The 112,854-nt window shown below is 42.8% G+C and overlaps 7 protein-coding genes and 3 long non-coding RNA genes across 11 annotated transcripts; 6 read left to right on the forward strand and 4 right to left on the reverse strand.

The window, feature by feature from the left end:
• Positions 1-7,523: 7,523 nt before the first annotated feature.
• LOC127610753 (uncharacterized) lies at positions 7,524-11,232 on the forward strand. The gene is made up of 2 exons (XR_007965024.1): positions 7,524-10,235; positions 10,314-11,232. It is a non-coding gene; the product is annotated as an uncharacterized LOC127610753 (long non-coding RNA).
• Positions 11,233-14,615: 3,383 nt separating this feature from the next.
• tlx1 (T cell leukemia homeobox 1) lies at positions 14,616-17,367 on the forward strand. Its single transcript, XM_052081166.1, has 3 exons — positions 14,616-15,125; positions 15,672-15,909; positions 17,138-17,367. Exons 1-3 carry the CDS (start codon positions 14,717-14,719, stop codon positions 17,346-17,348), a joined length of 858 nt encoding a protein of 285 aa, XP_051937126.1. The 5' UTR covers positions 14,616-14,716; the 3' UTR covers positions 17,349-17,367.
• Positions 17,368-20,405: 3,038 nt separating this feature from the next.
• On the forward strand, positions 20,406-23,162 carry sdhaf4 (succinate dehydrogenase complex assembly factor 4). Its single transcript, XM_052081190.1, has 3 exons — positions 20,406-20,564; positions 20,782-20,895; positions 21,196-23,162. Exons 1-3 carry the CDS (start codon positions 20,486-20,488, stop codon positions 21,303-21,305), a joined length of 303 nt encoding a protein of 100 aa, XP_051937150.1. The 5' UTR covers positions 20,406-20,485; the 3' UTR covers positions 21,306-23,162.
• Positions 23,163-34,116: 10,954 nt separating this feature from the next.
• Positions 34,117-54,425, forward strand: cep68 (centrosomal protein 68). The gene is made up of 9 exons (XM_052081246.1): positions 34,117-34,240; positions 40,201-40,490; positions 40,896-41,921; positions 43,196-43,325; positions 43,551-43,601; positions 43,794-43,942; positions 50,672-50,794; positions 50,870-50,966; positions 51,047-54,425. Exons 2-9 carry the CDS (start codon positions 40,212-40,214, stop codon positions 51,205-51,207), a joined length of 2,016 nt encoding a protein of 671 aa, XP_051937206.1. The 5' UTR covers positions 34,117-34,240; positions 40,201-40,211; the 3' UTR covers positions 51,208-54,425.
• LOC127610714 (ras-related protein ORAB-1-like) lies at positions 54,325-63,872 on the reverse strand. The gene is made up of 6 exons (XM_052081177.1): positions 63,503-63,872; positions 62,190-62,262; positions 61,224-61,319; positions 59,294-59,389; positions 57,225-57,356; positions 54,325-55,118 (listed from the first exon to the last, which is right to left on the reverse strand). Exons 1-6 carry the CDS (start codon positions 63,514-63,516, stop codon positions 54,918-54,920), a joined length of 612 nt encoding a protein of 203 aa, XP_051937137.1. The 5' UTR covers positions 63,517-63,872; the 3' UTR covers positions 54,325-54,917.
• A 6,050-nt stretch (positions 63,873-69,922) lies between these two features.
• On the forward strand, positions 69,923-70,753 carry LOC127610757 (uncharacterized). Its single transcript, XR_007965028.1, has 3 exons — positions 69,923-70,038; positions 70,183-70,385; positions 70,623-70,753. It is a non-coding gene; the product is annotated as an uncharacterized LOC127610757 (long non-coding RNA).
• LOC127610699 (calcium homeostasis modulator protein 2-like) lies at positions 70,691-72,916 on the reverse strand. Its single transcript, XM_052081153.1, has 3 exons — positions 72,720-72,916; positions 71,931-72,533; positions 70,691-71,687 (listed from the first exon to the last, which is right to left on the reverse strand). The coding sequence occupies exons 2-3, from the start codon at positions 72,480-72,482 to the stop codon at positions 71,259-71,261; spliced, it is 981 nt and encodes a 326-aa protein (XP_051937113.1). The 5' UTR covers positions 72,483-72,533; positions 72,720-72,916; the 3' UTR covers positions 70,691-71,258.
• A 1,565-nt stretch (positions 72,917-74,481) lies between these two features.
• Positions 74,482-79,932, reverse strand: calhm3 (calcium homeostasis modulator 3). Its single transcript, XM_052081195.1, has 4 exons — positions 79,466-79,932; positions 75,626-75,753; positions 75,393-75,520; positions 74,482-75,158 (listed from the first exon to the last, which is right to left on the reverse strand). The coding sequence occupies exons 1-4, from the start codon at positions 79,753-79,755 to the stop codon at positions 74,718-74,720; spliced, it is 987 nt and encodes a 328-aa protein (XP_051937155.1). The 5' UTR covers positions 79,756-79,932; the 3' UTR covers positions 74,482-74,717.
• Positions 79,933-83,249: 3,317 nt separating this feature from the next.
• On the reverse strand, positions 83,250-102,849 carry hells (helicase, lymphoid specific). Of its 2 annotated transcripts, XM_052081036.1 has the most exons (24): positions 102,678-102,849; positions 102,560-102,590; positions 101,746-101,843; positions 101,351-101,469; positions 100,748-100,870; positions 100,586-100,627; positions 100,454-100,481; positions 100,297-100,355; positions 100,185-100,226; positions 99,849-100,076; positions 98,867-99,049; positions 97,383-97,526; positions 96,991-97,187; positions 95,667-95,760; positions 95,396-95,557; positions 90,982-91,124; positions 90,726-90,870; positions 90,384-90,467; positions 85,103-85,222; positions 84,893-85,009; positions 84,650-84,809; positions 84,182-84,278; positions 84,021-84,097; positions 83,250-83,669 (listed from the first exon to the last, which is right to left on the reverse strand). In XM_052081036.1, the coding sequence occupies exons 2-24, from the start codon at positions 102,565-102,567 to the stop codon at positions 83,581-83,583; spliced, it is 2,559 nt and encodes an 852-aa protein (XP_051936996.1). In that variant the 5' UTR covers positions 102,568-102,590; positions 102,678-102,849; the 3' UTR covers positions 83,250-83,580. The 2 variants fall into 2 exon arrangements, with proteins under 2 accessions (XP_051936996.1, XP_051936995.1); XM_052081035.1 differs by having other exon boundaries at positions 102,560-102,848.
• On the forward strand, positions 94,082-98,656 carry LOC127610766 (uncharacterized). Its single transcript, XR_007965036.1, has 2 exons — positions 94,082-94,337; positions 98,250-98,656. It is a non-coding gene; the product is annotated as an uncharacterized LOC127610766 (long non-coding RNA).
• Positions 102,850-112,854: the final 10,005 nt, after the last annotated feature.

Consider the following 112,854-nt stretch of genomic DNA (forward strand, 5'->3'; position numbering starts at 1 on the left):
CACCCAGGATGGCTAACCGAAGGGCGAACGATCCTGATCATGAAGGATCCCTCAAAGGGTGCGGTCCCATCCAACTATCGGATAATAACCTGTCTCTCCACAACATGGAAGGTCATGTCAGGCATCACTGCTGCTCAGATAAGTGGACACATGGATCAATACATGAGTGAAGCACAGAAGGGCATTGGTAGAGATACTAGAGGAGCCAAACATCAGCTCCTGGTTGACAGAAAAGTCGCACAAGACTGCAGGTCCCCACATAACAACCTGTGCACAGCCTGGGTTGATTACAAGAAAGCCTACGACTCCATGCCACATACATAGATCACTGAATGCTTGGAGTTGTATAAAGTGAACAGGACCCTAAGAGCCTTCATTGCAAACTCGATGAGGATGTGGAAAACCACACTTGAAGCCAATGGCAAGCCACTTACCCAAGTGTCCATCAAATGTGGTATATACCAAGGTGATGCACTCTCCCCACAGCTGTTCTGCATAGGACTGAACCCCCATAGCCAAGTAATCACCAAGACAGGCTATGGATACCGCCTCACAAATGGAGCTACAATCAGTCACCTCCTCTACATGGATTACATAAAGCTGTATGCTAAGAGCGAAAGGGACATAGACTCCCTGATCCACACGACCAGGATCTGCAGCAGCGACATCGGGATGTCATTCGGGCTTGAGAGATGTAGTCGGATGGTGACTAAGAGAGGAAAGGTAGTCCGCACTGAAGCCCTCTCACTCCCTGAAGGAACAATAGCAGACATTGAGGACAGTTACAAGTACCTCGGTGTACCACAAGCCAATGGCAACCTGGAACTGGCAACAAGGAAAGCGGCTACGGCCAAATACCTCCAGCGAGTGAGGCAAGTCCTAAGAAGCCAGCTCAATGGCAAGAATAAGACCCGGGCAATAAACAGCTATGCCCTGCCAGTGATCAGATACCCTGCAGGAATAATAAGGTGGCCAAAGGAAGAGATTCAGACCACGGACGTTAAGACCCGAAAGCTCCTAACCAGGCATGGAGGGTTCCATCCCAAATCCAGCACCCTGAGACTGTACGCACGCCGAAAGGAAGGAGGCCGGGGACTAGTGGGTGTGAGAGCCACTGTCCAGGATGAAACATCCAAGCTCCATGAATACATAAAGGAGAAGGCTCCAACGGATGACATACTCAGAGAATGTCTCAGACAATGGGGAACAGAAGATGAGGCGCTGGAAGAGGGACCATCATGGGAGGACAAGCCCCTACACGGGATGTACCACCGGACCATAACTGAAGTGGCTGATCTCAAGAGGTCCTATCAGTGGCTAGAGAGGGCTGGCCTGAAGGACAGCACAGAGGCACTCATCCTGGCTGCTCAGGAGCAGGCCTTGAGCACCAGAGCCATCGAGGCCCAGATATACCACACCAGACAAGACCCAAGGTGTAGGTTGTGCAAAGAGGCACCTGAGACGATCCAACACATAACAGCAGGGTGTAAGATGCTGGCAGGGAAAGCCTACATGGAACGCCATAACCAGGTGGCTGGCATAGTCTACCGAAACATCTGTGCAGAGTATGGACTGGAAACCCCAAGGTCAAAATGGGAAACACCTCCGAAGGTGGTGGAGAATGACAGAGCGAAGATCCTGTGGGACTTCCAGATCCAGACTGACAAGATGGTAATGGCGAACCAACCAGATATCGTGATCATAGATAAAGGGCAGAGGAAAGCCGTTGAAGTGGATGTAGCGGTCCCAAGTGATGGAAACATCAGGAAGAAGGAACATGAGAAACTCGAGAAATACCAAGGGCTCAGAGAGGAGCTGGAGAGAGCCTGGAAGATAAAGGTGACAGTCGTGCCTGTGGTGGTCGGAGCACTCGGGGCAGTGACCCCCAAACTAGATGAGTGGCTGCAACAGATCCCGGGAACAACATCGGACATCTCAGTCCAGAAATGTGCAGTGCTGGGAACAGCAAGGATACTGCGCAGAACCCTCAAGCTTCCTGGCCTCTGGTAGAGGACCCGAGCTGAATGATGGACGGACACCACCCGAGGGGTGAGATGAGGATTTTATTTCTCTCTCTCTCTCTCTCTCTCTCTCTCTCTCTCTCTCTCTCTCTCTCTCTGTCTCTCTCTCTCTCTCTCTCTCTCTCTCTCTCTCTCTCTCTCTATATATATATATATATATATATATATATATATATATATATATCCAAGCGGCTGGATAGCTCAGTTGGTAAGGCATCGGTAAGGCATCGGTTTGGCATACGGGAGACGGTGGTTCGAATCCCGCTTGGGGCAAAAATGAGCACATAACACCATCCAGTGTGGGTCCTTGGGCAAGATCCTTCACGCTAATGCCTACCTCATACAATGATGAGAGACAATAAAACGAATGACATGCCGGCTCAGACGTCGCCCGGCCAAACAAGGTCTGCGTCAGGTGCTGGGGAACCGGAGCACCTTGATGAAAAATGGGCTACTGGAACAAAGCGGAGATGGGCGAGAGGCGATAACATGGCTCTGTTGGAATGCTACTACTCAAGCAACCCTAGTCAGAGGGGTTACATGCAGAGAATGTGGGCTGAATGGTTACTTCGAAACCCACAGTCACGGTTGACCACGAAACAACTAGTAGCTCAGTGTTCCAACATCCACAAACGGCAACTGCTGTCACAACTTGAGATTGATGAGGTACAACGCAGGTTCCATGGCGAAGGGCCCCAGGCTGCCAGATCAGAGGAGGAGGTCATACAAGAGACTGGGAGGCAAGCCCCAATGAATGCAGATAATGAGATTGGGTGGCCAGCCCCAATGAATGAAATGCCGAGCGAGGCAGCAACTGACCTGAAAGCTAAGATCATGGCGAGAATGAAAGCTGGGCAACCTAGAAACCGATTACAACGGCTATGTGAAGTACCATCTGAAAGTCTCATAGAAAGTGTGAATGCAGCACTGAGGGCGATCCCTACCGTAACGATCACAGAAACCAATGAGCTGATATACGCTTCAGCATCAGTGATCCTGGAGACTCTGGGCTATAAGAGCAACCATGGAAGCCATGAGATACGTTACCCACCATGGAAAAGACGGTTGGAGGCTAAGATCAAGGCGGCCCGGAAAGATGTGAGTCAATTGACAGAGGCCCAGAGAGGTGTGATGAAAAGGCCAATACCCGAGAGGTACATCCAGATGACCATACCTGAAGCACTCGAAACTGCCAAACAAAGGCTCCAAGCCTTGTCCAGTCGCCTAAAGCGGTACACGAAAGAGAATGAGGCCAGACGAATAAACAGGCTGTTCGCAACACAACCTGCGAAAGTGTACGCTCAGTGGCAGGGACCTAACAACAGAGCCGACCCACCAAGACTGGAAACTGAAAGGTACTGGAAAGGCATATGGGAGAAGGAGGTTGCACATAACAGCAGTGCACAATGGCTGGTGACCCTGAGAGAGGAGCACAGCAACCTCCCTGAACAGAACCCAGTTACCATAACAGTGGCAGACATACAGGAAAGAGTCTCAGATATGAAGAACTGGACAGCACCAGGCCCGGACATGGTCCACACCTACTGGCTAAAGAAACTCACAGCACTCCATGAGCGCCTAGCAGTACAAATGAACCAGCTGCTGAGGGATGGGACTCACCCAGAATGGCTAACCGAAGGGCGAACGATCCTGATCATGAAGGATCCCTCAAAGGGTGCAGTTCCATCCAACTATCGGCCAATAACCTGTCTCTCCACAACATGGAAGCTCATGTCAGGCATCATTGCGGCTAAGATAAGTGGACACATGGATCAATACATGAGCGAAGCACAGAAGGGCATTGGTAGAGATACTAGAGGAGCCAAACATCAACTCCTGGTTGACAGAACAGTCGCACACGACTGCAGGTCCCGACGTACCAACCTGTGCACAGCTTGGATTGATTACAAGAAAGCCTATGACTCGATGCCACATACATGGATCACTGAATGCTTGGAGTTGTATAAGGTGAACAGGACCCTAAGAGCCTTCGTTGCGAACTCGATGAGGATGTGGAAAACCACACTTGAAGCCAATGGCAAGCAACTTACCCAAGTGTCCATCAAATGTGGCATATACCAAGGTGATGCACTCTCCCCACTGCTGTTCTGCATAGGACTGAACCCCCTAAGCCAAGTAATCACCAAGACAGGCTATGGATACCGCCTCAGAAATGGAGCTACAATCAGTCACCTCCTCTACATGGATGACATAAAGCTGTATGCTAAGAGCGAAAGGGACATAGATTCCCTGATCCACACAACCAGGATCTACAGCAGCGACATCGGGATGTCATTCGGGCTTGAGAAATGTAGTCGGATGGTGACTCAGAGAGGAAAGGTAGTTCGCACTGAAGGGGTCTCACTCCCAGAAGGAACAATAGCAGACATTGAGGACAGCTACAAGTACCTTGGTATACCACAAGCCAATGGCAACCTCGAACTGGCAACAAGGAAAGCAGCTACGGCCAAATACCTCCAGCGAGTGAGGCAAGTCCTAAGAAGCCAGCTCAATGGCAAGAATAAGACCCGGGCAATAAACAGCTATGCCCTGCCAGTGATCAGATACCCTGCAGGAATAATAAGGTGGCCAAAGGAAGAGATTCAGACCACGGACGTTAAGACCCGAAAGCTCCTAGCCATGCATGGAGGGTTCCATCCCAAATCCAGCACCCTGAGACTGTACGCAAGCCGAAAGGAAGGAGGCCGGGTACTAGTGAGTGTGAGAGCCACTGTCCAGGATGAAACATCCAAGCTCCATGAATACATCAAGGAGAAGGCTCCAACGGATGACGTACTCAGAGAATGTCTCAGACAATGGGGAACAGAAGATGAGGCGGTGGAAGAGGGACCATCATGGGAGGACAAGCCCCTACACGGGATGTACCACCGGACCATAACTGAAGTGGCTGATCTCAAGAAGTCCTATCAGTGGCTAGAGAGGGCTGGCCTGAAGGACAGCACAGAGGCACTCATCCTGGCTGCTCAGGAACAGGCATTGAGCACCAGAGCCATCGAGGCCCAGATATACCACACCAGACAAGACCCAAGGTGTAGGTTGTGCAAAGAGGCACCTGAGACGATCCAACACATAACTGCAGGGTGTAAGATGCTGGCAGGGAAAGCCTACATGGAACGCCATAACCAGGTGGCTGGCATAGTCTACCGAAACATCTGTGCGGAGTATGGACTGGAAACCCCAAGGTCAAAATGGGAAACACCTCCGAAGGTGGTGGAGAATGACAGAGCGAAGATCCTGTGGGACTTCCAGATCCAGACTGACAAGATGGTAATGGCGAACCAACCAGATATCGTGATCATAGATAAAGGGCAGAGGAAAGCCGTTGTAGTGGATGTAGCGGTCCCAAGTGATGGAAACATCAGGAAGAAGGAACATGAGAAACTCGAGAAATACCAAGGGCTCAGAGAGGAGCTGGAGAGAGCCTGGAAGGTAAAGGTGACAGTCGTGCCTGTGGTGGTCGGAGCACTCGGGGCAGTGACCCCCAAACTAGATGAGTGGTTGCAACAGATCCCTGGAACAACATCGGACATCTCAGTCCAGAAATGTGCAGTGCTGGGAACAGCAACGATACTGCGCAGAACCCTCAAGCTTCCTGGCCTCTGGTAGAGGACCCGAGCTGAATGAGGGACGGACACCACCCGAGGGGTGAGATGAGGATTTTTTATATATATATATATATATATATATATATATATATATATATATATATATATATATATATATATATATATATATATATATATATATATATATATATATATATATATATATATATATATATATATATATATATATATATATATATATATATATATATATATATATAACAATTTTATTTTTTATTTTTATTTTTTTTTTAATTGGGACACCTACATATTGTGCTACATTTTATAATTTTTTTCCCACTCCGTGCACACTGAAAACTTTACTTTAAAACCGAGTAAAGTGGCCTTTTAGGGAGTGGTCCTCAATTATTGGTCTGTGACCCAATACAGGGCCGTGGCCAATTTGGTACGGCCTGCACAGAGACAGACCAAAAAATATATCAGTGGCAGGCAGTGAGTTTTGGACTTGGGCCTTCCGTGGGGCTTTAGTTACCTAATCCATCGCTGAATAACGCCATCGCATCAGAAAATAATTTATTAAGAAAAAAGAAAAAGAAAAAAATGTGATATAACTCTGGCAATGTTCACACTGCAGTGTTACTAAATTGTTACTAAAAAAAATTGGTAACCGCGACATGGCCGAAAAATGACCAGCTGCACGCTAATTCACTCTACTAATTTTGAGAAACGTGTCATACTCTACAGTGTGTGGGAAATTACTTTTTGTTCTGCATGAGCACAAGAACTCTAAAAAGAGGGCATAGCCAAGAAAAAGGCAATGATGGTACATTTGCTGCTCTTCCTTGCTCACGTGGAAGCGTCCAGCATATTTAGGTGTTAAGGCAGAAACACAAATCCCAGGGGCCACACAGGCACCAGTTAGTCTGTGTGCGTGGTAATGCGTGTGTGTGTGTGTGTGTGTGCGTGTGTGTGTGTGTGTGTGTGTGTGTGTGCGAGAGTGTATAGGTGTGTGTGTGTGTGCTTCAAAAGTCAAAAGTGTTGCGAGCGACTGGCTAAGACATCAGTCCAAAGATTTTTTACACTGGGGGAAGATGGAAACTTGCGCACAGATGCGAAAAGTTTGTGACAGTGCTGGGAGACTACGTTGAGAAAAAAAAAGGAAGCTTCCATCTGTATTAGAAGTCCTTACACTGAAAAATTCACTTTAGTTATTGACTGACCCTCATATATGTATTCTGTATATGTGTGTGTGCGGTCAGGCATTGACCAGTCCAGGATGTACCACACCTCTCACCCAGAATTATCAGGGATCTTCTCCAGTTTACCCATAACTCTGACTTCGGGTGAGAGGCGAGGTATGCACTGGATTGGTTGTCAGACAATCTCAGTACACATTAATTATCTTCACTAATGAGATCCAATAGAACCTGTGCAGGTATTCGTCATCTCAAAGATGATAAAAGCTCACTTTTGATGCACAAATATTGTGAGGATAAGCAGGTCATAAAATGAATGGATAGATGTTTAACTTTGGCAATATGTACTGTAAGTATTTGATTAATTTTGATTTGTTCACCTACTTTATCAGTTTGGTCAGTTTGGTCTGATTTGGTCTCTTTATCAGAATCCATAATCTCATCCATTATCCGAGCTGCTTATCCTCACAAGGTTCAAAGCCGTGCTGATTCCTACCCCAGTTGTCTTTGGGCCGTTTGGTCGGGGTACACCCTGAACTGGTTGCCAATGAGTCGTAGGTTACAAACAGATGAATTATCATCTACACTCACAATTACCCGTTTGGACAATTTAGAGTGTTCCATTAACTTGCGATGCATTTTTTGGAATGCAGGCGGGGGGGGGGGGGGGGGGGGGGATACTCAAAGAAAAACCACGCAGGCACAGGGAGACTATCCGAATTCCACACAGGAAGGCCAGAGCAGGATTCTAACCCACGACCTCTGCACTGTGAGGCGGATGTGGTAAGCAGTCGATCACCATGCTGCAAAATGAATCAGAATTTAAAGCTAAAATTCTTTTTCTATTTGCTTGGAACAGTCCAATGCCAAATGCCTTTTACATTGTAATCAATCGTTTTAGTTTGGTATGAAAAACAACAATAAATATGAAAATCATCAACTACCATCACAGTTTACAAATGTTACAGAACAAAGGAACGGCTCATTGGCAGTTTTGGAACTGCCAACGTCCATCGAAGTCCAAGGGGTGAAAAAACAGACAAGTCAATGGTCCCTTTTTTCTTTCTCAGTTATGTGGATGATGAATCCAAATAATCATCAGCCATCTCATCGAACTCAACACAAACATCCGAAAGCGTTCACTCCACCCGCAAGCGCCTCAGGACAAGACGAAGGCACCTATGACTCAATGAGGGCTGGAGGAGGGGTGATAGCACTTGTGGTCCGCTGACAGAGGCTTGAGCTTTCTATACGACACAAGCCATCTGCTAGTGTGTGTGTGTGTGTGTGTGTGTGTGTCCACAGGCTATGTGATATAAACAAAATACCTCACAATTTACACATACAGAAATTGAGGGTAATCAATCCAACCTCACTGCAAGTCCAAACTTTCACAATAGCCTTTTCAGAGACCCATTAGCTTCGCGACACTTACTTTGGCTGTTGAATGAATTGTGTTTGGTCTAAAAAGGGCTTCAAACGTGGTCCAGAGATGGGCTACAGTGTCAAAGCTGTGTTGTTGTGTCTTGGTCTTTGGCATGAATACCACATGTTGGTTTCATATGTTGACACAGAACCAACTGCGACCACTGTTGACAGACTGAGTGCTGATAATGACATGTCTAATTCATTTAAACGTGATGAGGTACAAATTGAACTCAGATGAAGACAGTGATGTCTGTTTTAAATAGTCAAAAAAGGAATAGCCAATATATTCATTACCATTTGAGGAAACCTATTTGCATATTTCCTATTTCCATTTCAAAGAGACTTTTGAAGATACAAATTCCAAATATCATTTTTGGAATGGAACACAAATGCCACCCCTAAATCAGGAATAGGCTCCAGTTCCTCGCAAAACAGAACAAGCCTCTGACGGATGATGAACGATGGACCGGCAAATTTTTGTAAATTGCGCATCTCTGCTCTTCTGATATCGTTTAATGAGAAAAGATTTATCTATTGTACTATCATAGTTATAGTGTTGTATGTTTGATTGTTCTCAAGCACTTCCTTAGAGCTGCTATTACTTTTTGATATTGTGTAAATAACCCAAGGTGGGCATCATCAGTCCGGTGTATCTGTCAGTGAGTTTTCGTGAGTATTTCAGGCTGGGCCAGCCTGAAAGGAATTGTCAGCGACAGCCAAACAGCATTGGGAAGGTACTTAAATGGCATTAGGTCACACGCAGGTGCAGCACACCTGACACGCAGTCAAATACTGAAAAAAAATAAAAAAGTCTTGTTTACCTTTCAGCCCCACAGACCTCAATAACATGTGTGCCATTTACCGTATTTTCCGCTCAATAAGGCGCACCTTCAATCTTCGCAAAAGCCCACAGTGCTCCATGTTATCCAATGCGCCTTATATATGGTGGTAACAATCTCTTTGTATTCCTCAATGACTTGTTTCCCTGTTAGTGTTCCTATGCCATCTAGGGGTGATTATTAGCAGGAACCAATTGTAACCTAAAAGGGTTCCGCCCGACACTAATTGACGTGTGTATTCGCCAACTCAGACTCAAACAATCAGACAACTACTTTGTGAGCTCTGCCCAGCCATTATGAAAGGAAGATAATACCCAAAGTAGTAACTAGTAATAGTAAATAGTAACAGACTAAATCAGGGCTGTCAAACTCATTTCACAATGTGGGCCACATACGGCCTCGGTAGATGTCAAGTGGGCCGGACCATTAAAATTATACAATACTCTGTTATAAATAACTAAAATAAAATGCCTTTCCTTTGTATTGGTCTGAAGAAGCACAAGAAGATTAGGAAAATGTTGACATTTAATGAACATATCTTACAAAACATGTCATGTAGCACCTTAGATTTCCTTAGACAAATGTGCAATTTACTTTTATCATTTACATATATGCATTGAAACTGATCCCACGGATTGTACAAAGGCACAAGACTTTCACAAGTAATATGATATTGAAAAATATAGTAATTCATTTTAAGATTAAACAAGATTTATAAAGAAAGGAATTTTAAAACCATTTACACATGTGCATATGAAACCTAAATGTAATCCCTGCCCACACCTTACAAACCAAGGAGAGTGCTATTAAATGTGTAAAGAATAAAGTATTCACATGTCCTTGATAGCATCTGCTGTGTTGGGTCTGTCTCAGTGACAGACTGAGGCTGCTGTTGTCTTCTTCTCGGATCAAAACAATATTGTCTTCTATTCTGATCAAAATAGTGTGTCCAATCGCGGATACTCCATGAATTTTATTGAAAATATTAATTCCGTGTCTTAATGCATTTTTTCACGTTTAAATTATCCTGCGGGCCTGACTGAACCTCCTTGGGGCCGGTTCCGGCCCTTGGGCCGGATGTTTGACACCAATGGACTAAATGAAGGAAGGAGACAGGCGAGACTGCTAAGGATATTTAGCCCCTTGTCAATGTGCGACCACAAGGTTTGTGTCTTTTTGTTGAATCAGTTGTCTTCATAAAGTTTTTTATTTTTTTGTAATGCCAGTATTTATATGTTTCAGGTCTGCGTTCGTGACCATTTGTCACGGCTTGCCAATGGATAAACCCTGTATTTTTATGGACTTTGTGTCATGCTTCATGCTATATCCTGAGGGAGCTACATATGGATGGGCTGCAAAGGGCTGGGAAGCAGTTCAGGGTGTTCCGCGCCGACTACCTGAAGACAGCTGGGACAGGCTCCAGCACTCGCGCGACCCTTGTGAGGATAAGCATATGAGAAAATGAATGAATGAATGAATGAACGGATACTCAGTGACATGTCAGTACGTCGAGCTTTCTCCCAGTCTGAGTGTCAAATCTCTTTCATGCCTTCTACATCCAGCCCTGCTCTCTGTAGTTACTTTGTATTTTCATTGATAAAGATATGCCAGCTGCCATGAACTGGTTGCCAGACAATCGCAGGGCACACATCGACGAACAACCATCCGCGCTCAGACTCACAGTTAGGGACAATTTAGACTGTTCCATTAATCTGCCATACATGTCTTTGGAATGTGGGAGGTAACCGGAGTACCCGGAGAAAACCCATGGAGAACATGCAAACTCCACACAAGAAGGTCGGAGCCGGAATCGAACCCTGCACCTTTCCACTGTGAGGCCGACGCGCTAACCAGTCGACGACCAGACTTGTGATTCATTGTTTTAGGTTTACCCACAGAGTTTGTAAATATGAATGGTTCTTTGCCTATTTGTGTCCAGTGATTGACAAGTGACCAATCCTGGGTGTATCCCACCTCTTGCCCTTATATCAGCTCAGTTTTTGTTTCTAACCGTACACAGGAATAGTTGTTATGATTGCATTGTTGTAGATATTTTTGAAATGTGTTGTTGTTGTTTTATGTAAAATGCTGTGGAAAGCACTTTGTTACAGCTGCAGCTGTTGTGAAAGCGCTACATAAATAAAGGATGTGTTGTATTGTATTTTATTATTTCACAAAACTTTAATCTCGGGCCTCCCAATTTATCAGAACCCTTCATTTCACCGCCTATATATAGATTCAGAATTGTAATGTGCAAATCTTTTAAATAAGCCATTTCATTCCTCTCTGAAGAGGAGCATTTAAGTGCTCCAAGAGGTTAAAACCCCACATTGCAGTCAGTGGTAATGGAAAGTGTAGTGAGTTGCTGACAGACCTGGCGCCAGAGATTTGGAGGTCAAGAGTCAAGGACTCTGCAGGTAGAACCCACCACACTCCTTCAAAAAGAGGGGGAAAAACAGCATAGGAACTACAACATTGCTTCAATACAAACACCAGAGAGTCTGGTGAAGCCGTGTGGATGTGTGTCAACACATTAACACACACTAATCTGGTCCAGCGTTTGTCCATAGACTGGCAGCATAGCTTTGAGTTGGCCAATAAACCCTGAACCGACACAATACTAATCGATTAATGCAAAATAAATGTTGGTATTTTGTGAAGCATAATTGGATGAGTTTGGGATGAAAGGGGATTAACTCCTATAGAGCAGAGATGAGAACAGAAAATCAGTGACCTATTGAACTCGATTTTTCTTTTGTTATGTTTCTTTTATTGCATGGTAGAATGGAGACATTCGACTTAAAGTTTTGTGCAGTAATTCTCCGAGACTTTAAAATTTCAGCATGATGAAGCTTTCTCGTCGTCAAATAGCCAATGCCATCCAACAGCCATTTTCTGTTGTGCTTGACCTCATTGGTCAACCTCAGGTGACCTCGGGAGGCAATCTTATGCAAAGGTTCACCTATATCACAGTGTGTTTGTTTTTTGCTGGTATGTGCTATGTGGTTAGCACGTCTTCCTGAGAGCCAGGCGATTCTGAGTTCTAATCTCAACTTGAAAGAATCTGTCTGGAGTTTATCTGTTCTTCCCATATTTTTACTCTAATTGCTCCTAAATGATTTCTGAAAACATGCATTTTAGGAGACTATAAGAGCATAAATCCGGAGTAACTTTTTGCGCAGAGACAGGTTAGACCCGGTCTTGGTAATTTGACAGAGAAGCACGGCCGACAGACCTGTGAGAGGGAGGGATGTGCTGCTCTGGGAATGTTCACAGCCGACTTCATTCAATGCCAATCAAAGAGGCTTCTTTCATTCCCGAAATGCAGAACGCTTGGAGTGCACCACAGTCTCAACATGGCGGAAGCACATTTGCATCGTGAAGTGGGCACTGGGTTCATGTGCCCTTCTTCCCCTAGTTGTGCCGACCTTAAATAAAATAAAATAGAATGAATCCTCTGGTTTTATGCCCGCTCTTTACATATTTATGAATAAAATACATCTGACATCCACCACACATGCCCGCGCAGGTCAGAATCTGTCTTCCTGTGCCCCGTTCCAGATCACCACAATCACATTACTCAAGCTGCACAAATATTTAGACCTGATCTCATCAGGTATACAGTAGATTTCGAGAGACTTTCGACCACCACATTGTCACTTCGAGTACATCTTCAAAGACACACCCTAACTGCGTAGGAATGCCCAGCTTGCCGGAGACTAATTGGCAAAAAAAAAAAAAAAAGCCCAGCGAGCCTAATCCAACAATTAGGATATGCCAGCATTTGCGCTCTCTCACGACATAGAACCCTGACAGGTAAGCGGTAGAAATTATGTATACGAAGGTTAAAAAAAAAAACAAATTCAGTACCTGCATATTTAAAATATGTGGCATTGTGAAACTCTACTCTGGACTGTGAGTCGAATTGGGAACCCACTCTTGCATCGTATTTCAATGTTTTTGCAACTGCTCTCCCCAATCATCATTATGGTCTGCATTATAGCAAGGCTCCTATTAAAATCTGATGTCGGTTGTTTGACCAATGAGGACCATTTAAAAGGGATAAAATATTAATATCCTAATGCCCTGTGTTAAGTAATTAAGCCCGAGAGGCTGCGAGCAAGAGAGAAGATCAGTGGGTCATTTTATTTTTCATGCGGTTGTTGTGTGAGTTGGTATGTTTATTTCTGGAAAGTTATTGGCACCTCTCCACATTTGCAATAATACAAGTGTTTTTGATGAACTGCGATTAAAAAGCCATTACTTTTATTCCAATGAATATCTATTGAATGGAAAGGTACAATTCATCATTGCATGTACTCTAATCATTAATATTAATACAGCACTTGTAATGGATGAGTATTGTTAGACCCATGGTTGGTTTTAGCTCTGCAAAGAATCCATAAAACAAAAACATTCCAGCATCCAACACAAGTTCTACCCCCTCTGTAACAAATGAAAAAAGCGTGTCAGCGTTCATATCAATGCCATCCCTCTGAACATGAATTATTAATAGAAACTGATCCACGAAATGACCTAATAAACATCACTCATTTTGCAGAGATTCATATTGTTGGATTTATCCCTGGTAGATCAATTCAACAATATCTTAGAAGAATAATAAGCAAAACAATTATGTAAAGATGTTTCGACTCTTATCAATACTGACTGATTTTGAGCTTAGTCAGGAACTTGAAAACATTAACCATCTCCATGTTTTTTTTTTACAAATGAAATCTGTCCCAATTGCGATCAAGTTTTTAAAAATGTTTTTGGTCTTTTTTTAATGATGATGATATGCACTTTAGTCACTAGAATGTCCCCTTTCCAGTTAACCTGGGTTCATTTTCAACTTTGCACCAGAGTGAATGTGAATATGGTCAATGAGCCCTGTATTTCACTGGTGACCTGTCTCAGGTTGCACTCAGCTATCAACTGGGATAGACTCCTGCTTCCTGTGATCCTGAAAATGAAAATGGATTCCCCCAACATTCCAAAACATCCATGTTTGCTTTTTATTCCAAATATTCTAATATTCTCCATAGGTGTGAGTCATTATCTATATCTGTTCCTGACCAGTCCAAGGTTGAACCTTGTCTCCGGATCAAAGTCAGCTGGGAAAGACTCCAGCTCACCTGCGATTTTATAATACGGACAAGCAGAATAAACGACGCATTGATGGAATTTTATTTTATTTTCCTGATGCAACGTTTTTCGGTCGGTAAATGTGTTTCATAACATGTAGATTGAGTTGTGTTGTTGTTTATATTTAATTCTCGAGCACCATAGTTCCATAAAATGCTGTTGGAAAAGAAATCGCTCTCTCTCGCTCTCGCTCTCTCTCTCTCTCTCTCACACACACACACACACACAAACACACACATACGCGCACACACACACACACACACACACGTTTTTGCCATCTTGATTGATGTCTTCGAGCAGCTCCTGGGGGGGAGGCAGGCGGGAAGGGGGTCGGTGGAGAGGGAGGGGGGGGGGGGCTACTTGCGGTCCGTCCGATGAAGAAGACTGTCTGTATGCAGACACGTGCGCTCGCTTGATAACGGCTGAAGAAGAAGCCCTGGGCTCACTTTTGGGAGTCCGGTTGGAGCAACGCATGGTCACCGCGCCAATGCGTGGAGGCCATGGATCACATGGGACTAGCGGCACATCTGCAGCAGCAGCACACGCACGCGCAAGAGTCTATCAGTTTCGGAATCGACCAGATTCTTTGCAGCGTGGATCAGAGTTGCATGCTGACTGCGAGGATGCACGAGCCGGATTATGGACACTCGGTTTACAACGGCAACGCCAACAATGGCTTCGCCGGATATAACTGCAACGGCACTTCGCTCGGTGGGTCTTATCACATGAACGTGGGGGTCAATGTGAGCGGGCCTAATCCCGTCGGGGTCATCCGCGTGCCTGCGCACCGACCGGTGGGTGGCGGGAACTCTTGTATGCCGCCGGTAACCGGGAACATCAACAACATCAGTGCGCTTACCTTCCCTTGGATGGAGAGCAACAGACGGTACACAAAAGACAGGTTCACAGGTATGTAAAAATAGAACAGAGTGGTTTAAAATAGAAAAGTGCGGTGTTGACATCAAGTCCACGAAATGACATTTCAAAGTGAAAATTGTAATTGTTGAAAACTGGAACGGAGGCGTGCAAAAAGTGAAACCGTGTTATTAAAGCTCCGACAATAAAGAACACAAGTGCATACTTTTTTGCATAGAATATGGAGGCTGTTGTGTAGGTTATATCGTTTTATTGACTTAATTGACGACTATACAGGTTAATATAAAAACAGTTGTTAACCCGATTTGAACCAAAAGGTATGGCTTGGATGATATGAAATAAACTTTTAAAAAAGAGCAGCATGCTGAGCACGGCAATTAAGAGGGTGATAAATCAATAGCTTTCTGCCCTCATCGCTTAAAACTGAGCATTATTATCTGTGATTATCGTGCATTTGCTCTCTGTGCAAGTGTCTGCGGCTATAGCGAATATATGATACGTATTATCATGTCATGATGACTACTATATTATCTTTCAATGTGTTTTCTTGTTTTGCTCCTGTTGTTCCGGTCCGTCTAGTGTCTCTCTCACCGCTCACTGTTACACGTCGTGTAGGACACCCCTACCAGAATCGGACGCCGCCGAAGAAGAAGAAGCCACGGACTTCATTTACACGACTGCAGATCTGCGAGCTGGAGAAGCGCTTCCACCGCCAGAAATACTTGGCGTCTGCGGAGCGGGCCACTCTTGCCAAAGCCCTCAAAATGACCGATGCTCAGGTCAAAACCTGGTTCCAAAATAGACGTACTAAATGGAGGTAGAGCATTTTTTTCAGGGTATACTCACCTGGCAGCGCTATTTTGATTCACGCTAGTGAAACTTTAAATGTCGGAGTAAGTTTGGTCATAGTTCAACACTGTAATCTCGAAAACATGTTGATTTACTTTAAGATTGTCATCCAATCGATGTTTTGTGCGTACGTGTGTGCTTGTGTGTGTGCGCGCGCGCGCGTGTGTGTTCTTTTATACAATTAATGGAAATTCGGGGTGGCGAGAGGACAGATTTTTAAGACAATTTGTGTCACGGTTAATTCAACACGTCTTTTTATTATCGAGACAACAAGAATCGCCATAATATTTCGAATCTACAAAATCAACCCGTGACAGTGGCGTGAAGAAGAAGAAGCCACGGCCGTCATTTTCACGACTGAATCTGGTGTCATGGAATGAGATTTTAAGTTAAATGGGACACGAATGTACATGCTAGATCAGAGTCGATTTTAATGCTGGCATTACGAAAACACAATTTATTGTAATGGCAGACAATACTTTATATCGCCAAAATTGATTTTTAAACTATATTTGTTTTTAATCTCACGCGGTTTACAAAAATAGAACGAAAGCGGCTACTTTGATATTGTCAAACCCAATCAATGTGGGAACTGCTCTCTATTTTTACGGGAAGATAAGTGACAGCGAAATTCAGATCCATTTATCGAAAATGGAGAGCCAGTCGCACACGTAAACCTACGCAGATAAACTCCTAACCTTTATCATAATCGAATTCGACAGCATTTTAAAATCATACCATCATATTCAAATACCTTTCAAAATCCCAATATCCAGTTAGAATTGGAATACCTGGACTGCGATTTGCCAACACAATCAAGTCAGTAAGATTGAGTTTTTTATGTACAGCGTTTGAATAATACTTAATAAAATACTTGTATTTTTAAAATGTGTTTTTAAAGTACAAAGTAGTTGTTTTTATAAATCCTTCATTTTAAACACATCCAACAATACAATAAAAGCAGAAGACTTAAGCCTTGTCAAATTACATATGATGCTTTGTAATTTTTAAGATAAGATAATATATCCTTTATTTGTCCCACACTGGGGAAATTTACAGCCTCCAGCAGCAAGAATGTAGGTAGAAAGAAGAAAGAAGAAACAACAATAAATATTTTTAAAATTAACAAATACACGTATTTGTATATTCATTTATTCATCCATCCATCCTTGTGTGCGCTCTGGCGTGTTGTGCAGGAGGCAGACGGCGGAGGAAAGAGAAGCCGAAAGACAGCAAGCCAACCGGATTCTAATGCAACTGCAGCAGGAGGCCTTCCAGAAGTCCACCAACCAGCCGGTGACACCGGACCCGCTTTGCTTACAGAATAGCTCTTTGTTCGCCCTGCAGAACCTGCAACCGTGGACCGAGAACACCACCAAGATCAGCAACGTTACGGCCTGCGAGTAGGTGGCGAATGTTTCTGCGGAGCCCAGCGAGTAGGTGGTGAATGTTTCTGCGAGCCCAAATGACTTGCAGGCTATCATGCTGGAACCATTTCTCTCCTGACTATATTTCCTTTTTCCTTTTCTCTGACTGAGCGTGCCTCTGGAACGGGTATTTTGCACAAGCCCCGGTGATCCATTAGTCATGAAAAAAAAAAATCACGTTTCAAAGGCGTTGCTATCCGGCCTCATGAACAGCTTTTTATCTGCTTGTACCATTGGACGCTAATGTAATATAGAGAACACCTTTGAATATATGCCAATTCAAGACATGTTCAACAAAAGGTGTGAATATTGTTGATGATGGCTATTTTAGTATCTACATGGGCCAACGGGTCAACGAGCATCTTATTCATAAGATAGACTTCCATATCGTGAAAATATACCACCAGAAAGTAGTTAATTTAATTTGACATTTTAGCGGATTCACATTTTTAATGAACATTTATTAAAGGCCTTCACTTGTAAATCCGTACAATTCACTAAATGACAACTTGACAAAACTCGAATCACGCTCTGTCGTGCTGCTGCATGTTTTTTTAGCAAGTTTTTTACTTGACTACAAATCAATTTTGTGTGATGAGTAACACAGAATTTTTACTCCCACTCCCAAGGAAAAAAGTGTCGAACACTGATGATGCGTTTATGGGCATATCATATAGCCCTATGGAATACAATTTACAATATATCCAGCCAGCGATTTTACTTTAATGTATTGTTACACAAAAATATTCAATGCAGTTCTACACCACTGCTATACAATACTGTCAAAGACAACTGTAATAATAATAATAATAATAATATTCGAATGGGAGTTCAGCTACCTCCCGAAGTGAAAAATGTGACAGTATGATTTCAATGTAAGATTTTTCTCGTTGCTGTGCATTTTTCGATGGATTTTTAATATTTTGGAAAGCACAAACGCGCCAGCCATTATTTTCGCTTTTAGAGATGCGAGTTTGTTTTTTAAATCATGGCTCATCAAACCGAAGTTCAGTCCAACTGCTTGTAAATAGAAATAGCCCCGATTTCCTATATATTTTAACAAGATGGAATTGTATATTTAAGATGTTGCATAGTAAACCGTGCGGATGGATGAAAATCTCTGTGGTATATCGCAATTTATGGAAAGAGAAATGTGAGTACGTGTCAGTGTCTGTGTGTAATGTGACATTCCCCAGGACCGCTTTCCTCAAGGCGAAAGAACAATTCACCCTCCCTTCAAGAGTGAAAACTGTTGGAATTCCTCTCTCTCTCTCACACACACACACACACACACACACACACACAAACATACACACACACACACACGCACACACGCGCGCGCGCATCACAAGCACACAAACTCGTGCGCGCGCACACAATCACACAGACACATGGGGTTCATGGAAGCTGATAAAAATTAAATAGATTAGAGAAATTACCACTCTTAAATGCAAAATATTATTAATCGCTACCTCAGTGCCTACATTTTTTAGTAAGGCACCATGTAGAGCAGGGGTGTCCAAACTTTTTGCTAGGGGGGCCAGATTTTATGTGGTAAAATGTCGGGGGGCCGACCTTGGCTGACATTCTTTACATTGAACAACAATATTGTTCAACAAATTTTAGTAAGTCAGTCTGTTTCACGTTTCCATTTTTATTTTAATTTCAACAATCTTAAGAATTTCTTTTGGTTCATTTGAAACAGGTATATCACATGCAACTGCTTATTCACTTGACTTTTTCTTAAACAGAAGTCTCCTGAGTGCAAATTGATTGATTTGAAACATAAAATGTATCACCATGACTTTTCAATAGTCACAAAACCTTTGACTCGAACAACAGGGAAATGAACAAGCAATACACATATCCACAACTGCAAGGATCATTTGAAATATGACATATCAGTCAATATGTAAGTTGAAGGGTTCGCAGGTTTTAAATGGATTGCTCTACGTTTAGAATGGGCAAAAAGGAGAGGACGACTTCGTTTGAACACAACTCTTTCTCTTTTATTTTTCTCTCCTCAACCGCTCCCCGCTAACGCTCCAACCAACACTCCCCCTTCCGGTAACGACCCGCCTTCCTGTTTTTCTTCTCCAATCACATGTAAGCAACCTAAGAATATTTCAGGACGTATTAAACAGAGTATAATTAAGGTAACTAACATAAAAGAATATAATGCATGAATATAAAATGATAATAATTAACAATTTAACAAAAGCTTACAAATATAAACACGGAGTGATGTCTTGTTAACTCGTGAGTGATGCCCTCTAGTGTCTAAATTCTATTACTCATTTAGTGAATGCTATTACTCATTTAGCCACTAGAGGGAAGCAGTACTCAATGAAACATCACTCACCAGTCTACGAGACCTCAGTCAATGCAACACGTGTTCCATTGCGCCCAACCTGCGGGCCAGACGGCACTGATTTTATGACAGGGGCCGAGGGCCGGATTTGGCCCCCGGGCCGGACTTTGGACATGCCTGATGTAGAGTATGTATAATTTATATGAGTGAAACAAACAACACCGAGGAATTAAAAAGAACTTTTAAATGACTCAAATGTTATTTATTAATGATCTGAATACGGCATTTCAGTTGATACAGTGTGTAATTTAAAAACCGACAGCACGAGGAGTTAGTCACATATAAAATGCTTTAAAAAATGTTATACCCTTAATGAATGCAGTATTATTTTTATTTCATTACTTTAGTGGTTGGTTTAAAAATACTAATGTATTTATAATAATGACAGGCCCATACCGATATTAAAGTGTTATTCCATTTTTTAAATCATATCCATTTTGTATTTTGCTCATTTATGCAGTTGTTGAGTTAAGTGACCAAATATTTATCGTCATTCTGACCACATTTATAGTAAATAGAGAATATTGTTTTACTGTGCTGCGGGGCGGTGATAATTGTACCTGATGCAATGTAATATAATGCAGTTTTGGCCAAGTAAAACGTAAGGAAATAAGGAAGCTTTGTCGCTCTCTCGTGGTAATACAAGAAATTACAACTACGTACAGATCTTCCGTCGCAAAATGATTACGTCATGTTTGACAGCGTCACAACAATTGTGTAATTGTCCAAACTAGGGAAGGTAACAGATGTCTCGCTTACTGTCATCTGTTTCCAGCTGCAAATATTTATTTTCAAAGAGTCTTATCTCGGAATCGCCATTGTTAGGTGAGTCACTCCTTTTCCGTTGTCGATACCATTTAAGCAAAGCGTTATATTATCAGTATGAACCGCAATGGTTTAACCTTAAGCTTGGATGTAAGCTGCCGATTAGTTTTTGCCTTCGACTCTGCGATGAGAGGTCCACTGTGCCCGACCTAAACAGATAAAACCAAACGCTTGAACTTCATCACGAATAACGTATCTTGATTTTGGTCGCATTCAGGATGGTTCCGGTTCACCAGTGGTGCAGTAAAAGATCAAGCACCTCTGAAAAAAGCTACAACTCCCCAGGGACGGTTTGACGTGGACGAGGAGAAAACCAAGGGCGTTCTGGAGAGTAAGAATGTTTTGGAGAGGGAGTAAAATGCTATCTATCTATCTATCTATCTATTCATCCATCCGTCTCTCTCTCTCTCTCTCTCTATGCTTCCATCCAATTTACAGTCCATACTTGTTGACTGAATTTCATACAAAACGACATAGCCTTAAACTCGCATACAATAACCTGTGCATCACCGTTGAAGGCTTAAAATTTTAAAACAAATGAATATGTCACCACCTAAGATTGCATGACACCACACACAGTTAAGTGAGGCTGATACAAATGTATCATACTGAATAATTTATTTTCCCCAAGGGTTTCCTGAGGATGTGAATCCTGTGACAAAGGAAAAGGGGGGTCCCCGAGGTCCAGAGCCCACCCGCTATGGAGACTGGGAGAGGAAGGGTCGCTGTGTGGACTTCTAATTCACTGCCTAAGTTGTACAGTCTTGCACCTGAAAAATATCCATTTGAATGTTGTTCATTTGGTATGTCTGCAATGTTGTTAAGATCAGACAGTGAGGAAAATACGTTTGTGAGTGGTCTAACAAATCCAACCAAGGACACAAAGGAAGTCTGCCTTAAGTCTTAAGTCTAAGTGGTTTGGGTGGCACTGAGAAGCAGTTAAAAACGGAGATACTCTTCGAATTTTTAAACACAATCCTTACCCACTTTTCCAAAGCCAATTCCATTAAAGTTATCCATCCATCCATCATCTGATCGCTTATCCTTACGTGGGCTGCGGGCGTGCTGGAGCCGATCCCGGCTGTCTTCGGGCAGTAGGTGGGGTACACTTTGAACTGGTTGCCACCCAACAAGCCACCTAACAAGGGTCACGGTGGGTGCTGCAGCCTATCCCAGCTGTCTTCTGGCAGTAAACGGGGGGCACCCTGAACCCTGAACCGGTTGCCAGGCAATCGATGGGCACACACAGACCAACAACCATCTGCGCTCACACTCACACATAGGGACCATTTAGCATAGGTGTCAAACTGAGGTCCGGGAGGGCCACTGTCCTGCATGTTTTCCAAGTCTCCCTTTTGCAACACACCTGACTCAAATGATCAGATCATCAGCAACCTCTGCGCAAGCCTGACATTGAACTTGTTCATTTGAATCAGGTGTGTTGCAACGGGGAGACTTGGAAAACATGCAGGACAGCGATCCTCCAGGACCTGAGTTTGACACCTATGATTTAGAGCAGGGGTGTCAAAGTCAAAGGGACCGAGGTCCAGATAAAAAAATTTGCTGCAAGCCGAGGGCCGGACTGATCGAATGTTCATTCAAAAATGACCACATATGGTTTATTGAACCAAAGTTAATTGACTGAAAACCTAACAAATACATTACAATATGATCAGATAAATAAAGCAACATGTTCTTATGGCTCTATCAGTAAACTTTAATTTTCAACAGGCCCAAAAAACAAATTTCCTTTGTATAAAAATACCCATAAAATGAATGAAAGAAGCCGGTATTATTGAAGGCACCGTCAATAAATAGCCCATATTGTCTCTTTTAGCAAAAGTAGGCTAAAATTACTTAGAAGTAAAACAAATAATAGCAATTTTCGATCATTTACTCAAATAGAATATTTTTAAAACATAATTGGATTTAAATACAATAAAATAAAGTGGAAATTTTTATTAACCAAAAACAACACTTCAAGGAGAAGTAACATACAGTGAAAACCGATACAGTATTATACTCGGAGATGAAAGTGGACTTTTCTGAAAATTCCGCATGAATTAGTTTACACAAAACTTTATTCAAGTACTCGACATTCAATGATTAATCTTCCTTTTGTGTGCACACGTGTACCCTTTGTGGCTTACGTTCTCGCCGAAATTTCGAAATCTCCGAGATATGGCGAGGCCACGATAATGCGAGGCGAGGGTTTTAATCCTTGTGGCGACGCCACTCAAGCTAAGCGAGCCTCAGTAGTACATAGTTCGCTGCGCTCTATTTTTTTTAATCTTTATTGAACAAGTCAGAATACAATTCTCAGCAAAGAGAAAAACAAAACGAACGTTCAACCAATACATACATATTACAAACGTTTAAACAAAAAAGAAGAAAAAAAAGCCAGGGGATTTTTGACAAAAATTTCAAATAAGGAGCATGTAGCCAGACTCTTAACAGCTTTTTTGTTTTTGGAATCCATAATAGAGCTCAGGTACTGCTTTGTTTCTGCTTCAAATCTTTAGAAAATAGGTTTTGAATAATTCCATCTGGATTTGTGGATATGGAATTTAGCGAGAATGATTATTAAATTTATAATGACGGATGGTTTTGTGTTTTTTTCCTTATTTTTGTAGAACTCAAATGTAGAGCAGTTTTTCCAGTATAGCATAAAGTCAGAGTCAACATGTTCAATGATAAATCTGGATACATCTTTCCAAAATGTTTTGGTATACTGGCATTGCCAGAACAAGTGAATGAATTGTTTCAGGGTACATTCCACAAAATGAACAATCAACAGAGATGTCTTTCTTGAACCTAAGAAGACAATGCTTGGTGGGATAGTATTTGTGTATCATTTTAAAAGAGATTTCCCTTACTTTATTAGTCAGGAGGTATTTGTATGGGAGAGACCAGATTTTTCCCCAGTGTAGATTATCAACAAAGCCAGACCAGTAGGTAATAATGTGTGGGATTGTTATAATATCTTTTTGGAACAAGGATCGTATATTACGGTTGTTATTTCTGATTGATGTTGACGTAAAACAGGACTTGCCGATGCAGTCATTTTGGGGTCCAGGGTTGGTGTGGAGGTTGTTCTGTCCACCCTTTTCAATGGGTTAAGATTCCAGAAGGAATAACATCCATGACTGTAGCAAATTCTTTTGGGATGACCGGTAGATTAAATTTCTTTTAAAATTCTGAGTAATTTAAAAGGAAAACTTGATTATTGATTAGTTGACTGACCAGGACTATTTTATTGTTGAACCAATTATGTAGAAATAATGATCTATTCTTGTATAATATGTAACGATTATTCCAGATAAAGCATTTATGAGAGGAGAAATTATGTTTATATATCAAGGACCAGACCAAAAGTATCTGTTTATGGAAATTGGATAAAGCCAAGGGATTTTTTTCTATTTTGTAGTCACATAAAAGTACCAAATTAAGACCACCAAGTTGAGAAAATATATAGTTAGGTATAAAGTTCCAGATCGATGAGGGATTACCCAAAAATTGTTTGATCCAATTGATTTTAAACGTATTATTGAGGGTAGAGAAGTCCAAGAAGTTCAACCCACCAGTTTCGTAGGTATTCCTTACAACAGAACTTTTCACATCATGAGTCTTGTTCCTCCACAAGAAGTCGAAAAGCATCTTATTGATATTCTTAAAAATGTTCTCATTCACAGGCAAAGCGATTGCTGCGTACGTAAGACGTGACAGTCTTTCCGCTTTGGTTAGTAGCGTACGTCCTTTTGAAGAAAGATCTCTACCTCGCCACTGGTTAAGCTTTGCTTGGGTTTTGTTAATAATTGGGTCAAAGTTCGCTGTACATTGCATAGCTTCATTTTTCATAACTGTAACCCCTAGATAGATAACTTTTTCGTTAATTGGGATGTTGCAGATCGAGGTCTCATTCCGGTCATGGATAGGGAACAGTTCGCATTTGTTGAGATTTAGGTGGAGACCAGAGGCCGCTGAGAACTGTTCAACCGTTTTAATCGCAGCAGAGACTTGGCTGGAGTTCTTTAGGAATAAGGTAGTGTCATCTGCAAGCTGACAAATCAGGATTTCTCTGCCCGCTATAGATATCCCTTGGATGGCACTTCTTCTGATATGACAGGTTGTCATGATCCTGTTTTGGTCTGGCCAGCAGGTGGCATTAGCGGACTTCGGCACGCACCTGCTGCCAATCTTTAATTTGTGAACACTGTATTTAAGGTCTCTTCTGCATTGCACCTGTGTCGGAGAATTGTTTTTGGTATTGCTAGTGATGGGTCCAGCGACACCGATGCATTGACACATGCGCCGGGCTCACAGAGCAAACCACGTGTCGATGCATGTGCTGCTTCATTACGTCACGTGATTGACACGTGAACTGCATTGACACAGTCCAGGCTTCTAATTGACACACCGGCTGCGTTGACACAGTCCAGGCTGCTAATTGACACGTGAACTGCACCGGTGCAGTTTAGACCGCATCGGCTGCTTGGCACAGTACAGGCTGCGCCACTTAGTCTAGGGGGCGTCGACTCAGTGCAGAGGGCGTTGACGCAGCAAAAGCCCGCCGCACAGTTTATAAGGAAGTGGGTTTGGCGACACAATGCCACTTGCCGAAACAAGCCAGACCTCACTCACGCTCGCTTGTCGAAGTTCGTGTCAGTGCAGACTTCGTGTTCGTGCCTTGCCTTCCTTGCCGATTATGGAGCAGAGACGCAAATCATCCGCCCCATGGGACCATTTTGATGTCCTGGAGAATAAGGTATTATTTATTTATTTATTCAAATCGCCTTCTGTCGCCGAGAACCTCTCGGCGAGAGGCACTCGCCGAGTGCCTCTCAGATTATTGACATGTGTTGTACCATTCTAATCCGAATACATTTCAAGGTAACTCTTAGTTACTTCTTATTCACATTTCATTACAGGTGAAATGTCGAATTTGCCAAGTCGAATTGTCATACACCAACAGAAGCACCTCCACCATGTTGAGGCATTATCGGGCCAAGCATGAGAATGAAGTTCGCGATACACCCAGTATTACGCCAGGTATACAAACGTTCACTCGTCTTTTCACGGTTGCTATGTTCATGATTTAATATACATCCATCCATCCATCCATCCATCCATTTTCCGAACCGCTTAATCCTCACTAGGGTCGCGGATTTAATATACAATCAGTAATTATTATTGGTTGACTCTCCACTCCATGTTTGACAATCAAGGTTCCAGGAAGCAGCTGTACTGGAAGGACCAACACACTTCTTTCCCAAACCTCTCCCACCTCGCAAAGGAGTTCCTTTGTACGCCAGCCTCATCCGTCCCTTGTGAGCGTGTGTTCTCCACAGCAGGAGAAATCGCTTGTAAAAGACGCAACAGGCTGAAGTTTAAAACATTGGAGCATCTTATTTTTCTCAATAAAAATTTGTGAAATAAAAGCCCACAAGCATCCTCATTCAAATGATCTTCACATTATTTGAACACATTGAATGTTGCAAAATGAATGCATGGATGTGAATGATATTGTATATACTTCATCATCAAATCGATGAATGACCTTAGGAAAATGTTTTGGAACAGTTGTAGATGCAAAACCGTGCTGGCAGCTACATAATAGATAATAAAAGTAAAATATCCAAAACCATAGGGATTCTCCCAAAAACTAAGGATGTGCTGAATAAGAGATCCTTGTACACCTTATACTTTTATTACTTCCATATTTGACCTATTGTGTGGGAATATGGGGAAATGCCAGTAAAACACTGTTTTAAAACTACAATACAAAGCAATCGGAAAAATCACTGGCTCCAAATGGACGGAACCCACAAATCCACTGTTTATCAAATTAAACAATGAAATCACATGACCTGATTGACTTCAAAATCGCCCAATTAATGTACAAAGCACACAATAATAACCTTTGCCAAAAGATCCAGAAGCTTTTTAAAATTCGAGAAAGTTGTCATAATTTAGGGGGTACTAATCTATACAAAAAAAATCCAAAACACGAACGAACATCACACAAAGGAGTGTATCTGTAATAGGTGTAAATCTGTGGAATGATTCTGAAACGGACCAGTAAAATGAGGAACTCTCTTGCTGAGATTAAAAATGAATTCGAGAGTAGTACAAGACAACTACACAAATCAGAATTAAGCTGATAAATTTGATACACTCATGAAATATAGCAATACATCAGAAATACATTGATGAGATTATTTAATATATTAATGAAATGTAGCATCCATTATGAATATGAGAAAATCGACATATACATGTGCTCTAAAGAGTATGTACTGTATATACAAATCTAATGTTGTAAAAATGTATTAGTACAGCATACATAAGGGTAAAAGCATTTGTTGATATTTAGACTTTCTTTCCTATTTAGAAAAATGATCAATTCATATATAAGAAGGGGTAGGACTCAGGGTAGGTTTTTTGCTTCTTTCTACTCCTTTGAACACATATTTGTGATGATGACTATTTTCTTTTCCTTTTTTATATCTTACCTTCACCTTTTGCCAATTTATTACCGAATTGTATATTTTATATGTTCAATATACAAAACAATTTATCAGTCAGTTCAGTCTGTTAAGTGGGTTGGCTGCAGGGATCTTGAAGGTCCAGCAGGTGGCAGTGGTCAGTGACACAGTATCAGCACAGTATCAACACAGTGTGTCAGTGTGTCGACACGCCTCATGAGGCCTCATGGACCCATCACTAGGTATTGCTATTCTCGCTGCTCATGGAGTATTCTGCAATTGACCTCGTCGTGTTTCGCGTTTTGCAATTTCGGTACACCTGCTTTTTGTAAGTACGATTTTGGTTTTGTGATTTGGCTTTACGCCCGTGTGTATTTTGATACATTGTTTTAGTTTGTATTGGCGGTCTTTAATTTTCTCCCTTGCCTTTGTGCAAGCGCCTTTTGTTATTCGTTTATGTTCTCTCTGGTCCTTGTTTTGACCAGCGCTTTATGTTACCTCTTTGTCGGTGCGATTATAAGCATTAAACCTATTTTTTGTTACGGAGACCTTGTTTACGTCTACCTTTTTGGGATCCAGACTTCACTCGGCTTGTCCGAGACGTGACACAGGTGAGGAGTTGCGTACACAATAAAAAGAGAAATGAAGAGGCCGGACAGCCTTGGCGCACTCCTCGATGTAGAGAGAATCTTTGAGAGGTGCCATTTCGCAGTTTGATTGAGCTATTGCCATTGGCATACATAGTCTTAACAATTTTACAAAAGAAATCACCAAATCCGAATTACTCCATGCAGCGAAAAATGAACTCATGTTCGACTGTGTCAAATGCCTTTTAGAAGTCCAGAAATAGGAGGTAACTATTGTCAGAGCAGAGGAATGAGTAATCAATCAGATCTAGGACGAGCCTCATATTATTAGAAATGTGTCTTTTACTCAAAACCGTATTGAACCTCATCAATAATTGGGTTGAGTACACCTTTGATTCTTCTAGCTATTATGGAAGCAAACACTTCTCAGCGTTGTCATCCACAGCCAAGGAATATGTGATGACATCTTTACAGTTTTTCACACGCTGCTCTTTTAGATAAATGGACAACTGCTCTATTTGCTCAGCAATTGCGTTTCTGCTCATGCTCACGTTTAAAAAGAGTTGCTTTTTTTTCGGGGCAAACTTCGGCACAAACTTTAAGTATACAGTTTTTAATGAAATCCCCCTCCCCCTCCATGTCCATATTCTTGTTTTGTTCGCGTGTTTCGTTTCGTGATGTCGTCTCAGATTACTCTTTTCAATACTGCCACACTTTCTCCGCACAGAAGACATAACAGGTTTTCCAGCTACGTCCATGAACATGCACTCCGACTCCCACCTTGTTTGAAACCCCCGGTTCTCAGTGTCCACCTTCCGTTTTGCCATTTTTATAGGTATCTGCAAGTTAACGTCACTGCTATGCAAACGACTGCTGCACTAATATTGAAATAAAGTGGCCACTGTTTGGCGCGTCACCGTTGCATTGTGTGAAATGTAGTATTGGTGCGTGTGAAAGATCTGCGGGCTCCCGGCTTGCTGCGGTCCGCGGGCCGATTCTAATAATAAATCAATATCATCTCAGGGGCTACTGAAAACATTCTCGCGGGCCGGCACTTTGACATATGTGATTTACAGTGTTCAATCAGCCTGCCATGCATGTTTTTGGAATGTGGGAGGAAACCGGAGTACCAAGAGAAAATCCACACAGGCCTGGGGAGAACATGCAAACTCCACACAGGGAGGCCGGAGCTGGAATTGAGCCCGGTACCTCTCCACTGTGAGGTTGGCGCACTAACCACTGGACAACCGGGCCACCCTGTTTTCCATCAAATGTTATTTTCCCATTTCATAAACTTTTGGGAACTGAGGAGACAAATTGTTGAAGTTTTGTATGTTGAAGTCTTTTCCATTGCTGCTTGATGTACAGCTTCAGCTGTCAACAGTCTGGGGTCTTCGTTGTCATATTTTACGTTTCATAATGCACCAAACATTTTCAATGATAGACAGGTCTGGCCTAGAGACAGGCCAGTCCACAACCCGCATTCTTTTATGACAAAACTATGCTATTAGAACAAAATTGATTCGTGATTGATTTCAAAACCTCTCTGTACCTTTCAACATGAATTAATGGTGCCTTCACAGACGTGTAACTTACCCATATGATTGGCACTATCATAGCCCCTTTGCATCAGATGCCAGTGTTTGAAATTTGTGGTCAAAACAGTCCACATAGTTCATTTCCTCTTTGTCTTAGAGGACACGGCGTCCACATTTTCCCAAAACAATTTGAAATATGGACTTGTCACACCATAGAACACTTTTGCATCAGTCCATCTCAGATGAGCTCGGGCCCAGAGAAGCCAGCGGCGTTTCTGGGTGTTCTTGTTAAATGGCTTTTGCTTTGAAATATAGAGTTTTAGTTTGCACTTCTGTATAGAGTTCCAAAAGGTATTCACTGACATTATGTTCCTTAGCCCATGTAGTGATATCCTTTACACGTCGATGTTGGTCTTTCATCCAGAGGCATCGAAGGTCAGGGGCATTTAATGTTGGTTTTTGGACTTGCTGCTTACATGCAGGGATTTCTCAAGATTCTCTGAACTTTTTGATGATATTATGGCGATGAAGAAATCCCTAAATTCCTTGCAATTGTACGTTGAGGAATGTTGTCCTGAAACTGTTACACTCTTATCTCATGTAGTTGTTCACAAAGAGGTGAACAGCGCCCTATAATTGCTTGTGATTGACTGAGCATCGCAAGAAAGCTCCTTTTACTGTATATCCAATCATGGCACCCGTCTTTTCCCACCCAGTCAGAAAAAGAATCTGGCCCGCATTAGGCATGAAGCTGGCACAGCTGGCCTTGTGTCGGCACTAGCACAATGGATGTGGGCCGAACACGGCCCAGGAATGGCAAAAGAGGAAATGGCTTGACTCTGGCAAACCAGATTGGGCCAGTTGTGGAGTGAAGTATTTGGGCCAGAAATCAATTTCAACTCCGGCCCATATATGGCCAGCCAGTATTGAGCCACCCTTAAATGCAGTTTTAGATATTTTTTTTCTACACACAGCCTTATTTTACAATTGCAGACCAATGCGGAATTACATTTATGACACACACACACACACACACACACACACGCACACACACACATTGCACATGCACATAGTCATTCTTGTGCACGCTCGCTGGTGCGCACACACAAAATAAACATGGTCAAGTAAGATTATGTTGAAGTCGACTGGCGACAGCGAAAGAAGGTACAAGTTTTGAATTTTTGTGTTTTTTGTTTTTTTTCCTCGTATGTATGTACTTTGATATACAACAGTCAAGTATTGCTACACTCCGACACAATAGGTGGTGATGCACCGCAAATGTTAGCTGCCACCCGCCAATTAAGAACAAGAACAAGAAGAATAAGCAAGAAGAACAGCCCTGTGGCTGGAACGCTGGGGCTCTTGAGCCCCTGACGCCGCTAAATGCCCACTAGCCGTTGGGGAAGGAGGCGTGGTCTCACCGGAAGGTTAGACTCGGAGAGGGTGGAGTGCCAGGAATCATGCTTGGCCCCTGATTACCATGCACATCATAATGCCCACACTTGGTGAGGTTCATTGGTGAGGCTGGATGGATGGAGGTCTTGAGGAGCCGACGATGAGAAGAAAGGAGCGTTGGCGCGGAGTGCCAATGCGGATTTGGAGCTGGGAGTCGCGGCTTGGAGTTTGAAGCGGATTATGTGGGACAGGAGAAGTGAACTAATCTCTTTTCGTCAATGGACGCTACAGCTTCGTGTTTGCTTTCAAAACTTTGCTTGTAGCAGACGTGTGCACATTTTTCAGCATGATGTCTCTGATCCACTGGTGAAAGGACACTTTGATCCTCTCCTCTTTCATCTATAACTGCTTCAGACAACAAAGTGTATGCAGAAAAGTGGTGATGATTGCACGACTGTCTCTGTCCTATGTGTTGTCTTGTGTTATTTTTGTTATTTTTGACTTCAAAATGGCGCCGCGAGAGTGGCTGCCTTTCCAGCAGCTCCTATTTTTTTGTTGTTCTACTTCTTCCTTTCATAACTTTGCTGCTGTGAATCTGGAATTTCTCCATTGCGAGACTAATAAAGGTTTTCTTAATCTTAATTGTAGAAAACTTTCCAGAGACGGAGAGAAAATTGCAGTGTTTGTGTCATCTGTATCATAAATAGCGGGCAGGGTCAAATGTGCTGCAAAGGGCCGAACGCTGCAAACACGGGAATGCTGCAAACACCCATCCATCCATTATCTGAAACGCTTTATCCTCACGAGGGTCACGGGCATGCTGGAACCTATCCCAGCTGTCTTCGGGCAGTTAGCAGGGTACGCCCTGAACTGGTTCCCAGCCAATCACAGGGCACACAAAGGCAACCATTTACATTCACAATCACACTTGGGGACCATTTAGAGCACTGGTGTCAAAGTCAAGGCCCGGGAACCAGATCTGGCCTGCCACATCATTTTCTGTGGCGTGCGAAAGCAAATCACAGATGTCAACTTTCACGATGTTGGCTAAAATCTCTCCAAAATTTTACAATTCTCATTTGTAATAAATAAGAGTGACACTGGAAGCATTTTCCTGTGACCAAACCCCTCATTACAGTAACTTCACCAATAATAAACCGTTATCCTTGACTTCTTCATATGTTTCAGTAATAACGGCCCTCCAAGGGAAACTGTGACTAAAATCTGGCCCGTGACAAGAAACAAGTTTGACACCCCTGATTATAGTGTTCCATTAACCTACAATGCATGTTTTTGGATTGTGGGAGGAAACCGGAAAACCCAGAGAAAACCCACGTAGGTACGGGGAGAACATGCAAACTTCACACAGGAAGGTCGCGTCCTGGAATATAATCCTGCACCTCTGCACTGTAAGGCGGAAGTGTTAACCAGTCAACACTGTGTCGCCACGCTGCAAATAAACAAATTATGCAAAAAACAAAAAAAAGAGAAGAAGAAACACACATACAAACTAAAAAACACCAAACAACTGCAATACAAAAATGCTGCAAGTAAGAAATACTGCAAAGGGCCACACGTTGCAGCCACGGGAATGACACACACACAAAAAACAAACAAACACCTGAATGTAAAATAAATTATTAATAAATGTAAGAAAGAGCATAGTGGAAGCAAACATTACAATCTACAAAACAAATGTCTCACAGGACTTGTGTTACGGTGCCCTCTTGTGGCCTGGCACACTTGCATGGTAATTTTTTTCTTTTATTTCTATTTTGTTGTTATTTTGGGGTTTTGTTTTTTTAGTTTGCTGTGTGTTTGTCATTTTTTTACTTTATTTCATTCCTGTGTTTGCAGCGTCCAGCCGTTTGAAGCGCGTTTGCCCCTGTCGGCCATGTGCAAAAGACTTCCAGCAGGAACCTGTATAATTGGATCAAAAGGAAAATAAACTGCATTTGAAACACATTATACAGTAGAACTGTTTATTGATTGACAGTTGTCATAACACAGCTAAATTGCCTTATTTCACCAAGTTTACTGTGAGAAACATGCTTTGTGACATATTTCATATCACATGACACTTATTCTTTAGATACTTAATTTCTGATCATTAAACAGAGCGGAAACATAATAAAGCAATTTAAATTAATGGTGTTTGATTCCTTTGTGAGATAATTCCTATGTGAGTAAAAAAACGCACAGACAGTATATGGGCCATTCCAGAAGTGGAGGCCATTTTGGCTTTAACATTCTCAAAAAATAAACCTTCACTTTTCGAATACATATTCATCAATAATAGGTCATAAATGATCAACGTCTTGAGTAGTTCATCTTAGATCAACGTTATAATTTTTTATTACACGATTTATTTGGTGTTTACAAAACCTGTCACACAATTTTGGACGAATGTTAGCTTTCTCTCATGAGTAGAAGATTTTGAGCAAGCAGTTAGTTACTGCTGACAAAGAGGACGAATTTACTTTCATAGAGAAGTGTTGACTGAAGGACCTATCTCCTCCTTAAACATCACCCCCATGTCATCTCAGAAGTAGAAACTGTTTTGTCTCTGACTTTTTCAATGGCAATAACCCTTTTATGCCCCATGTAACCCGATAACGCGATAAGCTGTCTAAAGTCTTAACTGGTGTCCCGAAAGGGTTAATATTAATTTTCTATCCCGTGGAGGAAAAAAAATGTCGCTGCTCATGTAGTGCTATTAAAACGAACACTTCGCTGATACCATCCATATTGATATAACATTAATGTATTTCCACATCTAAACACTGTCCATAAAACAACACTATTGTTTTAGTGATGTTTTTTCATGAACTGAACTAAAAATATTTAGGACTTCCTATATACACAAAATAACAATTTCTTTCTCTCAATATTGTCAATAAATTAACTTTGTGTTAGTAAGCAATTCTCTTTTGCCGGCACATCGACCACGGATGTGACTGATTAGACAGCATGCGCCTTAGCGATGCCTGCAGTAAAAAGACAATCAACAACGTGCATTTTTAGCCGTTATCACACACACTATAATACCACTTTGCCACATTTAATACGGCGGCGACGTCGGCGCAGGATTTTACAATGAATGAGCCAACTATGGACCGACCGAGTTCGCATTCTTCCTGACCAATCACTCTTCCCGACCAATCACACATCAGTGTCGCATTCATGTACCTTAGTGTACTCGCAAATCACACACTTATTTCCTGGGGACTTTAGTATGAAGATTAATTGTAAATTTAAATAATGTCAAAAATGTGTATAAATATACAACGAAAGAATTATATGAAAGTAATTTAAATTTCAGGGACAACAAATTGAAATACGCCTTGTCAATTGAGAGGTATGGGGAGTAATTTGTTTTATACCACATTCATCAACTACATTTTGCATAAACAGTACCACACAGTACAAGGTGTGAAACAGCTAAAGAATTGGTTCACAATGGTAACATATGTATTTCTTTCGAGGTTCATTATTCGGCTGAAATAGTGAAGGCTATGAACATGTTAGTTGGGTGTTTTGAATTCATCACTTTAACATTGGCACATAAACGCAACATGGTTGGGGAAGGAGGACAAGGAAGCCTTGCACAATTATGAGACGGCTCGTCACGACAAATGGACATTCATCGCTAAAATACTCAAATCATCGGGGTAAGAAACCGAAACACATTTTCCAGGTCTTTTTCCGTCTTTAGTTAGCGTGTATGGTGAAACAAACTTTTCATTCATTGATTCATTACACTAGCGACGTCTCGCTTCAAAACAATCCACTTCATACTGATGCTCTGTATGCCAGATTTGGGATAATTACACGTCCATCAGCATTTGTGTTTACATTTTGTGTATTTTTCACAATTTATACAGCGGTACAATTTGCGACATAGCCAAAATAGTGAATTCTTCATGGGGTAGTCTTGTTTTTTTTAAATTTTGCGAGACTAAAGTTATTTCGAGCTTTGTGCATCTTTTTGTTTTTTTCCTGATACTCTTAACACGTTGTGTGCCTTGCAACCGCTGCTTTTTTCGTACAGGTAGTTCAATTCCTTCCAGATGTTGTTATGGTTCATCAATGACCACTGCCACGTGACATTTGCGAACACAAGAAACCTCAACCAAAATAACAAATGGCACGACTGTATGATCCCGTTAGTTCACTTCCGTCTACGTATTGTAATGCCCTTCAGTAGCGGAGAGAAGGATGCTCGCAGTCGCTGATACTATTCATCATTTTGAACAAACAAAATAAGTAATAAACACACGCATTCAAAGGAGTTGCTGTTAGCCACAACTCACGCCCATGCGCTCCTCACCTAACTACTGGAGCCAATATTCCCAAAACCGGGCTTCTCCTCTCTCTATGACGTCACACAAATACAAGAAACAGATATTACACTGCCCTCCCCTTTATGAAACCCTCGCCCCGAGGGTTCAACAAAAAAAGTCCTCCAGCCGTCGTGGTCTTCGTCTCCGTCTCTGTGGTTGGCCTGGCTCTGAGTCGATATCACCTTCAGCTGGCTGGCTCGGGACAACATTGGTGGGATCTGGGAAACATGGATGTCCCTTGTAGGCCGCACACTCGTGCCAGCAGAAGTCCCCTACGTCCCGTCGATGCTGACCCCAATAGAACCTTTGGCGCAACCGTCGCAGGGTCTTGGTGCTGCCAAAGTGTCCTGAGCCGGTGCTCCCGTGGCATCCTCTCAGCACCATCTCTTTAAGAGCTCTGGGCACTACCACCTGCCATCTCTCTTCCCTGGTGGCTGGTTCCTTCCAGGCATGCTGCAACACGCAGTCCTTCATGTGTAACAGAGCAAACTTGCTCCAAAAGCCTTTGGTGGCAGCGGAGAGTCCCATCACTCCTTCCCAGGGTGGCCTCCTGCCAATCCGGACCAACCGTCGCGCAGGGTTGAGATCACGGTCCTCTTCCTGCTTGGCCGCCCACCCTGCAGTGTCCACAGCCTCCAAGGTGCAGCATGACGGTCCAGCAGCAGTCGCTTCCCCATGCAGCTCCAACTCCCTGGCATCCCGCCAGTCGCAGTAGCTGCAGCCTCTAACGGAACATGGCCACTGGGAAAGGGCGTCCGCATTGGCGTGTTGAGCACCAGCCCGATGTACCACAGTGAAGTGGAACGCCTGCAGCTCCTCTAGCCACGTGCTACTTGGCCTTCTGGTTCCTTGAATGACATCAGCCACTGTATTGCGGTGTGATCTGTCCTGATGGTGAAAGGCACGCCACACAGGTAATACTTGAAATGGCGTGTAGCCAAAACAACTATTAGCAGTTCACGTCTGGTAAAACAGTAGCACCGTTCACTCCTGTTGAAAGTGCGGCTGAAATAGGCCACCACTCGCTCACCTTCCGGCCCCACCTGTGACAACACCGCCCCCATGCCGACATTACTTGCGTCCGTGTCCAGCACAAAAGGCAAGGCTGGATCTGGCGGGGTGAGAACAGGAGCGTTCATGAGGGCTTTTTTTAGGCTGCAGAACCCCTCCTGACAATCCGGCATCCAGAGAAAGGGTTGATTGTCTTTAAGGAGGTGGAACAAGGGCGCCCGATGCAAGAGAATCCCTTTACGAACCGTCCATAGTACGAGGCCAGCCCCAAGAAGCTTTTCAACTGCTTCTGGTCTCTTGGTACTGGCCAATCTTTAATGGTGCGGATCCTCTCCTCCAGCATGCTGATGCCCTCACCGTTCACTCGGTGGCCCAGGAACTCCACCTCCCGTTGCATAAAGTGGTACTTTTCTGGGTGCAGTTTCAGCCCAGCCGCTGCAATTCTTCCCAGCAACAGTCTCAGAGACTCCATTGCAGTCTAAAAAGACCCACCATGGACGAGGACATCAGCCAAATACACCAGGCACCTTTGCCTCGGAATGTTTGAGAGCACTGTGTCCATCAAACACTCAAATGTTCCTGGTGCATTGAATAGTCCAAAACTCATGACCTTAAACTGCCAGTGTCCTCTGGTGGTGCAGAATGCCGTCTTGGGTCTGGACTCCATGGTGATTGGGTGGACTCCAGTAGACACTGCGCAGTTCGAGTGATCAGAACCACGTGGAGCCTGAGACCAAATCCAATGTCTCGTCTATCCGTGGGAGCGGGTAGCAGTCCTTTTTTGTCACCTTAGTAGGCGGCCTGTAGTCCACACATAACCGTGGTCTGGTGCTCTTTTTCCGGGGGACCATGACCACGCCAGATGATCACGGACTATCGGAGGGCTCTATGATCCCTGCCTCGAGCATGGCACGGATCTCCTGATCCGCGGCCTCCTGCTGGGCAAGGGGCAGGCGTCCCACGTCAGCGACCCAAGCTGAGTGAGTTGTCGGCAGACCCCTTAGGACGAATAAAAATGTCCCTTTGCCTCTCATCTCGGCTGTTTCACTGGTCACAGTCCTCAGTTTTGTAGAGGTCGATGTTTAGACGGTCCCCAATGGAACAACGTCAGGCCTCACAATTGTGGCTGAAGACCCAGTGTCCACCAGGGCTGTACAGGAAACGTCCCCATTCTGCATGCGAACATGACTGGGGTCCCCCACGTCCATTTAGCCCACCGTTATAACTTTCTCTCCGAATGCGGGTTGCAGTTCCCGGTTAACAACTGTAGGGGTCCGCGCTGTCGGGGCTACATGGACCCTTTTCCCTGCTGGTTCAACAAGATGACCTGGCTGTCCACAACCCCAGCAGACAGCGGGCCGTGCACGATGCCCACTTTTTTCCTCCTGCTTTGCTGGGCGGGTCTTTATTGCGCACACCAGCTCCTCCAACCACGCTGGGAGGGGCTCCTCCCCTTCCAACAACGAGGTGGCCAAAACAGGGCAGGCTGATGTCTGTAGCGCCCCCTTGGTTGCAATCTCCCACTCTGTAGCGAGAGAGAGTGCCTCTGCCAGGGCTGCCGGGTGGGCAAGCTGGATGTGCAGGCGCAGCTCATCCGGTCTGAGAGATTGGATGAACTGATCGCGTATCAGTTCATTTTGGATCTCATTTGGCATTCCAGCATATGTGCGCCAACCCAGGCTCTCGATCTCGGATGTCGATCACGCTGCTTGAACTCACAGCGCAAAGAGTCTCTCAAATTAAACTCCCCAAAGAGCCTCTGCAAAGCACCCACCAGGGCACTGTAATCGAGTCTCTCTCCGGGGCTCAGCAGCAGCAGACAAGATGTAGCCTCCTCCGTCAGCAAAAACGCTAACTGCACCGCTTTCACCTTGTCCGACCAATCCGCTGCGTCGGCCACCAACTCGAACTGTGCTCTATAAGCCTCCCAACTCCCTTTCCCGGAGAATTTAAGAGCTTTCATGGAGGGCCACGCGAGCCCAAGGGCGCCGCCATGCATGTTTACGTCCGTTGCGATGGCGGCGGCACCTGCCGCTACGTCATGGCGTAACCCCGTTTTGGCGTGCCCGCGCTCATTTTGGCGCGAATCACCAGCTTCATGACGACCGCGCCCGTTGCAACTCGACTCAGGCATATCAATCACGCACGGTACGGCTTCATCCTTTACCGTCCGCCAGGTAACGGGATTGCCGCTCCGAACGGCCTCTTCCTTCACCTTCCGCAGAGTACCGGAGTTGCCGAACATTCTTGCGCAAAAACGGGAGTACGACCGGTGAATCCAAAATTTCTGACACCAATTTAATGCCCTTCAGTAGAGGAGAGAAGGATGCTGTTGCTGATACTATTCATCATTTTTAATAAACAAAATAAGTAATAAACAGATGCATTCAAAGGAGTTGCTGTTAGCCACAACTCACGCCCATGCGCTCCTCACTCAGACTAACTACCGGAGCCAATATCCCCCAACCTGGCTCCTCCCCTCTCTATGACGTCACACAAATACAAGAAACAGATATTACAGTATAATTACCCCAAACCGTCGAAGTTCTACTGAATTGTCAGCCAATTTTACGTAATTTAAAAATGTTATTATAGTACAGACGGCGAGGGACAACTTAATTGTAAATGTGTCCACATGCCTTTCTGTTTATGTTTTAATCTACAACGCCATTGCTGTAGATATTTTGAGAGGCCTATTGATCATTCGTCCCATTCACTGACTGCCCCTGTGCATTTGAGCAATTTTTTGAGCCGTCGGTGCATTTATATAGGGTCAAAAAATATATAGTCTGGTATTCTTATAAAATAAAACATATTTACACTTGTTTGTAATGGTATTGATGCAGCCGGCTGGATCTCGCATTTGCTTAAAACTGCTAAATGAATTTTTTTGTTGTGAAAGCTTCTTGTGCATTCTTCCTTGGCTGTGAATATGCGATATTGCAACACAACAGCACTTCATCTGTATTTTTATTGCGCCTTAACAACAGCACGAGAAAACAATCTACCTGTTGCATTTTAATTGTTATTAATACCTCACATGGTTATGTCATTGGCTAAATTAGGTCATGTATGTGCATCCCTGATCGAAAAAAACAGTCAAAACAGATATGCTACTGTACTTCTAAAGGATGTTCTTTGTACTCATTTAAGATTTAGCCTACAGAAGGCAGAGTTGAAGTCTATGACATTGTTGTTATTTACAAACCCAATTTCAATGAAGTTGGGATGTTGTGTTAAGCATAGTAATAATAGAGCGCACTCCAATGAAAAATGCTGTTCAACTCCCAATGCGATTGCCATTATTGCTATATTTGAAAACACTCACACGCACAAACATTCTTACTAAGTGTCCTCTGTTCAGGAAATAAAGAAGGCCAAACATGGGAAGGGCTATCAGGTCTCTAAAATACAGGAGATTTTCACGTTTCGTAGGTCCTGTGTCCACTGATATGGTAGCTGTTTTTGTCTTTATTTACTAGTGGACAATATGGTACCGTATTTATTTAATGTTGATTAAAATGTTGAACATGACCTCCAGTTCAAATATAAACTAATGTTTGTGAATTTGTACCATGTGATGCCCAGTGGAGTGGCTTTGGGTTTGGGTCATTTTGGAAGGTTTTAGGTAGAATGCTGGGTTTGGAGGATTGAGGAGTAGTCAAAAACATTTCAAATTATTTGGTCCTTTGGGTTGGCTTTAGGTTGGATGCTTATGCGAAACTGCAGTCAGTACTTTTGTGTAAATTTTGTAATTTTAAAAACTTTTCCCTGTATTTTTTTTACTTTCTTGAGAATATTCTCTGCTTTGCTGTTTTGAGATGCCAGCACAAACAACTCCTGTGCTCTATTTTGACGATGCCATTTTTTGATTGTGGTGACCCAAAAATAACCACACAAAAGTTTGAAACTAAGAAATGGCAACAAAAAAAAGATCGACACACCGAAGTCATTATATATCATTTTATTTTGAATAGAAAATGCCGCAACACTGTGTACCTTTTGACATGAATTGCAAACAGCAACATCCATAGTGAGATTTCATGCATGCAAGACCCCACCAAACGACTTTGATGAGAAAAAGTTATGCGCTGTAATTGTGTTGGGAAATACTGCACCATTTCTGCATCTTTAGTCACCTCCTTTGTGCGAATAACAGTAACTTTCACCCGTCTATAATTGCACTACAGTACATTGATTAAAATCGCATTTTCTGTCCTTTTTATTATATGATAATGAATGATGTCATTTTATTTCAATGTACATTTCATTGACAGGATCTTTATAGATGATATTTTCTCCAATGGATGCCGTTGAATGCAGCCGGCCATGGAAGTTGCATCCTCCAGATACATGTGGTAGCCACAGCATGAGATCAAATGCAAGAGACATTGCGAGTGGCAAAAGAGCAACAGATTGGGATAAAGAACAGACCCATAAAAGTGTTACTATGGCGCCCACTTCCAGGTATTTGACTGAAAGGCAATATGTGATGAGAAAGCCTCTCTTCTATATGGAACAGGCATCCATTTTAAAGAAGACTCCTCAGCAGCAGCATCAACAGAAGGCAAGTACAACATTTATGGAATGTCTTTAAAGGATACTCAAATTTTGAATTACTATCCATCCATGTCTCACGAAACCATATTTGTGTGCCCCATTGTCTTATTTACCTTATTCAAGTATACGGTAGTTGAATATTGTGTATTTATACTGTGTGTGTGTGTGTGTGTGTGTATGTATACATCTTATTTGTATTCTGTGATATAAATTAGTCGGAAAAAGACATCATACTCAGAAATCAATAGTAATAAATAAACCTCGAGATTATGATAGGATTATAGTTCTAGACTAGTTCATTGCGCGCCGTTGTAATCTCGAAACCTCATGTGCCAGGGCTTTCGAAAACCAAGGACTGACATGTACCTGAAATATGATTAGAGTTTTAAAACCCATTTTTGATATTTCACAGGAGATGCATGTCAGTACCAGCGGAAAACATGAAGGTCAGTGTTCCGTCAAGATTAATTTGCTGACTAGGTTCGGGGAAGACCTGAAGTCCGTGAGCAATTGCTTCACTCCCAGTGATGTTGCTGATCTTTCAGCCTCGATAGAAGTGTGCAGCTCACTTTTGGATTTCCCAGAGGACAGGGCAAAGTTAGAACATGAAGAACCTGTTGTTGGATTTACTTTGACCAGAAATAAATCAATTCAGTGTGACCTTCCCAGCAACATTCTGGAGTTGCAGAAAAAGGACCATCCTGAGAGGCTCCAACTGACATCCACCGTTCTGTACCCCACCTATACCCCCACCCCATGTTTCTCATATTCTAAAAGTGACCAAACAACAGAGCTCAAAAAACAAAATCTCTACTCTTTAGCCGGGCAGTCAAGAAGACAAACCATGTCATATCACGAAGCAAACTATTGGGACTGTGCCATCCCGAAGTCTTTGCCCACATCCACAAATAGACACGCTGCATCCTGGGATCCAAACCAGGAGTATCAAGATTTGCTGGACTACACTTACCCTCTTAGACCTGGGCAGATGGACAGGAAGTGGGACAGCACTGCGTTCCTTGGTGACTCTCGCCAACAACAAGACCAGAACTTAGTGGATTCTGGTATTGAACTGGATAACCTTCGTCCCACTAGCCTATCTGGGTCGGATTTAAACCTGAGCAACACCATGCAGACAGAAGCTTGGGACAGACTGGAACAGAAAATCAATCCCACAGGTGTGGAGTCTTCTGCACTTGTCTCCAGATCACCATCTTCTGAGTTGTTTTTGGATACTTTGGGCTTAGACAAAGAAGTTGGGAACTGTCACCAGGGTAGAAGTCAGCACCATCATCAATATGCACAACCCTCCCCCACCATCGCTTTTATCCACGCAACAAGTGTTCTTCCTCAGTCCCAATTTGTAGGTGGGGACTTTGACAAGGAGTTTTGGGCTCTGCCAGATCACCTGGAAGAGGTGCAACTCCTCACTAGACAGGTCAGTGTTGTCGAGCTGGCATTAACTATACTTTAAAAAGTTGCTAGGTACACGAACTCTCAGGGTGCCGTTTCAACAAGCACTACTGATATGGAATAATTATTTGTTGGTTTGTTGTGAAAGATGACAAACACTGGTACCCAACCACAGCAGTTTGCTTCATAAATGGAGTTTTGGTGCTTTCACAAAAGCAACATTTAATTTAGTCAAACTCTGGGCGGCACAGTGGTCAACAGATTAGCACGTCGGCATCATAAAAGAGAGGTCCAGGGTTCAATTTCATCTCCGAAAGATTTCCAGTCTTCCTTTTTGTTTAATTTTACTGGCATGTCATACTCTTTTTGTAGCTAGCTCAGGGTTCCAAAACTGTACGACGACGAATTGAGCTGCTTGGTAGAAACCAAGAGCACCCGGAGAAAACCCACGCAGGCATGGGGAGAACATGCAGATTCCACACAGGAAGACCGGAGCCGGAATCGAGCACTCCACCTCTGTCTGCACTGTGACGCCGACATGCTAACCACTCCACCACCGGGCTGCCCAATATACCATACATACTGTATGAATAAATGCACTTTTTTTAAGGTACCATATTCTCCGCCCTTATCAGGCATTTTAGAGTATAAGATGCACCTTCAATGAATGGCCTATTTTAAAGTTTTCATATATAGGGCGCAGCGTATTATATGGCGCATAGAATAGAAGCTACAATAGTGCATGCAGTTGCATTATACATCCACTAGATGGAGCTATACTAAAATAATACAATAAATACAGTTTATTTATGTAAAGCTTTCAAAGGAGCTGCAGCTGTAACAAAGCACTGCACAGGACATTTAAAATGCTATGTCCAAGAAATCAGAATACTTATCCATATATAAGGTGCATCGCATTATAAGGCACACTGTCGGCTTTTGAGAGAATGAAATGCTTTTAGGTGCGCCTTATAGCGTGGAAAATACGCTAACTATGTTTTGCATTATTCGCGTGGGGAGTCTGGAAGTTCTCCCTGTGGTTGTGTGGGTTTTCTCCAGGTGCTGCACATCCTTCACAAATTAATTGAAATCTACATTTAGTTTGTAAATACAAATGTTGGCGTGAATGGTTAGCAACCAGCTATAGCCGATCTGCCCTGCGATTGGCTGGCAACCAGTCCTCGGTGTACCTCGCCTCAGTTCATCCGCAATTCGAGTTAGATGAGCAGTGTAGAAGATGGATGAATTATTGAAATGGTGCCAATGTGTGACTAAGAGCCCCGTTTTATCTGATTGAAGGTAAAGGAGGTGACAGCCTGGCTGAAGTACCCACTCGCAGCCACGTGTGAGTGTGTGGACTCTGCCTCGCATCGCCTGACTCTATCACAGCAAGAACTGACTGAAGAGGCTGGTGCCAAAGAGCACCAAGGTAAGAAAAAGATGATGGAAGAGCAAGCATTAACATAAATTAGAGGAGTGCAGCTAAATCAGGTACTCATACCGTTGAACAAAACTGATCTTGGGGATTCTAATTTTCCAGGTTTCTCTTTCTATTACTTCTTCTTCTGTATTGTGAATACAAGTGTGTCATGTTGGGTTTGCAATGCAAAAAACATATTAGGTCGTGAGTGCTATTTTTCCTCCTTATCGTCAGCTGATCATAGTAACCTTGAGGCAGTGAGGAGAAGTCCCAGTTCATGGAACTGTAAATAGTACTGCGATTTATCCATTTGTGTTCATATTGTATTTAATTGAAAGATGTTTGTTGTTTTTTGTTCTCTTTCTCCTTTCTTCTTTCTACATACATTCTTGCTGCTGGAGGCTGTAAATTTCCCCAGTGTGGGACGAATAAAGGATATCTTATCTTATCTTATCTTATCTTATCTTATCTTATGGATAGAGTCTGTTTGTCCAGGACTGACTCAGGACAGTTTCAAGGAGGTGGAGACCTTGGTGGAGCAGCTTTGTGGCATCCACCTGAGAGACTCTCAGAAGGGCATCCTGGAAGAGCAGGACTACAGTTGCTCTCTGATGCAACGTACCCGCGTAAGTACTAAAAAAGGGACTACTATGAATGGCCTACCTCTGAAGGCATCTGGCGGTCCCAGAGTTTATCTTCACTTTCCTCTCAAGTCTGCTCAATTCTTTCACAATAAATTGCACTCAGCTCTTTCCGAAATCATAAAGAAAAAAACTTACCTACTGTGCTGGCATCACTAACCTTGAAGGACTGCATAAGACTATGTTGTAAAAGTGTTTTGACTGCACTGAAGGCAGAAAAGTGCATCGCTCCCCTCCAAAAGTTTTGGAACAGTGAGGCAATTTCCGTAACTGGAATCTGAAACATTTTGTGACATCAACAAAATTATTAGTCAAGGGATATTTGTGCTTTTATTTGCAGGTTCAGTCTTTACATCTGCATCTGATGAATTAAATTACATTTGTCGTGTGAACAAACAACAGTCTTGTCATGTCAATGCAGTGAAATTACTTCCATCTTTGCTTTGTCGTTTAGGGAAAAAAAAACTTCTTAGAAATTATTAGTCGGCATAATGCCTGAAATAACATAAAGCGGAACACGATTGTGGTACTGACTGTTAAAAAAAGGAGCTGGGCGTATGCAATTATGTGTAGACTGTTGCTTTTTAGGCGCATCACTCTTGCATTGTGGTTCCCGCCTTGTTAACCTGAGAGGACTTTTGCACATTTGTTGTATTGTATCACACCATTTGATATTGCTGTGTAAAGCTGAATGGAAAGAAACTGCAATCATTTTCAGTGTCTGACCAGCTATGCACAATCTCCCTCAAATCTAATGGGTTCTTCATTGGCCCAGGCACCTGCCCTCTTTCAGAGCGATTGCCATTTTTTGGGGGGGGGTGACATGTTCATTGATACTGCCCTTATTAACTGGTTCCCTTCTGAAAAAGTATGCTTGATAAAGTGTACTTCAGTATAAGTATATAATGTGTACTTTTTTCATACTAAATTGGAACAAATCAAGTTTTAAAAGTATACAATAAGTATCTGTCTGTGTACCTTGTTGAGGGCGACGGTGTCAAAAAATAAAAATAAAGTTGTTGTTGTAAATAATAAATCCAACATTATAACAACATACTTAAGCGTACTTCTGTGAAGTTTATAAAAAATATTGTATTTAAAAATTACACTGACGGTATAATACTGCCTCCAATTGAGTATAAAAAAGGTTTACTTATGGTGCTGGATACTCCTCTGCTCCCTAGACAGTCTGGAGGAGGTGGGCAACAGGAGGATGTTAGCTAAGCTAAAAGCTATGATGGACATGTAGCCACCCTAGGTGCAGCTACTAGTGGCACCCTTCTATTAAGTTGTCAGTCAATTTATAAATCTATTTGAGTTAGGGTGCACTACTTAAGGTCACAGTGAGATTGGCCAGCAGCAGACTCTAGTTAGAGTCAAGGGGAAACCTCCAACAGGAAGAAGACACACTGACTGAGGTTTTTATGAAAAAAAAATATTGAGTGAATATTTACAATAGGAGTAGATGTGAAACTGCAACAGACTGCATAAAGAATAACAAGGGAAAAAAACATACAGTGAGCTAAATTGTTATCAGTTCTTATCAGTTGTTGTTTTGGGATCAGATCTGACCCATAAAAAATTACTGAGATCTCAGATTTAACAAAAAAAGAGGCAAATCCTTTCAACTGTCCTACCACCCTCCAGGGGACGGGTGGCTTTGTAGTCCAAGATGTCCTTCACCAGCGTCCCACGTGGCATCCAATCTCCAGACTAGTAGTCCAACCTTTTGATGGTCTATGAGTCCAAAAAAACAGTCAGGAACGTTATCTCTTCTAAACCCTTCTTTTGACTTGGAAAGAAAAAAAATTGCCACAGGATTTAACTTTACTATATTGTACAGGTAGAGGATCAAGGACAAGTTTTCTTTTATCGTTCTTCGTTTCGACCCGCCTGGGAAAGTGCGAGAATGTTCTGTCTCTCTCGCTAACGCTCCAAGTAGTGATGTGTCGTTCGCGAATGAGCCAGCTCCGAGAGCCGGCTCTTTGAAGTGAACGATGGGAGCCGGCTCCCACCTCATTGGGAGCCGGCTCCTCATTGGGGAGCCGGAAGAGGAGCGTTACGCACGCACGCACACACACACAAACACACACACACACACCACGCGCGCTGCAGTTTAGAGAAGGGGGCGGGGGGGGTTAGAGAAGAGACACACACAGCAGCTAGTGATGGGAATTCCGGCTCCTTTTTTGGATCGGCTCCCTAAAAAGAGCCGGCTCTTTCGGCTCCCAAATGGCTCCTCAGTTTTTTTGTTGCTTAAATTAATTTAATACCAAAAATAACATAATATTATGTGTAAAATGAATTACTAATGCAAAAAATAGACATTATATCAAACATTTATTATTTATATGGTTTTATTTATATTCTTCTGAACATACTCAACATGGAGTGCTACAAAAATAAAAACAAAGTACAAAGACCCATCTCAAAACGAGGTCGTCAAAAAGTTCCAATCTCTGAATGTGTATATTTATAAGCTTTTAACTATTTACAGTAAAACAACATAAGTACGCTTTGAATACCACACAACAAGCCTCCCTGGTAAGGTCTATTCAGGGATGCTGGAGAGGAGGGTCTGTCAGGAAGTCGAGCCTCAGATTGAGGAGGAGCAGTGTGGTTTTCGTCCCGGCCGTGGAACAGTGGACCATCTCTACACCCATAGCAGGGTCCTCGAGGGTATGTGGGAATTCGCCCAACCAGTCTACATGTGTTTTGTGGACTTGGAGAAGGCGTTTGACCGTGTCCCTCGGGGAGTTCTGTGGGGGGTGCTTCGAGGGTATGGGGTACCGAACCCCCTGATATGGGCTGTTCGGTCACTATACCACCGATGCCAGAGTTTGGTTCGCATTGCCGGCAGTAAGTCGGAATCGTTTCCAGTGGGGGTAGGACTCCGCCAAGGCTGCCCTTTGTCGCCAATTCTGTTCATAACTTTTATGGACAGAATTTCTAGACGCAGCCGAAGCGTTGAGGGGGTCCGTTTTGGGGGCCTCAGTATTGCATCCCTGCTTTTTGCGGATGATGGGGTGCTGTTGGCTCCTTCAAACGGGGCTCTCCAACTCTCACTGGAGCGTTTCGCAGCAGAGTGTGAAGCGGTTGGGATGAAAATCAGCACCTCCAAATCTGAAACCATGGTCCTCAGTCGGAAAAGGGTGGAGTGCCCCTTCCGGGTCGGGGAGGAGATCTTGCCCCAAGTGGAGGAGTTCAAGTATCTTGGCGTCTTGTTCACGAGTGGAGGCAAGGGGGAGCGGGAGATCGACAGGCGGATCGGTGCAGCGTCTGCTGTGATGCGGACGTTGTATCGGTCTGTCGTGGTGAAGAAGGAGCTGAGCCAAAGGGCGAAGCTCTCAATTTACCGGTCGATCTACGTCCCAACCCTCATCTATGGTCACGAGCTATGGGTCGTGACCGAAAGAACGAGATCCCGGATACAAGCGGCCGAAATGGGTTTTCTCCGCAGGGTGTCCGGGCTCTCCCTTAGAGATAAGGTGAGAAGCTCGGTCATCCGGGAGGGGCTCAGAGTCGAGCCGCTTCTCCTCCACATCGAGAGGAGCCAGATGAGGTGGCTTGGGCATCTGATTCGGATGCCTCCTGAGCGCCTCCCTGGTGAGGTGTTCCGGGCATGTCCCACCGGGAGGAGACCCCAGGGAAGACCCAGGACACGCTGGAGAGACTATGTCACCCAGCTGGCCTGGGAACGTCTCGGGATCCCCCGGGGAGAGCTGGAAGAAGTAGCTAGGGAGAGGGAAGTCTGGGCTTCCCTGCTAAAGCTGTTGCCCCCGCGACCCGGCCCCGGATAAGCGGTAGATGATGGATGGATGGATGGATGAAATTATAAATTAAAATTTGTAAAACAAAAAGAAAAAAAGCAGCATCCAGGTAAAGGTTTTAGCTTGTCTTTAGCGAAGATTGGCATGAAGAAAAACCAAGTGCCTCAGCTTTGAGGGGTTGATCCTCTTTCTCCTCTCTGTTAATATTTGCCCTGTTTTGGAGAAGATTCTCTCTGAGGGGACAGATGTTGCGACAACACACAGCCAACACAAAATGGATGAAAATCCCTTGCAATCATTTTACCCAGTTCCTCATCAATTGTGTTCTGTTTTGCTGGTTGTATAGCTTTTTGCATAAAGTGGCTCATAGAGCTCTGGGTTGTACATCTAGGCAGTTGTGACATTGCAGTAGCAGCAACAGTTGCAGACACACTAGCACCTTCATTAATAGCTGGTTCCCTTGCTCGTCTTTTCTCTTCAAATTGTACTGATGGGTGGACATTTCTGATGTGCCTGTGCAGGTTATTCGTGGAGCCTGATCTATGGGATATTTTAACCTTGCACAGTCTACACACTGCCTTTGAACTATCAATTAAATTGAAATGAGTCCATGTTTCACTGCGTTTCCTATCCATTTTCTCACTTTTCCACTTTCCACCGTGTTGTTTTTTTTCACTAACTAGCTCTCTCGTCTCCTCGTCTGTCTTGTTCGCGTGCTGCTCAGTGTGGTGCTGACTGTGTGTCTCTTCTCTAACCCCTCCCCCTTCTCTGAACTGCAGGGCGTGTGTGTGTGCGTGCGTGCGTGCGTGCGTAACCCTCCCCTTCCGGCTCCCCAATGAGGAGCCGACTCCCAATGAGGTGGGAGCCGGCTCCCATCGTTCACTTCAAAGAGACGGCTCTCGGAGCCGGCTCGTTCGCGAACGACACATCACTAACAGCAGCACACTGAGCAGCACGCGAACAAGACAGACGAGGAGACGAGAGAGCTAGTTAGTGAAAAAAAACAACACGGTGGAAAGTGGAAAGGTGAGAAAATGGATAGGAAAGGCAGTGAAATATGGACTCGTTTCAATTTAATTCATAGTTCAAAGGCAGCGTGTAGACTGTGCGAGGTTAAAATATCCCATAGATCAAGCTCCACAAATAACCTTCACAGGCACATCAGAAATATCCACCCATCAGTACAATTTGAAGAGAAAAGACAAGCAAGGGAACCAGCTATTAATGAAGGTGCTAGTGTGTCTGCAACTGTTGCTGCTACTGCAATGTCACAACTGCCTAGATGTACAACCCAGAGCTCTATGAGCCACTTTATGCAAAAAGCTATACAACCAGCAAAACAGAACACAATTGATGAGGAACTGGGTAAAATGATTGCAAGGGATTTTCATCCATTTTGTGTTGGCTGTGTGTTGTCGCAACATCTGTCCCCTCAGAGAGAATCTTCTCCAAAACAGGGCAAATATTAACAGAGAGGAGAAAGAGGATCAACCCCTCAAAGCTGAGGCACTTGGTTTGTCTTCATGTCAATCTTCGCTAAAGACAAGCTAAAACCTTTACCTCAGTGGTCACCAACATGGTGCCCGCGGGCACCAGGTAGCCCGTGAAGACCACTTGAGTAGCCCGCCAGTGCCTGGACATTGTGATTTGCTAGTAGAAATTATGATTTAAAAATGCAAACATTGGCAGTACTGTGAGACATTTCGTAACACGATCAAAGTCTGACAATTTAAATCATCAAGTATTAAAAATAACCCATCCTCATATTATTGAAGGTATTTTGGACAAATATGTTATTTCAGACGTGTATCAATTTGGTAGCCCTTCACACAATCGGTACACATGAAGTTGCTCTCACCCTCAAAAATGTTGGTGACACCTGCTTTACCTGGATGCTGCTTTTTTTCTTTTTGTTTTACAAATTTTAATTTATAATTTGTTGTGTGGTATTCAAAGCTTACTTATGTTGTTTTACTGTAAATAGTTAAAAGCTTATAAATATACACATTCAGAGATTGGAACTTTTTGACGACCTCGTTTTGAGATGGGTCTTTGTACTTTGTTTTTATTTTTGTAGCACTCCATGTTGAGTATGTTCAGAAGAATATAAATAAAGCCATATAAATAATAAATATTTGATATCATGTCTATTTTTTGCATTAGTACTTCATTTTACACATAATATTACGTTATTTTTGGTATTAATTTAAGCAACAAAAAAACTGAGGAGCCATTTGGGAGCCGAAAGAGCCGGCTCTTTTTAGGGAGCCGATCCAAAAGAGCCGGCTCTCTAAAAGGAGCCGGAATTCCCATCACTAGCTCCAAGCGCTGCGGTGCGTTCATGTCCCTCGGAAACAGCAGTATCACAAACGAATATCACCCTACAGAAACTAACAATAAAATAACAGTCTTATCAAGGCTGGGTTACAGACAGTCTCTCCCACCCCCTCCAGCCCGCCCTAACAGCACTAGCTCCTTCAGCCAGAGACTGTTACACCTGCCCTGCAAGAAGGAGAGATACCGCCGCTCGTTCCTACCGACTGCTGTCAGGCTGCTGAATAAAAAATAAAATGATGTGAAAAACAATTGAAAATAGCACAGCCACCTTATCTATATATTTATATTGCACTTAATCGAATAGTGTACATTGAAACTGTAACATTTATTTTGTGAATGCAAACACTTTGTTTTTCTTCTTTCTTCTTTCTACCCACACTCTTGCTGCTGTAGAATGTAAATTTCCCCAGTGTGGGACAAATAAAGGATATCTTATCTTATACTTAAATTTAACTACTTTTTGCGAAGGGTGTACTTAGTCACAATGACTAATGTTAACAAGCCGAAAGGTCATGAAAAGAAGAAAACTAGTGGGCCCAATTTTTGCTTCTAAGTCAAATATCATGTCCGCCAGACAACCTTTGTGTGTTTGTACCTTTTGTTACAGATGTTTTGTTCACTCTTGGAGCAATATATCCACTGGCTCTACAAGGTTTCCGAGAAGATGGACATGTTGGCTAGACCCACGGTAGACAATGAAAACGTGAAGAGGTCACTTGCTGAATATCAGGTATCGTCTACAATTTCAGGGATTCAAAATTGAAAGTATCCATTTGGCAATATTGATCCGTTGTCGTGTTCTCAGAAATTTCAGCAAGAATTGAGAAGTCATCAGCAATTAATTTGTCATGTTCTGCAAACCGGCGAGCTGCTTCTCGGGTGCATGGACGGCACGTCTCCATGTAAGGTTCCTCCTCCGCACGGTTGATAACGGACAACATGAGTGCAAAGACTGAGTTTTGTTTCCTTCCCATCATTTCAGTGTTAAGAAACTCACTGCTGTTGATTGAGAGGCAGTCAAGAGCCATGGAATATCGCACAGAGCACTTGTCCTCCATCTTATCGGCCATGGACAATCAGACACATCCTAATGAGCCCAGTGATCCACTTCTTCAGGACAAACTGGGGACATCCACCAAGTGAATGTACAAGCTCCACCCATTTTCGAAAGCACTTGTCTTCAATGGGGTCATGGGTGATCCTATCCCAACTAAGTCTGGGAAAGAAGCGGGTACACTCTGGTCTGGTTGCCAAGCAATTACATGGCATTTATATTATAACATTCATATCTTTGGACAGTTTGACACTTTTATGTATTTTGGGATGCGCGTCATTAGTTCTCCGTGTTGCCTGTCAGGCTGTCTTTTTTTTTTTTAATTATATTTTTCCTGTAATTTTGTCAAACATTATACAATACTTTTATTGATATACCCATGAACAAATCGATTACAGTTTAAACATGCCTGAGTTTAAACATGCTTGATCAGGCAGAGTTGATCAACCTCGAGTTGTGGTTTCATGTAGGAAGTAATACAGGTAAACAGCCACCAAGTGTCCTTAAATGTAAACAATTCCAAAATGTGACTTGATTTTTAAATGTTTTGTAACGGCATATTCACAGACTCCCTTTTCCCCCTCAAAATAGCAAACTACCTTTAACTCATTCACTCCAAAGCCGTTTTTAAATGTCTTTTCAGACTTGGTTCAGAATTGGCTGGTACTGAATGAGTACATGTTCTCAGTCGAGGCATAAACCGTACCAGACAACGAAAGAGAAGAACATCCATCCATCCATTTTCCGAACCGCTTAATCACTAGTGTCACTAGTGTCGCGGGTTTGCTGTAGCCTATCCCAATATCTACCAAAACAATTGGAAACTTCAGAAATCACTTGTACACCAGTATTCACAGCCTTTGCTGAATAGTTTGTTGATGTACCTTTGGCAGCAATGACAGTCTCAAGTCTTTTCGAATCAGATATACGACAAGCTTGCGAAACCTTATTTTTGACCAGTTTTGCCTGTTCCTCGGAGCAGCACCTCTTAAGCTCCGTCAAGTCATTATCTGAACTCTCCGGAGAGCTTTGTCTGGGCCACTCATAGGCAGAATTGTCCTGAAACTGCTCACTGCGCGTGCCCTTTTACTTAGAAATTTCTTCCGTGTGGCCACTCTGCCATACAAGCCTTTCATCACTGCAGTGATGGTTGTCCTGGTTTCCATATTTCCACAGAGATCATTTGAGTTCTCAGTCACCTCCTTGACTTGGGCCCTGATGCACTGAGCACACTACATTGATGGAAGCTACTGAGAAAAAAAATTCTCGACCTTTCCTCTTGATCTGTGCCTTGATGTGTAGTCACGTATGACCTTTTACAGACAGCTGTGTGACTTTCCAAATCGTGTCCAATCAATTGAATTGACAACAGGTAGACCCAAATTATGCTGTAGAAACATTGTAGGCTGAGCTGTGGAAAGTGAGCTCAATTTAGAGTCAAGTTACAAAGGATGTAAATACTTATGTAGATGACTTCTTCATTCATCCATTTTCCGATCCGCTTTATCCTCAGAAGGGTCGACAGGCGTGCTGGAATCTATCCCAGCTGCCTTTGGGCAGTAGGTGGGGGACACCCTGAACCGGTTGATAGCCAGTGGCAGGGCATACAGAGACGGACAACCATCCATGCTCACACTCACACCCAGGGACAATTTTGAGTGTTCCATTAACCTGCCACCCATGTTTTTGGAATGTTGGAGGAAACCCACGCAGAAAACCCATTCCGCCTAGCTTTGTTACAAAGGCTGTGAATAAATATGTACATGACTTCTTAAAGTTTTTTTTAGAATTCAACTTGTAAACTGTAGAAAAGAATGTTTTGGGAAAAGCCCTTTGATACCTTTTGTTGATGTACTGAGTAAATGGCAGAAAGAGATTCATTTTGTGGCATTACTCAAAGGTCATCCTAATTTGCGACAATACTATTACAAGCTAACAAAGTTAAGTTTTTCAAGGTGTATGCTTTGGCTGTTTTTCTAATGTTCATTCATTCATTCATCTTCCGAGCCGCTTGATCCTCACTAGGGTCGCGGGGGCGCTGGAGCCTATCCCAGCTGTCTTTCGGGCAGTAGGCGGGGGACACCCTGATTCGGTTGCCAGCCAATCGCAGGGCACACAGAAACGAACAACCATTCACACGCACACTCACACCTAGGGACAATTTAGAGTGTTCAATAAGCCTGTCACGCATGTTTTTGGAATGTGGGAGGAAACCGGAGCACCCGGAGAAAACCCACGCAGGCCCGGGGAGAACATGCAAACTCCACACAGGGAGGCCGGAGCTGGAATCGAACTGCACTGTGAAGCCGGCGTGCTAACCACTGGACTACCGGGCCGCCCTTTTTCTAATGTTATCCTTGTTCATTCAAATAAACCATTTTGACTCACAACCTGGACAGCATTTGAAGCTTGATTATGGCATTTCATGTAGTCAGGTGGTGCAAAACAACCCCGTTCCATCAGCCTTTTTGAAAATATTCGACACGTAGATTCCCAGAGCGTCTTTCAAACTGAATTCAGTTGCCTTTATTATGAAAACAAGAGAACATTGTATTTATATGCAACTCTGCACTTACCACAATACAGTATACAAGTTTGCAAACATTTCTCTTATGTAACTGTCAAATTTCCCCAAATGTAGAATAAATAATTGTTTTGTTTATATTCTTTACAATGCATCTCAGCAAGAATCACATATGGATCTTTTTTCATTTTTATACAGTCTGGGAGTACAATATTTATTTTCAGTTTAAGTATTACACGTTGAATCAAGACAATCTTAATGCATTGAGGACTATTAAATGGACATGAGATCTGACATATAGTCTAAGTAATATGTACGTGTGTGTGAGAGAGAGAGAGAGAGAGAGAGAGAGAGAGAGAGAGAGAGAGAGAGAGAGAGAGAGAGAGAGAGAGAGAGAGAGAGAGAGAGAGAGATATGGATGGATACATAGATACACATAGAAGAACTATCTCCCTCTCACCCAAGGGATCGGTGTGACTTCTTCAGGCACAGGTCCTCTCCGAGTGGCAAGTTTGAGGATTCTGTCAAATATCTGAGGCATTGTCGACTAGTGTTACCTCAACTCCTACTACGAACAATGAGAAAATTGCACAGTATCTTCAATCTCCCAACATTCTGTTCAAGGACCCAAGTTGTGGGAGATCTACATGTAGACACACACCTGCACAAGTAGGTAAGAGGGTTATCTTTTTTTCTATGTGTGTTTTCATTTACACTTGTTTAGGTCGATAAGTGTTACAGCTGAGATGTTAAATGGTGAGACATTTCTGTGACTGTTGAATTTTTAAAAAAAACAAAAAACCTTCATATCAAGACAGAACAGAACACACGAGGAACGAAATTACTAAAAGGAAGCCAAAACGAAAAAAGGGGCAATACAAAAAAAAAAAAAGATTCATGAAACAGATTGTTACCAAACCCCAAATGGAATGCAGTGTTACACACGCGCACGCATACACATAATTCTCACGAATGAAACGACGCTCAGCAGACAGCGACAAACTTGATTGGGCCAGGTCAGGTAAAATGATCACCTTTTGTACAATTTGTCATCAATACCAGCATAGGGTGAGAAGACGAATGCTTTATTTGTTTTTGGTAGTGTGCTACATTATTGTACAAATACAGGCAACTTCATCTTGTTCTCACAAAGATGTGACTCGTGTCAACCCTACCCTGTCGGATTGTGGTCTTGAGTTTCAAGGAAGATGGCAGCCAGGCGCACGGGCCTGCAGAATCGAGGGCAGGTGAGCAGGGGGGGCTGTCGTTTGGTTCTCAGCAGCAACCTCCTGATGAAGGCTTGACGGTAGTGCCAGGTGTCAGCTTCACATTGGGCTTCTCACCACCACCGGCTGCAGCCCCAGGGCCCATTCTCTTTTTAATTTCTGCAGCCATGGTCATGAAGGCCTGCTCCACATTTGTGGCATTCTTGGCACTGGTTTCCAAGAACGGGATACCCAGAGAGTCAGCGAACTCCTGGACACAAGAAAGAAGACATCCAGAATCGGCAGGCGTTATGTTTTTTGTTTGGTTTTCTTGAATGACGATTGAGAAAACAGGTCATTATTTTGTTTGTTTCATTTCTCTTTTGAATAAACGAAAGAATATTTATTTGATTAATATCCAAAGGTTTCACGCTAGTAATTGAACACAGAAATGAGTGATTTTGCAAGTAGATGAGACTTGCTGTCAGTCCTGGTTGGTGTTTACTGTAAAACTAAACACGCAACAAAAACAACTACACTCGTTTTATATTGATATTCAAGACATGCTTTGTTTTCAAAACATCACCAGTGATAACATGAAAGCCAATGCAAAATCCTATTGACGGGAATTTAGCATTGACTTCTGGGACTGATAATCCTTCAAATAATGAATAGTCACACGTTTCAGCAATCAATCGAACAGGCAACACGAGTAGCTTGGAACACCTATCAATCACTTTCCAATACTTTTAGTCACTTGAAAAGTGGGTGGTTTCAAAAAATATGCCGTGTCTTAGTTTTTTCACATCTTAATGTAAAAAAACATGAAATAAAGTTTTGTTTCAAGACTTGAGTTTCAAATGTATTCAGTAGACAACAAATACAAGGAACTGACCTTGCGGTTTACCATACTTTTGGAGGCGACGGTGTATTGAATCTAGTAGAATTAACTGTGTTGCACCAAACTGTGTTGCATTAACTGTGTTGAGTTTTGATAGTTAACAAAAACTCATGAAGTAATGAACACTAAATTGAAAAAAAAAAATATCCAAAAACCTCCAGAAAAATATCTTTCAAAAAAAACCCACATACTAAAACTAATAAAAACTCATCTGAATCAAAGCATAGTTGAAAAAAAAAATAAAAATTAACCACACCGCTCTGAAAACTTATGACAACTATCCATCCGTCCATTTTCTATTTCGCTTATTCTGACTAGGGTCGCAGGTGTGCTGGAGCCTATCCCAGCTGTGTTTGAGAAGTTGGCGGGGTACACCCTGAACTCGTTGCCGGCCAATCGCAGAGCACACACAGACGAACAAACATTCACACTCACAATCACACCTATGGACAATTTACAGTGCTCAATTAATCCACCATGCATGTTTTTGGAATGTGGGGGGAAACCGCAGTACCCAGAGAAAAAACATGCAGGTACAGGGAGTACATGCAAACTCCAAGCAGCAGAGAGGCCGGAGCCCGAATTCGAACCCTCTACCTCTGGTCTGTGAGGCGGACATGCTAACCAGTTACCAACGTGTTGACTTTATGATAGAGAAATCTATGAACAAAATTGTATCATGTTTAAAGTTTCGGTTAATTTGGGCATGTCTGGACATACTCAGCGCAGAGGTGTCGGACGTTTGGGCGGGGCCTTTTCTTGAGTAATCACGTCAAAGCAAGGGGGGCGAACAGATGGAAGAAGGCTAGATTCAATCACAGAGTGGGAATAAAGAAATTGGGAACAATATCAAAAGACAGTTTGGGAACAGCTGTCGCGCCCAGGTGGACATTTGTCATCAGCGAAGTCTGTGACTTGTGTATTCGGGTAGATCAGATCACAACAGAGGGGCCGGACCGGGGGGCGCGGTATGCAAATCTCGGGGGCAGTGTCTTTCTTGTATTTTGCAATAAAGGTTCGAACCGGCGGAGAGGAAGCCAAGTGTGTGATCATCGGAGCAACTACCGTCGTTCGCTCTCAGAGATCCGCTCCCGCCGATATTGAAGACAATTTTCCTGCGTGCCGAGTCATTTCTTTAACTTTGTCCGAGAAAATCTCTGACACTATTAAAACAAACTAAATAAAAAGGAAAAACTATAAATAAATAAAACAAAAACTAATTATAATGAAGATTCCAAAACTCTTATAACCCTGGTAAATATTAGCTAAATCCATCCAGCTATTCAGAAATAGTGTTACTCTTGAAATCACACGCTGTAATTCTATTACAACTGCGCCCCCAAAAACACAAACAAAAATATTATCATATAAAACAAAATCCCCAAATACCCAAATCCTCGGGTGCTGAACCATGAGCACTTTAATTAACTTGCTTCATCAGCAACACTGTTGTTATGAAACATAGCGGGGCCTTACCTTTGCTGTTGTGTAATCCACCACCTTCTTTGTCGTCAGGTCACACTTGTTGCCGACCAACAACTTGTTGACATTTTCACTCGCATAGCGGTCAATCTCCTGTAGCCATTGTTTGACATTATTGAAGGACTCCTGTGAGATCAAAAAAGGACTATTGAGCATACACATACATACATCAATTTATTAAACTAACTAAAAAGGGGGAAATGGATATAAAAGGTCATAGAGTACAAGGACGTTTTACACCAGTACTGTACCCTACAATTTAGACGGACATAAGTGATAAAGTTTACACACTGTCTTTTTATTTGGGAATGTGGCAGTATTGAGATGAGCACCATCATTAATCCAGTGTCCATATCAGGTGACTCTCATTAACCCCTAATGAATTTTGGAAATACAATTAAGCTCTCCCTGACATTTTTTGTCACTTTCGAGCAAAAGCCTGAAGGTTTTGTGCTCATATTAATTGGTATGAGCAACTGTTCCTAATTCCCACCGCTGCGCTTCACCATATGTATGATGATCTTTTGGTGATGAGCAGTGTTGTGTTGCTGCCAAACATGTTTTGGAATCAGGGCCATAAAGCTACAAACTTGGTTTAATAACTGGACCAGAACACATTTTGCATTTCAGAGATTAATTCCCTACAAACTGCACTTACTTTGCTCCATGAACAGTGGTACCGCTTACTTATGAACGTTTCATCATATGAAATTTTCAAGTTATGAAACGTCTCAGCTGCTTCTCGCATCTTTGAGCTTCCTGAACGCAACATATTTATAGCTGCTCTGCCACTGGCTATTAACGAGCACTTCCTGGCATCCCATTGGCTAAGAGGGACCTCTACCGTATGTCTATATGTGTAGATAAATAGGTATGTGTCTATGCAGCCTCGGGCCATGAGGCGTTCCGATTTTACCGATCCGTTTTACCTAAATGTGAATCACCCATAAAAAGTGTTCACTGGCCGGGCGTTCGCTCACTATGCTGATGTTTGCCTTGGACATTTTTTTGACTGGGAGGAATGTCGGCGCCATTTGACTGTCGTTGCTGGACAGTCCCGGGGCGCTTGTGTCTTGCGCCTGTAATGGGCAGCATTTTTCACAGCCCCGCTTTGTTCAGCGGAGAGATCGGTGCTGTTGGACGGTCTGCGGTTGGATGGATGTAAGGCTTGAGGAGCCGACGATGAGAAGAAAGGAACGTTAGCATGGAGCGCCGATGCAGATTTGGAACTGGGAGTCGCGGCTTGGAGTTTGAAGCGGATTACGTGGGACAGGAGAAGTGAACTAATCTCTTTTCGTCAATGGACGCTTCGTGTTTGCTTTCAAAACTTAGCTTGTAGCAGACGTGTACACATTTTCAGCATGACGTCTCTGACCCGCTGGTGAAAGGACACTTTGATCATTTCCTCTTTCATCTATAACTGCTTCAAACAACAAAGTGTATGCAGAAAAGTGGTGAAGATTGCACGACTGTCTGTCCTTTGTGTTGTGTTATTTTTGTTATTTTGACTTCAAAATGCCGCTGCGAGAGTGGTTGCCTTTCCAGCAGCTCCTATATTTTGTTGTTCTACTTCTTCCTTTCATAACTTTGCTGCTGTAAATTGGGAATTCTCCATTGCGAGACTAATAAAGGTTTTCTTGTCTTATCTTTTCAAAGGATTGTTAAAAAAGACAAAAGCATACATCCTTGGATTAGTTATTTACAAAACGGATTAGGGCATTTACATGGAAAATACATCTCGATTTACAGAATTTTCTAGTTAAGAAATTTATTCTAGAACCAATTAATTTCGTAAGTAGAGGTACAGTACCACAGTGCACAATAGGAGAGAAGTGGCCTGATATGTCGTAATATCACGCAGCTCTATATGCTACCGATTCACCCATCCGTCCATTCTCTGTCCTACTTATCCTCCTAATAATAAGAGAATATTTGTTGACTTGGTTCTAACCACATCTGCACTACATTTGAGCCACAAAAAATAGCTATTTTATTAAATAGTGAAATAAAACAGAATAACTTGAGAGTTTCAAAGAAAGAAATGCTGTGGCGTTTAAACTTACCTGATCTGTGACATCATACACTACAATGATACCGTGAGCGCCTCGGTAGTAACTGGAAGTGATGGTACGAAACCTTTCTTGGCCTGCTGTATCCCACTGTCAAAGGTTAAAAAAAATTGAATTTGTCAAAGTTGCTGTCTCTGCTGGTTTGTTTCATGTTGACATGGTAAAAATGTGCGTGTGTGTGTGAGAGACACTAAAGAGTGTGTGTGAAGGAAATAGTCTTTTTTTCCCCATTTTTTTTCTTTTTAACCGGTTTAATAAAGCAAGAACTGTTGCTTGTTGTGATACATTTAGTCACCTCCAAAAGTATTGAAACGGCTAGGCTAATATGGGATTTTTGTGATTGCATTACATGTTACGTCATGTGGAAATGATGTGTTCGTATGACAAAAACAGTCTTTCTATCCTTGAATTTTGAGGAAAGAACATTTCCTGAATGCTTGAAAACTCAACTTTAAATAAGACTTGAAAGGACAATGACAAAGTAGCAAGAAGGTAAATAAGAACATACAACAATAATATCTTAACTGTGTAGATATGTGCTTCCACAGTGTTAGTGTGTGAATATTTGTTATGTGAAGGCATATCATTCCTGAAGTCATAGCTAATAATTTTTTTGAATTTTTGAAAGGGATATATTGTCTTGAACACTCACACTTGAAATGTTTTGCAAATGACGCATGCTCTGAATTTAAATATACAAGGTACAATATGTCATTCTTTTGGTTGTGTGTTTCGTTTTACAGTCAACCCCAACAAGAGTGTCATGAAACAGCTTTAAGCATGCTCAGGGACAGCTGAACCACATACGCTATATGCTTGATATGCGAGTAGCATGGTGCTTTTGGGGTACTTTCACATGAGGTACTCTATTTGCAGTACCGTACTACAAAGTCAGTCAGTACTGGTATCGATTAACAGACACACACGACGACCACACAAGCAGCATAGCTGCTTTCTGTGCAACAACTGAAGTTTTTACAAGAGTTCCATAATGACAGGTCATCCAAAATCCAATACTGTAGTAGCAGCCAAAATTCATTTGTGGCGGCCCCCTGCTCTACAGTATCCAAATAGCCAACGACGTGCCCTTCAGTGCACACCGTAAGTAACCATGAATGTCTTGCGGCCAATGCTAACATGCTAATGTGTCTAACTGACACATGACCATATGGACTAACTACAGGATATGAGCACAGAATATGTACTTACTTTTCATCAACTAACCAGTGATGAGACGAACACTAATGAGGTAAATAATAAGAAGGCAACTAAGCCCTTATTTAGCTGTCCCGCTGGAACCGCACCACCAACAGAAAATGAAATGTCCGCAACAACACCAGACGACGTATGATAATAAAGTATATACATTTTGTATTAATTCAATTTGTAACATTCAACTAACCTACATTTCAAAATGTTTTTTTACTTATATATTCATTTAACAACCTCTGGGTACTGGTAAACATTTATAAAATCTGAAAATTGTGCATTTTTCTTTTTCATCGACCTTTGAACAACAATGTAGGATCTTTTTTTTTGTTTTGCAAAAAATACCTTATTATTCATGGAAAATTATGACATCCAATTTTACTTCATTTGTCTTAAAAAAATAATTTTTAATTACCATAAAGACACATCTCTTTTTCCATCTACTTATGCCAGGGACATATAATCATAATTCATGGCTTTCTGTGAGTATGCTAGCTTTGTGTTAAATAAGTCCAGAGTTCACACTAATTAAGTATAATTTTGAGTAAATCGATATGAGATTACGATTTCATTTTTCCTACATTTTCTTACATATTATTGTGAGGAAAAAGGTACCTTGGTTGAATTTTGTTTGGGAAACACTACTGTAAACAATTTTCAACCGACACACATTTCCAATAAACACTGAACACTTGACAAATGGTGTGTTACGTACAATCTGAAGTTTTATGGTCTTTCCATCTAGTTCTATGGTCCGTATTTTGAAGTCCACACCAATTGTGCTGATGTAGCTTTCTGTGTATGTATCGTCCTACAGAGAGAAAAAACATTCAATTTGTTTCACCACACACACACATACTGACACATAAAACATTAGTTTGAAACTGTTACATTGTGACTGAGCAAATACGTAGCTCGCCAAATAAAACTTTTTTTCCCCTTACATCAAAACTAGCATTTCTGTATGATGATTTTTATTATTATTGAAAAAAAATATTGTCTCTATCTTGTTAGTCAAAGTAAATTGATGCTCACAAGACGTGCAATAGCACAGTGACACCCAACCAGTCAGTGTGCTATGGCATATTATTGTCGTGAACGATCATCAGAAGTGTCGCGTGAAATTATCCAGAGTCAATTATTTGGATGAAAAGTTATTTATTTTCTCTAAATAATCCTTTGTTAATTCATCTATATACCAACCACGTATAAGACCAGGCAGAGCAGAACGACCTAATGCTTTGACAGAAGTTACATAATTTACCCATGTATCCAATTTTTTATTAATCGTTTGTCCCGTGAGATTGTTATCGATGTGAAGAGTGTGCCATGGGTAAAGAAAGGTGAGGAAACACTGCAATAGCATATCAGTTTAATGAACTTTCTCAATTAAAAATGTGCAATTAGACATCATGAATACAAACATGACTTTTCGAATACAGTACAGTACTAAGCAACCAATCAGGTTTTGTTTTAGCCAGACTTAAGAGAAAAATGTGAAACGAGAACAAACGATGTCAGTAACAAAATTCTTGCATGCAATTGTAGTTACTGATAGAATCAGTTGCAGACACACCGTAGCATGTTTGCCCATGAGAGCATAATACCTCAACTATGGTCGAAAGATGATTTTTAAAAAACAAAAAAACAAAACGATCCAGATTTTTCTGGAGAAACTTACCGCAAATCGGAGCAGGAGACAGGATTTTCCAACACCAGAGTCACCAATTAGGAGCAGTTTGAATAAATAGTCACTGTAAAAAAAACAATATGTGTTGGTGAATAAAGGCCAAAAATGTAAGTATTTGTCATTTATTTGTTGATGAATTATATTCTTCCTGGGTCAGGAAAAAACAAATACTGTACAATAGCTAAGGAAGCAACAGGAAGTTTGACTGAGAATTACAATTCTTAACAGCTATTATGCATGACGGCATTGACACACTTCAAGGAAAAATATTTACACAGAAGGTGGCACCCTCTTTAATATTCTGGTATGCATCTGTGTGTGTGGATTAAGTATTTTAATTTTTTACTTTTAAAAAGACAATGAATGATAATGAACTGTCAATGAATTTGTCAAATGTGTGCCAATGTGATTTTTTTTAAACACGATAATATTACATTGATGACAAGCCCTAGACAACAAAAGCTGAAGTAACAGTAAGGTAATAGCTCAATTCTGCTGTGGCGGAATTGTAGGCATGTCCCTGGCATGTGATCTTCTCATGACCAGGAACAGTTGTTGGAGGGTGCTGCTTCGACTCTCCTCACACTATATTATTGAAATACATGACAAAGATCAAATATGAGGCACTCGTTGAACTTATAACCTTCATTTGGCGATGTAATGACATTCATATTTTTGCTCGATCCAGGGACAGGCATATTGCCCTCAATTGTCACGCTGGAGAGCCTCTTTTAAGTTTAAGAAGGGAGCTTGGTCGAGCTGCGAATTTCATATCAGCGTAAAATTCAACGAACCAGTGCCACCGGTTCCTTAAGCGTTCACAAAACAGGTGACGACATGAATAATAAACATTTGGGTTTCATGATTTACTCTCGTCTAATGAGAACGATTCTTAACTCCATGTAGTCGGGCCCAGGTTTACATCAAAAGCCTCCAGATGTTGTGGCTTTCTCCCAGGAGCTAAAGACAGCAGTTAGTAAATTAATGTGTAAATGTCAGTCGGGGGGGGTAAAGGCAAAGCTGTCTGGATGTTGACCAATGCATGTTTAGGTCCCCTCCAACCTCCCACGACCATCTATGTCAAAGTAATTCAAGGGGTTCGATTAAAAAACAAAGCCGTCGCTTAACTTAAATAACAATAAACAGCGTTCAGACTTCGGTGGTAGGTTCCGCTGGACAGTCAGCTGATGTAAGCTGCTAATGTAGCTTCACTTCACAGACAATGCTTACAAACTTGTCTATTGTAATACCAACCAACACACTCAAACGTGACACTGTATTCTTAATAATAGTACTGTACTTACTATTCGGGATTCATTGTGGACTTGTTGAAAACTGTGTTGCCGTCTCGTGGGGAGGTTTGATATGATGATGTGGAAACGGCAGCGGTGGCTAGCTTAGACGGCTCTCAGAAGCACGGCCGGCTAGTTGTTGCTCAGTACAAAATCCAAAATGGCTGCGATTCCAACCAGGAAGTAGTTAATAATAGCCAACTCAGCTAGTTACACCATATTAAATAACAAACTGTGCGTAGCCTGCTGACCCTTTTGTTTGATAAAAAATCAGCTGATAGTGGCATTTTCCGCATACCTAAACAAAAATGCTTATGCGTTAAAAACCCAGCGTCCGTTCTCTCTGTAACCGGGAAGTCGTTACTGCATCAGAAAACTGTCACTGGCCCGCTTACGTCATTTAGTGAAACGTGGCAAAGCGATTCTCCCAAGACAACCAACATGTAGTCCAAGTTCTCTGGCAGATAACGTGCCCATAAATTTCAGCAGCGTAAAAGCTGTAGCGAATAAAGTCGATGTAAATTATGTTTGTCTAGTCATGACTTGACAATTGTATCGTCATTGTCGTTTTTTCCTTTTTTTGGAGGGGTAGGAGTCTGTAATCAGTGAAAATTTTACGGGTCTCAAAATAATTTCACGTAAACGTGTAATAAAATTACTTTGTGAGATGTACAAAGAGTCAGTCACATGTTTTAACTGCTGTTGACGCTTATGCGTTAAAAACCCAGCGTCCGTTCTCTCTGTAACCGGGAAGTCGTTACTGCATCAGAAAACTGTCACTGGCCCGCTTACGTCATTTAGTGAAACGTGGCAAAGCGATTCTCCCAAGACAACCAACATGTAGTCCAAGTTCTCTGGCAGATAACGTGCCCATAAATTTCAGCAGCGTAAAAGCTGTAGCGAATAAAGTCGATGTAAATTATGTTTGTCTAGTCATGACTTGACAATTGTATCGTCATTGTCGTTTTTTCCTTTTTTTGGAGGGGTAGGAGTCTGTAATCAGTGAAAATTTTACGGGTCTCAAAATAATTTCACGTAAACGTGTAATAAAATTACTTTGTGAGATGTACAAAGAGTCAGTCACATGTTTTAACTGCTGTTGACAAGTCATGCCAAATGATCCCGAAAGGACTGACCACATGTAATGTAATTTGCATGTGAGTGTCACGAGTCACGTTCTTTGCATGGGTCTGTCTAACTTCTCTTGGGAAATAGTTTTAGGAAGTAATACTTCTGTTGGTCAGAGCTGCCCTATTTTAAAAAGTTTTTTGTGCTGGTCTTTCAGGTATACCAGTAAGACCAGCTCAAAAACACAAAAGCAGCATTTGTTGTGGGCCTGCACAAAGCATAACTGCCTGTCATTTTTCACTATTTTTCGAAAAGAAGAAAAAATAAATCATTTTAGAACACACATTGGTTATGTTTTCCTCTCGTTTACTTGTTCAATCATGTAGTTTAAGGTTTTGTTAATGTGAGTTCTAATTTATTTTTCTTATCTTCCTGTTGGGTGACGATGTATGCCACTGGCATTATTGCTTAATGTTTGGTGCTATTTTGTGTGGACGGATACCGTGTTATGGAGTGTATATAAATAAAGGGGGTGGAGCTTCCCCGCAGTTCGCTTCTGGCAGTGACGATGCATTGAGGCACGTTGGGTGTTCAGCGACTCAGTGGTAGCGACCACAGAAAAATACGAAACGTCTCCAGTCTTGTGCCTAGAACATAGTGTAGTCACCAGCAATGATGCCTACACATGAACAGCGAGAGACTTCCGCAGTAGTAGGTTCAACACTTCCAATAATATTAAAAATTGACTTCGACAATGGCAGCAAGGTAGTTGACCAGTTGGCACGACCGCCTCACAGTGCAAAGGTGAAGGGTTGGATTCAGTTGGATTCCTCTGTGGACTTTGCATGTTCTCTCTGGCCAGGCATGCATGGGTTTTCGCCGGATACTCCAATCCCCTCCTACATTCCAAGACATGCATAGTAATGGAACACTCTCAATCAGGGGTGGCAAACTCATTTCTGTTGCGGGCCACATTTTAGTTACTGTTTTCGTTGGAGGGTTGTTATGACTGAGACCATATAAAGAAGTCAAGAATAACTGTTTATTCAACTCTTCTTTAAATTACTCTCATAAGGGGTTTGGTAACAAGAAAATGCTTAGAATGTCTCTTTTATTTATTAAATAGGAGAATTAAAATTTTTGGTAGACATTTTAGAAAGCACAATGGAAGTTGATATGTTTGATCTGCTTTTATGGGCCACATAAAATGATGTAGCAAGCCAGTTCTGGCCCCCGTACCTTAAGTTTGACACCTGTGTTCTGAATTGTCTCTTGGTGTGATGATGATTGCAAATGTTTGTTTGTCTATGGGCTCTATTGGCTGGCAACAAGTTCAGGGTGTTCCCCGAATTCTGCGTAAGTGCTCATAGCATATCGTTGGCCACATATTATCATTGATTAAGTCAGGAGTGGGCAAACTTTTTGGCTCGGGGGCCACATTGATTTCTAAATTTGACAGATGGTCCGGGTCAGCACAAGATACGGTTCATATAAAAACTGTATATGTTGACAGTCCATACCAAACATCAACAGAACAAAAGCATTAAAGTATTACCTTTAAAAAAAGAGAGAACAGTGATACAACTGTGGTATATGTCCTGTATGAACATCAAAGTATGTTAACAACATACATGTGTGACAACACAAGCAACAAAGTGCAATAATATATTGCCCCAAAACTGAAGCATACAGTACTGGTAGGTGACAAAATATAAAAAAGTTAGGACTATTTACTACAAAATGACACGAGTAAAAGACCTGGTGGTTTCTTTCCACTCACTCACTGTCTCGAACTTGACCTCTCCTCGATCACCACACAAGACAGCCTTGCTAAGCTGATGTCGTGCAATGAATTTTTGATGCCAGCCATGGGACGCTTCGAAGTCTTCGATGCCCATAGTTACTGTTATGGAATTTTCTTTCACTCTTATTAGCGGTCCAGTTTGTGGAAAGTTTTTAGCACGATAACAGTCAAGACATACCAGGAAACGTGTATTTACTCGACTGTCCGTCGAGCCGCAAGCAATTCACTCTGAGCATGGAAACAGCCAGAATCAGACTGAGCAAGAATCGCTTCCTCGTTTTTCAAAGTCTTTTTCACTTTCCGATGACAAACGTCTCATGAATGTTTTGTACTTTGTAACCTGCTTCGTTTAATCAGATACACTTCACTTTCTCTTCCGCGGCCATTACTGTTCCTCTTCGTTTGGATGCCGTGATCTACAGGACATAAAAATATTCGCAATTCCAGTAAAACTCACTGCAATAAAGAGTCTCTTGCATGTCGCTATTTTGGATCCAATGATAGAAATAGTGGCACGGACAGCCGGGCACGCTTATTCCGTCGTATCAAGCGGGAGTTGCTTGAGTTGCCACTACTGTGGGCTTCCATGGCGTCTCCACCTCCCTCCCTGTGCTCTGCAACTTCAAGTAACTGTGCCACATGGCGTTGAAATGCCCGTCATTACAAGTCCAAATTAAATGAATGCAATCATTTACATTGAACCTTAATTGTATACCAACCTTCGGCGGGCCGGATTAAAATGACCAACGGGCCGGATCCGGCCCGCGGGCCGTAGTTTGCCCACCCCTGGCTTAGAGCATGCCATTTATTATTAAAGGATCCAGTCCTATTTAGTCTTTGTATGCTTCGCACGGGCAGTAATTATCAGAAGACACTATGTCCTATTCGACAGTTATGCCAATGCCATAACTCCATCTATGAAACCTGAGGGAAGAAAAACAGTTAACCAAACTCCAAGCATGCATTAAAGAAAACCAGAGTTACATGACCAATAATTTCCATGTACCAAACTCAGAGAAAACCCAAGTACTCATACTTGGCTCTTATAACATTTGGAGGCAAAGTCTCCGATGACTTGGCTGCCTTAAACTGCTTTTTGCTCGCCTCAAGCTGTGGAGAGGAAACTTGGTATCACTTAGGACCAGCACTTATTATTCTTTGCTCACATACAAAAAGTATCAGGGATAGCATTCTATCATTGGTGAAAAATGAGAAGAAAAAAAATATTTTTTTTGCCATAAGTTTACACCGAAGGAAATGCTTGCATTTCTGACCTTGAGGCTGGATCACTGTAACTATCTCTTAAAGGCTCCTTCAGCAAATTGTTCAAGACTCTCCCCTCGATCCAAAATACTGCAGCCCAAGGACTGTGTTAAACTAAAAAAAAGTGTTAGGCTCACTACAATGGCTTTATATAAAATTTAGAATGAAATCCTCCTCCACGTCTACAAAGCATGAAATGATTAGGCACTGCAACACTTCTTCCATAAAGAAAGAACTCTTCCATTAAATGTCTCTGTGAGACCTGCAAATCATGAGTGTGTCTATGGGGAATTTGTGTCACCTTTTGAGGACGTTTAATAAAGAGTCTTCAAGGATTTTGGCACGAAACAAAGTGAGAGACTATTGAAGTCAAATAAATATGGTATCTTTGTGTTTGAAGATGTCTATATTTGGGACTGGAGTTGGTAGAAAGGGACTGAAAATGTCACATCCTGTAGTCATGAATCCCACTAGAGTTCCAGGCAGGATACTGTAATATGATTGGCTGTCATATCCAGGCAGGATAGGCCTACATCCTTCGAAGCAGGAAGGACAGTGTCAGGCCAGGAACAGAATCGGATTGGATTGGATACAACGTTATTGTCAAATGTGCTGTACAGCACAGATGAAATTTCTTCCTTCTCAAGTCAACATAAAACAAGAGGAGCTGTTGCGGGTGTCCGCGCCACCATCAAAAGACAGTAAAAAAAAATGACAGAATAATACAAAACAACACATGAGACACAGACAATCGTGCAAACTTAACCACTTTCCTGCATACACTTTGTTGTCTGAAGCTGTTATACATGAAAGAGGAGCGAATCAAAGTGTCGTTTTCAACAGTGGATCAAAGACGTCTTGCTGCAATGTGCACACGTCTGCTACAAGCTAAGCTTGAAAGCAACAAGAAGCTGTAGCATCCATTAACGAAAAAGAGAGCGCCAGAATTTTGACACTTAAGTAGAAAAGTAAAAGTCTTCCATCCATCCATCCATCCATCCATCCATCCATCCATCCATCCATCCATCAATCCATCCATCCATCCATCCATTTTCTACTCCGCTTATCCTCATGAGGGTCGCGGGCGTGCTGGAGCCTTTCCCAGCTGTCTTTGGGGAGTTGGCGTGATACACCCTGAACTGGTTGCCAGCCAATCGCAGAGCACACATAGACAAACAACCATTCACACTCACAACCACACCGAGGGACAAGTTAGAGAACTGGGTGGGCCGACATGCTGCAGTAAAAGTCTTTATATACAAAAATACAAAGTAACAATAGAGATCAGGGCTGGGTGCAGAAGGCATCAAGAAAGCTGGATGTTATGACATATTACTTGAGCTTGAATACTCAAGACATCAGGCCATTCCCAATCCTATATGAAAAAAATAAAGGTGGTAACATAAAGGACCATAAAACTGGCAACATCAAGGAACCAACCCAAAACACAGTCACAACCACTTAGAGCAAGCGAGAGGGCTCGAGCTGCTGCCACCATTCCCAGCGCACCCTCCCCAGTCCCCACACCTCTGCAGCCACCACCAACAGTCTAGAAATGTCATCATTGATTGCACGCTTGCAAGACACTGATTTTAACACACGCAAAAGAAAAGGGTGACTATTATACTTCAAACAATGTTAGCCTTTAGCAAAAAGACTGCATGTGACTTAATTTTGCGTAACTTGTTCGGGGTTTTGTACCCGTCTTCAAAAGCAGACTCGCTTCACCTGGCCGTGAAGGATAACTTGAGCATTGAAAGCCAAAGCTGCTGAAGTTCTCTTTTTGCAGTTACTCTATATTACTGTACAGTAAACAATTGTGTCAACACAAAACGTTTGACTAAGCAGAATTTCTTTGTGTTTTGTTTGTTTTGGAAGTTGATGCAATTTATTGGTAGCTAGTAAAACATGTTCTTTTGTTACTGACTAGAAAGAGATGTTGCTCTAGTAAACCAGCATTTCTTCTTCAGCGAAGGGTTCATTACTCAAAGCTTCATTCACATTAGCTCTTTCCTGACACCTCATGTACAGTGTGAAGTATTAAGGGTGAAACATTGAAATGCTTAAGTATACTGTACTGAAAAAAATGTCCCAAGATGGCAAAATGCATCTTCACGAATCATTGAGGCTTTTTATTCATTTGGTTTGCACATGGCTTTCAGCAATCTTGTTTAATTTGTTCTTCGGCATCATCAAGCTGCCAGCAATATGTATCGACAGAATGAAAGATGTGCTGAAAATAGAGCCCAAAAGAGTGAACATGATAATATCCTTCTTTCATTGTCGCCGCGGCAGACCTCTCATCCGGTCTGACTCACTTCTGAAAAATGAATGTATAAAACACATCTTTCATGTGTGTGTTTCTTGGTTGTTGTCCAAAAGTTGTGTTACGTATCGTGCTAAATGATTATTTGTGCTTCCTTATTTTAGAAACACCGTTACTTTTGAAGTTGGAATAACATGTCTACACTTCTTTCCATTAAATTCAAACTAATGTTATGAATGAAATCATTTCATGTGGATAATTGCGACACATACTGTGATCTAAGTATTGCAGCTGGTCAAAAGTGAATGGATTTAGATGGAAATAAACAACAGATTATGTGTGAAAATGAAGTCATTCCAGTTTATGGGCAACAGTTGACCTACTTTATGCATTTGTCAGCCCATCTCATTCGTGATTAAAAAAGAGAGATTGTTTGAAGACACTGACCACAGAGCACATCACGAGTGAGTCAGTTGCAAAACCAAAGAGTGATTGTCACAAATCTCAATTTTGAACTTTAACGGGGACTTATTTCAGATTCACTTTTCAATGTTTGTGTGCAAATAGTTGGGTCTTTGGAGTGCCGACCCACCCATGTGAAATTAACCCTTTCAGGGACAGTGGTTACTGCAGTGGACTGCTTCACATGCTATCAGGTTACAGGGTGCATGAAAGATTTTAACATTCTTTGACGAGAAGGTGATGTCCAATACTGTCTCCAAAACATCAAGTAAAAACTTGACAAGGGAAACAGTCGACTGCAAAACACACAAAAACATACAGATGGGTAACACAAGACAAAAGTAAGAAATTATTTTATTTGAGCGCTTGTCAAAAGTGAGCAAACAGAAATGTACACATTCCCACCATTTGAGTCACTCTGGCATCAAAGGAGTCATCAAGCCTCGATAATGTAGGCCTGTCTACTAACTAAAAAGAGATACACAAATACGATTCTCTGCAAGTTTTTTCTCCTACTTTTGTACAGAGTTCAGCATTGACTGTAGTCTGCACTCAACTGAAGAGCATTCTTGTTATAAATACATTTTCACGATAGCATTGCTAAAACAAGAAGTCAAATACTGTATTCTTGATGCACATGTGTAATGGACAGACCCTCTAACGAATGTAATTCTAATGTTAAAATGTAATTCGAAAGTTTGAATTCACGATTTAAATAAAAGGCGGTAAATGTCTTTATAGCACAGTTTCCAAATCCCAATGACATATCAGTGATTGGCTGCCTTGACAATGAGTAATTCATCGAACTGAGTGAATTACATCCCATCGGTGTTGCTTTGACGAAATCTGACAAGTCAACAAAGGTTCTGAAATGAAATACGTCTGGTTACGGTGACTGGATTGTGCTAAGTAATAAAACTGTCATATACATCCATTTCTTTATCGAAACCCTCCACATTGTTCTCTTCGCTGTATGTGGCCCATTTATTGAGTCTGCTGTATAGAGGTAGTCCATTTTTCTCCCTGTAAAGGTAGACACCAGTCACTCTGTTCCACTCAGTGCTGCAGATGGGACTGGCCGCAGCCTGGTGCTCGACAACATGTTCCTTCTCATCCTTCTCCAAAGCCACGAAACCGAAGAAGCTCCGAACATACTTTGCAGCCATGATTTGGGCGTGGACAGCGGCTGTACGATGAAAGAGGGTCTTTTCATTCGAGCGATACTTGGACCAGTATTCTTCCTGCTGGTAGCCAAGGGGCGAGCAGCAATGTCTCGTACACATAACCAGGAACACCATCAGAGATGTCCCGGCAACCACGAGCCAGCCTATCAGCTGAAAACAACATAATAATTAAGTCAATCAATTGTTAGGTGTGGTATTTTTTGCACATTTACAGTTTGAGTCTTTGTCGGTCTGCCATGTCATTCTTTCTCATAAATAGCTAGTCGATAATCAGTTTGTTCTCTATTAAGTTTTTTGATTGTTTTTATAAACCAAATATTTCTAGAAGGCTTTCTCAAATTAATAATGATGGAAAAATTAGATGGCTTTGGTGAAAACATTATTTTCCACTACCTGTGACTCATATTTCAGACGTCGGTCAATTTCTGCCCAAAAGCCTTGCAGCTCGGTTGGGATACTTTCCTTGCAAGGGAACTTTGCCATGTCCTCTGTATTATGACCAGGGGGGAAACCCTTCACGGTGCTGGGATCAGTAAACTCACTTAGGGCACATGTGTATGCCAGACCCTGGAGCAGGGATAAAATTGTCCACGTAATAGGTGCCACCACGGCTCGACCAAGGATACTTCCCAATACTGCAAATGCTGCTGCTGTTGACAGTTTCCGGAGCTTCCTGAGGCGACACTCTGATACTAGGTCCCAAGTCCTCTTGTTCAACATTACTCCAACAATAAAAAATGCCAAAGCTGGAGCACCAATGGCAGCTATGCCATAGTAGTAATTTCTCCCAGGGGAACACGGACAATCAAAAGCAAAAACGTTGTATGCTGTCTGGCTCGCCACAGTGCCCAGAGCAATCATACCATTAAAGATCATTACATCTTTACTCTTGAAGAAGAGAGACCCAAATTTAAAGTTCTCCCTTACAAGGGCATAAGCGGCCATGCTTGGGATGTTCGGGTAAGATCACTGAAGCTGAGCTGAAGTAATGTCAAGCTAAAGGGAGGAAAAAAAAGAACAAAAAGATCGACATTAAATGTTTGATGTATTCAATTTCCTTCGGAAATCACATGAGCTAATGCATCATTTTGAAGTGTAAACGACATCACATGAACAGATGTTGTAAAACCGTATGATTAAAAAGCAAAAAATCAACCATCAAAGAAAGTCACACTAACTTACAGGCTTCTCGTGTCCTCAGGCAAAACATGTGACTGAACTTTTATAATCCATTTAAGCGATGCCTTCTGTGATGCTATCTCCAAAGACTGGGCAACGTGTACTTTTCCGACTGAAAAGAGAAGTCTTCCCTCTCAATCTGAGCCCGACTTTGAGTTTGTGTGAGCTTTGTGGGCACCAAAGATGACTCATATTGCAAGGACCTGCCCTCTGGTTTCCTCCCCGGTGAAGGGAAAAAAAACTAGGCCTACAAGTGAAAACATGTGCAAACACAACCAAGTCAGGAACTGGAAAAGCTTGCTCACTGAATGCATCGGTTTACGATGATGTGTAAAAATGAAGCTTAGCATTTAATATCCTTGTACAACAAATGATAGCTGATTTAGTTTATTGAGGAGTTCGATTATCAATGTAATAAGTGTAAATGTGGAGTACACAATGCACAGATCCATTCATATATTCCAATATTGTATTGTATTGTATTGTATTGTATTGTATTGTATTGTATTGTATTGTATATTTACTGTACTTATGCTATATACTTATGCTGTATGCATAATGGAGGGGTAGCTACCTAGTCCCACTGTAGACATATGCAAGAATGGCAACTAGTCATTGGAGAGATGCAAGTATGCTTCATGTGCGTTTCTGAGCTGTCCCCGCCCCCAAGCTCAAGAAGTGTAACGCTCTTTGGTGCCCCTTTCACTCTGGCATCTCTTCTTACATGCCTGCATGTGTGTGAGATCTATTTCTCTCTGTGGTGCAAAATATAAAAGCGATACAGCAGAGGATTTCGCGTGGAGGCATTACAAAGAGTATAATAATACAAAAATAATCACAATATAAAATGTCCTACCTAAAATGTATGTGCTGTATATGCTCACATCCGGCAGTGACTGAGTTTTCCTTATTGTACCTTTTTATAACTATCACAATGGAGCAACCGCACATGTTGACTCTGCCTCAACACTGCCTTCAACACTTTTTTTTATGTTGTATGAGCTGGGCTAAATCCACAACTTTTTTAGGACTGTGTGTTTGGTTTCAAAGAGAAAATGTATTCCAAATGTTTAAATTATCTGCTCTGGATAAATGCAGAATTACTTTCAGAGGAATAAACCAGATCCTTTGAATCAAGCTTGAAATATCCCTTTGCATGTTTCCATGAGAACCTGTGGGTGGATCTCCTACTTACTATGTAAAATTTTCAGACTGCACCTTCACCCATTCAAAGCATCTGTGTCATATGATTTGCTCCTCTTAGAGTACAAAAGAAAAAGCCTGTATCAGTACCACATTTGGAAGATTCAAAGTGTTACCCTCAATCGAAAAGAAACCCAGAAACCAACAAGTTCTCAAACCGGCCATTATGTGAAAACTGCTGGGGAATCGGTAACACAAGTTTTACCTCGACCTGGAGTAAGAGCAAAATACCTTCTGGACAAAGGTTTTATGGGCAAACGAAACAAAGATTGAGCTAAATGGCCGCAATGAAAATGAGTATGTTTGGATGTGTCAAGGTGAAGCTTTTTAAAGCAACTGTCAAGCAAGTTTGGCTGCGCAGCTGTCTGGCTGCACTACAAAAAGTGGATGGAACTATCTTCGCAATCAACATTCTATAACAAGGGTTGCCAACCTTTTTGAAGCTGGGAGCTCCTTCCTGGATACCGATTTGTGTGATGGGCTGTCAGTTTAAAACACTTCTGAAATAATTATCAGCAAATGAATAACTAACAAGGTAGAAATAAACACCAACATACACACTTTATTTTCTCTTTGTTTACATGATCAAATGACCACTTCTACAATGGTCCTTGGAGATCACAATGTCCCTTCACTGGTGAGCTATTTTGAGAACAGGCCCAAGGGCTACTCATGTGGTCCTTGGGGCTACCTGGTGCTCACGGGCACCACAAAGCTGACCTCTGGTCTACGGTATGAAGTTATTGATGACACCATCAGAGTAAACATAACTACCAAGCATTTAACCACAAAAATACATCAAAATGGTAGATTTCCCCTTTCTTCCTTGCAGGTAACACACATCCTGGGCCTGGAGGCACCTTTGGTTACATCTAGTTCCGGTTTACTGAAGTACCATTTTTGGAGCAAATTGTCCATTTGCTCTTGCTTTGTTATCCCATGAAGTCGCCCCTCCTCTTTATATTCCCAGTCATTCGTGATGGTTTTAATGAATTGAGGATGTGGGGAACACAATTCAACATCCTCCCTCATGTCTTCGAAGAACTGCACAACACAAGTCCGGGCAAAGTCTCGGGCATGGAGAACACAGGTCTCATCAAAGAGCTTCTGCTCCACATCAAGGTAGTTGCTCCAGTAGCGTGTCTGCAGGAAGGTGGCATGGTCATCAAAACAAGGCTTGAGGACTCGTCCTAGTGCTCCCAGTACAATCAGGAAAAGGAGGATGGACCAGCCAACTGCCTTGACAGGAAGTTAATGTTACTAATGATGCTTGAAAGAAATTGAAACAAATTTGCTGTGAATGAGTTGACAATTCCTTGTGAGTTAGCAATCTGATTTAAAAAAAAAAAAGAACAAACACTTGTGATCATGAAAATGCAAGAGAGCACCATGCAAACTCGACACGTAAAGGTCTGAGCTCAGATTCTAACCCAGAAGCTTCTTCCTAAAACCCACACATATGCTGGAGATTACTTGCGAATAGCAGCGAATGTAACGAGACACTGCTTTATGGAAAGAGCTGTTCCTGAAGATGATAGCCTCCTTGCAGGGCACTTTGGCCATTATTTTCATCACATCTAGTCCTGTGTTGTTTGGCACACCTGAAGGCATGACAAAAACATGATGTACCACACAAACGAAAAGAAGAACAATTTCACACATGTATCCTGTATACGTAGGACAAACGGTTCTGTACAGAGCACTACCTGAGAAGAGTGCAGGATCGACACTCATGCTGAAGGCACAGATGAATATTTTCCCGTCCAGCAAGGTGACAAGGACCCACACCACTGGAGCAAGTAGGGCACGCTGGATCATGGCTGAGAATAAATATCTGCAAAAAGAAATCAATATTTGTCCCCTTTTCTTCACATTCTGTCACGTGTCAGAATCCATATTAATTTATATTTAACACCAACTTCCTAATGCCTAACGTTGTCCGAAGTTGCTTAGGTCCATAGATGAAGTGCATCTGCCAAATCCACATCATTACAGTTTTATTGCTTCCACTGTTGTAATTTCTTTATTTCTGTGAGTCGTCCTGTAATTAAATATACTTATCAATAAATATATATATATATATATATATATATATATATATATATATATATATATATATATATATATATATATATATATATATATATATATATATATAGCCCCAATGAATACAGATGATGAGATTGGGAGGCCTGCAGATAATGAGATTGGGAGGCCAGCCCCAATGAATGAAATGCTGAGCGAGGCAGCAACTGACCTGAACGCAAAGATCATGGCGAGAATGAAAGCTGGGCAAACTAGAATCCGATTACAACGGCAATGTGAAGTAGCACCTGAAAGTCTCATGGAAAGTGTGACTGCAGCACTGAAGGCGATCCCTACCGTGACGATCAAGGAAACCAATGAGCTGATATACGCATCAGTGATCCTAGAGATGCTTGGCTATAAGAGCAACCATGGAAGCCATGAGATACGTTAACCACCATGGAAAAGACGGTTGGAGGCTAAGATCAAGGTGGCTTGGAAGGATGTGGGGTCAACTGACGGAGGCCCAGAGAGGTGTGATGAAAAGGCCGAGACCCAAGAGGTACATCCAGATGACCATACCTGAAGCACTCGGAGCTGCCAAACAAAGGCTCCAAGCCTTGTCCAGCCGCCTAAAGCGGTACACGAAAGAGAATGAGGCCAAACGAATAAACACGCTGTTCGTAACACAACCTGCGAAAGTGTACGCTCAGTGGCAGGGTCCTAACAACAGAGCTAACCCACCAAGACTGGAAACTGAAAGGGACTGGAAAGGCATATGGGAGAAGGAGGTTGCACGTAACAGCAGTGCACAATGGCTGGTGACCCTGAGAGAGGAGCACAGCAACCTCCCTGAACAGAACCCAGTTACCATAACAGTGGGCAGACATACAGGAAAGAGTCTCAGATATGAAAAACTGGACAGCACCTGGCGTGGACATGGTCCACACCGGCTGGCTAAAGAAACTCACAGCAATCCATGAGCGCCTAGCATCACAAATGAACCAGTTGCTGAGGGATGGGACTCACCCAGGATGGCTAACCGAAGGACGAACAATCCTGATCATGAAGGATCCCTCAAAGGGTGCAGTCCCATCCAACTATCGACCAATAACCTGTCTCTCCACAACATGGAAGCTCATGTCAGGCATCATTGAGGCTAAGACAGTCTTACAAGACTGCAGGTCCCGACGTATCAACCTGTGCACAGCCTGGATTGATTACAAGAAAGCCTATGACTCGATACCACATAGATGGATCACTGAATGCTTGGAGTTGTATAAGGTGAACAGGATACTCAGAGCCTTCGTTGCGAACTCAATGAGGATGTGGAAAACCACACTTGAAGCCAATGGCAAGCCACTTACTCAAGTGTCCATCAAATGTGGCATATACCAAGGTGATGCACTCTCCCCACTGCTGTTCTGCATAGGACTGAACCCCCTAAGCCAAGTAATCACCAAGACAGGCTATGGATACCGCCTCAGAAATGGAGCTACAATCAGTCACCTCCTCTACACGGATGACATAAAGCTGTATGCTAAGAGCGAAAGGGACATAGACTCCCTGATCCACACAACCAGGATCTACAGCAGCGACTTTGGGATGTCATTCGGGCTTGAGAAATGTAGTCGGATGGTGACTAAGAGAGGAAAGGGGTACTGAAGGGGTCTCACTCCCTGAAGGAACAATAGCAGACATTGAAGAGAGCTACAAGTACCTCGGTATACCACAAGCCAATGGCAACCTCGAACTGGCAACAAGGAAAGCAGCTACGGCCAAATACCTCCAGCGAGTGAGGCAAGTCCTAAGAAGCCAGCTCAATGGCAAGAATAAGACCTGGGCAATAAACAGCTATGCCCTGCCAGTGATCATATACCCTGCAGGAATAATAAAGTGGCCAAAGGAAGTGATTTAGACCACGAATGTTAAGACCCGAAAGCTCCTGCATGGGCGGTTCCATCCCAAATCCAGCACCCTGAGACTGTAGCGCAAGCCGCAAGGAAGGAGGCCAGCGACTAGTGAGTGTGAGAGCCACTGCCCAGGATGAAACATCCAAGCTCCATGAATACATCAAGGAGAAGGCTCCAACGGATGACATACTCAGAGAATGTCTCAGACAATGGGGAACAGAGGATGAGGCGCTGGAAGAGGGACCATCATGGGAGGACAAGCCCCTACACGGATGTACCACCGGACCATAACTGAAGTGGCCAATCTCAAGAAGTCCTATCAGTGGCTAGAGAGGGCTGGCCTGAAGGACAGCACAGAGGCACTTATCCTGGCTGCTCAGGAGCAGGCCCTGAGCACCAGAGCCATTGAGGCCCAGATATACCACATCAGACAAGACCCAAGGTGTAGCTTGTGCAAAGAGGCACCTGAGACGATCAAACGCATAACTGTAGGGTGTAAGATGCTGGCAGGGAAAGACTACATGGAACGCCATAATCAGGTGGCTGGCATAGTCTACCGAAACATCTGTGCGGAGTATGGACTGGAAACCCCAAGGTCAAAATGGGAAACACCCCCGAAGGTGGTGGAGAATGACAGAGCGAAGATCCTGTGGGAATTCCAGATCCAGACTGACAAAATGGGAATGGCGAACCAACCAGATATCATGATCATAGATAAAGGGCAGAGGAAAGCCGTTGTAGTGGATGTAGCGGTCCCAAGTGATGGAAACATCAGAAAGAAGGAACACGAGAAACTCGAGAAATACCAAGGGCTCAGAGAGGAGCTGGAGAGAGCCTGCAAGGTAAAGGTGACAGTCGTGCCTGTGGTGGTCGGAGCACTCGGGGCAGTGACCCCCAAACTAGATGAGTGGTTGCAACAGATCCCGGGAACAACATCGGACATCTCAGTCCAGAAATGTGCAGTGCTGGGAACAGCAAGGATACTGCGCAGAACCCTCAAGCTTCCTGGCCTCTGGGAGAGGACCCAAACTGAATGAGGGACAGACACCACCCGAGGGTGAGACGAGGATTTTTTTTTATTGATAGATAGATAGATAGATAGATAGATAGATAGATAGATAGATAGATAGATAGATAGATAGATAGATAGATAGATAGATAGATAGATAGATAGATAGATAGATAGATAGATAGATAGATAGATAGATAGATAGATAGATAGATAGATAGATAGATAGATAGATAGATAGATAAGACAAGATACGATATCCTTTATTTGTCCCACACTGGGGAAATTTACAGCCTCCAGCAGCAAGAATGTGGGTAGAAAGAAGAAAGATTAGAAAGATAAAAGAAGAAGAAAGTTAAGATTTTATCTTAACTTATTTTGAGATTTAAGACCATTTACAATCACAAAATCTTATCATGCATTCACATTTTCAAGCCTTTTGAAAGATTGATTTAAGATATTTTAATGCCAATACAGGCCAATTTTTAAGACTGCCATTTCGGGATTCACCGGAACCCTATTTACTGTAATGTTCCATCACAGTTCTGAAAAAGCATACAGTATTACAGTTGCTGATGTAGATACAAAGTTGGACTTACTTGACCACAGCAGGATTTTTAGACCGTTTTCCAGTTGGTCTCATCCATTCATCCATCATGACACCTGTATGTCGATTGACCAGGACCCCCAGGAAGAAAAGGACAATGGGTGGAACGACCATAACACCCAAAGAGTACAGTTTGTTGTACTGCGGAAGGCATGGACAGTTGAAGTCAAAGCTGGTGTAAAGCTTGACGCTGACCAAGGCGAGGACGATACATATCCCGTTGGAGATTGATTCGGAGTTCGACTGGAAATACTGCAAAACTAACTTCAGGCGCTCCATCATTTCATGAGTAGATAAGTTCAAACAACAAAGAGCTGCTGCTTTACAAGATGATGACACAAGCACGTGTGATACGAGTCGGTCTGATTATTTCTAACTGAAATTCACACGTGAGCTTATTTCCTCAATTTTAAAGTAAATTAGCAGGTCCCATTAAGTGTGCAGACATACCAGTCATGAAAGTCCTTCTACAGTGTGCGAGGGAGGAGGTACGCATGAATCACTTGACACCTGAACAGTGTCACCACACCCTGGTCTTTTGCATTCCGATAAAAGCTCACAAGAAAAAGACAGCTGCAATGCATATGGTTGTATGTGTGTACACTCTCCAAACGCATTCTAGCTCATTTTGAATGATAGTCAGCACACACCTGCCATCACCTGATTAAACTTCAATCGCAGCCATTCTTAAAGGACTTTTCCCAAATGTTTTGAGCTAAGTGACCACTACGTTGAACTGTTCACAATCCTTTCAAGTGTGTTTATATGCTGAGGTAATAAATGACCAGAACATAATGCTGCCACTATACAATAATCCATCCCTTATCTGAGTCGCTTTTCCTCATGAGGGCCACGGGAGTGCTTGGGCCTATCCCAGCGGTGTTCGGTTGGTAGGCGGGGTACACCCACAACTAGTCGCCAGGCAATTGCAGGCCACAGTAACAACCATTCCCAAATTGCAGCGCACACTGACATACATTCACACTCACAGTTACACTGAGGGACAATTTAGAGTGTACCATGCATATTTTTGGAATGTGAGAGGAAACTGTAGTTTCTGAAGAAAATCCACACAGGCATGTGGAGAACACAGAAAGGCCGGAGCCCAGATTCAAACCCACAAGTTCTGCACTGTGAGGTGGATTTGTATGATCCAGTTGGCCATCGTGCCACCGACGTTTGAAATAATAGCCAATGTATTTAATTTTCATTTCATTCAACAGTAATAAATGTTTCCAAGCGCAGGGCTCTGGACTGACTTTTACTAGGAGCACAGTGGCTGCTCTTGGGGTGAATGTTTAATTTCCTTGAAGAAAATATTCACATTACACTTCAATACTTTTGGGGCCAAGTGGTTAAGATCCTCACCTGGCACCGCATGGACCCGTCTCAAACAGTAAATGCAGCAAACAAGGTTTTCATTTCATATTTTATCCACCCATTTCCTGATCCGCTTATCCTCACAAGGGGGTGCTGGAGCCTTTCCCAGCTGTCTTCGGGCAGTAGGCAGGGGACACCCTGAACTGGTTGCCAGCCAATCGCAAGCAATACTGTATCATTCCCACTAAGTCAGGGGTGTCCAAAGTTGGTCCTCAAGGGCTGCTATCCTGCCTGTTTTCCAGCTCTCCCAAGAGCAACACACCTGATTCAAATAATCAAGAACATTCACAAGCTGCTTCAGAGCTGGGGGATGAGATGATCATCTGAATCAGGTGTGTTGCAGCCGGGAGAGCTGGAAAACAGGCAGGAAACTGGCCCTCCAGGCCCGGAGCTGGACATGCTTGTTGTAGGCGGTCAGCATTGATGCTTTACTGAATGTGAAAATATTCTTAAAACAGAGAGTATGTTGAACAACTCTTTTGAAAAAGTGATGCTTTGCTTTTTTTTGTCCAAAGATGAACAAACGGTCCAAAATCTTTGATCAGTTGCGGGTAATGCTCTAGCACAGGGGTGTCAAACTCAGGTCCTGGAGAGCCACTGTCCTGAATGTTTTCTAAGTCTCCCTGTTGCAACACACCTGATTCAAACATGGAAAACATGCAGGACAGCGGCCCTCCAGGACCTGAGTTTGACACCCCTACTCTAGCAGATGATGCTTTGCATCTGGGAAAACCTGCAAGGATCTATGCCTACATGTGTTCTGATATTTTAACATCTCAGTACCGAAATGTGTCATTGGTGTGTGCGATGGGAAACTAAAATTTCAACGTCTTTCAGATCCATTAGAACATGCCATGCTAGGTCACTTTCAGGCACTTTAAAACCAATGATGATGGGCAGCAGACTTAAAAGGCACCAATTTTCATGGGCATTTCCAGCTAGACTCCTTTGCACTGCAAAATTCAGTGATATAGTCTGTGGGCTGTCAGCTTTGTCACTCCACTTATAGGGGAAATGTTGAACCCTTTCGGGGACAGTGGTTACTACAGTGGGCATATGATCATGTTATCAGGTTACAGGTTATCATTATTGGTGCATGAAATGGTTAATAAACCAATTGAGATGAAGTAAAATCACTTTTTATCAAACCCTTTAGGCAGAGTCAAAGTCAACTGCAAAAAGATTATGGAGCAAGTCTGGTGGATGTCCTGACAAAACCGGAAAATGTTTTAACTTGTCAGTCATGGCACACCATCTTCACACCGAAGCAGTGTGTGAGAGTCTGACTTTGTAGAGCTGTTTGGACATGACGAGCATGGTCTTGCTTGAAAAGTTCCAGTTTCTTCTTTTTTTTTTTTAACTCAGCAAGTGATCCCAAACAGACCCAGAAAAGCTTCCCAAAAAAGCCACCAAAAGAACGGGCACCTAAATTATCAGCTATATTACACTTATTAATCTACCTTTATTTACTTTTTTTTACCAAGCTCCAACGTGATGACATCTTTTAACTGTGGCTCATGGACTTCTTTCTCGCCATACTTCTTTACATCTATTGTCTTTTGTGAAGTGCAGCTCAATATACAGATGCACAAAACTGTGGTGGAGTGTTCGCCAACACCCAATAATACACTGCATCAATTTTGTGTATTTTTATTGATGTAACCAGGGGATTGCAAAACTCAAAATCATCAACATAGAGAAGGAGCTGAAGTGAAATATCCTCAGTGCCTGAGAGTCTATTTTATGGAAGTTTCTTCCATCCAGAAACGACTCATATCTATCCTCCTGAATTGTGTTGAGTGGAAAGATTTCTCCTGCACGTCTTTCAGGGATAATACGTTTGTATATTTGTGAGTAATATTGCTCTCCATTCTCAGTAAGATGTGGCCTAATTGTAGTTCACTTTTTTTTTTTTTACTTGAAGAAATTATTCACGCATGTGTCCTCTCATTTCAATACTTGGGGCATTTGGGGCAAAGTGGCACCGTATGGACCCCTCTTAAGCAGTAAGTGCAGAAAACGATGGTTTCAATTCATATTTTATTGTTCAAGTTTTTACAACACAAGTTATGCAGGGATGGATAAGTGGCAACACACATTGAGCAACCCCTTGATTGATTAGAGAAAAAAAATGGGGGAGGGTTCACTATTTTCCCAGGGGTTGGGGTTCAAACACTCCCGGTTTAGCACCATTTGCAGTATTTGGGCGGGGGGGGGGGGGGGGGGGAGAACATACATAGTTTTTTTCCCACAATACATTACAATGGGCATCAATTATCCATGGATTATCCCTATTCATGGGTTGGCCCGGTGACACCATATTCAGGTGACCCACAAATAGCGTAAATTGACGCCCATTGAAATGAATTTGGAAAAACGATGACGACAACAACAAATGGAGATACAGTTCATACATTTTCACACCAACTCAATTCTTCAAAAAAACTGTTCAACATTTGATACACATTTCCATGTGAAAAAAACAAACAAACAAAAAACGGGGGTGGGACTAGTAGAAGAGGGTCAAATAAAAGTGTCAGCAGGAAGCAAAGATGATTAGAGTAAAGACAAAACTACAATGAAATCAGTCAACATTAAATGTGTACAATCATCAAGCAGTAGGGAAAACATTGACGGCGTGTTCTTGAAGTCCGAAGTCATCTGAGCATTGCTTGCGTTTACATCTTAAGGAACGTTATTGAAGTTAATACAGTGTTTCGGGTCTTTTCAAGTCAAGGCGATGTCTGATGATTCAGCAGTCTCAATAACTCTGAAGACTCCAACTTTTTCCTTCTTCGTCCCCCTTTTTCCTTTATCTGCAATTCCACAGTTGTAAATTTATCAAACATGGCTACATTTTAATTCTTGTATGTGCTGGGGTTGAAACAGAAAAAAAAGCTCTATGATAGACATTTTTTACAAAAAGGTTTTTTTCATTGAATATTTTGTTCAGTTCGACCACACTGGATGCTTGGTCAAGCTACCACAAATATATTTTTAAGGTGCCTGTCTTTTCCCAAACTATTTGCATGAATTTTTACTCATTTGGATTTGTGAAGTAAATCATAACACCGGCCATGTTAGGAGCACACTGCTGTGCATATAGAGACTTTTATTATGTTGACCTACAAAATAATTATTTCTCAAATTAATTCTTGACTACCCACCCAGCAAGTCACTGCGGTCCAATAAAAACTCCAGGTCTTTATCGCTGATCACTTGCCCACTTGATGATTGCACCTCTCTGGAAAGGGTAAAAGTGACAGCCAACGATAAGTTCAGTATAGAAAAGAAAGCATTACTGTCCAAAAATATGACAACAACTTACTTCTCAATGCCTTTGTTTTGGAGCAGTTCCATCAGCTCATCCAGATCAATGCAGCTTTTAGTTTGGTTCAATTCTGTCCTCCCACCTTTGAACTTATCTGTGTTTAAAAAAGAGAAAGAAAACAAACAAACAAAAAAAAGGAAACTAATATGAATTTTTCTTTAACACAGTTTTGACATTTGGACTCATTATCAATAAATACGAGATTACATGACTTTGTTGCTATTTGTAACCAATGAATTGCCACAATCAATAGATAACTGTTTTGTTAAGCGCTTTATTACAGCTGCCACTGTTGTGAAAGCGCTATATAAATCAGCATGTATTGTATTGTATTGTATTGTATGGTTTGCTTAACAATTTCTATTGAGACATTGACATGTTTGAGGAATGGTACATGAGCCAGCTAACATAAACTGTTCTCCACAGACACTATTTAAGAACTGCTTGTGGTACAAATGGACTCACTCTTGTGGATGACCATCTGTTCCAGCTTTCTCTTTGCCGAGGCTCTCTCCAGAATCTTTTGGTCGACAGTGTTTGCTGTCACCAGACGATACACCACCACTGGTTTAGTTTGCCCAATGCGATGACAGCGGTCCTGAGCCTGCAGATCTGCCTGGGGGTTCTGAGAACAAATGATCATTTGAAAAACGCATTGGCACTGCCATCTGAACTTCATCTCAATGTCGACTCCTCTTGGTGACCTACCCAGTCACTGTCAAAAATAATGACAGTGTCGGCAGCTGTGAGGTTGATCCCAAGCCCGCCGGCTCTGGTGCTGAGCAGGAAAATGAAAACATCTGGGTCTTTGGAAAACTTAGCAATCTGAAAGAAAAAAAAAACGCAGCCGAGACAGTACTTTTATCCGCCCTAAAGCAACACAATTTGCACCTTCAGCGTGCACATCATGTGACTCACATTTTCTTCCCGATCACCATAGGACATCCTGCCATCCAATCGGCTGTATTGGAAGCCACGCAGAAAGCAATAATCCATTAGAATGTCCAAGATGGAGGTCATTTGACTGAAGATGAGTACCTGAATGACAACATTCAAGTGTTTTATGGATTATTGTAAATATCAACTCCTCCGTGAGCCGTCACCTTACCGTGGTGGAGGGGTTTGCGTGTCCCAAAGATCCTAGGAGCTAAGTTGCCTGGGGCTTTATGCCCCTGGCAGGGTCACCCATGGCAAACAGGTTCTAGGTGAGGGGCCAGACAAAGCACGGCTCATAGACCCTCATGATGAATACAATAGATGGACCAAGGTTTCCCTTGCCCGGACGCGGGTCACCGGGGCCCCCATCTGGAGCCAGGCCTGGAGGTGGGGCTCGTTGGCAAGCGCCTGGTGGCCGGGCCTACACCCATGGGGCCCGGCCGGGCACAGCCCGAAGAGGCAACGTGGGTCTCCCTTCCCATGGGCTCACCACCCATGAGAGGGGCCAAAGGGGTCGGGTGCAATGTGAGCTGGGCGGCAGCTAAAGGCGGGGACCCTGGCGGTCCGATCCTCGGCTGCAGAAGCTAGCTCTTGGGACATGGAATGTCACCTCTCTGGCAGGGAAGGAGCCCGAGCTGGTGTGTGAGGCAGAGAATTTCCGACTGGATATAGTCGGACTTGCCTCCACACACAGCCTGGGTTCTGGTACCAGTTCTCTCGAGAGGGGTTGGACTCTCTTCTCTCCTGGAGTTGCTCACGGTGAGTGCCGCAGAGCAGGTGTGGGCATACTCATTGCCCCCCGGCTCAGTGCCTGTACATTGGGGTTCACACCGGTAGACGAGAGGGTTGCCTCCCTCCGCCTTCGGGTGGGTGGACGGGTCCTGACTGTTGTTTGTGCATATGCACCAAACAGCAGCTCAGCATACCCACCCTTTTTGGAGTCCTTAAAGGGTGTGCTGGAGAGTACTCCTGCTGGGGACTCCCTTGTTCTGCTGGGGGACTTCAATGCTCACGTGGGCAATGACAGCGAGATCTGGAGGGGCGTGATTGGGAGGAACGGCCCCCCAGATCAGAACTCGAGTGGTGTTTTGTTATTGGACTTCTGTGCTTGCCACGGATTGTCCATAACGAACACCTTGTTCAAACATAAGGGTGTCCATATGTGCACTTGGCACCAGGACACCCAAGGCCGCAGTTCGATGATCGACTTTGTAGTTGTATCATCGGATTTGCGGCCGCATGTTCTGGACACGCGGGTGAAGAGATGGGCGGAGCTGTCAACAGATCACCACCTGGTGGTGAGTAGGCTCCGATGGTGGGGGAAGATGTCAGTCCGTCGTGGCAGACCCAAACGTATTGTGAGGGTTTGTTGGGAGCGTCTGGCGGAATCCCCTGTCAGAAAGAGTTTCAACTCCCACCTTCGACAGAGCTTTTTCCCATGTTCCGGGGGAGGCGGGGGACATTGAGCCCGAGTGGACCATGTTCCGTACCTCTATTGCTGAGGCGGCCAATCTGAGTTGTGGCCATAAGGTGGTTGGTGCCTGTCGTGGCGGCAACCCCCGTACTCGCTGGTGGACACCAGCAGTAAGGGATGACGTCAAGCTGAAGAAGGAGTCCTATCGAGCCTTTACGGCCTGTGGGACCCCAGAGGCAGCTGACGGGTATCGACTGGCCAAGCGGAACGCAGCTTCGGTGGTCGCCGAGGCAAAAACCCGAGCGTGGGAAGAGTTTGGTGAGGCCATGGAAGCCGACTTTCGGACGGCTTCGAGGAAATTCTGGTCCACCATACGACGTCTCAGGAGGGGGAAGCAGTGCACCACTAACACTGTGTACAGTGGGGATGGGGTGCTGCTGACTTCGACTCGGGACGTTGTGAACCGGTGGAAAGAGTACTTCGAAGACCTCCTCAACTCCACCAACACGTCTTCCTTGGAGGAAGCAGAGCCTGGGGACTCTGAGGTGGGCTCTCCTATCTCTGTGGCTGAAGTCACCGATGTGGTTAAAAAGCTCCTCGGTGGCAGGGCCCCAGGGGTGGATGAGATCCGCCCGGAGTTCCTCAAGGCTCTGGATGTTGTGGGGCTGTCCTGGTTGACACGCCTCTGCAACATCGCGTGGTCAACAGGGAGCGTGCCTCTGGATTGGCAGACCGGGGTGGTAGTCCCTCTTTTTAAAAAGGGGGACCGGAGGGTGTGTTCCAACTACAGAGGGATCACACTCCTCAGCCTCCCTGGTAAGGTCTATTCAGGGGTGCTTGAGAGGAGGGTCCGTCAGGAAGTCGAGTCTCAGATTGAGGAGGAGCAGTGTGGTTTTCGTCCCGGCCGTGGAACAGTGGACCAGCTCTACACCCTTAGCAGGTTCCTCGAGGGTATGTGGGAATTTGCCCAACCAGTCTACATGTGTTTTGTGGACTTGGAGAAGGCGTTTGACCGTGTCCCTCTGGGAGTTCTGTGGGGGGTGCTTCGAGGGTATGGGGTACCGAACCCCCTAATACGGGCTGTTCGGTCACTATACCACCGATGTCAGAGTTTGGTTCGCATTGCCGGCAGTAAGTCGGAATCGTTTCCAGTGGGGGTAGGACTCCGCCAAGGCTGCACTTTGTCACCGATTCTGTTCATAACCTTTATGGACAGAATTTCTAGGCGCAGCCGAAGCGTTGAGGGGGTCCGTTTTGGGGGCCTCAGTATTGCATCCCTGCTTTTTGCAGATGATGTGGTGCTGTTGGCTCCTTCAAACAGGGCTCTCCAACTCTCACTGGAGCGTTTCGCAGCCGAGTGTGAAGCGTTTGGGATGAAGATCAGCACCTCCAAATCTGAAACCATGGTCCTCAGTCAAAAAAGGGTGGAGTGCCCCCTCCGGGTCGGGGAGGAGATCTTGCCCCAAGTGGAGGAGTTCAAGTATCTTGGGGTCTTGTTCACGAGTGGGGGCAGAAGGGAGCGGGAGATCGACAGGCGGATTGGTGAAGTGTCTGCTGTGATGCGGACGTTGTATCGGTCTGTCGTGGTGAAGAAGGAGCTGAGCCAAAGGGCGAAGCTTTCAATTTACCGGTCGATCTACGTTCCAACCCTCATCTATGGTCACGAGCTATGGGTCGTGACCAAAAGAACGAGATCCCGGATACAAGCGGCCGAAATGAGTTTTCTCCGCAGGGTGTCCGGGCTCTCCCTTAGAGATAAGGTGAGAAGCTCGGTCATCCGGGAGGGGCTCAGAGTCGAGCCGCTTCTCCTCCATATCGAGAGGAGCCAGATGATTCGGATGCCTCCTGAGCGCCTCCCCGGTGAGGTGTTCCGGTCATGCCCCACCGGGAGAAGACCCCGAGGAAGACCCAGGACACGCTGGAGAGACTATGTCACCCAGCTTGCCTGGGAACGCCTCGGGATCCCCCGGGGAGAGCTGGACGAAGTAGCTAGGGAGAGGGAAGTCTGGGCTTCCCTGCTAAGGCTGTTGTCCCCGCGACCCGGCCCCGGATAAGCGGTAGATGATGGATGATGGATGGTAAATATCAAGTCATCAATTGAAACGTCAGTTTTCATCCATCAATTTATTTTTGTACAATACAACAGCTAAACGTTTCAGCAAAGTGCGAAGGCGTAATGTGAGAGCAAGTCCTAATTAACCTGTGCCTATCACACACAGTGACAGAAGCAGGACACTGCTTTGTCCATATTGTTCATGCAAAAATTGGCACAGCACAGGATGGGAAAAACAATATTGCGGGAGAGCGCAAACGAGAAAAAGAACCGGCTGCCACACACAGAAAAAAAAAAATCAGACACTGAGCAAGTTAAAGTTCTAATTGACTATATTTTACTTGCCATTAAAACAAATGCACCAAATATTGGATTGATGTTGATTTGATTCCTATTCAATGTGTTAAAATACTGCGTTAATTTTCAATGTTAAAAAAACAAAACAACAAAAAACGCTTATAGTAACAATATAACACTTTGTTAAAATAAGCTTTATCACATTTTCAGTTAGGGGTGTGCCTTGGGATGTTTTTCAATGAAAGAATTGAGCCTTGGCTTGAAAAAGATTGACAAACACTGGGCTATATGACGTATGAATATTGATATTATGCATCTGTGGGAGTGTATTTTTATGTTGTATATTACCTATGTTAAAAGTGAAACCTCAATAAAAATATTTGAACAGTAAAAATGTGTAACAATTTGCAGTGTTTTGAATTAAATGTAGGTTGAACATAATTTGCAAAACATTGTGTTCGTTTTTTATGTTAAACCTGACGTCTCGACTTCATCGGAATTGGGTTTGTACGAACCGTGTCAGGTACATTCAAATGATGAATTTGATCCAACCGATTTTTGTCTTCGTTCTCGTTCAAATCATCTCCCAACTGTCTTTTTTTTCTGCATGCGTCAGCCAAACGTCAATTCAAACCTATCATGTAGCATCCGGCAGCCCTAACGTTCTTGAAAAGCAGCTAGACAAGAAACGAAGTCAACACCAATACAATTATTTACGTTCGTTCCTGGTTATACAGTTGAATTTCATTCCGTGTGTTGTGCATTGCAAAGAACTTTGCGCTTTGTATTATTATTTTATTGTTTGTTTTATTTGTACTTTATTCATTGTAAAATGATTCTACCTTTTATTTTAACGACATCCTCTGGATCATTTGTTTTAAATACCATATTTTTTACATAAGCTTATACATTGAAAAATAAATGTAAAAAATGGTCATTTATTACCAGAAACAACAGAAAAAAGTACTGAAAATTGGTACTGTTGAGTATCAGTATCGATTCCCAAGTACCAAGAATTGGGACCAAAGCGGTTCAAATGTGAAAGGTGGCAATCCCTAGCTGGCACTGATCCTTTTTTTTTTTTTAACCAATCAATATAATATAATGCTGACATTCGGCCTTCACTGTAATGTTATGGAGATATAGCAGGTGAGCATATATGGACTAGTTCATTTCATGCAGGTGCCAAAACACAAGTCAATGGCAGAACCAGCGGAGCCAGTAAAGTGCGCAGCAGTGGAGCTTTTCTGACTCAAGCACAAGGGAGAAAAAGACCCAAACCGTGATACAAAACCACTCATTTGGAGCTTAGTGTTGATTAGCAAAAAATATTTTATTAGCCAACTATATTATACATAACTTCACAAATGTAGGGTCGATCCCATTAAATTAATCATTCCAGGTTGGACAAGCACAGATAGTTTAAAAAATATATATTTCTTGAGAGGAAAACTATGACATGCGACACAAGCACTTTTCTCAAAACAATGGTGTTTTACCTTATGTCCTCTTTTCTTTAGTGCAGGCAGAAGTCTGTCCAGTATGAGAAATTTCCCAGAACACTGTACCAGCTCCTCATCAATCTGCATCAAAATTGGGAAGGAAAGCTTTAATGAAAGAAAGTACAGCACATGCATACACATGCATAGGGGGCAAATTTGATGGAGCCCAGGGAGCCTTGCTGCGGGGCTGGGGGCAGATCAGTAAACCAAGTTGCCGAACAGGACATGTTGAAGGAGAAACTAAAACATGTTTTAAATGTTTTAAAGCAAGAATCCATTTAATGCACCAGCGAGGGATCACTCGCTGGCAAAAAACATCTAAACATAAATATCTTCTACCTTCAATTCTTGTGTGGCTGGATCCAGGGGGTATTCTACCAGGTAAGGGTGATTACAGCATCGTTTTAGCAGCATGAGAATATTCTGCATCTTTAGGTTGATATGTGCATCCAAAGGGCACTGGATGTCCAGCACTGGAGAGGAGCTAAAAGGGCAGAACGTGGGAGCACCTTATTATATGACTGGCACATCAGCTTCTTTGGGCCAGTGGATTAATTGACTGCATTATAAACAAGTCTGAAGGTTGGCTTCTGACCTGTCCTCTGGTTCCTCTTGGAGCTTTTTCAGATATTTTTCGAAGCCTGACGGTGTATCATCCTCTGCTTCAGCGTAGTCTACCTGCTTTCGACTGCAACGCTTTGGTCTGCCATCTGGCGTCAAACCTACAGGTGCTTCAGTCTTAAAGTAAGCAAGCAAACAAAACAAACATTTTTGTTTCTTTTACTACCATTCACAAGTGTGTAATTTGACAGGCAGCAGTGGCTTCTCTAAAACCAAAGGGTGAAGTAATGATGCCAAATGCATTAAAAAATAATGAGTATTTTAGTATTCTGCAATCAAATGTAGGCCGCACAGTCAAGTAGTGGTTAGCATTGCTACATCACAATCCGGAGATCTGGGTTGAAATCGCCATCACTGTAAATCTATTGTTCGGAGTTTAGACATTGTTGACATCGCCGGTTTGGGTCTTCCCACAGTGTGTGAAAAAATTCATACAGTGAAACTCCAGTGAAACAACAAAACCTCCTCCTTTACATGGGCGAAAATAGGCTGACACAAAAGGTTCTGTCAGCTAAATAGGACCCAAACCACTCAAGAGCACTGCCACCAATGCCCAACAAGTGCTGCAAACGAGTCAGCAGAATACTGTGATCCACTGTATCAAATGCTGCAGTTAAGTCCAATAAAACTAGACACACGTGGTCTCCAGATTCATTTGCCAGGAGGATGTCATTAAAAACGCGTAACAGGGCTGACTCCGTGCTATGCATCGTCTTGAAACCTGACTGGAAGACCTCCAAGATGTTATGTTCATCCAAGAAAAGTTTCAACTGCATGTGCACCACTTTTTCCAGAATTTTGGAAATGAAAGGCAGTTTGGAAATGGGCCTGAAACTTGACAGCACATCTGGATCAAGACCAGTTCAGTTGAAAAGGGTTGCGCACCCCATGCATGAAGCCCATTGGTGTAAATGCGAGGGTGGATGTTTTTTGTTGTTGTTTTTTTAAATGTACCGTTATCAACTGGTAACCAGTCTTGATGCCCTATCTACCGTTTATTTAGACCAAATATTGTACTGGTACTGGCCATTAAGAATAAATAAATCAAGGAGAAAAAATTACTACACACATGGGATTATGTATGCATTGATGGGGAAAAGTTTAACTTAAAATATTTATGCAAATCTGCAGTGAAAAAGTTATGTCAAAACAAGCAAAATTAAGATGGCCCCTTTTGTTGTCAATTTTGTGACCAATAAACGGTTAATATCCACACAAGGATTTGACTGACCATGTCCAGGAATGAACAATAGACCATATTTTCCGCACTAAATTATGAGGTGCACCTTCAGTGAATGGTCTATGTGTTAATTTTTTTCATATATTGGACGCGCTGCTTTATAAGACACAATCTACAATGTATCCACAAGATGGAGGTACACTCCTTCCTTTCAACTCGAGAGGCGCTCATGACCGCCTCCGAAAAACATAAATTAATGATGATTACAGTACTTCAATTAAACTACAAAATTGAAAATAATGCATAAAATCAGAAAATAGACATTAAATTACAATATAAATTCTGTACGCGGGCTATAGAATTTGGTGATTTCCTCGCTTGATTTTTGTTTCGATGCATTATTTTCAATGTTCGTAGTTTCATTGAAGGAATCGTTTAATTTACGTTTTTCGGAGGCGTCATGAACGCCTCTTGAGTCAAACCGAAGTGTGACTGTAGTGCGGAAAATACGGTAGTATCATTAGGGGTGTTCCAATCAGGGTTTTATGCAGAGGTGTCACATTGTCGCGTTAATTGTGATTTATTAATTAGTCATAGCAGCATTTTTTAAAAATCACGTTAATCTGAATTTTAATCTCTAACTTTGTTTCTGTAGGTGGGTTGCCTTTTTATAATATCCCTTTTCATGTAATGGCTTCCTGTGTCCGAGTTGTTGAGGGTGGGGAAACAATGGACAGTCACAGCCTGAAGCGGACATTGATTGGCTGTCATTATCTTTGGGCTTGTTTAGCATAAATTGATAGGCTCCCATTGGATTTGGGAGGGCCAGGTAAGCAGCGGAGAGGAGCCGTGAAAATGGAAGAGCATGTCAGAGTTCTCAGCCCAATGAATGGAAAATGTACATTCCAAAAATGCAAATGGTCATGTTGTGCCTAATTTGTAAAGAGTTTGCTTACCACTGAAGCAGCTCACGTTTAGCCTCCCACATCAATGCAAAGCACCCAGTGGCGAGTGCAGCCACGGCTCACGTTAGCACCGAAAGCATTAGCAATAGAGGGAGCCATAGCAAAGCTATTCGCCAAACTAAACTCGAGGAGAACACCCCGCGTAGCATAGCTGCTGTGTCCTCTGTAGTCTATTAGAAGTGGTTGATGTTTATTTCAGTACTTTATTTTGTAATGATGAAGTGTTATTTCTAAAGTGCTAACTGTGATTTAAAGGTGTGTTTTATTTATTTTTTATTATCCGACACAAGTTCAGTACTTGTATTGCTCAAAAAAGTGTTCTTACTGTTTTGTTATGTTAACCTAAGCACTTTTTATGAACCTGATGTTCTATTTGATTTTTATTTTGTAATTATTTGGAGATTTACAAAAAAAAGAGTGATGTTCCCCTTGTGGGCAAAACTAAAGGTTGCAGGTGTGACTTGGGACTACAGTAGTCTCAAATACAGCATAAAGTAAATGGCTAAGACTGCATCTGTTCAAGTCCGTTTAAAAACAATAAAAGAATTTAAAATGCCGCTTTTTTTGTGATTTTAATCTTTTGATCTGCCTCAATAATGTAATGGATTTAAAATGAAAATAGGGGTTTTCTCAGCAAGAAGATAAAAATATACATTAATTACAAAAATTAATCACAGATCATAATATCACAATTTTTGTAATCTCTTGACAGCACTAGTTTTATGATGATGCCTATTCTGATGATCCATGGGCGAGAACTGCCGATACCAAATCACAGGGTTTAGCTGTAAAATGTTTGATTTATTTTAGAGCTACAGTGATCCCTCGCTACTTCGCGGTTCGTTTATCGCGGGTTCAGTGCATCGCGGATTTTTTCCAAACATATTTTTTTTAATTGTTTTTTTTTTACATGTACAATACAATACAATACAATACATGCTGATTTATATAGCGCTTTCACAACAGCGGCAGCTGTAACAAAGCGCTTTACAAAACAGTTAACATAAAGTAAAATAATAAACAACACATAACATAAAACACGGACAGTCGTGCAGTCCTAACCACTTTTCCGTCACACGCTTTGTTGTTTGAAGCGGTTTGAGATGAAAGAGGAGAGAATCAAAGCGTCCTTTAACCAGTGGATCAGAGACGTCATGCTCAAAATGTGCACACGTCGGCTACATGGTACATGGAGTACAGTACTGTATATGTTGCTCTATGTGACTCGCTGTTGTTTTGCAGCTTCTCGCGGACCGTTTGCGGACTTTAAAAAAAAGTTTTTTTTTTTAACCCGTTTATGTTAATTGGACGCTACTTTGCGGATTTTCGTTTATCGCAGGTGGTTTTAGTCCCCATTACCGTGATAAACGAGGGATTACTGTATAACCAACGATTATTTTAATAATTAATCACATTAACCCGCGACCCCAACTCCAATGACCCCCAGGCTTTTCAATACCTTTATTCATAAACAGTATATTATTTCAAATTGACAGTGCTGAGAAATGCACAAATTATTATTTAGATACTGGATTGGTCTATACTATAGCATTAAAAACATTATCGATCATTGTCTCCCAACATAAAAGCAGATGTTTGCAAATGTCCTGTTTAAATTGAAAAAAAGGAATCAGCACCGTATCCAATCATGGAGGACTACAGAAGTAAGATTTACTGTAGTGACAGGGGCAAGATTCCTGGTAATCAAGAAGAATGAATCTCAAGAGCCTTTAAGTATACTGTCTGCTGGAACTCTGACAGGGCGATCTCTTGACTTTGCAACCAGGTATAATGTAGTGGAGCTCCAATAGGGAAGAGCAGACGGTGGAACCCAATGACCATTGACAACAGTTGGTTATTTAGTTGGATGAATTCAAATATTTGTTGACCCTTCTGAAATGGGATTGTTTGAAATTTGCTGTTTTTAAAGTTTTTAACATGCTCGCCACGCAAAGTATCTTTTTGTGGCATGTGTTGCAGGATGCAAACTTAACATCACTCTCAAATTCCATAAACCATCCACACGGCAGAAACGTTTGCCTGTGCTGCACGCTTGCGCAGTGTTTAAGGAAGGTGGGAAAGGATGCTACACTGCACACAGGGTCTCCTCTAGTTGACTGTATGCTGCAAAGTACGAACAACGGGTGGCCGGTTTCTGTGATCGGCATTTTCCAAGTTTGCATTCAGTTTTAACTTTGGACAATATCGGAACATGGGCCACATCGAGTCATTCACGAAGATACCTTATGCTGACCAAGCACTTTTGCGATGGTCTTGTTCACCACAGCAGTGTAGAAAGTTTCTTGTTTGGCAGTTAAAGGGGCATAAACAATGATCTCTTTCTTTGGAGGAATCTCCAGTGTCACATCAGTCTTCAGTCTCCTCAGCAAAAATGGAGTCAGAATCTAAGACCAAAAAAAAGGGGGGAAAAAAGTCTGGCTCAATAATACAATCAATCTGAAAACCAGTATAAGCTACTTTCAAGGAAAGCAGTACTTGTGCGTGGGGACTGACCTGGTGCAACATGCTGAGGATGTTCCGTTCACGTTCAGCAGCCACCACACTTTCTGCCTCGCCAAGTGTGTCAATGTCGAACCAAGACTCAAAGCTATGCAACACCCAAGAGGTTAAAACATTACTATTGTTATCGGGGTCCTTTTTGCAGCTTGTCTCAGACTGGTAAAATAATACAAAGAGTACAATGCAAGAGGTTGATACTCAAAGAGCTAGAGTTACGGGAAAAAACCCAACAACAACAAAAAACGTTTTACAATTTAATCTGTGGGCCCGAAGATACCTGACAAAGCTTTGACATGAAGTGTCATTTTTTTCCTTTGAAACTTAAAACATTTAGAGTTCTGATCCTCAATGAGGAAACAGTCAATTGCAATGAAGTAATAGAATTCCCATAATTTTAGGATATTTTTTCCCAAGATGGTGCCGTAGTTGGCAGCCCTCGGCAAGTGCTCTTCAAGAGCTTTGCTTATTTTTTTTGTGTCTTTGTTTCTCTCCCAGGGTGTTTGTTGTTACTTCGTGTGGACCCCGATGTGGATTTTTTTCAGAGTTTTGGGCCATGACATTCGTCAAAGGAGAATCTGTGCTTGGTGGTTGCACCTTCTCGGCAGTACGCCTGTACCAGCACTGATATTGATTGGGAGGAATGTCGGCGCTCTTTGGTGCGATTGTGAGCACAATTGGTTGTTTGTCTATTTGTGCCTTGAAACCAGTTCAAAAGTGTACCCCGCCAACTGCCCAAGGAGAGCCAGGATAGGCTCCAGCATACCAGTGACCCTCGTAAGAATCAAGGGGATCAAATAATAGGTGAATATAATCGATTAATTTGACAAATTGATGAGTTGGTGATTAATTGTTACACCTGTTAACTGGTGACAACCCAAGCAGTTTTTCATGCTTTTGCCCAGACATAAGGCTAATGCCCACTCCTGTTTGAGGCTCCACAATCCCTTTTGAGGGCTGAAGTCAAAGATACCGAGACTTATGAGATGATTCCCCATTCTTCCTCCACTGCAGTAATGACAAGACGCTGATTTAGGTTTTGCCATTCCACTCCTTGTTAGAGAACAGCAAGTTGGGCAAAAAGCACTGAAAACCAAATACAGTATGTGCATTCAAATGTTTGGTGAAGGTAAAATTAAGTTCACCTGAGTGATGTATACACATTTACATTATAGGTCCAGTCAGACCGCGGAGGAGGCTCGATGTGGCTCACATTATGCCCAAGTTTGCGCCAGTCCATTAATTTTCAAACAGTTTTCCATTCCACTGTTGAGAATTATGCTACACTAGCGGGCGAAAATGTGGCTCTAAGAACTCTTACCTCTTCAGGTCATCAAAGACCTCAGGTAAGAGAAAATTGAGAAGAGACCAAAGCTCGGCCAAGTTGTTCTGTAGTGGAGTCCCCGTAAGCAGCAGCTTGTTGTCAGTGGGCAGCATCTTCAACTCCCGCACTAGTCGACAGTTGAGGTTTTTGATTCTGTGGCCTTCATCAACAATTAAGTAATTCCACTGACAGCGCTGGAAGGAACACAATTTAAAGTTTTTTTTTTAAAAAGGTGAACAGACTGGCATCAGTTTGTACTTTTAAATAGGGAAAAAAATCCTTCACTAACTTTCCTTTTGGTTGCCATCCACTATTTGGAGTACCTTTATTAAATGTGCATGAGGGTTAAATGTTTGACCCAGTCATACAAGACAGAAGATAGATTATACCTGAAGATACTTTCGGTCAATCATGGCAATCTCAAATGAGGTAACGACGACAGGACACATATTGAGGGGGCCCTGGGATTTCCGTATGTGCTTCAGCAGTTTGCTCCTCTCAGTTTGGGGGCCATGATAAAGCAGCACAGACACCTAAAGGAGACAAATGACGGCAGGACAAAATAAATTAGAATGGGCAATTTCATTTTTGAAATTATACTGTATTTGAGAGCTGCAATGATGCTCCAAAGTCAAGATTTGATTGGTATCTCAATTTTTCTCAGACTAGTAGCATGTCCAGGTCATTTGGATGTGAAAAATAAGCATGTTCAAATGTTTTGTAACGAACGAGCGTTAGCATGACCAATGCATTATTCATCTGCAATGAAGACATCCACCAGAAAATGTTGCACATCACTGGAAGCAACTCGGAAGCTGGAAGTGCCTGGTGAAACCTGTGTTTAAATTTGGTCAATTTAATTTTTTTTTCTAAAGTTTTACTATTGCTTACTCCCCATGTCCGTGGATCAGTTTTACAAACATGCCATTTGGGAGGTGTCAGAGGGTTCAACTGATCGCGTGTGAAGGTCAGGCCAATACAATACAATACAATACAATACAATACATGCTGATTTATATAGCGCTTTCACAACAGCGGCAGCTGTAACAAAGCACTTTACAAAACAGTTAACATAAGGTAAAATAATAAACACAACACATAACATAAAACACAGACAGTCGTGCAGTCCTAACCACTTTTCCGTCACACGCTTTGTTGTTTGAAGCGGTTTGAGATGAAAGAGGAGAGAATCAAAGTGTCCTTTAACCAGTGGATCAGAGACGTCATGCTCAAAATGTGCACACGTCGGCTACAAGCTAAGTTTCAAAGTCAACAAGAAGCTGTAGCATCCATTGACGAAAAAAGAGATTGGTTAACTTCTCCTGTCCCAATGAAATCCATTTCAATTCCAAGCGGCGACTCACGGTTCCAAATATGCATCTGCGCTCTTCGCCAACGCTCCTCTCTCCTCATCCTCAACTTCAGCGGCCATCCATCCAGCCGCACCAACGCCAACTGTCCAACAGCGCTGACATAGCCACTGAACAAATCGGGGTTGTGAAAAATGCTGCCCATTACTGGCGCAAAAAACACAAGCGCCCCAGGTCTGTCCAGCACCGACAGTCAATGGCGCCGACATTCCTCCCAATCAAAATCTGTGCTGGTACAGGCGTGCTGCCGAGAAGGCGCAACCACCAAGCACAGATACTGCTCCTTTGACGAATGTCGTGGCCAAAAAGCGCTGAAAACAGTCCATATCAGGTCCACACAATGAAACAACAAACAACATGTGACAAAACAAAAGACAAAAACAGCAAAAAAGAACAAAAAAGCAAGGCTCTTGAAGAGCACTTGCCGAAGGCTGCCTACTCGGGCGCCATCTTGGGGGAAAAAAAAAAAAAAATGTACTCAGTAGTCCACTGTCTTACAGTACCTCTGGTGTGAAGCGCTTGAACTCATTGATCCAGTTGGGGAGAGTGGAAAGTGGTGCCACCACCAAGAAAGGGCCCATGACTTTCTTTTCGACCATCATGGCGATGTGTGCGATGCACTGGATTGTCTTTCCCAGTCCCATCTCATCGGCGAGGATCCCATTGATGCCGTTCTCCCACAACATCTGACACCAAAACAGAAACTCGAGTTAAAAAATATATACGAGGGTCATTCAATGAAGAAGGTGAATTTTTTGGTATAAGGACTTTTAATCCAGACAGAAGCTTATTTTTTTTCTTCAACGTAGCACTGTCACACACTTTTCCCATCTATGCACAAGCTTCTATATTCCCTCAGCGTAAAAATCGTTGGACTGACCTCTCAGCCACTCGCACACACATTTGAGTTCTTCGTCACTTTCAAACTTCATGCCTCTTGGAAACACTTTTAAGGGACCAAACAGGTGAAAGTCTGAAGGAGCAAAATCTGGGCTGTAAGGGGGTTGGGGGAGCAGCTCCTAGCCCAGCTCGTTGATGGTCTGTATTGTTGGGGCTGCTGTGTGAGGCCTTGCGTGGTCATGATGCAAAATGACTCCTTCTGACTGATGACACCTGCGTTTGTTCTTTATGTCTTTCTTGACCTGCGCCTCAGCAGTTCACAGTAACTGGCACCAAGTGTGAAAGTCACGATAAAGTCAAACGTATTCTGAGCGACTGGCTGAGACATGAATGCTATATTTTCAAAAGTACAGGGTATTTTTTAACCTAAAAATATGTTGAAATTGAGGCATAATTCAATGTACACAAACAGACTTTTACCGGGAAAAACATTGCACATAAGTCATTAGCGCATGAAACATAAACATGCTTTTTCAGAATTAAGTTGCCATTTAGGATTTAAATAACCTTTCATGAATACAGAAAAGGTCTTTCTTGGTCAAGGCATCCAAGGGTCACTTCTTGAATTAGGCTGAATCGACTCACTCGAAGCCACTCGATGCCCTCGATCTGGTACCACCTCATGACCCCACCAGTGAAGAGGTGTGGCTGTTGAGCGGGAACTGGCTCTCCTTTCACCTTCCTGTCAGGGTCCAGGAGATGTTTGGCATTGTCTCGCACCGTCTCCGCCAAACGATTCTTGATGTCTTGGTTGGTGTCGCTCATGTTTTCGATATCGTTGGCATCCAGCTTCTTCTGGGCTGTGGCTGCTTCCTGACATGGAATTGCACATGCATTCACACAATGGTTTAAAGATAACAGACTTTGCCACCTCATCTTGAAATGTTGAAAGGTTAAAGTAAAAAAAGCCACACGCATTACCTCTGCCTCCACTTTAAGTCTCTTGGTCTGCGACATGATTTCCTGCAGGAAAAATAAAGCATTATTCATAAAGCGGATTGGGGGACGGGGTCAGAGTCAAACAGGACCATACTTCTTTGGACATGACATCAGCAATTTTGTAGTCATCCTCCCTTCGTCTCTTCTTTTTATCTAATTTGGAATGAACATCAAAAGGTAAAAAAAACCCACTTTGAACAGAAGTAATTAGCATTTTGAGTATTTTTTTCTGTTAATAAATAAGCATATACCTTTTCCAGGCCCAGTGCTGTTCGTACTCTACATAAAAAATATATATATAAAAAAAGAAACAGGTTCATTTATTATGCCTATGAGAAAGCTTTTTTGATAAAATATTCATAATCAGAAAAGTATTTTCTCACTTTCTTGGCATTCTTTGCAAGCTTTTCCTTCTTGATTTTCTCCTGGCAAGGAGAAAGACAAATCAAAGTACAATTCTTTGGGACAAAACTTCCTGAGCACCAATTATTGAAAAAGATTGATTTGGCCAGTACGACAACTGCTGGATTGGGACATACGAATACCTCATTCTGTTGTTGCTCCATTTTAGTCAGCAGGAATTTAGAGTAGATGTTACTCTTCTGGAGCAAATGTTGCAGTCTTTTGAACCGCATTTCATGACTCTCTCTCTCCAGAGATCGCTGAGCCTGGTGGGTTTCAAATGGTGACACAAACACTTGATCTTAAGACAATAACCCCTCACACACAAACACATACAGTGAGTGCTCTTTAAGCAAGTGCCCACTTAGAAGATTGTATTAGATTGTCCTTAGCATAAGCACCATTTCGGCATCAAAGTGGTTCTTTCACTCCGGAACTTCATGCAGCAAAGTTGATTTATCATGTCATGATCAGATCAGTGGTGGAGAAACTCTGTGAGACGATAGTTCTAATATTAATTAGCCACAGACGGTAACAGTGGACCAAAAGTGCAGCACGACTCATCAGATGTTTTCAGAAATAGGCAGAATTTTTTTTTGTTTAATTTCACACTTGATGGGTGCACAGGCTGTCCATTTAGCTGAATAAACAAACATTAAGAAGTCAATTTAAAATGTACCTTTCATGACTGTGGTACAGTCCTATGTAATTAAGCATTATTATTGGTTATTTTGATAGAAACAAACCTTTTCCCTCATTTCCTTCTCTCTCTTTTCTCCTTCTGCCATCAGATGTTGCTCCTCTTCCTCCATTTCTTTGGTGACAATTGGTTCAGATGGGATATTCTCAGTTTTCAAACTGGTATCTTTGAACCCCCACAAAAAACAAAACAAAAAAACAAATAAAATATGAATCATTCCCAGATGTGAATATCAGTTAATGAGAATGTTATTTTTCCACTAAACACCTTGTGCTATGTCTATCGGCATGCAATGATGAGTGTGTTGTCTGACGTCATGACGATTCACTATTAGATTGAGACATTAAAAGAATCCATTACACTTTCTAAAAATCAGTCAGCAGCTGCTCTTCTCTGGGCATCTTCAGCTTCTCGATTAGGCTAATGTACATTCTTATTTACCCGTAGCAGCTTCTGTTTCCATTGCTGTTCCCAGTGGTTCCTCAGACTCATCAGGTTTTGGGCAGTGAGGGGAAACACTTCGAGGTTCTTGTTTAATGCTGTCCATGGAGAATGGGATAGGTTGCAAGGGTGGGCAGAGGGACACACATGTGAAACAGGTGCAAATCGTTCCTTGTGGTGTTTGAGGAAAAGTTAAACTGTCACAGTATTGACAAATGTAATGTTTTCAACATAATCAATGGGGAATTAACTATGCAATTAGAAACCTGATCTAGCAGCTACATGTAGTGCGTAAGGATATTTTTTAAGATACAATTTAAAAAATAAAGAAGTTGGACAATACATCACAGCACATTTGATCAATTCCCAGACGCCTTGTAATACGGATATAGTACTAAGAAGTGGAAGCAGCCGAGATGCAGTCAGAGTAAGGTCAAAGAGAAAATGCACTGGCGCTTGGAAAAGCATCTTAAGGTATTGTATAAATTTTGTTCTCCCTTGAAGCATATAGCCCACATTTCAGCCAATGTATTTCTGACCTACGAGTTTAAAGCCGATGAATATTGAAAACTAAAAAGACTTTTCACCTCTCCTTTACTCGTCTTGGGTTTGCGCTCAGATGTTGTTGCCTAACATGGCATTTTTGCCGCAACGCTACCCTGAACGAAAAATAGCTTACTAACAATAAGGTAACAATATATTTTGAGACCGGAAAGTACAGTTGCATTTTGAATACTTCAAAGTCCCCGATCGTTCATAACTGAACACGTGGTGTGCATGTAAAATGTACAACTGCTGAACAAATCCATCTTACCAGCTCATTGTTTCCAACGGAAGGTACAACGCTTTATCCGGAGAAAAAGTAAATATTCCAATTCACAAGTCAATTAAATAGAAAACGTTCGAAAATACAAAAAGTATTTCGCAGCTACCCAAAAATCAATTACGTAGTCACAACTGGCAGTACGTGCAGAAACACTGGATATAAACAGCTGTTTAATCGCAAAGTAAATGAATGTCAGTTAAACATTATTAAAACCAACGTAGTCTTCCGGTTTCGGAACGATAATTTTCAACAATATCAACTATACTGTAGCACTAAAAAAGACACGTTAAGAAAGACGTGAAGCTTTGTTTGAGATTTTCAACATAAAAGAAGACCGCTAGGATTACTGCATAATCTCTGTCGGCCATGAGCTAAACTTTTACCCTGAAAGTAAAAGTAAGATATCCGGTACTCTATGGACAAAATTTGACTAGCGCGATGCAAGTTGGAGCCATGAAAGGGCGTTGCTTTAGCTTTCATTTCGCGCCAAATTAGGACGAAGCCACTTGTGAAATAAGTAGGGGTTCTTTGTCACAATTTAAATACTATGGTATTAAGCGATTAATCTAAAATAAAATGGGTAAGACACTAACATGTAATAATAATCAAATATATTATTTGATTCAATGCAACATACTATATTACAGTAAACTAAGGGAAATACATCAGGTATCTCACCCCTTAGACTTTGAAAATGGACTAGGAAGCCACAGAGCAGCGAGAAAGCACAGAATGTTTGTGTGATTACGCATCGCTAGAATCAGACCAAAGAGCGACATTCAACATGATGACCCACCACAACTAAGCAATAATTCGTTAAAGAAAGTAGATTTTTGTTGAAGAACAAGTTCGTTTTGATTTGCAAACCACAAAATAATCACCCAACACTTGACGAGCCCAAAACCGCAGAACGTTGCAAAATTTAAATCAAACGAGCCGCCACGTTGATTGTCAATACTGTGCATTACGGTAATCCGCCGCCAGAGAGTGGCATTGCCCGTCTTCAAAATGAAATCTGTCCAATAATGCAGGGGTCGGCAACCCAAAATGTTGAAAGAGCCATATAGGACAAACAAACAACAAACAAATATGTCTGGAGCCGCAAATAAATAAATAAAAGCCTTTTGTCATGTCCTTGTTTATGATGATACTAATGCAGCGTGTTATACCGGAGACATATTCCTTGTGTGTTCTACATACTTGGCCAGTAAAGATGATTCTGATTCTAATTCTGATTTATAAAACTGACAATGAAGGAAACACATGTATGTATGTAGGAGACTGGACTGTCTCAGAATTGTTTGTTATTCACTCCTTTGATATGTGTTCACAAACGCTCTCAAAAATCTTTTTTTGTGATTTCCTCGCTTGATCTTCTGTTTTGGTGCATTAGTTTCACTTTTCTGAGTGGAGTGATCATTAATTTCCATTTTTCGGAGGCTGTCTTTAAACGCCTCTCGAGTCGAAGAGAAGAGAGAAGGCATGGAGGTGGACTCGGGCGTCTCTGTGTTTGTCGAGAGTTTTAAAAGCATAAATAAAGTGTACGTTTTTACACTTACACTACAGCTCTAATTTTTCGGAGCTCCACCATGTATCTATATCTATCTGAGTTTTGTTTACCTACTACCCCCTTCCTCAACTGGCGGACTGCGATCCATCACTGGACCGCCGACCTCCTCTGTCCGGACCGCCGACCTACTCTGTCCGGGACCTCCTCTGTCCGGGCCCTTGGCAAATTGTATAAAATAATAAATTATAAAGTGATTTTTACGTTATACATTTTCTATTTTTGGACTATAATCTGCGCATTACCGCGATCGCTTGTTAAAATTATCTGTTGTATTATTTGCGTGCACGAACAGATGTATTGCAGAGGACGCAGCCGCGCGACTATAGGGCCGTTCACACGGCACACATTTGCTCCGGTGCTGCACCGATATATTTTGTTGCGATATATTTTGCACCGCAGCAAATTGTGTGGAGCGTTCACACGTACAAAGCCGCTGAGCGTGGCAGCCCCGACACTGTGTCGGGGCTGCCCCACTTGCGTTCACACGGCAGTTTCTGCAGCGGAGCAAAAGGACAGAAAACAAACGAGCTGTCGTGTTGGTTCTTTTTAAAACGTACTGTATATACACAACTCAAGCGACTACTGGACCGCCATGTCCTTCTCCTTCTCGGTCTCCGTGCCTTCTGCTCGAGAGTGACCGCCCAAGAAAACGTAAATGAACGATGACTTCAATGACACTCAGAAAAGCAAACACTAATGCGCCAAACAGAAAATCAAGAGAGGAAATCACAAAATAAATTCTATGGGGGGCGGGGAGTTGTGAACAAACAACAAAGGAACAAACAACTCCGAGACAGTCCAGTCTCCTACAAAAGGAAAGATGTTACTAGCCAAGTCTTGTGTCGTTATGAAACAAACACTTTACGTAAGTCCGACAGAGCACGAAAGCAACGCATTCTCGCCATACGTACTCTTCAAAAGCATTTGCTCTAGAGCAAATTTAACCTAGTTGCGTTCACACGTGCAAATTTACACCGGTGCTGCTTCGCAAACGAGCATTTGGTCCGGAGCAAATTTGGTCCGGTATAAGCTCTTTTCCGGGGCTACGCCGGAGCTAATTTGCACGTGTGAACGCTCTACTGGGGCAGCCCCGGCGCAGCAACGGACCAAATTTTGCCGTGTGAACAGCCCTTGTGTGTGTACTGTGTATAATGGCTGAGCAGGGCATGTCGGCGATAACGATGCGCTGATTGGCTCCTCTGAATTTAAGGTGTGCCTATACATAAGCGTCACGCATTCAAAATGGATGATTGTGTCAGGAAACAGACGCATGCGCGACGCCACAGTGTGCTCACAGCTTCAGCACAGGAGAGCCGTACACAGGCAATTAGACAGGACGAATCGCGGGAGGTTTCGATCGTGTGCAGTTTAGCTCCCATCTACCCGGGGATCTTTGCAGCTGTTTAACAGCAGAACACCGCAACATGGTAAATGAAAAAAATGCCGACCGTAAAGTTTTTTTCAAAGTAGAAATTCTTGGTCGGTCGGGTTACCGGAAACACACGACTTTTTTTCTACGCCTTAGCACGCCCGCCTCACAGTGCAGAAGTCGTGATTTTGAATTCGGCCACGGCCTTCCTGTGTGGAGTTTGCATGTTTTCTTTGTGCAAGTGTGGATTCTTTCTGGGCACGGCAGTTTCCTCCCACATTCCATAAAGATGCATGGTAGGTTGATTGAATGCTCTATATCCCTCTTCCTCAACTGGCGGACCGCGATCCACGACCGGACCACCGAGCTCCTCTGTCCGGACCGCGGACCTCCTCTGTCCGGACCCTCGGCAAATTGTATAACAAAATTTATAAATTGATTTTTACGTTATACATTTTATATTTGTGGACTATAATCTGCGCATTACCGAGATCGCTTGTTAAAATTATCCGTTGTATTCTTTGCGTGCACTAACAGATGTAATGCAGAGGACCGCGGCAACGCGACTTTGTGTGTATAATGTTTGACTCACTCGAGACCCTGCCTGAGCAGGGCATGTCGGCGATAACGATGCGCTGATTGGCTCCTCTGAAATTAAGGTATGTCCATACATAAGCGTAAGCATATACGATGCGCTGATTGGCTCCTCTGAAATTAAGGTGTATCCATACATAAGCGTAAGCATATACGATGCGCTGTTTGGCTCCTCTGAACTTAAGGTGTGTCCATACATTAGCGTCAGCACGCATTCAAAATGGATGATTGTGTCAGGAAACAGACGCATGCGACCCTGGCTGGTGCAAGCTGGTGCAAGATGGTAACGCTCTCCGGATCATTGGTACACACAAACCACCTTGCCACGGCAAGGCCAGGACCCACAAGGAGGCCCTCGTTAATTGGGGCCCAATACATCCTGGGCCCCAATTAACTCTGCCTTTCAGAAATTAAATGTTGGTTCACACATAACTTCCTCAAACTTAACAGTGACAAAACAGAACTCCTCCTCGTCAGTACCAAATCCACCTACACAAAACTAACAGTTTCTCTCTCACTATTGATAACTCCTCTGTGTCCCCCTCCCTTCAGGTCAAGAGCCTGGGTGGCATCCTCAATAGCTCACTATCGTTCCACTCTCATATTAATAACATAACCCGGTCCGCATATTTCCACCTACGCAATATCAACCGTCTCCGTCCCTCTCTCACCCCTCATTCAACTGCTATCCTTGTCCACCGTCTCGTCACCTCCCGTATTGACTCTTGGAATTCACTTCTCTTCGTGTCCACAACAAATTCCTCCATAGACTTCAACTGGTCCAGAATTCTTCAGCCCGTATCATCACTGGAACCCCCTCCTTCCATCACATCACCGCCATCTTCCAACAGCTCCACTGGCTCCCTGTCAAACTGAGGATCAACTTCAAAATACTCCTCTTCACAATCAAATCCATAGCCATGCCACCCTCATCTGTCGGACCTTCTTCAAATTTCCGTTCCCTCAGGTCCTCAGCCTCCCTCCACCTCTGTATACCCTCTGCCCGTCTCAGCACGATGGGGTGCAGAGCTTTCAGCTTTCAACCTTGAACTGGTTGCCAGCCTATCACAGGGCACAGAGACGAACAACCATCCACGCTCACAATCACACCTAAGGACAATTTAGAGCAGGGGTGCTCATTAGGTAGATCCTGATCTACCGGTAGATCTAAGACAGGTCCCAAGTAGATCCGAGGAGTGTCGAGGAGAAAAAAAAACCAAACAACCATTGGTGTCTTTGTACATGTTAATAATATCTTTTTTTGTTTTAATGTACACTGCACCCTAATCATCTTATCATTCTCATTTTTACGAAAAAAAGGAGGGCCCAGGGAAGCACTTTAAAACGGTACGTGTGAGCTACGATAGTTAACAGGCTGCAAAAGTGCGTCGCATGCCTCAGTTTCAGGCTGTTTCTCATCAGGGCGTGTGTGTGTGCGTGTGTGTGTGTGTGCGTGTGTGTGTGCGTGTGCGTGTGCGTGTGTGTGTGTGTGTGTGTAAGCATATACGATGCGCTGATTGGCTCCTCTGAACTTAAGGTGTGTCCATACATTAGCGTCAGCACGCATTCAAAATGGATGATTGTGTCAGGAAACAGACGGATGCGCGACGCCACAGTGTGCTCACAGCTTCAGCCCAGGAGAGCCGCACACAGTCACAGACAATTAGACAAAACGAATCGCGGGAGGTTTCGATTGTGTGCAGTTCTGCTGCCGTCTACTTTGCAGCTGTTTAATAGCAGAACACCGCAACATGAGAAATGAACATCCCAATGGCGCCCTCAAATAATATTTGCATGCCTCAGACATTGCATTCACCTTTAGTGGAAGAACAGCACTGCACATTCCTGTGCTCCCTTGTGTCAGTATTTAAAATGATTCTTATCTCCTCTTCTGATATATTTTTCAGTGATTTCAGAGGGGACATGAAAAGGGGAATTGTACAAATGAAAAGGATATTTTTTCATGTTTAGTATTTATTTTGGTAAAATTAGTATTTTGTTTTTGTTAAATTAAGGGAAAAAAGACAACTACTGTTTAACAAAGTTAAAGTAAAAATGTCTTATTTCCCTAAAAGGGCTATTTCTATTATTAAGCAGGCACAACTTAACAAAATAAAAGAGTTTCTGTGCCTCAACACCTCTCATTATTTGCTGTGTACTGGCAAAGTGAATAATTGTTATTTTCTTGCACCCCATTATTGGTTGGTTGTGAGGAGTGTTGATTTGTATAAGCTTGGCTTGACCATACTAAATGGGCATATAACCCTGCTCCCCATGACCGCCGTGCATGGGACCGGACCTTGGTCTTATTAAAAAAAAGTGGACCGACAGCATTTCTAGTTGAGGACCACTGGCCTACTACATAAATATTTTTCCATTTTCAAATTTTTTTTTATAAAGCTCCAGGGAGCCACTAGATGTCGCTAAAGAGCCGCATGCGGCTCTGTAGCCGCGTGTTACTGACCCCCGAACAAATGCATGCTCATCACTGGTTATGTGCGTGTGCGTGTGTGCGTGCGTTTATGTGCGTGCGTGTCCGTGAGCGTGTGCGTGTGTGTGTGTTTATGTATCAGTGATGGGACGAGCGACACTGGTGCGTGAGCACAGTGCCGAGAGCTCAAGAGTGAAACCCCGTATCGGTGCGTGTACTGATTTAAGAAAGAATCACGTGACCAATACAGGAACTGAATCGTTTGAATGTGCCGCTCCAAAGTGTGTTATAAGGACACAAACTGTATCAACATGTCGTGGGTTTGTTGGCTGGAGGTTTGCAAAATTATGGATCGTTCTAAGAAGTTTTCCCCAGTGTGGAATAATTTTGATCTTGGTAAATCTTTTTCTCCTTTGAGCATTGTTTACTGTTATATACATTTGTTTTTCTAAGGTGGAAAACTAAGGTGGCTGTCCTGGGTATGACGTTAAACTGCATCCAACTGGTCCTCCAGGTTGGGGGTTGGGCGTGAGGTTAACAACCTCACCCTGTAAAAACAAAAACCTGTTACAGAAACGACGAGAGGAAGCCATTCCGGTAAACCACGGCGAAGAAGAGACGGCACATCCTTGGATGTATCTATGACGGGGCCGGGTGAAATCCAGCAGGAAGCCCGACCCCTGATGACCCCGATCTTTGGAACCAAAACCAACACCAGAGTAGGCACCTGGAATGTGCGCACAATGTTCCAGTCTGGTCGCATGGACCAGGTGCTGAAGAATATGAGGGACTATCGCCTGGACATCTTAGGCGTTAGTGAAATGAGGTGGACGGGGCAAGGGCGCCTCATGGTTAATGGAGCAACTTTTCTGTACTCTGGGAAGCAAGACCACCATTCCCATGGAGTCGGCATCATCCTCTCCAGGAGTGCAGCAAAAGCATTGATTGGATGGAAGCCGGGGAATGAACGGATTATTACAGCAAGGCTCTACACCAGATATGCCAAAGTAACCATCGTACAAGTCTATGCCCCAACCGAAGCTGCCTCAGCGGACGATAAGGACACCTTCTACAACCAGCTCCAGACCGTGCTTGAGGAGATCCCCAGACATGACATCAAAATGCTGATTGGAGACTTCAACGCAAAACTGGATAATGACAGAAGGGGCCTGAATGACACAGTTGGACCACATGGGTTTGCGAGCTCCACGAACGACAACAGGGAGAGACTGTTGATGCTAACCAGTACCAACGGCCTCAGCATTGGCAACACCTTTTTTGAGCACAAGCGGATACACAAAGTAACCTGGGTTTCACCTGGTGGCAGGACCCGGAACGAACTGGACTACATCTGCATCAACACAAGGTGGCACTCGTCATTGCTCGACGTTCGCTCCTACAGAGGTGCAGATGTGGGTTCAGACCACTTCCTTGTGGTGAGTAAAATCAAGCTGAAGCTGAAGAAGGTGAAAAAGGTGCAGCCCAAGAGACCTTACGCGGTGGACAAGCTAAAGAATAAAAACTTCTCCGAAAGCTTCTGTGAGGAATTGAGTAGGAAGCTCAAGGTATCACAACACTTTGCAAACATTGAGGACAAGTGGAGTATGTTCTCTTGTGCCATTGCTGACACTGCAGAAGCAGTTATAGGCAGAAAGACGGGTACCAACAAAGAGAGATGGATAACAGACGACACCTGGAAGTTGATTGATGAAAGGAAAGTGGCTAAGATAAAAAGAGAACAAAAGAGGAGGCTCCGGAGCTGGAGGATGGAAGATGAGGAGTACAGACACTTGGACAGGGCAGTGAAGAAGAGTTGCAGGAAGGATAAAAGACAGTGGCTAGAAGAGAAAATAAGAGAGGCACAGGAAGCAGCAGAGAACAACGACACGACGACCCTATGCAAGATCGTGCGGGAGCTAACCAACTCCAGGAGCAGCTCTAGCGTGCCAATCAGGAGCAAGGATGGCAGGACACTTCTAAGCGACGAGGAGCAAGAAGCAAGATGGCTGGAACACTTCAGGGAGGTTCTCAACCAACCAATGCCTCCCGTGCTCTTCAATTTCGATCAAGAGACACCAGCTCCACCTCTAAATATTACATCGAAAGAGATATCCGAGACAGGTTGCCAGAGCAATCAAGGGCCTTAAGAACAACAAGGCACCGGGACTCGATGAGATAGCTGCCGAGCTGTTGAAACATGGCCAAGATGCTGTTGTGGAGAGCCTTACCCACCTGTTCAACCTGATTTGGCATGCTGAAGAGTTTCCTGCCAACTGGAGACGTGGGGTCATTGTCACGCTCCCCAAGAAGGGAAGCCTCGCAGACTGCAATAACTGGCGGGGCATTACGCTGCTGTCAATTCCCAGCAAGGTATTCTGCAGTGTTCTGCTACATCGCCTTAAAGATGAAGTGGATAACATCTTGAGGGAAGAGCAAGCCGGTTTCAGGAAGGGAAGGTCTTGCGCCGAACAGATATCTACCCTTCGAAACATTATAGAGCAGTGCCAAGAACTTCAGATACCACTCATAATCAACTATATCGATTTCAAGAAAGCCTTCGACAGCATCCACCGGGAGTCACTGTGGCAGATCGTCCAGCTGTATGGTGTACCCCTCAAGTACATCAACATCTTCAGGTCATTGTACCACAACTCAACCTGTTGTGTCAAAACCAACAGTGGCACAACTGACGTTTTTGACATTGTCACTGGTGTAAGACAGGGTTGCATTCTGTCACCCCAACTCTTCATTATCATAATCGACTTTGTGATGAGGAAGTCCATCACAGGAGCAAAAGTTGGTATCAAGTGGGGAGGGAGCAGACTAGCTGACCTGGAATTTGCAGATGATTTGGCCCTGTTAAGTCACACCCAGCCCGCAGTCCAGGAGTTGACTAATAATCTGTATGAGCACGGAGTTAAGGTCGGTTTGCGAATTAGCCAGGAAAAGACAAAGGCCATCGCCGTCGGACAGCACCAACACCTTCACCCACTCACTCCACACCAACATGACATAGAGTACATTGACAGCTTCACATATCTTGGGAGTAACATCTCAAATACAGGTGGTGTGGAGAAAGACGTCAACAGTAGACTTGGTAAAGCTGCGGGAGTGTTCCAACGCCTCCGCAACATCTGGTCATCGAAAGCCATCACTACGACCACCAAGCTACGGCTCTATATGTCAGTGGTTATCCCAACAGCGATTTACGCCTGTGAGACATGGATGAAGACAGCCAACATAACCAACAAGTTAGATGTCTTCCATCGGCGTTGCCTGAGATCCATCCTGAGGATCTCATGGAGAGACCACATCACCAACGAGGAGGTGATGAAGAAGGCAGGACTGGCTGAACTGTCAGAAATTGTCTCTGAAAGGAGAAGGAAAATGATCGGCCACGTACTCCGACTGCCAAGAGAGAGACCGGCAAGTGTGGCCATGGACTGGATGCCAGAGGGTGGAAAGAGGACGAGAGGTAGGCCAAAGAAGACGTGGAGACAGACTGCCAAAGAAGACCTCAGTGAGATGGGTGTCAGCTGACATGGAGCAAGAAGGGTCGCCAGTGACCGGACCAAATGGAGGAAACTCGTCGCACAATGTTCCAAATAGGAACGGGCGGAACTAACTAACTAACTTTCTAAGGTGGCACATTGCACCCACTTTATAAGTTTATCAAGTGAATGACCTATTATACATATGATAGTCAGTGAAAGAGCCTTACAGTTGCTTTATTTATTTTATCTTATAATTGTGAGATCCTCCATAATTGAAGTCCAACATTGCTTGTCAGAAGCAAACACACCCAGAAACCAAGACCCTTTACAATATTGGAAATGGAACCAGAAAACATATCCACGTCTGCATCAACTTTCATTTCACTATCGTCATCTGAACCATGTGAAAGAGTATTTTCTGAGGATTGGGAGCTGGTATCAAAGAGGAGAAATCGCCTTGAGGCAAAGACACTCCAAAAACTTTTGTTCCTCAATAATAAATCAAAAACTAATAAAATAATAAATTCATAAACTGGAGACTTTTTTGTCTTTTATTTCACATGATTTAACACAATTTTCTACATAAGTTAAAAATCTGAATTGTAACTCAAATTTGCGATATTTTACATACCAACTCAGTTTAGCATTTACACAAGGAATTTCTTTACCTGCAATGATTTTATAACTACTGCACGGGTCACTATTGGGTGACCAACACAGTGTCAATACAGCGCTGACACAGTTTGTGAAGTTGGTCAATACACTCCTTGTGGTATGATCGTCCCACCACTACAGTTTAGTGACTTTCTTCCTTCACATGCCTGT

This window comes from Hippocampus zosterae, chromosome 11 (assembly GCF_025434085.1).
Source record: "Hippocampus zosterae strain Florida chromosome 11, ASM2543408v3, whole genome shotgun sequence".
NCBI classification, from domain to species: domain Eukaryota; kingdom Metazoa; phylum Chordata; class Actinopteri; order Syngnathiformes; family Syngnathidae; genus Hippocampus; species Hippocampus zosterae.

Excerpts from the sequence above, each read along its gene's own strand:
- tlx1 (XM_052081166.1), top strand. The coding sequence starts at position 14,717 with ATGGATCACATGGGACTAGCGGCACATCTGCAGCAGCAGCACACGCAC. Across the intron at positions 15,126-15,671 it reads CACAAAAGACAGGTTCACAG|TGTCTCTCTCACCGCTCACT; the intron begins GTATGTAAAAAT and ends CGGTCCGTCTAG. Across the intron at positions 15,910-17,137 it reads AATAGACGTACTAAATGGAG|GAGGCAGACGGCGGAGGAAA; the intron begins GTAGAGCATTTT and ends CGTGTTGTGCAG.
- sdhaf4 (XM_052081190.1), top strand. The coding sequence starts at position 20,486 with ATGTCTCGCTTACTGTCATCTGTTTCCAGCTGCAAATATTTATTTTCA. Across the intron at positions 20,565-20,781 it reads CTCGGAATCGCCATTGTTAG|GATGGTTCCGGTTCACCAGT; the intron begins GTGAGTCACTCC and ends GGTCGCATTCAG. Across the intron at positions 20,896-21,195 it reads AACCAAGGGCGTTCTGGAGA|GGTTTCCTGAGGATGTGAAT; the intron begins GTAAGAATGTTT and ends ATTTTCCCCAAG.
- cep68 (XM_052081246.1), top strand. The coding sequence starts at position 40,212 with ATGATATTTTCTCCAATGGATGCCGTTGAATGCAGCCGGCCATGGAAG. Across the intron at positions 40,491-40,895 it reads AGCAGCAGCATCAACAGAAG|GAGATGCATGTCAGTACCAG; the intron begins GCAAGTACAACA and ends GATATTTCACAG. Across the intron at positions 50,967-51,046 it reads CATGGACGGCACGTCTCCAT|TGTTAAGAAACTCACTGCTG; the intron begins GTAAGGTTCCTC and ends CCATCATTTCAG.
- LOC127610714 (XM_052081177.1), bottom strand. Across the intron at positions 61,320-62,189 it reads GTCTCCTGCTCCGATTTGCG|GACGATACATACACAGAAAG; the intron begins GTAAGTTTCTCC and ends TTCTCTCTGTAG. Across the intron at positions 55,119-57,224 it reads TGGATTACACAACAGCAAAG|GAGTTCGCTGACTCTCTGGG; the intron begins GTAAGGCCCCGC and ends TCTTGTGTCCAG.
- LOC127610699 (XM_052081153.1), bottom strand. The coding sequence starts at position 72,482 with ATGGCCGCTTATGCCCTTGTAAGGGAGAACTTTAAATTTGGGTCTCTC. Across the intron at positions 71,688-71,930 it reads GTCTGAAATATGAGTCACAG|CTGATAGGCTGGCTCGTGGT; the intron begins GTAGTGGAAAAT and ends TGTTGTTTTCAG.
- calhm3 (XM_052081195.1), bottom strand. The coding sequence starts at position 79,755 with ATGATGGAGCGCCTGAAGTTAGTTTTGCAGTATTTCCAGTCGAACTCC. Across the intron at positions 75,754-79,465 it reads AAAAATCCTGCTGTGGTCAA|ATATTTATTCTCAGCCATGA; the intron begins GTAAGTCCAACT and ends TTCTTTTTGCAG. Across the intron at positions 75,521-75,625 it reads CGATCCTGCACTCTTCTCAG|GTGTGCCAAACAACACAGGA; the intron begins GTAGTGCTCTGT and ends TCATGCCTTCAG.
- hells (XM_052081036.1), bottom strand. Across the intron at positions 100,628-100,747 it reads TGGAGCAACAACAGAATGAG|GAGAAAATCAAGAAGGAAAA; the intron begins GTATTCGTATGT and ends TCTCCTTGCCAG. Across the intron at positions 97,527-98,866 it reads TCAAGCGCTTCACACCAGAG|GTGTCTGTGCTGCTTTATCA; the intron begins GTACTGTAAGAC and ends TGTCTCCTTTAG.